We start from the raw sequence: 144179 nt of genomic DNA, 5'->3' as shown, positions 1-144179 counted from the left end.
ATTTTTCAGTTGTATAGTGTGTCACGAATAGTTGGGTAATTAAGTTATCTACTCACACAGGTTAACATAGTCTGTTAAAGATCTTGTTGAAAGCTAAAGTTATGGTTTGTAATGAAACGAATCCCAATCCTCAATTGGGAATGTATCAGGAGTGGCCGAGACGAAACCTGTTAGATATTGCAGAAGGTTGTTTTCCTTGCAGGAGCGTCACACAGGGACGTGTGACATGTCAGAATGGCCGTGTCGTGGATAACGACTTTTAGTAATATTAAGACGGTGGTTTTGATATTTTAAATGATGAAATGTTGTTTTGATAAATATCAAAACAAAACGAAGGGTAGACTCCGTAACGCCACAGTATAAAATGGCGGTACGTGGACAGAGTCGTGGCATTCCGTGTCAGACAGTAATTCCGTCCGTCTCAGTCAGTGAGTCTCTGTCAGTCAGTCAGTCGGTCAGTCGGTCTGTCGGTATATGCAACGAAACTGTCGGTTTACCCTGTCATTGTGAAAGTTGTGTGTGTTGAGTTTCAATAATTATTATGGAAAAGTTTTATTGACTAAACTGAGTTCAATCGAATACAAGCGATGATGGAACCTACCGCTCAGCCATCCCTGACGTGTGCCGACATATATATATATACCTTAACTAGTCAGGTCATAAATTCTGTCACATGTTTAATGTAAAATAACTGAAACAAGTTTATTCATTATGTAACCATTCATATACCAAAATGAACTTAACAAAACATAGATTCTTATGACACTAAAGTTTTTCAAAATGACCTCCGTGATTTTGAATACAGGCCTTCAATCTGCGCGGCCAGTCGTCTATCGCAGCACGAACGAGGCCCATGTCAATATCGGCGGCTGCCTTAGTCAAGGATGTCTTGAGTGACTCCAAATTGGGATGAGGCTTTGAGCACGCCTTTTCCTCCAAGTGTTGCCATATCTTGTAATCTAACGGATTCAAATCTGGACTGGAGGAGGGCCAGTCTTCGTGCCGGATGAAGTCGATTTCGCGCGCCGCCAGCCAGTCTTGTGTGCTCTTCGCTCTATGAGCTGGCGCCGAATCTTGTGGGAATACCCAGTGCCTGTTATTGAACATGGTATGAGAAACAGGTTCCACAAGGTTCGTCAGGACTGTATTTTGATACACAACTGTATTCGTTTTTACACCTTTCTCACAAAAATGTACCTCTGTTAAGCCCCAATAAGAAACTCCCAACCATACCATGAGCGAGGATGGAAAATGACCTCGTTGGATACGCGAAATACGGTTCCTCGCTTCTTCACTACTGTGTGCGTACACCTTATCATTTTGTTTGTTGTAGCTCTCTTCTACGGTAAAAATTTTTTCATCCGAAAAAAGAATTTCCCGATATTTTTTTCCCGCGTACCGCTTCAACAAAGCGCGGCATCTCTTCAGTCTCAGGTCCATTAGACGAGCATTCAAACGATGTCCTGTTTTTCTTCGATATGCCCGAAGCCCTAAGTCTTCATTTAACACCCTTTTCACCGTGGTTCTGCTTAACCCCATCTGAAGGGCCAACAGTTTCTGCTTACGTTTGGGATTTCTTTGAACTCGCGCCTTCACAGCTTTTATCACTGCTGGAGTCCTAGCAGACCGAGGGCGACCACTTCTTGACCTGTCATCTACACTAGAGTCTTCATTGTATCGTTTGATGGTACGATAAACGAATCTTTTGGTTATATTCAAATTTTTCAGTATGTTAAAAATTTGAATTGGCGCGTAACCGCAACGATGCAACGCAATAACTGCAACACGGTCTTTTTTAAGCGTCCACTCCATATTTAAAAATGAGTAAAATTATAAAAGTACATATATTTTTATTTTCATGAACATTCGAAATTCGAATTCAATAAACTTTTTTGTGGCCAGCATTCTAAAAGAAAAGTTTTTACTGTGTGACAATACTTATGACCTGACTAGTTATATATATTTATTGAAACAATGACTGACAATTCACAAAACAAATTCTGATGTAGCACTTTGTAACTTAAAGCAACAGACTCACTCAGGCTGACAGACAAACTCATATTTAAAACACACAAGAAAACGTTTGAAGACTATCTCTTCAATTCAGTTTATTTTAAAACAAAAACTTGAAAATTAACTAATACTAATGCCTCTATCAATTAGCTTAGTGCTGTATCAATTAGTTATCTTAATACAGCTGCAATTAATTGGTTATTCAATCAATCAATGCCACTCCTCTTTGTTAGATGAGATATGAATACTCGAAATTGAATTGTTAGAATTGACTTTTTATTGACATTGAAGGTAGACTTTGCGACCGACTTGTGTGTTAGTGAGTATTCACTTTTACTAATAGACCTCGACGGTGCTTCTTAGCGCTATTTTTATCCTCCAGATTAGTATTTTTTTAATTTTTTTATTGCTTAGATGAGTGGACGAGCTCACAGCCCACCTGGTGTTATGTGGTTACTGGAGCCCATAGACATCTAGAACGTAAATGCACCACCCACCTTGAGATATAAGTTCTAAGGTCTCAATTATAGTTACAACGGCTGCCCCACCCTTCAAACCGAAACGCATTACTGCTTCACGGCAGAAATAGGCAGGGTGGTGGTACCTACCCGTGCGGACTCACAAGAGGTCCTACCACCAGTAATTAGGCTAATTATAATTTTGCGGGTTTCATTTTTGTTACACGATGTTATCCCTTCACCGTGGAAATCAATCGTGAACATTTCTTGAGTACGTATTTCATTAGAAAAATTGGTACCCGCCTGCGGGATTTGAACACCGGTGCATCGCTTCAACACGAATGCACCGGACGTCTTATCCGTTAGGCCACGACGACTTAGTAGTAGGATTTGTTTTGCTTTGGTTGATTTTTTTGATGCAAAGAACCAATTACCTACCCGATGCTAAATAATGATTGTAGTGTATAGATATGATAAATAGATGCCTTGTTTAGCTCAAAGTATCGAAGTTTCGGTAACCTTGAAGTAAGAGTTCAAGTGGAAACACATGGTTGGTTTGAAGTGGACACAGCAAGAGGTGTACCTACTTACCAAAGTTGTGCGAGGCCAATCGCATACTTTACTATCAGGAATTAGACGAACAATAATACTATTTCGGCATTTGGATCATTAGGATTGTAGCAGTAGTTTAAAATGACCAGGGTCTCTCACCCGTTTATTTAATTTCTTATTTTATTTTATTTATTAGGCACACAATACACATCACAAGCTAAAAAGATACATAAAAACACGAGTAAAAAGAAACAAACTCTGGCTTGCAACATAAGCCACGTGCGCACGACCAAACAAGACAAAGTGCTGAATTTGTACACAATGTTCCTTACAACTATACGACAAAACAACACGATAACAAAAAATAATCTAACTTATAATGTAAGAAAATAATTTTATTCACAATATACAATTAAACAATTACAAGTACTAACCTACAAGTATTATAAAAATATCCAACTCAGTGACGACTTTGAGGGTTCATTATAGGTGCGACACATTCGGATAATTGGATTATAATATGATATATTGTTTTTGTAAATTAGGAATGCAGACAAATTGTTTTGGTTGACCCTACGAGCACTAAATTGAATGACACACAATAATCGTTTAAGACCACCTAGCCTCATACTACTATATACATCTCTCTCTAACCACCTTGAAGTTATCAGTAACTCATTTCCTTCCAAATCCAATAAATAGTCTCAGAATAGACTTCCAAGCGAATACAGCCCGGATAAGCCGACACGCATCACTTCTATTATTCGTCTCGAATCGACAACTACCCCACCTCGCTCGTAAACAAACATCTAAACAATCCTCGCAAAGTTGTTGAGTAGAAAACGGTGGTTCCGAATTCAGTCACGTACGTTGAGGTCCATATTAGCCTTATGGGGTCTTGGCTGAACAATGAGAACGTGGAATTGCTTCTTTGAGGCATTTTCGGGGCGCGTGATGAATTGGAATCCTGTTGTTATAGAACAAAGTTGGGGTAGGTTGAGTATGAAGTACATAGTTTATTTGTGTTTGTCGAAGTTTCTATGAGGCTTCGTAGATGACCTGTGACCTGTGAAGAAAAAAAATGGAGAATATTTGCCCAAGGACTCCATCGAGCACTAATTAATTAGGGTTAATTAATTAACTTGCTCGAGGCTCACAAATGTACGTTATTTATATAACACATGTTTGTTACGTGACCGGCCTTTAGTAAAGAAATCAATCTTTTGATAAAATTAAATTACTATTAATCTTTAATATTCTATGATTTTTGTTGTGTCATAGCCCCCTTTGTCCCGATCCTGTGGACCGAATGGTAAACAGTCGACGTCACCCTAAGCACGTCATTACGGATCCTCCCGATCCATTAACGGTGCTTCTACCACAAGCACCAGTCACCGAATTAACCCGTAGACACAGCCCACTGAGTTTATCACCGGATCTTCTCACTGGGTTGCGTTTCCGATCCGGTGGTTTCAAATTCTGTGAAGCACTGCTCTTGCTAGGGCCAGTGTTAGCAACACTCCCGGTTTGAGGACCGTGAGCTCACCTACACGTCAAGGAGAAGCTGAAATAGCCTCTCAAGGCTGTCAGCATAGGTAAGAAAAAACACTCTTTGAAACACAAGAACGATTGTGCTATAGCAATAACTGCTTAAACATGCTACAACGTACCGATTACTTACCACAATCGCACTCCCAAATACAGCTTTTTATTCTATGCCATAGTTAATTCTGTATTTGTAAGTCATTCGTGAAAATGGGACAGACTGAAAGATAAAAAGTCATATTCTCTAAGTTTCATTTACTTACATGTTCAGATGTCATATCGTTATTCACTTGGACAGTATCGCAGCTATGGCCCCATAACAGCCCCATAGCGGTGACAGATGTATCCTTATTTCCCTTTAATCCCATGAGAATGGACAAAACAAATAGATGTTATCTCTAACAACTACATAGTGGGATCGTAACAGAGAAATATGTATGTTAATGTTATAGGTATTTTTTTGTTTTTTGTTATTATACGATAAGATACCTGGCACCTCAGGATATTAAGTGGAGGCTTTAATTGTAGATCTAAATGCACAAAGCCTTCATAGTAAAATATGGTTCGATCACAAAATTGTAACGATTGGTTTATTGGTTTATTGTTCTAGGTGTGTGAGAAAGCTCAAAGCTTCCTAGTATTGGTGGTGATTGGTGCAAAATACACCTGAAAAGATGAATGTTGCGCCCTACATTGAAACGTGAAGTATATTTCGTCTTTCTTATTTGCATAGCCCACACTAGCCCTCAAACCAGACATAAGACTGATTCTCAGTAGAAACAGAGTAGAGAGAGACTCAGTAGAGTCGTGGAGTGTATCCAAGTTTATTTTACCAGTTCGCTAGTATCCATCCATGTGGGCTCAGAATACGGCTTACCACAAGCGGTTATGCAAATTTACAGATTTTTATTACACTATGTTATTTCCCCAGCCTGGAAATTGCTTGCAAACTTTGGTATATATTGCCTTAAAAATGGTACTTAGCTACGGTATTTAAATCCCGGCAACGCTCGGAATGTAACTTATTTTTGAAGCCACGGCGTCACCATATTTTTATGGACTTATTCGGCATTACTTTACTTGGACTGCGATTAAATAAATTATATAAAAAATAATTAAAGTAAAATCGGAAAATGTATCTAGTAAATCAATAGTAGAGACAGATACTGTTTAAATAAAGCTTATCTTATCTGTTAAATAAAGGCATGGTTGTTTAGCGGCAGAAATATGTAGGTTGCGTTGTCCCTTGCGGGTTCAACTCTTCTTAAGTTAGGGTCAGAGGACATTAATGTGCAGAAGTGTGGCAGTTAATCAAAAAATACCCTGATCTCTGAATATTCCTACTATTACTGTAGTCTAACCATAGTTTCTACTTGCATCTATGCTACCCTAATTTCTAACCGTCGAATCAGAAGATTTTAATAAGAAAAAATAAGTAAATAAACAAAAAAGTCGTGTGGTACTCGGGGACTGCCGCGGTAAAGCTATTGCATAACATTTTTCATCAACTTATGCAATTATAAATTACACAATAATAATTTAATATTAAACAATAATAAAATAAAAGACTACGCTATATTTATAAACATTAACAAAAGCAAAACGTTAACTGCCCCCCTCACACTCCTAAGCTAGACTGCGCGAGAAAGAGATGGGCAGACTTTTCATGATGCGCATGCAGTGCGACGTCACACCGCGCACTTGTTCACAAACACTACACAAGCGCAAAGTGTGAATGTGTTAAGCGCGAGCTACATGGTAGGCGGAGTGGTGGTGTTATGTTTTATTTTCGTTACGGAATTTCATGATTCGGTCGCCGCGCTCAAAGACCGCGATAAAAGCTATGCAATAGCTTAATTTCATTAAATTAAAGCTACCTTTACGTTTTAATCTTGCATCTTTATATTATTTCCGACGTTCCGAATACCTCACAATTTCCGTAGTCGCAGATAACCCAGTCTTAGTTTTAATTACGTCTAAGACACGTGAAATCTACAGAAAATACTAATTTTGATCAATTTAACTTCCTACAACAAGTGTCCCGAAAGCGCTAGTTGGTCAATATTAAAACTGTTTCAGCTACAAGAGACTTAAGAGCCCGTGAATTAATTATATCTCCTAATGCAGTCATAAAACACTAGAAATTTCGGTACTCTAAAGCCGAGTTAATTGAATGTGCTCGTCTGATTTATAAACAAGTCGTTCGTCAACTAATCGTGCCACTCGATCGGGACATTACGAGTGTAACGCCGAGCCTCAGAGTTGCCAACTTTGGAGATTATAAATACAATTTAAATGGCACTAGCGAGGCACGCTATGGGGCTACATCGCGATCCTGCCAATTTCTGTATGTCGGTCATATCATAAAGTCTTTTTATGATTTTCGAACTTATGACATACTGTTTTAAAGGTCAATTTAAGGTTGCTGGGAATTTTTGAAATACATTGTGGCGGGTAGCCATCATACAACGCAAGATAATTGACAGATGCCTGAATCTCGCTTACGACATTTTCAAGATAAAGCGCATATATACAAGTTCCGAACAACAACATTTGGACCGTCGGTCTACCGAGCAATATCATCCGCTCGGTGGAAGATCTTCCCTTTGTCGTTTAAGCTTCCCCTAAAACATGATTAAGCAGTAATATTTCGGCGATTTACTACCGACCATTAACAGATCAATCGTTTTTAAATATCTTAGAGCTTTATAGAAACATGCTTTTCAAGTTAAATTGATAATGCGACTAGGAGGAGTCATTACTATAAGACTATTACAAGCTCAAACTCTTGTTATTGTTGCCTATATAAAACAGATGTATGTGGAGAAAGTTATTCAGCTAGCAACCCCAACTACTTCGATTCACCACACCGTGCGTCCCGACAATCCGCAATCATTTATCGCGGGTCGACTAACCAATCTAGCTTAAACTTTCAGCTGTAAATATACAAGTCTCTCGTAATAGGAATTAATTTTCTTTATTTATAGTTGTGACTGCAAATTTGCCGGATATTTTAAGGGTACACAAAGTGGGTCAATAATCGGTCCACAAAAGAGAAAGGATGCGAAATTTATCCAGCAACGTAGCCTAGTTTTTTTATTTGCTTAGATGGGCGGACGAGCTCACAGCCCACCTGGTGTTAAGTGGTTACTGGTTACGTAAATGCACCACCCACCTTGAGATATAAGTTCTAAGGTCTCAAGTATAGTTACAACGGCTGCCCCACCCTTCAAACCGAAACGCATTACTGCGTCATGGGAGAAATAGGCAGGGCGGTGGTACCTACCCGCGCGGACTTATAAGAGGTCCTACCATCAGTAAAAAGGTACTAGGCCCCTGATGTGCATCTAGGAAGCAAAGAATAGATAACTGCACCTATGACTGGGTTTAGGAGTTCCTGGGGACAAGGTTCCTGGGTTCCTGGTTCCTTCTTCAAACGAGGCTTGTGGAGAGTATTGAGCAGCGGCTTGGCTCTGCCCCTGGCATTGCTGAAGTCCATGGGCGACGGTAACCACTCACCATCAGGTGGGCCGTATGCTCGTCTGCCTACAAGGGCAATAAAAAAAAAAGACACTTTTGGATGAGCCTTGATTTTATTTTGGTTTGCGAATAATCTACTTTTAATCACCCCTGGTCTTTAAGTTGGCATTTAAAAACGAAGATGATACAGAGGGTCTGTTTTTGATGCCAGTTAAAGCATGGAGAATAAACGAATGCTTCCCAAAGCAACTTTTTTTATTAATTTCCCTTCGTTTCATAAACGCTTTGTTTACAAAGGAACAGAAATTAGTTTTAATTGGTTTCCGACCGACAGGTGTAATTACAATTTTGTTGGTATTGTATTAAAGTTGTGAATGCTAAGGTCGTTTGATTTGATTGTTGGATACGATTTTAGGTTTTCGTTTCTTGGGTATAAAGATCGGTTCTGCGTGAATTATAATGTTGAGTTATAACCGTTGGGTTATTTTGAAGTACACAAGTCATGTTTTGCGATAACTTCTTTATAAAACAAGCGTTTTCTCTCTTAAACTTCTTCTCTGATCATGAAATGTGAAAACAATCACATAATTGTGGTTTGGAAACTAATTAAATTTGTTCTTAGTTTTGTTTGATTTTATAAAGTGTTTCGAATAATTTACGCTATTAACGATTGCCAATAAATATGTTAATACCGTTATTACTTATAAGGAGGCTGCGTTATGTGTTGAGTAAATATACATATCGAGGGGTGAAAGCTAAGTGGTTTAAGCGACATTTCGCTTAATAAGCGGCACATATCTTTGTAATTAAAGGTGTATTTTATTTGGTACTAGCTGACCCGGCAGACTTCGTAGTGCCTCAATCGATAAACAAAAGACCTAAACTTTTGTATAAAATAAACTTAAAACAAACAAAAGGAATCCGTCCGATGGGGGACACATCAAAGGAAAATTAAAATTGTTATTTTTATTTAATTTCGAGCATTTTCATATATTTTTAAACCTTCTCTGGACTTTCACGAATAATTCAAGATCAAAATTAGCCAAATCGGTCCAGCCGTTCTCGAGTTTTAGCGAGACTAACGAACAGCAATTCATTTTTATATATATAGCGATTAAAGGTGCGTTTTATTTAGTATAAGCATCAACAGTCCGATGCTTTTAATTGAATTTCAATTAAGTTTACTCCGTTGAAATAGCTGAAGAAGTTTTTTTTGTTATGATATTTTTTCCAAATTTTAAGCTTTACATGGCTCTTCTGTAAAGTTACAAAAATGTCGCTTAACCTAAACAAACAGCCTTTCACCCCTCAAATTATTATAGTCTGCTTAATCTTTGAAGACTTGAATGAGTTTGAGTCCGCACAGGTAGGTGCCACCACCTCGCCTATTTCTGCCGTGAAGCGGTAGTGCGTTTCGGTTTGAAGGGTGGGACAGCCGTTGTAACTATACTGAGAACTTAGCATTTGTATCTCAAGGTTGTAAATGTAAATGTCTATGGGCTGCAGTAACCACTTAACACCAGGTGGGCTGTGAGCTCGTCGACCCATCTAAGCAATAAAAAAAAAGTTTCAATTAATTTTTATAATGAGAGACAGATAATTGGAAATGCGTAACCAAGTATCTGGTTTTCATAGACAGGGTAGCTATTATTTTTACATGCGACCGTTTACGATAAATTGTAAAGATCAAGCCGTACGGAGCTATCGCGACGATAACGGGGCAAAAACCGGATAGTTCCGGGCAGGCCGTGCTCCGGGCCCGGATAACCGGTTATAATTCAACTGCGGATATCTTACACGGTTACCGTACGCCCAACGAGCTTTTACCCGGTTTTATTTGTCGTTTATCCGGTTGCATTGTGTTTTCGTAGGTAGCAATGTTTGACGCTATCTTTTGTTGTTTCTATAAGGTGATGAATTTTTGTTGGATAGTTTTTCCCTCACAAATTGGTTTCAATTTTTTTTTAATAATTTTATTTACAAGTTTTTTTCTATATTTAAAACTTATGTTGAATAAGCGGAATATTTAAACAATGTTTTTGTTGTTATTACGTGGATGGGCAAATATGTTTGTGGTTTACTTGATGTTAAGCAGTTACCAGTATGGACCCCAGGGTCCATAGATATCTAAACGTGGATACCACTAATCATCTTGAGACAAGAATTCGGAGTCTCAATTTTAACATAGGCCTCTCCTCCAAGCTTCGCCACAAAGATCGGTCCTGCGCTGCTTGCATCCAGCGGATCCCCGCGAACCTCAATAGGTCGTATAGGTCTCAATAGGTCCTACCCACACTACGTCTTCCGGTTATTGCTTGTTGGTAAACACTCAAACAGCTTCTAATTCATTTCAGGCTACCCAGGATTACTAATTTAGTATATTACTAATATCGGCAGGCTTCATATGAGAAGGCGATATCGTCTAAGCGAATGAAAATGAATACACAAGTACACAGCTGAAATCTTAAACTTCTTTATCCGTATTCAGATAAAAAAAAAACCGTTGATTCTAAGTACGTGCCTACACAAAAATTCCTCGCCATAATCACGGAGGCTCAAGCATTCCCGGACCGAAAAAAAAATACGTAAAAAATCCACGTTTCTCGCAAAAATTCAGACAATTTCCTTCAAAGGCGGAGGGGAGCTCTGTGTTACCAGATATCTAAACATCGCTTTTTATTCGAACGCTCTAGATCCGCGAATGTTTCGAGAATTCACCAAGTCTAATTTAATGTTCACGTAGTTTTCAAGATGGTACTTCGTGATTGATGTTAAGCCGTAATTAGAGTATAGAGCGAAGAATCCTAATATAGCCTTTGAATTGCGGGTGAAAAAGGACAGTGATCTTGGTGTTACTGTATCCTGAGTTGCCATAAGCCCTTTTGGATGTAAGCATGAAACGCGCCCCGGGTGAACCCCCCCGGAACATAAAGTCAGTGGTCCCTTTGGACAAATCTTTTAAGCATTTTTACTACACTACGGAACCAAAGCTTCTTGGGTGTAATTTAGAGCCCATGACCTAATAGGTGTATTCGTATCGACTATTATTTTAAAGCCGTTGTGGCCTAAAGGATAAGACGTCCGGTGAATTCGTATCTAGAGATGCACCGGTGTTCGTATCTCAGGTTGTAACTATACTTGAGACCTTAGAACTTATATCTCAAGGTGGGTGGCGCATTTACGTTGTAGATGTCTATGGGCTATGGGCTCCAGTAACCACTTAACACCAGGTGGGCGTATAGCTCGTCCACCCATCTAAGCAATAAAAAAAAATTCAATGTAGAATATCAAATTAAGGCATAAATTAAAGCATCATCAAAGTAATAACAGTATTTTCATAGAAAGCCTGGTCTAAATTAGTTTTGGTAAAATTATAACTTGGCTTTAAATCAGTTTCGTGTTGAATAATTGATAACTTGATCCTTAATTCTGTGTTAGGTAAACTAAATTTATTAGTACAATAGGGTATGAAACAGTTTGTATCAAAAATCACTTGAGTCAACACTCGACCTTAATTTGGACACAGCGACCCAGTCTTAGAGAATGCGCTTAAAGCGCCGCTAATAAGGAAAATTACCACCTTCCTATTGTGCTTTTGAGCTTAAGGTTTTTTTCGGGTCAATTGCCATCAAATGGTTTCTTAGGATTAATCACTAAGCATTCATTGACATGCCTAAGCCCTGCCGTATCGTTAGTGAATGCTTCGCGTTCCTAATAATTGTTGCTTAAACAATGTTTTGATTTACTTCTGAACCTTTTTTATTACTGTTACGCCGGTAAGAGTAACGCCATTTATCGCCGAATATTCGAACGAATATCGAAGGATCTAGTAGCACCTAGAACGCGAGAAGTACAACGCCATCTATTGTCAGATAGCGGAAACACAATACTAGAAATGTGTGGAATATTCTCGATAATTGTAGGGATGAGGTATCGGCTATAAAGGCGTTGTACAGATGGCACGCAGTCAGTCAGTAAGCGGAACTACTGGAAGCGAAACAGCGAACGGATCACCTGAAGCAAAGCGAAAGAAGCGAATTGAGACTTTTAAGGTATTTGTTGAGTGTTCTAAGTATTGAATACAGTTTTTGTTGTACTTTGGTAGAATTTTATTTATTCCGAACCCTAACGCGTAACATTACTATAGGAAGCAGATGTACGGAAGACGCAACGTGGGACGCCCCCTGGCTAGGTGGTGTGATGACCTCCGCACGATGGCTGGCAAGAAGTGAATAAGGAGAGCCGCATACCGGGCTCAGTGGTGTGGATTGGGAGAGGCCTATGTCCAGCAGTGGACGACTGTGGGCTGTTGATGGTGATGATGATGAACATATAACATATTTGATAGTGAGGAGTTGTCGATGCTCATATCAATAATGCTAGAGATACAGCTGAGGTACTACTTAAAAAAAAATTATGGTTTTATTTTCAGTTCTAAGTGACCATGAAATTTGCGCTGTATCCTAAATATTTGTAAAACAATTTCACATTATTATCATTTCGAATATTTTTTCGTTGATTACTCGTCAAACAGTAGTATACATAATAGTAATAGTATACAGGCATAGAATCTAATTTCATTTCGGCTAAAATTTCAACCGTGGATCTCGAGAAAGAAATAAGAAGAGAAGAAATAAGAGATTAAAGTATGAAACCGCTTTTTCAATCAAATATTCCTATTTCACTTTACTTTATCAAACTCCCAGTTCAAAAAAAGAACCAATGTAAAGAACGCAAGTTGGTAAAAAGTCAATACAAGATACGACCTCGTAAAATTAAAACGTTTGAATTCGTGAAAGAAATCGAACACTGAAGAGTTTTCATTCAAAAGGTTTTCGCTTCAGATCGTATTACTGGAGTCCGGTCAACTGTGACCAAACGGGACAGGGATGAATTTGAGGCAGAATTTTTGGAGTCAACGGGTGAACGAAATTAAGGTACATCTTGTGTTAAGACATGCCTGCTGCAATTTAAATGATAACCTTGAGTTCTTGAGTGTAAATTTCATAGCTATACTATCGGGAATCAATAATGGATTTGCTGAAGAAGCTTGATAAGATCAATTAGGGAACTGAAGTATGTTGTATTTTTATGCTTAAGGATAATATTAGTCCCATGAGCTAGTTCTAATAAAGCAATAATAGGACCTAAGCTATATATTGGTGCTCTAATTATAATAGTCAATAAATGCGATGAGAGACCACTTCAGAACCAAATTCACCATATAATGGAGCAGAGCAAGTGACTGATAAATTCAAGAGTGGACGGTTAGCGTGGTATGAACATGTGATGCGTCGAAAAGAGATGCACGTGACTAGGAGAATGTATGGAAACTGTAGTGCAAGATAGATGGAGAAGAAGTCGACGGAAGAAGACATGGACGGAGTGCGTGAATGACAAAATGAGAGAAAGAGGAGTAAGTGTTGAGATCACAGCTGATAATGAAGAATGGAAAAGAAAAACTCGCTCTGCCGACCCCACTTAGTAGGATAAGCTGGAGAAAAAAAGAAAAATGGACCGGAGCAAAACGTTTGCTGTTAAGACCAATCAATAAGTTTCTGATTGTTACCAACACAAACAAATCTTGGTAGAAGTCAGTTCATAGATTTGTAGCCCGCTAGGAACTTTTCGGCACTGGAGCCCCACGTCTATGCCGAACTATTACAACCAGTTTCCCACACACTATTGCATGCTGCTGTGCCAAGATCCGAATTCGTCCCAGGTTTTAGACGAACTATGCATGTACACATATACTATACAATATACCGTGGTGCATTCAATCTGCACCTAACTTAGCACGTTGACCTTTGGAAGCTCGCATGAATATCTTTTGAATATTTCGAAATATTATTAACAGATAGAGCAAAGCGAAGGCATTGAAATTTATGAGCATAGGTTCTAGCGTGATTACATGAAACCTCGAAAACATGACATGGCCTTTGTCAGCGTTATAGATGCAGTAAGATTTGATAGTGCTTTACTACAATACTATTGTAGTCGGTGGCAGTAGAATAACTGAATTCTTTACTAAGACCAGACAGAACTTAGAAGGGTTTATTTACCGTCTTACAATTTTTTGCAGGTAAGTATACGTTCATGTTTATTTGTAAGTCACTGCTATTTACTCAAAATAATTAATTGAACTGGAAAAAATTATGGATATCTGGTTAGGTTACATTCAGTTACTCATATTTCTATTGAATGACAAGATGGAATAGGCAAGGGAGGTGGTGGTTTAATTGTAGTAGGTTCGCACGGGTAGGTACCTCTACCCTACCTATTTCTGCCGTGAAGCAGTAATACCTTTCGGTTTGAAGGGTGGGGCAGTTGTTGTACTCTAAGAATTGAGACCTTAGAAATCATGTCTCAAGATGGGGGGCGGCATTTACGTTGTAGATGTCTATGGCCTCCGGTAACTACTTAATACCAGATAGGCCGTGAGTTCGTCTACCCATCTAAGCTATAAAAACTTCAAAAGGCGCTTAGGTAGCAGGTGTCTATATTCCTGGAGTACGTCTAGGATTTGATTGTTTAACTATTGGCGTACTGAAGGTTCAACATGATCGTAGGAGTTGCAGTCGCTTGTGAAACTAGCACTTAAGCAGAACGCCCAAGCGGCTTGTGCTTTTTAGCTTGGATGAAAGTCATCAAGCTCAGTTCAGGGCCCGCTGATATGGATAAAAACATCAATGATGTCTAGGAATAAAACAATAAAGTCTTCATCTGTAAAAACATTCATAAATATTATATTAATCCCCGTTCAAATTATGCATCGAAGCGTCTACAGCATCTCTCAATTGAGACAAAAATATCAAGGAGTATTAAAATACATCTGTTTAAAAATTTATATTTGAATTAACGTTATGCACTATTGCAATTTGAAATATGCACAAATGCACGTTCTACTAAACCTACAAGAAAGTAACATTTCGTTTGGACGTCTCAAGTATTCCGCTCGTGACCTGCTTGCTGAGGGCATGAATAAATGTTGAGAGAGCTTAGGCTGTATGTAAACATAACGATTCCTTTGCAATATCGCAGCTTAATTAAAAAAAAAAATTCAATCAGAGCCCTCTAACATGTCCTTCTTTAAATGACAATTGAAAAGAGGTCTCAAGTTAGTCAGCAGCTTAGCTGTGCCCTTGGAATTGCTAATGCTCATGCTTTTCAAAAACCACTCAGCATCACGCCGGCTGTGTATAATTTAATAATGTTAACCCAGTCTCATTTTAATTTGCTAGACAATTTATCGGATAGTATGCCGGCAGCCTAAAACGTCGAAGCCAAGCGACGTGGTTTCCGACAAGACACGTTTAATACAATCTCGAGTTAATACGGTTCTGACTGGTACGTGTAAATATGGTGTCGCTCCTGCGGCTTACGTATTGACATCGAGCGACGTAAATACTTACTAATGAGAAATTTACACACGTTTGGGAAATGTTTGAAATTCTATTAATTCGGTTATTTGATGATTTGATCTTAAGCACCTACGTGTATACCACGGGCTCTGAATCGCTGTCGGTTGGATGTCCCTTTTGTCTCGCGCGTCGAGTTCTCCGTAGGTACACATAGCATTTAGGAAATAATAAATAATAGCTCTGTAGCGTTCAAACTAAATCTAAATTAAATTTAATATAGTTCTAGTCCAACTGGTGCTTTCAACGCCCGGAGAAATTTCACATACATATCTTCATTACGTAGCCCCGGAGGGCTGTTGATAACCTTGCAGAGAGATTTCGGTTCTCTAGGAGTTTTAAACCACATATTTCTAGCTAAGAGTTCTGAGGAATGGGTTGGGTTGTGCAAAACAATTTTTTTTTATTGCTTACATGGGTGGACGAGCTCACAGCCCTCCTGGTGCTAAGTGGTTATCGAAGCCCATAGACAACTACAATGCGCCACCCACCTTGAGATATAAGTTCTAAGGTCTATAGTTACAACGGCTGCCCCACCCTTCAAACCGAAACGCGTTACTGTTTCTCAGCGAAAATAGGCAGGGTTGTGGTACCTACCCGTGCGGAATTACAAGAGGTCCTACCACCTACTGCTGTATTCAGAGGATCAAGTTCTCGGTCACCAGTCTAGGACTATTGCGTTTGTTTACGGTGAACCTGCCCCTAGACATCATTGACGTTTTTATCCATATCAGCAGGCCCTAAATTGAGCTTTCGACGACGGTTAGCGTACGACATGACTTTCGTCCAAGTTTGAAAGGCAGCAGTGGCTTGGGTGTGCTTCATCATTATCCTGCCCTTCTCCCAGTCACCTGGGGTCGGCGCAACATGTTTTCTCCTTCCATACTCTTCTATCATATTCCATTTCTTCGCTCACTCCCCTCCTACCCATATCGTCTTTCACACAATTCATCCATTTCTTCTTAGGTCTACCTCTTCCTCTAAAAAGTTTGAAAGGCAGCAGTGGCTTGGGTGTGCTTCTTTAGTGTTAATTTCACAAGCGACCACACCCATATGATGATGTTGAACCTTCAGTACGCCAATAGTTATAGAAACAAATCCTAGACATCCATCCATTCCAGGAATATAGCTTGTTGCCCAAGCGCCTTTTGTTATTTTTATAGGTTAAGTGGGTGAACGAGCTCACAGTCTGCCTGGTGTTTAGTAGTTACTGAAGACCATAGACATTTACAAAATAAATGCCACCACCCACCTTGAGACAAGAGTTGTAAGGTCTCAGCTTTAACAGTTCAATGGCTGCCCCGCCCTTCAAACCGAAACTCATTACTGTCTCACGACAGAAATAGGCAGGGTACCGACCCGTGCGGAGTCACATGACGTCCTACCACCAATAATTACGCAAATTATAATTATGCGGGTTTGATTTTTATTACACGATGTTATTCCTTCACCGTGGAAGCCAATCGTGAACAATTGCTAAGTATTTCATTAGAAAAATTGGTACCCGTATTGCTCGACACAAATGCATCGGGCGTCTTATCCTTTAGGCCACGACGACTTATTGGTGGCTTCAGTATAACCTCCTCAATGGTCTCTTTTTCATCGTTGAAAATAGTATTTTCTTCATAATTCAGCCTTGGAGTAAGTTGAACGGATCAAGATTTTTTTTAGCATAGGGGTCGACGACCCACATGGTGTTAAGGTGTCACTGAAGCTCGTAGATACTACCGCGTTATTGCGACCACCTCCCTCGAAATCTGAAGTCTCAATCAGTATAAAGACTGCTCTACCCTTTGACTCGGACCGCATATTGCCTACTTCTACTATGAAGCCATCACGTGGCCCGGTTTATTTCTTGCTATTCAATCTTCAAATTAGATTTCTGTAGTCTTCAATAAAACTTTAAAGATACAACGTGATTGAGATGTCGACTTTATTTTTTAATAAAAGAGCGACCACACTCAGGCTACGTGTAGAGCTCCGGTATCAGTGTTACTTAGTGCGAGTTTTTTTAACTTTCTCGATAACGTAAAAGTTAGCTCATATTTGAATGGAACGGGATCGTTTGCCTACGTTTGTCGCTAAGGGCGCTGTTCCAACTGCATACAAAATTGGGCTAACTTTTACGCTATCGAGAACGTTAAAATACTCGCACTAAGCACACAGAACTAATGTAATGGGCTCCGAACTCGGCTGTTGTAGCGCAATAAAATCATTTTTAAGACGGGCTCGTCTTTAAAAGTGCTGTTAATCCTTAAAAAACGAAGTTTTAATATAAATTCTAAACAATATCTTCTTTTCAATACATCGATTTGGATAACCACAACCAAGTTGAGAATATCCAGTCCCGCCAATATTTATGTCGCTGATATTGTAATGATGTATTCCTTCATAAATTACCCGTTGCTCACCTCAGAGAGAAACATCTGGCGTTTGGCTGTAATGTAATTGTATTTTTCTCAACATCGCGGTTATATTGTGATGTACTCGTTTTCCTGTTGCATACTGGAGTTATAAGTTATCGAAAGAGAATGTTTTTATTTATTCGAACACAGATGGAAGACTAAACAAAAAGGAATGAAAAGCCCGCGCTATTTCTTACTATAAGATCATTTTTTTTATTTTCAACTAGCCGACGCGGCAGACTTCGTAGTGCCTCAATCGATAAATAAAAGATCTAAATTTTTGTATAAAATAAACTTGAAACAAACAAGAGGAATCGGTCCGACAGGGGACACATCAAAGGAAAAACAAAATTGTTATTTTATTTAATTCCGAACATTTTCATATTTATCTACGTTTTAAACCTTCTCTGGACTCCCACAAATAATTCAAGATCAAAATTAGCCAAATCTGTCCAGTCGTTCTCGAGTTTTAGCGAGACTAACGAACAGCAATTCATTTTTATATATATAGAAGATGTAATCCAAGTGAAACCAAAGATCGCATAAGGCATGTATATAAATCCAAAAAACGTTACCCTCTTTTAGGGGTAACAGCATAAAAATAATACAATAAGCGAAAGTCATCTTGTTAGACAATGATTATGCGGAAACTGCCAGCGACACCATCTCGATTTTCGGGTAAATGGCTTCCACGCTACCTTCATCATTTTAACGCAGAGATATTATTTCTTGTGGTATATCCTAGCTTTCCAGTAAGTACTCCCACTGGGTTACCCTTTTATATTGTTCCTAACATATTATTTTAGTAATTTTATAAACATTTTTACAGTACAGAATCACAATACATAGGATTTGCTGTTGACAACGGAATGAGACTAGGTGACTTACTTTAGTCACTTGAACGTCAAATTATTTGGGCTCTTTACTTAAGCATAGGAATTCCGTGATTAGCATATGGAGCTAGGAAGTCAATTACAACAGATTCAGATAGCATTGCATATTTCATATGGACCATTTGCCTGTGCTGAAGTTTAAAAATTCGTCGATAACATCTCACGAAAGTTTCGTTATTGGGAACGGCGCTGAAGCCCCCGGTCGTCACTCTGACCAGTCATCACTCATGGGTGAATGAGTATATGGAATATATAGTATCGGAAAGCTGTAGAAACTGATCGAAACTAAGAAATTAACGAATACGTAATTTATGATGAAAATTATTTTTTTCAGAAAATCGATACAGAAAAAAAGCTAAAGAAAATAGATCCCATTGATACCTCATGCCGCAGCGTTGCGGTAGCAGCTTTAGGGTTAATGGCCTAATAGGTCAAGCGTCCGATGCACTCAACAAAACTTAAAGCACCAATAATAGGGTTCTGATAAATTAGCGGTTTCGTCTAGACCAGACTATTGCCAGACCTCAAAACTGTTAGTTTCTTTAAAGCTACGTACCGAGAAACTTATCGAAATTATTTTACCAACTTTGAAGTGCCACTTGGTCCGATGTTTAATCTTAATACTGGCTGTTACTGTCAACTGCTAAGTAACCAAAAAACATCGGAAATTGTAATTAAATGTATCAAAAACAAGATGAAGCCGTGAAAAATATTTTTAACTAGCGACCCGCCCTGGCTTCGCTTCGGAAACATTATATTTTATTATTGATAGCTAAGTTACTCCTTATATCATCAGCTATCTATTAGTGAAAGTCCTGTCAAAATCGGTCCAGCCGTTCCAGAGATTAGTCGGAACAAACAGACAGACAGACAGACAAAAATTGTAAAAAATGTTATTTTGGTGTATGTACCGTATATATACTCATATGGATGTAGTAAAAAGAGGCTATTTCAATATTACAAACAGACACTCCAACTTTATTTATATATATAGATGACGTCTCATGAATCCACTGGGAAGCCGGAGACGTTTCGACCCCACAACTAATACGGTACCATTGCGTAAGCGTCACGTATGTTCTCCGTCTGACGTGGAAATGGAACGGAACACATGTCGCTTCGAATCATTGTACTAACGTTCGCCTCAAATAACATTTCCCAAAGATAGTGTTACAATATCGCTTGGGGCCTTTTCGTGGAATCACCTTTTGACGCCACTCGTCGCCCGCTTCGCTTAAAAACCCTTTGTAAGTATACACTGCGTTTCCAGCGGGAATATCTCCTGCATAGTTTTAAGCTCTGACTGTGTAAATGGCGTTAATGAAGCCCAATTACATGTTCTCCTTTTTATCTTTTCTTTGGTCATAGAGAAGTCGGACGCATGTTTAAGAATATGTGTGATTCCAGACCTCAACACCAAAGCCCCAAGAACTGCAGTAACAGCAACTTTACTTTCAAATGAGGCCTTTAAAATGGAAGACAGCCCTCTGGACGAGATTTAATAGGCAGCAGTAACTATTTAATATCAGTAAATGAGTAATTTGCTTTGTATATCCTGAAATATATGTAATTCTCTTGACCTGAGACCTTAGAACTTATATCTCAAGGTTGGTGGCGCATTTAGGTTCTAGATGTCTATGGGCTCCAGTAACCACTTAACACCAGGTGGACTGTGAGCTCGTCCACATATCTAAGCAATAAAAAAATTAATATAGTTTTTTAAACTACTAGGTTCAGTCAAAGCTAATAAACATGGAAAAAGAAACACAGTTATGATTCGTTTTGTTTAATTATGACATTCAAATATACAACCCTTCACATCAATAAATTATCATTTAAATAAAACATTTGATGTTCTTCGCTAATACAGTATGTGTGATTTGATAGTTTTTGTCGTCATTAACGATAACTAGTCGATATTTTCAAAGATAGTAACTCGCTAACTAAGCTCAAATTTAAATGTTATTTTATATTTAAATTAAACCGCGTTAAGTGAGATAAATATATTACAAAAGGTTACGTGAAATAAATTAATATATCCATAGAATTCTTTTGAAATTCAGTTTAAAAAATAATAAATAATAAAAACGAACGCGCTGTATGTAACGTCGTAGCGCGTTTCGTAGAGTTCGTAGACAGTTCGTAGCCAGTTCAACAGAACGTAGGATTTAGTTATAAAAATGCAAATTTATATGAGCTTTGTGATTAATCTAAATTTTTACCATAAGCAGCAACTAAAAGAGCAAAGAGTTTTAATTATCTGTCAAACTTACTACAGTTTTAACAGCAACGAAGAGTAATTGAGTTTTATCATCTTATGACCATTCGACTATCTTTACTAAAACAAATATAACAATTTGAATAAAAACCGTAAATTACTGTATTACCGAAAAACCAAAAAAATATTAAAATTGACGACATTCACACGACATTTTACATTACATAATTTATTTAAAACAAACTTTAATTTTTACATACATTTTTACATGTTCATAATTTGGCACATAAATTTAATATTTACAATAAAATATCACACAGCGTCGTATCGTAACAATTTATTTTTGTGCACATATTTAAATATAATTTATACAGGGTGTATTAAAACTGTCCCTGGAAACGAAAGCGGGGCTTGAGCTGTTTATTCCTGCGAAGACTACAATAGAAAACGCTCCAGGTAACAAATTTGTGTGTAGAGAAATAGCAAGGTGCCTTCGGCAACTATGTTCATTTAAGGTTCACAACATATAATTATAAAGGCGATTGCATGCAGCAGAGATGCGAATGTTGCGATGGATGTATGGAGTAACGAAAATGGATAGAATACGGAATGAATATGTTAGAGGAAGTCTGAAAGTGGCACCTGTGACAGAGAAGCTGAGAAGTGCGCGTTTGGGATGGTATGGACATGTGATGAGACGAAATGAAAATGAGGTTGGTAAGAGAGTGTTAACTATGAATGTGGAAGGAAACAAAGGAAGAGGTAGACCTAAGAAGAAATCGATGGATTGCGTGAAAGACGATATGGGTAAGAGGGGAGTGAGCGAAGAAATGGTATATGATAGAAGAGTATGGAAGAAGAAAACATGTTTTAGAAGTCGTCGTGGCCTAACGGATAAGACGTCCGGTGCATTCGTGTTGAGCGATGCACCGGTGTTCGAATCTCGCTGGCGGGTACCAATTTTTCTAATGAAATACGTACTCAACAAATGTTCACGATTGATTTCCACGGTGAAGGAATAACATCGTGTAATAAAAATGAAACCCGCAAAATTATAATTTGCGTAATTACTGGTGGTAGGACCTCTTGTGAGTCCGCACGGGTGGGTACCACCACCCTGCCTATTTCTGCCGTGAAGCAGTAATGCGTTTCGGTTTGAAGGGTGGGGCAGCCGTTGTAACTATAATTGAGACCTTAGAACTTATATCTCAAGGTGGGTGGCGCATTTACGTTGTAGATGTCTATGGGCTCCAGTAACCACTTAACACCAGGTGGGCTGTGAGCTCGTCCACTCATCTAAGCAATAAAAAAAAAAAAAAAAATGTTGCGCCGGCCTCAGGTGACTGGGAGAAAGGCAGGATAATGATGAACATATAATTATAATGATATTACGATACATTTTTATTCAATGTATATTATTGGGAAGTTACTTTCTGATGAGGCTGTCCAAGTCGTGAGTGCTTTTGTACTTTACCTCAATAGATGGCACTGATCACACTGATGCTCCATGTAATGTAATAGTCCTTTTAGTTTTCTAACAAAGCATCATTAATTGCTACCTTTATTTTTTGATTTGAGAGCTATGGGGATCCACGGTTAATTATAGCAGCACTTCGTCTCCAAGAACAGCCCCTTTACACCCTGTATGTCATGTTGCTCGTCATGATGGCAGCGTTTTAAAGCGACTGTATTACGATTAATAAATACAGGTTAATTAGCGGAAATACGTAATAGATTGCGTGCGCTACTTGCTGCACGTTGATGTGGCTTTGCTATAAACCTTCAGTGAAGAACTAACAATGGCTGTACAAAACTTGAACATGATGCACAGATTCATACACATATTAAGTAAACTGCAAGTGATAACGTTTAAGAAAATTCACGCAACAGTTCTTTTTATTGAAACGAATGCTGATGAACGCTGACAGCCCAATCAGTATAGTAGTTCTATTACCAAATCTCTTCCCTACGATTTATTCTCTGTCACTATCTCTACATTCACATCATATTCACGTAGTTACCTCACTTATTGTCAAAAACTTGTTGACCTTAATTTTTTTATTGCCTTTGTAGGGAGACGAGCATACGGCCCAGCTGATTGTGAGTGGTTACTGTCGCCCATAGACTTCAGTTATGCCAGGGGTAGGGTCAATCTGCTGTCTACTGTTAAGTACTCTCCACAAGGGTTGTTTGAAGAAGGACATGTCATAGCGCTCCGTGGAGCTCATTCCAAATCTGGATGGTACGTGGCAAAAAAGATCTCTGGAAACGCACTGTGAATGACCGCAGTGGCTCCAGGTAGTATGGATGAACTGTACTCCGGTGGCGGGTGGTGCGATGGTAAAAAAGAGATGATGGAATCATCTCAAACACTTCCTCAGAGCAGGTGTAGGATATGTTGTGAGTCCGCACCTACCTATTTCTGCCACAAAACCAATTTTGTGTCTTCATATCAACGATACGAAGAGCTGCTATTACGAAATCTTGTTCCAAGGTGAGCCGCGGTACGCTGACGTATCTACTATCTCCTTCGCATCGGGTGGGCGTGAGGTAATTACGTTTAGTAAAAAAGATATTAAACTTGGTAAATTTAGGGTTGACTTATCATTTCATCATCAAAAGACATTCGCGAGTTAAAATACGAGCACAACCTAAAACAAAGCAGTATGAATAAATTATTGAAGTATTATTATATTAATTTTTATTTTGTTTGAGAGTTCAAACATCAAATTATAACAATTTAATTTTTTTACGCCGTCAAAACAAAACACCGCCCGTCCGAGACAGACTTACATCAATATTTATTTACAAAATTTCATTTCTATCTACGTTTTATAATGATATCTAAAGGTACACAACATTCGTGGGCGTTTATAACAAATTTTCTTCTTCTATAAAACTTAATAATATTTCGTACAATTTGAGCAAAATATCTTCTTTATATTGTATTTATTTTAACAGAATATATCACGTAACATATCAAGTAATGTAAATTTAAATACATTTTAAATGTAATTGCCTTTTTATTTCAAAGGAGAAAAAGACGAGCAGAATATAATTTTGATAACAATCACGGCATCCAAGCCAAATAGTAAATTGTATAAACTGATTTATTGATTCTAATGTATGATACAACAGACTACTGGTATAAAGCAGATTTGTACATTTCCTTTCATAACTAAACTTTAGGAATTTGCTCAAATGTCTTCGGTGGGACGTGACGTGAATTTCTGTCTTAAGTATTTGTATTTCAGTCGCGCATTAGTCTTGTCCAGTTTGAGGAGATGTTAATTTAATACCACTGGAACTTCGACTTCATATCCAAAGGTGTTGGTGGTCACCTTATATAATGACCATATACCAGATTAATAAGAAATCTACCCACCTTTTCACTGGTGGTAGGACCTCTTGTGAGTCCGCACGGGTAGGTACCACCTCCCTGCCTATTTCTGCCGTGAAACAGTAATGCGTTTCGGTTTGAACGGTGGGGCAGCCGTTGTGACTATACTGAGACCTTAGAACTATATCTCAAGGTGTGTGGCGCATTTACGTTGTGGATGTCTATGGGTTCCAGTAACCACTTAACACCATGTGGGCTGTGAGCTGGTCCATCCATCTAAGCAATAAAAAAAAACCTACATACGATAAAAACGATGCAAAGGGAGTCAGTAAAACAAAATTTTAGTGAGTATATTGAATGAGATCTAGTTTGTGAGATCGTGACTCCGTTATATTTAGAGGTACCTCTGGGATAGTGTAAGATGAATTAGCTTCGCTACGTAGTTTATAAATAAATAAGTTAATAACTCTCTTCAGTTAATATTGAAGTACCTAACTTATAATATTCAAAGAAGAAACTTAAAATTAAATCTTTACTTGTGAACACAATAAGCATTGTAAAATTAATTAATTATATTCCTTTGTCATTGAGACGAAAAAGTTTCAAGAATATATTTATTAAACAGCTGATGGTGAGATGGTAAAAACGAAATCGGCTTAAACCTATCATCAGAATTATGCTCCTACAAGTAAACAAGATTTAAAAAAGATAAGAATCAATCTCAACTTGTTTCTGGTATTAGTACAGATAAAGAGATCTAAGTACTCTATATCAATGCATCAGCATTTCTCTTTTGTCTGCAACCAAAACTAGAATCGTAAAGAACCATTGGGCAGATGAACTCCCGGATCCTCTGGTCCGTCTAAGGTCAAAAAGACTTCTAAATGTGAATGCTCACCCCCCGAAATGATGTCTTGGAATCTTGTAAATATAGTTTCACACTTTCCGTGACTTCTGCGCAGCTACAATTTCCAACACGGTAATACTTATTTTGTTAATTTCAAAAGTGAAGATTGATAGTTACTGCTAACGGATGATATCGAAGTAGTGATGGGATCTTGACGTAACTAGTACTGGTGTTAGAGATACATAATCATAGTACAATAAGTGAGGTGCTTTAATGATTTTGTTCTAGATTATTGAGGTTTCTGTGATGGTAATTAAATATTTTGATTTTTATTTTAAATAAATCTGCTCGTCTCGTATAACAAATAATATTTATATAACTATATTCTTATATGTATATTTATAGAGATAGTAGTGATCATTGTAACTATTATTAACTGAAAAAGTTAAAAAGTATGTGCACAAACAAATAAATAGTGGAAAAATATGTATCTATGTTGTTTATCATTTACATGTAATCTTAATTTAATTAGCTTTTTTTTTATTTAAATTCAAAACTTAAATATAAACTTTTTCTATTTACATAAGACTAATAACGATATTTATAATTTGTTACAAAAATATTAGAATTTCATTGAAACTGTTAAACAAAAACTTTATGGAATCAATGTAAGATAAATTTAACATTTTTGAAATGGTAATTTTGCAACTTTATATTCTGGCCATTAATTGGTCCAGTATTGATTTTATTAAATTAGGATTTCTTTTAAATCTGGTTATACCTTTTTTTTTATTGCCCTTGTAGGCAGACGAGCATACGGCCCACCTGGTGGTGAGTAGTTACCGTCGCCCATGAACTTCAGCAATGCCAGGGGCAGAGCCAAGCCGCTGCCTACCGCTTAATACTCCTGTATTATATCGACATCTTATCTTATTTTTACTACCGGTAAGGAGTTGCCGTTTAGATTCTGAGTCTAGTTTGAGCTCCAGGATTATCTAAATTACAATCTTCTACTGAATTACTCATAAACGAATTATTTTGTTTTGATATAAGATTCAAACAATAGACAGTACTACATACAAAATGTCTTTTGATTGAATTTAGGAATATGTGGTCATGTCACTTTCATATCGTAGTTCTTAGCAATGGTACGACATTCTACTGGAAATGTCTCTATTGCATTGATGCGTGAATGAGTTCGCGGAGTCCTGGTTATTAAGTGAATGCCGCCTTACACCTTGTAACATGAGATTGAACTCTTGATTGTAGTATGGAATGGTAACCCCACCATAAAAGTGGTATGCATCATTTCTTCGGGACAGAAACAGACGGGACTCTGCTGGCAAACCATGTGGCCTTATCATGCACGATACCACCAATGTTCATTCAGCAACTCTCTAGTCATAGACTTTACGATAATACTCTGGTATAAAACGATGTAACTATGTTTGAACCGTCTTCTGTAACAGTCTTCTATGAAGAACCAAATTTGCGCTCTTTTTTGTTTTCAAATCTTTTCAATAATCAAAATTAAACTATTTCTATGACAAGCGCTGCAAAATATGACAATCTTAATATGAATATTACCTCTTAATTTACAACCTTAAACACCTAGAAACAAGACTTAAAATCACTCACAGCATTTCGTACGTATGTTAAATAGTAGGGTGTCCATTAATTACGTCACAAATATAGACACTTGCACAGTAACTAACAACGTCCAAGTGTACTGCGTAAATGTCTTCACGCTACTGCTGGGTAGCAGGGCATCTGGGAAGGAAAGAAACAGTATGTTAATTTATTTCAAAAACACTTGAACCGGTGACTTGGGAATAAACGAGTTACACAATAGTCTTTGGTAGTATAAATAATTTAATTATCTATAATAAAAACACTGAAAATGTTAAAATAAGCCGTGCCAAGTATCCAAGACGGTGTATCCACTACACTGGAGCTCAGAACTTTTGACAGGCATCAATTTAGGGAGCCAATAGGCATCTAACATGAATGTAAAAAAAAATCTAATATTATTATTTTTTTATCTAATATTTAAAAAAAAAGACATGCCCGCTGGGTTTCTTGCCAATTCTTCTCAGGACGGAGGCTAATTCTTGTGAATTGGCGGTAGTTCTTTTGACGTTCAACAAGTATGTACTTTCATTTATGTTGAATAAATTTTTTTGATTTGATTTCATTTGATTTGTATTTACGCTGGCATGGCCTCTCAAGGCCAGCTTAGGTAGGAGAAAAAATGTATTTATGGACGAGCATCAAAATTTAAAGAAGCACCATTATAATATTCGTCGTATTTAAGCCTCCGCTGTTAAGTATCCCACATAGCACTTAATGAGTTCCGGCGTGGACGACATGTCGGCTATCAGTACCATTTAATTGCGATCACCTTAGTTATAAAGGCTTGTTACCACAGCGTGTATGTCAAGATAAAAAAAAAAAACGTTATCGAAGACTTCAGATTAACATGTCTTCCTTTTTCAAACCGATCCAGATTTCCGCATTTTAAAGGTAGGTCTGCCCACTCCATTCATTTCTTCAACAAAAAAAACCTATGCTATTGCAACCTTGGAACTTAATCGAACGATAAATAATGTTAACTTAAAACGTATTTCAAGTTACGCCCGGAAGGCTACAGCCGTCCTTCAAAACTCTTAAACTGCACTTAAGTCATTACATTTGGAAGGAAGCCCCCAAAAAAGGGAATTACCATATTTTACGAAACTCGATCCGAACTCACGAACTTGTTATATTTGCATAATGAATTCACTTTTTTCTTTGTTTTTATTTATTTGATTCGTAGTAATTTATCGTTCTGCTAAACCTTTAGGGGGTAAACCTTTTATGAAATTATGAGATTTTATATTAGCGCAACGGTATCTATTGGTTCAAGTAATTTTACAGTATCTACTCGCAAAGGAGAGAGTACGCTCTCTCTACGAATTTTTTTTATTGCTTAAGTGAGTGGACGAGTTCACGGCCCATCCGGTGTTTAAGTGGTTACCGGAGCTCATAAAAACCTAAGACGTAAATTTCGTCACCTACCTCGAGACATGAGTCCTAAGGTCTCACTTTTTTCAGTACAACGGCTGCCTCATCCTTCAAACCGAAACGCATTGTTACTTCACGACAGAAATATCCAGGGTGGTAGTACTTACCATGCGGACCCATAATATATCCTAACGCCAGTAAAAAAGCTTTAGGGTTGGGCGTTGTGAGCATACAGGGTTATGAAATAATGACGTCATTGTTTACGTCTAACTGCATCTAGAATGAAACTCGCCTTGGACAAAGCTTTCTCTTCTGAAACTCCACTAAAGCAATCGCCTATAAGTATCCTAGCTCTTTACAAGCCAATTTAATTATTTCTTCAAAACAAGTATTACATTTCATTAAATTATACACAAATTAATTGGTTTTAATAAGCGCGACATCACCATAACGGATTAATTATTAAATGAATCATATCAGATCATATGAAGTGTACAGCGGGAAAAGCTGGAATATTAATATTGTTGTATGTTTTAATATTTATGTAATAAATTTATTATAAAAAAAAAAACCTGAGGTGCGCGGTGTCAATAGCTTAAATATTTTTTTGACAGATATGAGGAGACGTCTTATCATTTTGATGATATATAAAAAAACAACCCACGCTTTTTTTACATTAAGTTTATTTTCTATTTTTTAGTAGGATTTTCTATAAAAGCGTGTTTTTTTGTTTTTTTAACAATTTCTTTTCATATATTAGAATAAGTAGCCTTATTATTCTATTTTCTAAATTATTATTTTTCATTAAATTAAATTATTCAGATTCAATTATTTAGTGAGAAGTGCGTGTTTGGGATGGTATGGACATGTGATGAGACGAAATGAAAGTGAGGTTGTTAAGAGAGTGTTAACTATGAATGTGGAAGGATATAGGGGAAGAGAGAGACCTAAGAAGAAACGGATGGGTTGCGTGAAAGACGATATGGGTAAGAGGGGAGTGAGCGAAGAAATGGTATATGATAGAGGAGTATGGAAGTAGAATAGATGTTGCGCCGACCCCAGGTGACTGGGAGAAGGGCAGGAGAATGATGATGAGTAAATTAACTATCAAATCTCTAGGTACATTAATAAAACCTAATTCTGATTTTTTTCCAGTTCCAAGTATGAATACTGGAATACCTTACGTTCCAAGTATAATACTAAATGAAAAACAGCTAAATATCTTAATAAGACCGTTTAAACTCAACAAGAAAAGTCTAATTAAACGTTCGTTTATTCAGAAACAACATTAAAAAGATAAAACTCAATTGTCGAGTTGGAACGCGCTCACGGGATTCTTCAAAAGATTTTTAAGTACGACAACTTGGAAATTGTATTATTATGATTGTTGTTACCAATTACGGTGCAAGATGAAGTTTACTTTCTTAGTGGACGACATCTAACGAACTGCGAACCTAATCATCAGACATCAACAGTCTTAAATTTGTCTTTGTTTGTTTTTTGTTGAAATATGTTTTGTTTTTGTTAGCGCGCTTTTAATAGCTTGGTATATTTGTGTGTAATGAAGTCTTTGAACGTAACTGTTACCAATTTAGAGTTGTCCGATTAACTTAAAACTTTGCACGTGGACTAAGAACCAATCACAGTCCAATCATTTTATAACTTTATTCTAATATCCTGACCAATACCTCTTCCTCCTTGCGTTGTAAATCCTCAATCCTGAGAGTCGTGACCTCTGTGGCATTTCAGAATCTTCGGGCGGATTATATCACGTGCGAACGTAGATACCACCACTCTTCCTATTTCTGCCCTGAAGCAGTAATGCGTTTAAAAAAATGGTGCCCGTGCAACTTGGTGCACGTGAAAGAAGTGAAACTTCTTTTGTGGTGTGTAGTATTGTGGTTTTCTTCATTTTTATCCTTAAATATAATTTCTCTTGTAGGAATGCTGCGTATAAGAGAAACAACGTAGCCCGCTTTGTCCTTTTCCTCTCTGTACAATCGAATGGCTTGGGAGATGCACTGGCTATTTCCCCACTCTCGTTCTTTCTAAATTATATATTTTCTCTCTAGTCTAGTTAAATTTTACTCTCAATGCGTCTAAAGCAGTTTCACTTCAAAAAAAAAAAGCCACGTCGATTTGTCCTAGGCGGCGTGAATCGCCTTACATACGGTGGTGTTTAGTAAGGTATGGATTTGGTCTGATCAACGCATGGGAGAACCTGCTCTTCGGTCTTTTGCCTTCCACCTTCTCAGTCAACAAGAATTTTCCCATGTTGTGGGTAGCTACTCTTATGTGCTATGTGACCAAAGAAGTCGAAGACTCTTCTGAGACACGTGATGTGGAGTCTTATGTTAATTTATAGTACTGTTAGTATAAATTCATTGGTACGGTGTTCCAAATGAATTCTTGGCATTTTCCTCCAGCACCGCATCTCGAATGCGTCTATACGTGTTCGTTTGGCCTTTTTCATGGTCCACGTCTCTGCGCCGTAAACGAAGATGGAGAATACTAGTGTGTTCATGAGGCGTATTTTTGTTTTTTAAGATATACACCTGTCAACCTAGATTAGGTAAAGTTGGGAGGTAGCGTTTTTGGCCATACCGATGCGTCTTCTTATGTCAGGTTCGCATGAAGCGTTGTAGGTAATTGTGGATTCTAGATAGATAACATTGTCCACCACTTCCAGATCAAGTGTGCCCGACGAGTTGAGGGAGCCACTTTAATCAATCAATATTCTTTTAGTCTTGATTCTGGTTAATTTTGAGTCCCGTTTCGTCATTAATGCGTTCCATCCTCTCGAAAAGGCAGATCGTTTCCTCCTCGTCTTTTGCGAACAAGGTGATATCATCGGCATAACGCAAATTTGTTATCCTTGTTCCACCAATGGTATCATCTCCTCCCCATTCTTCGAGTGTCCACCTCATTATATATTCTCCGTACATATTTAAAAGAATGATACTTAAAAGAATGATACTTTGCCTCATACTTAATAATAATATTATTATAACACCAATACTAAGAGAATAAAAAGAAGACGGCACTAATATTGTCTAAATCTACAATAAATTTAACTATAAATATTAAAGAGAAAGAATAAGGCACTTGGATCTATCATATATTATGTATATGGACGTCATCTTGTTTTAGATTCCATTTTTATTCTTCAAAACGAATCAGAAATAGCGTTGAACAAAACAAAGACGCGATTTTATTGTAAGAAACATTAATTTGATATGTCGATGATATGAAAATAAAAGAAAGCTTCTAAGCAACTCAAGAATTCATATATCTTGTGCCGATATTAAACTTCATATCATAAAATCGATAATACATAATTTATTGCTCTGTGAAGCGTTCTTGTAACGTACATTTTATTATCTTCCCCCTGGTTGTCGATCAAGTTGATTGAAATCGGAAACTTAATATTTGATTTTTGATGGCAAAAGCGAATGTGCGACGGAATGGTTGCTGATAGATTTTATTGTGTTCAATCACAAAAGATCTGGAAACTATAGATTTTTACGAGTGTACTCAGTATAGGTCGGCTGAAAATCAGATTAACTGAAGCCACGACTATGCAGAGACAGATGAGATGAGTTCTCTATGATTTTTTAACTTTAATCGTTTCGAAGTAGATAGTTGAAATTTCTTTGTGGTAATTGAGTTAATTCTTTTTAGCATTGAACGGTTCGGTCATGGTTTGTCCGTGTTAACTAAAACTGCAGCGTTCATCCTCAGTACCTATCCAGAGATCTGTAGTTTGTTAGGTACTTGTTGTTCGAATTCGCGGTATATTTTACTCCGAACATGTAAAAGGCAAACACACCATTTCAACAATATATATTATTATAATGTGTACAATATTAAAATATAAACCAAAAGTAAAGTAAACAACACTGGAAGATATGAATTAAAATAAAAACGCGCGCGAATCTTGCTGCATGACGTCACGGGACACCTGCGCGTTCGGGAACTCCGATCGCGTCCGATGACGCCCGAGTGCGACCGAGTGTTGCACGCTACAGATCCATCAACAATCAGACCCCGCAATGAACTCCACTGTATTGCTCGATGTTTCCACAACATAATAACGTGATTTTCTTTAAGTGCGATTTTAAATGAGGCTTTAGCGATAGGCAGCAGCTTGGTATTGTCGATGCTCGGGAGTCTTCGCTGATTGGGCCATAATCAGCCTATCTTCCACCGATGACATCTAAAGTACCTTATAGACCGCCTAATCAATGTAAGCAATCAGTAGACTGGAGCCCAGACAAAATCACTACGGGATGCAGCAATTCATTTTCATTTTCCTCTTCTTTTGAAATTATTCAAAAATCAATAATATACGCCCTTGTTTTTATAAATTTCGTTTCGTCTAAGTTTCGTAATTTAGTTTGTATTTACACCAAATTTAATTACAAGATGTTTATAAATTTTTAAGAGGATGCTTGTACCCTGAACACACGTTAAACCTTATCACGGGTGCCAGGATCTAATTACATCAGTTATTAAAGTGTAAACATTTTGAAACATTAAATAGTACATACTTCTGTAATGCATTTAATAAATATTGTGATTTTATATTTTCGTTAATTTCTATCTACATTTACTACTTACAATAAGACGATATAGAGGGCTTAATTTGATCTCAACATAATTTTATTTCTTCATACCTTCGCAAAATTCTTATATTGATTCGTAAAACCCCAGTCATAACCTTCACACTGGACAAAGTCAGTCAGTCTTTCATCAACAAAACGAAAACCGAACCAACTAACAAAACCATACATGAAATCGCTTCATATTTTCGGTGTTTTCGAAGTTTTTTTTAAGCTATTGCATAGCTTCAATCGCGGGCCTTGAGCGCGGCGACTGAATCAAGAAATTCCGTAACGAAAATTACCTGACACCCCCACTACGCCTACTATGTACCTCGCGTTCAACACATTCACACGTTGCGCTGGTGTAGTGTTTGTGAACAAGTGCGCGGCGTGACGTCGCACTGCATGAGCATCATGAAAAGTCTGCCCATCTCTCTCTCATACGGTCTAGCTTATGAGTGTGAAGGGGACAGTTAATGTTTTGCTTTTGTTAATGTTTATAAATATAGCGTGGTCTTGTTTTTATTATTGTTTTAATATTAAATTATAATTGTCTAATTGTAATTGCATAAGTTGATAAAAAATGCTTTGCAATAGCTCTGGGTCTGCGGAGGGACTTCGGTTCCCTCTGCATTTTGTACCGTATGTTCCATGGGGAGTGCTCTGAGGAATTGTTCGAGATGATACCGGCATCTCGTTTTTACCATCGCACCGCCCGCCACCGGAGTAGAGTTCATTCATACTACCTGGAGCCACTGCGGTCATCCACAGTGCGTTTCCAGAGGTCTTTTTTGCCACGTACCATCCGGCTATGGAATGAGCTCCCCTCCACGGTGTTTCCCGAGCGCTATGACATGTCCTTCTTCAAACGAGGCTTGTGGAGAGTATTAAACGGTAGGCAGCGGCTTGGCTCTGCCCCTGGCATTGCTGAAGTCCATGGGCGACGGTAACCACTCACCATCAGGTGGGCCGTATGCTCGTCTGCCTACAAGGGCAATAAAAAAAAAAAAAAAAAAAAAAAGCTTTACCGCGGCAGTCCCCGAGTGCCACATGTCTTTTTTTTTAATGAAGGTTTTCTCGATTTCGAGACGTCACCCTCAAAGTTTACACAAAAAATTTAAATGCGACGCGTTATAATTACATCTACCAATTTATATAGCATTCTGGCTGCCCTCGACAAAGGGGAGGCCAAGATGCTATTATAGACACCAACATCCATTCTGGTTGAAAGCTAAATTATTCAAAGATAACAAACTAATTGTTTTCGAAGTTATAGATGCAAAAATAGCAGTTAAATAGCATCTTGTTTTTCTACGTTTAGTTTAAAAACAATACTCACTATTTTTACTAAACATATAAGTAGAAATATGAGGTCGACTCGCGACGTACAGTCGCACGGACATCGACCTCACGTTTGGGGGTCGCGTGGGCACCGTCGCGCGGCACATCAAAGCGAGATATCCCCGTTGTGTGGGATAGTCATCAGGGTACACGTGTAGAGTTCGCCAGGAAGCACTAAGACCATCCCCGTCAGCCCCCGAGACGTGATTTTCACTGGTGATGAGCGGATCCTGTGAAGGAACGGTGAAATTAGTTTGAAATTTAAAATTCAGTTTTAAAATATGCACAAAGATTCGGTTTTTAAGAATCTAAGAGACAAGTCGACTACATGGGTCAAAGTACTGATAAATGTCACTCGCTTTGCAGGAGACCGTGGATCTCATTCGCCTGTTGTAATAACATCTCAACTCAGCACAAACGCCCAGTAATTTGAGATTAGACAAGCGGATTCCTGTGGGCTAACATTGGACTGGGCGTCGCTGCGTCCTTTCACAGTCATAGAGACATTTTTTAACTTCTCCAATAAAGTCAAAAAAGTCCTGGTTTCTTTATTGTTTTAATGTTATCGTGCCAACTAAAATCAGCACAAGCAGCTATCATTTTCGGCTTCCAGGTGAAGAATTTTGTGGATAATTGAGCTCATATTAGATAGATACTTTTAAAGCGTCGTAAAAAAGATATACCCTTGTCTATTCACATTAGTCCCTGCTTGCAATTCTCAAGGATTCAGCTGGTTTGTCTATTTATGTTAATAAAAAAACTAACAAAGACTGAGGAGCACATTACCCTGAAGCGTATGGGACATTCTCTCAATCCTTTCTCCCTTAATATTTGTATCGCATGTCCGAAACCATTGAATCGAGGCGCGTCCCTATTAACATCAGTTACGGGTCATTACATTTCGTACACAATCCACTAGCGAATCTATTCGAAGTGAAACACTGAGGAGCTTCCGCAGTTACGAGCTTTTTAGGAGGGCTTATTTCGCAATACGTAGTTTATCTATGTATCTTTTACTGAAAATGGTTGGACTTTCCTACGAATGTTGTTGACTAGCGGCCCGCTTCGGCTCTGCTCGGGTCTTTAACAAAAATTTCAACGATATTTGATGTTGTTTTATTTTTTTAAATAAAAGTACACTTGTTGCGGTGAAAATAATAATAGTTAGACATATGCTGTCGCGACACTTTTTGCAAATAATAATGTGTTGTACACAGTCGTAGTACATTATTTTATTCTATCATCAATAGTTTTCGCAGGGCACGCGATGTAAAAGATATTTTAGGTAATTTTTTTACACCTTGGGTTACATTATTAGAGTTTTAGTAAGGATTCCTAATTTTTTTCAAAAAACATTATAGCCTATGTTACTCGGGAATAGTGTAGCTTCCAAACACTTAAAGAATTTTTCAAATCGGTTCAGTAGTTTTGGAGCCTATTCAATACAAACAAACAAACAAATATTTCCTCTTTATAATATTAGTATAGAAGTATAGATAGATGATCCGATTTTACCCTTAAAGTCACACAGCACGGTAGTGGTCACTAAACCAGCGATAAGTAGCATGTCTAAAATTCGGTGCTCCTAAATTCATAAGCCACTAATCGCGATCATTAGTGGGAAGGTATGTATCGAATTATGCGGCTTACTTCTGAACCACAATTCGTTCAAATCCAAACCTAAGCCTCTCTGTCTGAAGGTGGTAAGTGTTCACTTAGTGGTTTCTACGGGATCTATAATTGCCCGCTTCATACCAGACCGACCGTCAGCTCATTTACCCTCAAAGCTATCAAATTAAAATACACCATAAAAACCAGTAAATCATGTGCATTATAATTGAACGATACCTATGTACATTGTTTGTAAGACTCTTATTAAACGAAATGCTTGCCTTTGAAATTCTCGGAGTAAAATTCTGAAGCGCTACCATAAATTCTGGTAACAAGCTGTGGACTTTATTTTCTCGCACAGCATCTATTACGTATGGTAATGTTCTCATTTTGAAAGTGAATATGCTTTTGTTACCTATGTTAATAAAGTTACACAACACTGGATAAACTATTTTCTACACGTTTTTATTGGATTGGCAACTATTTATCTGTGTAATGAATGAATGAATGAATGATTTATTTTATTTCAGACAACATAAGTCCATATGTGTACATAGTATCATTGAAAGATACTCCTCCTCCTCCTCGCGTCGTTTCCTCACTGCTGAGGGTCGTGACCATTATGATTCGACATGATTTTACTCCTTGTGATGTCCCGCCAGCGCCTCCGATCATTGGCCGCATGAAGGGCGTCGTGGAATGGGATCTCTAGTGTGGTGCGGATTTGGTCGAACCAAAGATACATAATCATATTGAAAGATACATAAAATTAAAAAAGATACATTTATTAAAAATAATTATCAGTTGAATACATTTCAAATATTCCATTCTGCTTGATACTTACTTCGAACCAACCATTATTATTATTATTATTATTTAGTCCGCAAGTGAACCACGGTACAATGGTTCAAGTACCGACCAGTCATAACGGTCTGATAATTAAATCTTTCTACGTAATTTTCCCCAACTTTGAGACGTCAGATTGACTTGAAATTTTTAATCCTTATTAAGAATACATTAGTATCGATAACACGTAAATATAATCGAAGCGTACCCTGAAAACATCAGTTAAGAAAAATATTGAAATTTTAGATCGGTAAAACATTTTTTTTTTATGGGTGGACGAGCTCACAGCCTACCTGGTGTTAAGTGGTTACTGGTGCCCATAGACATCCACAACGTAAATGTGCCACCCACATTGAGACATAAGTTGTAAGGTCTCAAGTATAGTTACAACGGCTGCCCCGCCCTTCGAACCGAAACGCATTACTGCTTCACGGCAGAAATAGGCAGGGCGGTGGTACCTACCCGCGCGGACTCACAAGAGGTCCTACCACCAGTTTGGTTTTCAATCTATTATTAAAGCTACGTACATCATCTTATGGTTCATTTTAGGTTACGTGATTCGAGATAACGAAGAAACGAAGCTAAGGCTTTAAATTCTATTAACAATTTGATAGTGCACTAGTCTCGGTCCAAGATAACGAAGCGCACTTTAAATGCTGACACTATGACAAATGTGACATTGCTAAATGTAAACAATCTGTATTTATTTCCAAGAATCTAATCCTATTATAAAACTGGTCGTCAGGTTTCAGCCCCGTGAGCTCACCTACTAGTTAAGGTTAAGCTAAAATAGCCTCTCAAGGCTGTCAGCTAGGCAGGAAAAAAAATTATTATATATATAAAATTGTATGAAAACTGTGTCTGTTCATTTTTTGTCCCAATAGACCGAGGAATTCACGGTTCATCTCGTGTATCTACCTGTACCTGTACTCTTCCCTTACCGTATCCCACAGACAAGGGAATAATATTGTAAACTATATACTTAGTAAATAAACTGTCAAACAGAAACCCGTTCTCAGCAGAAATAGGGAGTGCCTATATATTTATGCGGGTCGATTTTATATTTCTCACTGCTAATTGCAGATTTGACCATTTGACATGATATTTCTTAACCAGATCTTGAACGTTTTTTTTTTATTGCTCATGTGGGTGGACGAGCTCACAGTCCACCTGGTTTTAAGTGGTTTTCGAAGCCCATAGGCGTCTACAACGTAAATGGCGCCACCTACTTTGAAATGTGAGTTCTAAGGCCTCAGTTTTTACAGTAGGTACAATGTTGTCCCTTCAAACCGAAACGCAATACCGCTTTACGGCAGAAATAGGCAGTAGTACCTACCCATGTGGCCTCACAAGAGGTCCTGCCACCAGTAATTACGCAAATTATGATTTTGCGGGTTTGCTTGGTAATAAATACACGATGCTATTCCTTCACCGTAGAAGTCAATCGTGAACATTTGTTAAGTACGTATTTTATCAGAAAAAATGGTACCCGCCTGCGGGATTCCAACATCGGCGTATCGTAAGATACGAATACACCAGACATCTCACCCTTTAGGCCACGACGACTTCACTGACGAATTATATGTTGGAATATAACGCAAAAGATACTAAATTTATACTTAAGGAATTATAATCAAAATATAATGCATACAGCATAATATATGCTTAAAAACATATCAGTGTTAGTTTACTATAATAGTAGGAGTCGAAGGTGTAACGAGATAACCACATTTTCAGAACCAAATTACCAGTATAAGTTGAGCTTTCGTTTAAAATTCATTACTTTTTGTAAATTTAACACAACCCGAGCTGTGGGATCAACATATTACAGTCTATGCAAAGTCGGTGTTAGTTTGAGTTTAACTAAACCAGAACGGCGGTTGGCCCATTTAGCACAAATCTAATGGATTATACTTAATACAATATTGGAAAGGTTTTTTGAATACATTTAAATTGTTTATGGAATTTTTATATTAGTTATTTTTTTTCGTCAGGGTCGTCTTTTGACAATGTCAACTTCTTGTATTATGTTTTCATCATCTGTAACATTCTAGGTGATGTATGCGAAAGCACATTGCGGCTTGGTTTTCACTTTAAATGGTTGAAAATTTTTTTTATTGTTTAAATGTGTGGACGAGCCCACAGCCCACCTGGTGTTTAGCGGTTACTGGAGCCCATAGACATCTTGGTGTTAGGAACTCTTGAGAGTCCGCGCGGGTAAGTACCACCACCCTGCCTATTTCTGCCGTGAAGCAGTATTGCGTTTCGGTTTGAAGGATGGGGCAGCCGTTCTAACTATGCTTGAGACCTTAGAACTTATATCTCAAGGTGGATGGCGCATTTACGTTATAGATGTCTATGGGCTCCAGTAACCACTTTATGCCAGGTGGTCTGTGAGCTCGTCCATCCACCTAAGCAATATATAATAAATAATAATAATACAAATAGAAATTGATTCAAAGAGCCACTTTTTAAGATATATTTTGTAGCCTTGTGTTATAAAACCATTTACTCGTCTCTTAAAAGGCAAGATATGAAGTAATATTCCGTGCTTGGACTAAACAGCGCTTGACTCTGCCTCTAGCGTTGCTGAAGTCCATGGGCGACGGTAACCACTCATCATCATGGGCCATATGCACGTCTGCCTACAAGGGCAATGAAAAAAAAAACTATTTCGCGGAAGGGCCAAAGCCTAGATATAGTTAGTAACCACAATGAAAATGCCGCTGGCTTTCTTTTGGCAGTTCCAATCATGATCCACGCAGGTGCAATGTTGTGGCTTGTGTAGAAATTCGGCTATCGCGTCCCTTAGTCCGGGTAGTGCCTCATAGTCATAGCCCTTTTAGAGGGTGCCCCACATACCTTGGAAGTCCACGAACGAAGTAGAATATTGTAAGCCTATCGTACTAACAATACATTGCCTAGAAATTAGGTGTTAATAAATATTGGTATGAAAATAAAGAAGTCAATCGTAGAGTTATGTGGGTTTCCTAATTAGTCATCTGACCGAATTTTATCCTGTAAGATCTTCTGATCCATAACAAAATGAAATGTCACTGATGCCAAATTTACACTGATGATCAGTTCAATTTATCGGCCCGCAAATACACTTGGCCCTTTCGGGATCTAAGTTCAGCGATAACGACATTAAACCCACGAAGCTTAACCGATGTGATTACCCGAAAAATGTTAAGGAACCCTTAAGCTTACATTCCGAAATTGTCATTTTATTTTACTATTTATAGATTAGTGAAAATGGCCCTTCATATTGTGATTATTGAGTTCGAACATTGGTTGAATTCTTACTGTTCTTTCAATACTTGTAGCCTAGATCAGTTGTGAGACCTAGCTTATACTATTTCAGTATTGCGACAGAGCTCTTGTTAGAATCCTTGAATAAAAATTACTAGTCGAGAGTACTAAAAACCGATCTACCTATTACTATCGCAAAGCAGTCGTGCATCCTAGTTTCTGAGTCTAGACTTATACACTGCTGATGGAGTTTCCGAGTTCTGGACGCACAGTGGATAGTTTTCAAATTTTGGTTGATATCTATTGACTCCATACTACTAACATCAGGTTAAACATAAAGAAATTTTAAAAACGGTGCTCAATCAATGTATTTACCTACTTGGACCTTATTTCCTTATACCAGTAGTCCACACGAATGCACCGTTCCCTAACATCAGACTATCAACAAGCACATGCTTACACGACGATATCTTGAAACTTTAATAGGTGAACTTCTGAAAACTGGATAAGTTCGCAGACCAAATCTATTTTAAAGTTGTGAAGGGATCCTCTTACGTAAGGCATCGTCTGCTGCAGACTGCGAGGCTGTAAGTAATCATCCTAGCAACTTTTTACTTATACTTAAATTCTCATTTTAATAGAAGATTGTTTTAATTTTATAACAAGGATCCTTGTGCAGTAAGTTGTGAGTTTGTTAATGAATTAAAAATTTATGGATTTTTTTTTTCGAATTCGGTGATTTGTTTATTGATAACTATATTGTTTTCACTACATTTGTGTCTTTTTCACCAATATGGACACGATAACAATACGAATTTTGCATTACGAGCTCCGATAGAACAGATAGAACATTAAAAGTTCAGCAGCTAGACAATGGCCCTTTGGAAGTTAACAACAAACGGAAGATCTTCCACCGAGCCAGCATTGTAGCCCAATAGGTCCATGGCCGCCGACTCACCGCGCTTCCTGCTCCCACGGCAAGCATCTTCACAGCCTCGTAACGCCGCTACAACCCATCACAGTCAACGACTGAATCATCAACACTTGGGGTCACACAAGGTACTGGTGGTAGGACCTCCTGAGAGTCCGCGTGGGTAGGTACCACCACCCTGCTTATTTCTGCCGTGAAGCAGTAATGCGTTTCGGTTTGAAGGGTGGGGCAGCCGTTGTAACTATACTTGATACCTTAGAACTTATATCTCAAGGTGGGTGGCGCATTTGCGTTGTAGATGTCTATGGGCTCCAGTAACCACTTAACACCAGGTGGGCTGTGAGCTCGTCCACCCATCTATTTTTTTTAAATAGGTTTAAATGACCTTATTTTTCTGACATCGAGACATTTGCTAATATAAAATCCATCAAAGATATTAATCGATTGCTAGTCTTAGCGGAGAGGCAGTCTTGTTTAACGTTTCCTAAAACTGTGTTCAATGATGAAATTATCTTACCGCAATTCATATATTAAGCGATAGCTCATTAGCTTTTCACTCGATCTGATCCCAAAAACATAATTTATGAAAATCAAATCAAGATTAAACACCGCTTATCTCAAAGTACCTTCAATTTGTTTTTATTACAACTCGAAATGAATTAATAAATGTTCATAAAAATCATAACAAGAATTTCGTACAAAAGCCTTTGTGCAGACGATCGTTCTTTGGTAAACGTTTAATTTCAGTTATTGAAGCCGTTCCCTAATCTCACCCCACATAAAGGGGTAGGTGCCCTTTGAAATTAATGAGATTTTTTCATTATTAGCTATTTTTCCTTGTTAAATACGACATTCGAACTAAAAGGTAGGGGCGGAGTATTCTGGATGTAGTCATGGTGTTTCGTTTGCGTATCTTTATGGTAATTATGAAGAAAATATTTGGTTTAATAAGTCTCAAGGAAGGCACTTTGTAGTAAACAGCGAGGGGGTAGTGGCCGCGGGGCGCGCTACCAGCACTCTAACGCGTTGCCAAGGAGATACGAAAGAGCGACCGGTTGGCTGGTTCTGGTCCAGCGGGGTATACCGGAACACCAGAGGCCCCGTCTGGGCGGCCTGACGGGCTGCCGTACCAAGACGGCCTACGTTTCAGAGCCTTCAATTCGCCTCGAAGGCTTCGTCGGCCGGGCGTTCTTGAGGTGAGCTGCGCTGTCTGATTGCAGTGTTGACCGCAGTAACCACTCCTACCTCATCCAGGTTCTGACCTCGGAGTGGATTGGACGCTTGGGCGAAGAGTGCAGGAGAGTCGTTTAGTGGGTGGGCCCTAAAATTCCTTGGGCCCGCGGTCTGCTCCCAAGACCTTGTAGATCGTCAAGTCCCACATACCCCGCGCGCCCCCAAGGCGCGGGGACCTCGTAGGAGGTACGGCCACCGGCCCGAAAAATGGTATGGGAAGGTAACAGTAATAAAATAATTAAGATAAAGTAACTCCGGATTCGAATTCATTTTACTTTCTCGCGGGTTCAAAAACCGTCATCATTAAAACAAATTCAGTTTGTTTTGAACATGTCGCGACACCACCTCGCGGTAATTTGGTGGGCAGACCGCTATTTTAACCCGATCTTCCGTGAAACAACACAATGAAATTCGCAGCCACCGTTTCGAAATACACTCTTGTTATAATTGAAACCTTTTATTATTCTGTTTGCGTCCATGAAACGATATGGCTTCTTTTGGGTACCTACTGTAAATTCAATTAATATTTTATTTTTACGATTATTCCTTCATAGCACAGCCCCTGAAGGTACGTTAAGGTTGGACGGATGAAATGTGAGCTTCAATGATAAAATATTTTTCAATAAAAAATTATGTCTCTTGGCTTTAAGTTTGTATATATTGGTTTTAGTGTCTATGGGAAAATATAGCTTACCAAGGTAGAAAATATCTTATTTTTCTTTGTCTCCACCTTATCCCACACGGCGAATCTTTCTATTCCATTCTCTTCTATCAGCCGTCATCTCAACATTCACTTCTCTCTCTCTCATATCGTCATTCACTCCGTCCATATCTTCTTCGGTCCACCTCTTCCCTCTCTACCTTGCACTACCATTTCCATACATATTCTAGTCACATGCATCTTCTCTCTACGCATCACAATGTGTCCATATCACGCTAACCTTCCGCTCTTTAGTTTGTTGATTACCGGGGCTAGTTTCACACTTCCTCTGATATACTCATTCCTTATCTTGTCCATTCTTGTCACTTCACACATCCATCTCAACCTTCGCATTTCTCGTTTTGCTAGCAAATAGTTAACAAATATAATAGCTAGCTAACGAAGTGTCTTGTTTAATTAAGTATATATTTATAGGACTAATAAAAGGAACAGTCCATTATTCAATTTACAATCAGTACTACAAATATGTAGATCGCGCAAGTTCTACTAAAAAAAAAAACACAAAAAGTAAAAACTTCGATTATCTAATAATAATTAATATTCCCGTTACAATACAAACATTGAAGTTTGTATATGACGCGTTAGTAACCAAACAATCACAGTCGCGACGCGAAATGTTAACGCGCACCAATAATTTAGATTTGATTTTGGGAACTACATAATTCCGCAAATCATATCTGAATGCAAACGTATTACAGTGTATGTTTGCAATTGGTATAATCCCTTTTTAATAATTAATTTTAACTAACCGTTGATGTCTCTTTTGAGTACGAGAAACCTGGGATGCGGCTTTTAAATTATGTTGGATTGTAATTATCGCCGTCAAAAGGAATCGAAATGTATAATTATGCATAATATTATTGCGTTCTGTTTTCTAATGCATAAATTTCAAATTTAACTATCGTCTTTGTATTCAAAGTAAATATAAATTTGATTACAAAACAACAACCACGAGCAAGCGCATATGACATTGTACCGATCAAATGTAATACGCGACACCGGTTACGCGGTCCGTATTTTCACAGCTGTCATGTAAATAACTCGTACAATTTAGCCGGTTTCCGTTTCCGTCGGGGCCCGCTGATTGAGGTCGCTTGTAAAAATAACGTTACAATAACGTAAATATTCGCATTATGCGGGTCACATCTTCGGTCCAATTCGGTCTCTGCAAAAATTTATCGTTCGTTCGTGATTAATAATGATGAGTTTTTGTTTTGGGCTCAAAGAATCTGTAACCGGCGCTCGTCGTGGTGTTCCTGATTAAATTCGAAGCAGGTTTTAATCTTATCGATCTTTAGGAACGCATTGTGGGCAAGCGTAGTGATAACGCATATTATTGTTACGCACTGGGGTTCGGGAACAATTGTATTTTCCTACCTATGTTAATAGCCTTGAGATGCTATTTCAGCTTATCCTTGCATGTAGGTGAGCTGACGGGGCTCAAACTGGAGTGTTGCTAACACTGGCCCTAGCAAGAGCAGTGCTTCGCAGAATCTACCACCGGATCGGAAACGCTACCTACTGAGAAGATCCGGCGAGAAACTCAGAGGGCTGTGTCAAGCGACGGGCTCAACGAGGACCGGAATCAATAAAATTTCGACCAAAGTACAAAATAAAACTCTATTTATCACTCAGAACACTCACAGAACACTTTACAATTCGTAATTCGGTTTTTCCGTTTCGCTTCAGGTGATCCGTTCGCTGTTTCGCTTCGAGTAAATCCGATTACTAACCGCCTTCGTGTCACCTCTGCAACGCTTTTATATTCGATACGACATCCCTAGAATTATCGAGAACATTTCTGACAATTCGAGTAGTTTCGACATGTTACCGCTATTTCACAATAGATGGCGTTGTACTTTTCGAGCGTTCTCGATTTTACTTGTTCTTTTAATATTCGCTTCTGCTATTCGACGATAGATGGCGTTGGTCTTGCCGGCGTAACATAGTAAATGAATTATGATAGTATCACCACGTCATGAAAATCTGCACAGGTTTCCCGTGAAAGTTTTGTTATGACCCCAATTTTTTCCATTTTATTTAAGCAACAAGGGATCATGGCCTTGTAAGAAAGGTTTAAGAAATAATCCGAAACAGGTTGGTCGACTAGAAGCCTCTACAGGCTCCGCTTTGAAATTTCACCACCGCTAACACCATTACCGAATAAGATAATGAATACTGGTCTCTGGCTATGTTAAGTTATGTCCGTCTAGCTAGCGGAAGCGGTTCATTAATGTTATTTCAATAACTAATTTTACTAATTGAAACAAATTATAATAAAACAAAAAAAAGTCTGAATAGACAACAAATACGTATCACACACACTGAGCCTGTATTAAAGTATCAATCGATCACACAACGAACACAATTATGATGTTATCCTCGCCTATTTTACTGGTGGTAGGACCTCTTGTGAGTCCGCGCGAGTGGGTGCCACCACCCCGCCTATTTCTGCCGTGAAGCAGTAATGCGTTTCGGTTTGAAGGGCGGGGCAGCCGTTGTAGCTATACTGAGAATTTAGAACTTATATCTCAGGGTGGGTGGCGCATGTACGTTGTCGATGTCTACGGGCTCCACTAACTTAATACCAGGTAGGCTGTGAGCTCGTTCACACATCAATACAGTTTTTTTTTTTGTATATAAAGCGCATTGTATTGAAGAGCGCAAAATCTATAAAAAAATTCACGGACAATAAAGTGGCAAGAGTACAAAAAGCTTTCTTTTGCACAGTGTAAAATGACATTTCTTGTGACGTGTAAAAATTAAAAAGGCCGGGCGGAGTACGTACAATGGATCGCTTGCTGTGAATGGCATTAAAAGACCGCTTAAAAATCAGGGGTGGCACAATACATAAAACAAATTTAGCTTAATACCCGATCCTGTGGGCCGAATGGTAAATAGTCGACATCGCCCTAAGCACGTTATTATGGATCCTCTCGATCCATTAACGGTGTTTTTAGGTTCCTAAAGCACCGATCGCCGTCCTCGCCAAGCCCATCGCTTGCGATGAAGGGCTCGACAAGTAAATTATCCCATAGACACAGCCCACTGAGTTTCTCGCCGGATCTTCTCAGTGGGTCGCGTTTCCGATCCGGTGGTAGATTCTGCGAAGCACTGCTCTTGCTAGAGCCATTGTTAGCAACGCTCCCGGTTAGAGCCTCGTGAGCTCACCTACACGCCAAGCTCGGTGAATCTAGAATAACTCCTCGAGGTTATTAGAATAGGGAGGAAAAAAATTTTACTTACAACCAAAAATCTGCCCGCCTAATTCTGCCGTGGAGCAGTAATGCGTTTCGGTTTGAAGGGTGGGGCAGCCGCTGTAACTATACTGAGACCTTAGAACTTATATCTCGAGGTGGGTGGCGCATTTACGTTGTAGATGTCTATGGGCTCCAGTAACCACTTAACACTAGGTGGGCTGTGAGCTCGTCCAACACCTCAAGAAAAAAAATATCGTTTAGTCAGTCAAATATAATCACCAGATAAACGCAATTAGAATCGTCGATTACTATTGATCTTGTAATATATAGATTTTTGGCCGGAATAGAAACAGTCGGGACGTCTCGCCCTAAAATAATTGTTAGCCTTTGAAAACAGAAAGATCTAAACCGGCGAGCTACTATTCAACAAATTCTGAATCTCCAAGCAAATCAATTGTCTCAAGCCCGACATCCACTGACAGCCCTCCACTGCCGACAATTAGTAAGATTTAAGGGGATAACCCTAATTGCGAGTAATGATTCAACTTGAAGACGCAATTCAAATGTGTTTCATAAAAACCGACGGCTCTCTCCAAATGCTCCAGAAAGATAGCTCATATTTCGTTAATACATTCAGAGGGAAAAAAAACGTGTGGCACTTGGGAACTGCCGCGGTAAAGCTACTGCATAGCATTTTTTATCAACTTATATGCAATTATAATTAGACAATGATAATTTAATATTAAAACAATAATAAAACAAGACCACATTAAACATTAATAAAAGCAAAACCTTAACTGTCCCCTTCACACTCATAAGCTAGACCGCGCGAGAGAGAGATGGGCAGACTTTTCATGATGCGCATGGAGTGTGACGTCGGCCACGCGCTTATTCACAAACACTACACCAGCGCAACGTGTGAATGTGTTGAACGCGAGCTACATGGTAGGCGGAGTGAGGGGTGTAAGGTTTTTTTCGTTACGGAATTTCATGATTCGGTCGCCGCGCTCAAGGCCCGCGATAGAAGCTATGCAATAGCTTAATAAGAAGTATTTAAGCGCTCTTGGTAAATTATATGGTTCTCTAGTGCTATAACATTTATTGCTTTATTTTACTGGTGGTAGGGCGTATTGTGAGCTTAATATCTCACATAAGGTGGATAAGTAACACCACCCTGCCTATTTCTACCGTAAAGCAGTAATACGTTTAAAGGCTGGGGCAACCGTTATACTAAATTAATGAATGACACTTAGAACTCATGTCGTAAGTTGGGTGGCAACATTCACGTTCTTGATGTCTATGGGCTCCGCCCGCTAACCACTTAATAACATGTGGGCTGTGAGCACGTCTACCAATCTTTTTTTTATGGCTTAGTTGAGTGGACGAGCTCACAGCCCACCTGGTGTTAAGTGGTTACTGGAGCCCATAGACATCTACCAGACAATAAAAGACATCAGATCATTTGGACATCATGGTCACGTTGGCTGCAAACTCCGGTGATCACTTAATACCGGGCGTACCTTGAGCTCATCTACTCTCAACAAATAAGAACTTCGACGGCTAATTGAAGCTTTTAATGTTATTTTTTCATTCAATAGGGCTTTTCTGTTTGCATAATTCGCTTACAAAAGCCCGTTCGCTGTTGTATAGTACACGCGATGACCCTTCATAAATAAATAAGGTTGGTACAACGGTTTTCGTTATTTTTATTTGAACTATATTGACCGATCGAGATAACGAACACTTTAATATTTAGAATTATTTTATTATAAAATTATTGTATAATATATATTATTAATTTTGTTTTGTGACTGATATTTAGAGATAAAAAAAGACGTGTGGGGTCGTGGGACACCGGATAGGAACGAAGTTCCTTATTATAAAAATATTAATTTAAAGTTCTATTCGAGTTATAAAGAAAATAAAACTGGAGATTTCGCAACAACCCACGGTCATTCGGTAACGTGCGAACTTATTGTGGTACACTTCGTTCACGGTTGTTTGCATAAGAGTTAGTGTATTGAGCAAACGAACGCTCTGAGATCGTGGTCAATGAATGATAAAAAATATATTATTTTTCTACGTTATTACAAAGTTAAGTCGTACACTGTATTCATTACTAATAAAAATCTTACGTTACGGACGTTTTTTCCCGGTTAGGGTACCCCTCCGCATCGTCCCATAAGCAGCCTCGTTCTAAAAAAATCTCTTCTTTATTGATGACATCGATAAGCTACAAAAAAAACCTCTGACAAATATAGGAGAGCATGGCATTTAACTGTCTTATCTTTACCCAATTATCTGTATGATGACTATAGAATACAAGCGTGTGTGATATGCAAACAAGTGAGAGCAGCTCCGGGTGAATGGCCCGCATGGGAAGGTGCCACCTTCAATTTTGATTCTGCTACAAAGCAGTCTCAGATTGTCTCCCGAAGTGAAAATCCAACTCACAACCCACACTCCAACAGTCGGGAACACTAATGCGTCATCAGATCGAAAAGGTCGTAATCTTAATTCGCAATATATGTACGTACAGTACCCGACGATAAATATGGCACATCGAGCGTGGGAAAGAGACGGTTAATTTTTGCTTTGTAGAGCGTTATATCTGTCGCACATTACCTAATTGACATTTAGTCTCCATAGATACCGGATCTTTAGTGTTTCGTCGCATTTCTCAAGTACAGATAACGCCCTACAACAACAAAAACAAAATTAGACGACTGTCTTTTTTTTTTATTGCGTAGATGTGTGGATGAGCTCACAGCCTACCTGGTGTTAAGTGGTTACTGGAACCCATAGACATCTACAACGTAAATGCGCCACACACCTTGAGATATAAGTTCTAAGGTCTCAGTATAGTTACAACGGCTACCCCACCCTTCAAATTTTTTATTTTCTGTTCATTTTATTATTTATTATTGTTCAATTTATTGTACTGTACTTTTAGGAACCAGAAGTAAAATATTGTAAAAAAATTACAATTATCGTACAAATAACCTTCTTCTGTACAACGGCATCAGCAGCACTGCCTCACAGCAAGATCCCATAGAACAAACAACAATGAAAGTAGCTACAATATACCAGGGCTCTAGTCAGATAAAGGAGTTTAACTCCGTACAAAATTCGTTCCCTGTAGGTTGTTATCGAAGTATTTTATGTTTTATATATTTCACTAAAGGATCATGTACCACATACCCACATTTACGAAATATTTGTCAAAAGAACGAAAGAGAAAAACAATAAATTAAACAGAAAGAATAATAAAAAAAAAAAACAAGAATAACGCTATCTATTGAAGATATTATTGAAATTCTCACTCAAGTACTGTGATATTCTCGGCTACCCAGAAAGGTGCTTCGCCCCTATTCCGTAAATCTAGTTTTTTTGGCAGAAGGGAAAATTGACGATAAGTGATTCAATATACTATTCAGGTAGTGTTCTGTATCATGTATGAAATTAAAATGCTTGTAGTCTCCGTAGTTCTCTGCCAATATTTAACCGCTGATAAATATGCTTTACTTCTTCCGATATATTAAAATATAGGTCTACTTGACAATTATTCTGAAAACAGTGGACCCTTTCCATCTTTCATTTTTTTATTACGTTAATAATTGGTGAACCAACTTGCAGCTCACCTTATTTTTCCTTTCCTGGACGAGCTCACGACCCACCTGGTGTTAATTGGAGCCCATAGACATCTACAACGTAAATGCCGCCACCCACCTCGAGACATGAGTTCTAAGGTCCCATACATAAAACGTCTGCCCCAACTTAGAAATAGAAACGCATTATTGCTTCACGGCAGAAATAGGCAGGGTGGTGGTACCTAACCGTGTGGACTACATAAAATTTTCTAAATAGCAGTGCCCATTCGTAGTGTTGCGAGCGAATACAACATTCAAATCGAAAGATAAAAACAATTCTCGTTGTATCTAACCGATTCTATTAAAATTTGATAAAATTTAACGTTATATTTTTTGTTATTAAGCATTGTATATTTTATCTCAAATCCCGAGTCACGCCATTAGATGTAATGTGCTTTTTACGAGGTCACCGCCATAATTTAATGTTTCAGTGAAAAGTGTTTGAGAGACTTTTGAGTGCTTAATAGTGTAATTTCATTTTTAACTTTCTAGAGACCTTTTTTTAAATGTAGTTTATTGTAATGAATAATGGAGGTAAAATGTTTTGTGTCTTGAAAGTGGCTGTAAAAAATAAAGGTGAGATTAAAACTTCTTTTTGGTTAATTAAAATGAACAGATGAATATCGCTTCCGTGATTTTAAGCGAAATGATGATGAGGATGACATAAGTAACAGTATAAAGTAATCAAACATACATAAGACACACACAAGTACCTAAACATACACAAGGTTATAAGAAAATAATTTATTTATTTATGTACACACAAAAAGAAAGACATAGTACAAAGTAATAGGAAAATTATGTACAAAGGCATTGGTTATTTCTTTAAGAAACCTCTTCCAGCAGACCTGCGAGAGGATTATGAGAATAATAATTAAAAGTGATGAGTGTGTGTAGAACAGTTAAAATAACAAATACAACATGAGAATTATAGTAATGCACATACACATAGCAAATATTGTTAAACTTGAATACAAAATATTATAAGTAACACAGTATATACGAAGAGTATAGAACAATGATCATTCGGTTGATGAGAGATAGAATTGTTTAATAACTTCGACCTTTGTAATAAAATTCTCGAATATTTAGTTATAAAACATGATCTAGACATAAAAAAATTGTATTCCTAAAACTCCCTCATTTCGCCCTTAAAACGTACACTAATAACATAAATCTAAACGACAACCAGCCGACGGAGCCCTACAGGGCATTTCCCGGGGAAACGGCAAAGGGAGCCATCACAGTAAGCCTTATTCTTATTTCGTCCGAGAAAAGGCTACATGTTAAAATAGGGTTGTAAGAACAGAATAAATAAAATTTGCTTTTTGATGAACCGAATACATAAACAAATTTTATTTTTAAAACTCTAATATTATAAGCTCGTGATACAAAGTTATTTTCATAGAATTTATGCTGTCTGGACCCAATGCAGGCAACATATTATTATGTGTGCTATAACTATGTTTTTTGGACTCTGAACTCATATGTACATTATAACCATAAATTGAAGTCTGAAAAAAGACCGCAGAGGAGTTTTTTTTAGATAATGTCCTATGCGAAGATCTGTATAACCGGTCTCCCTTTTTTTAGCGCGAAGCAACGCACCTATTGTTTTCAATGTAATTGAGGCTTAATAAGCCTTGGCTGAAGAGGGGGCGACGCGTGAACGAACCTGATGGTAAGGAATAATCACAACGTGAATGCCACCCATCTTGAGATTTGGAATCGAAGCCTCATTTTTTTTTATTGCATAGATGGGTGGATGAGCTAACAGCCCACCTGGCGTTAAGTGGTTACTAGAGCCCATAGACATCTACAGCGTAAATGCGCCATCCACCTTGAGATATAAGTTTTAAGGTCTCAAGTGTAGTTACAACGGCTGCCCCACCCTTCAAACCGAAACGCATTACTGCTTCACGGCAGAAATAGACAGGGCGGTGGTACCTACCCGCGCGGACTCACAAGAGGTCCTACCACCAGTAAGAACATTGAACTGTATAGCAGTTTTTCCAACTTCCTAACTCGAGCGCATGATTGTTTCGCTTCAAAAATAGACAGGAAGCTAGTACCTACCCGTGCGGGCTAACAATACGACCTACAAACAATAGTTATGCAAACGAAACCAATTACAAAACCGAAGGACTGGTCTATTTTTGGTAAAATTAATTTTATAACGATTCTTTTCTTGGTTCTTCCTTGGTGTTAAGAATCTCGTCATCCATGCTTTGAAGGTTTTATTTTTATTTCAATCTCATTCTGAACTTGGTTGAAAATTATACTACTAAAACAGGGTGGCACTCCGCTGTGCCTGTCCCCAATTGCATGAAATTCATTGAGAAGTTGACTCACGTGCCATTGTGGACGTAGATAGTAGCACGACTGAAACCCTCCATGGAGTACCAACAATTATTTGAAAACCCTCCACGGAGTACCAGCTACTACTTGACCAAGTTTCATGAGAATCAGACTAATGGACGTGCTCATATAGAATTAATTAATTGGAAATGTTACAATAATGAATTTCCGACCCTATTTTCTTATACTGCTGGTCAATTTCAATTTATATTGCACAATGGTCAAAGATACGAGCAGACAGCTAGTCTGATCAGTGAAAGCCATTGCCTATGGTCACTAGATATTTCAGGGAGACAAAACAGATGCTTGTCTTAAAGTAGTGCTATCAAGTTTGTACAAAGCAAGGTCACAACGCCAAGTGAACGGAGTATGTGCGTATTGTAGTCTCTAACATATTTCCTAAGTTAGGCTGCGGTTAAACTACTGATTCGATGAAAATCGCTTTGCCGCGACAAGTGTGGCCCAATATATTGTCAATTTGCAATATCTACCGGCGTAGAAGAACGCGTATAGCGGCACTTCAGTTTGGTGCAGTTCAAAGGAATCGTGACCACAAATATCGCTCGCTACACAGCTTACATATAGTGGAATCGTTATAGCGTCTATCACGCATGGCCCGAGACGCATGTGCGTGTTGAAATTTTGATTTATTTCCATTGATTAAATGTACATTGCATTTTTATGAATGGAATGCCTTAATGCTTGTAATTCTTATGTTATTTTGTATATTTTTTGAGTAATAAAAGCGATATAACTAAAATCTTTCGTTTTTTCTTTCTTAGATTGCTGGACAACCCATAGACATCATCGACATAAATGCCACTACCCATCATATGACATAAGTTCTAAGTCTCAGCTTCTGTAGTACAAAAACTGCTCCATTAGAGTTTACAAAAGATTCACTGCTTACTGAAGACGAAATGTTTATTCCGGAAACTGTACACTAATCTTCAGGTAATACGTACCAGTACAAGAACAGCTGGTAACTATAACAAGCGCGAGTTATGGACAATCAGGTATGTGAGATATCAAGTAAGTCAGCCCTAGTTATGACGAAGCATTAGAAGCCCGATACGCACACCCATTTGAGGTTTCTAATAAAAGAAACAGCCAAAGGACCGACGTGAATTCTTTTGTCGCCTGACTTCGAGCCCTTTCGTGAAACTAGTCCGACTAAATTGAGATTGTATGAGGTCATTTGAATAACTATTGTTAGAAGCTGTCGAATGGACTTTTGGGCTTTGGCTTTTCTTATACTGACCTCAGAATGATTTAAGTATTTTTGATGGCATCCAAAAGTCAGAGCTATACATGGACAAAACAAGCCCGATATTAAATCACACATCTCTTAGTGAATAATCTATTCACATCAACATACTCGAGGAAACTTTACTACGGTATTTTAAAGCGAAGTTGGTCAAACATATTGTTACGTTGGTAAGAGTAACGCCATCTATCGCCGAATAGCCAACCGAATATCGAAGGATCTAGTAGCATCTAGAACGCTCGAGAAGTACAACGCCATCTGTTGTCAGATAACGGAAACAGCGAACGGATCACCTGAAGCGAAGCGAATTGAGAATTTGAAAGTGTTTGTGAAGTGTTTTAAGTGTTCCAAGTGTTGAATACAGTTTTAAGTTGTACTTTTGTGAATTTTTATTTATCCCGAACCCCAGCGGGTAACAATATCCACCAACCAGTAAATGATTGAAAATGAATAAGATTGGTAATGCTGTTGATTTGTATTCGACACCAACAAACTAATCATGATCGCACTTTGTTGACCATAGCGCGCAATGTATAATAATTAGGAATCAGGTGACGCGCGGGGTCAATACCCCACAGTCCGACGTGGCTCAAATGATTCACTTTAGCTTGCGGGCTCATGAAATATGAATTTGTGCTTAACGTAGTGTAGGAATATACGACAAAGGGAAGATCTTCCACCGAGCGGATGATACTGCTCGGTAGACCGACGGTCCAAATGTTGTTGTTCGGAACTTGTATATTATTATATGCAAGCTTATCTTGAAAATGTCGTAAGCGAGATTCAGGCATCTGTCAAATATCTTGCGTTGTTTTTTTTATTTTATGATTGAAAGATTACTGGTGGCCCGGAGGCCTTTCCAGCTTCACCAGGACAGGTGGGCGAGCAAAGGCTCAGCCAAGAGGGGTGGGATTGGCTAACAGCTACCCGAGCGCCTCCGAAGGAGACCTAACAGCTCAAGAGTAGCTGCTTCGCGAATGAATCTACTACCGGATCGGAATCGCGACCCGCTGAGAAGATCCGGCGAGAAACTCAGCGGGCTGATGCATGGGTTAGGTTGCACGTCGACCTCTTTGTCGAGTTCGACGAGTACGGTTACCGGGGTTCCTCAGCCTGCTCCTAGTGTTAGAGCTGAAGGTATCTAATGCAAGAGTTATTGGATCTGATGGATCCGTAAGGACGTGTCTAGGGCGACGACGGCGACTTGCTCCGGCGTGATCAGGATTCGGGGAGTAATCAGCGGTGGCAACGATAAGGCGATTATCATGACGCATAGACTTATCGAAGTAACGTTCCGACATTGACTTCATGTGTTTGCGGATCGATTCGAGGCCCAGGTCATCGTGTAAGTCGATGTTCCTCACGAACCACGGAGCCCCGACGGCTAACCTGCAAAAGCGGGATTGTAGGGATTGGAGGGTGTCTATGTGTGTGCGGGCCGCGTGAGCGAACACCACACTCGCGTAAGTCATGACGGGCCTTATGCAAGTTTTGTAAAGTGTCACCTTGTTCCGAAGGGACATTTTACTCCGCTTACAGATCATGGGATAGAGTCTGCCGAGAATAAATGCGGCACGGTCGCGGACTGTTTTTATATGCGGGCGGAATGTCATGGATGCATCCAGGGTGACTCCCAGGTACTTGACCTTCCTGGCCCAGGGTATAGGTTGGCCGAAGAGGGTGATCGGGGGTGTGATATTTCTCCTCCTAATGCGGGAGGAAATAAGCGGTGAGTTTCCCCTTTGAAATAACACTGCTGTGCTTTTCGCTGGGTTGATGTCTATGCGCCATTTTCGGAACCACTGTCCGAGGGTTAACGCTGCACTCTGGAGTTTACTCGCGATTAGGGACTTGTTTCTACTTGAGTAGTAAACGGTTGTGTCGTCAGCGAATAAGGCTAGCTGGGTCGGCGGCGACCGGGGAATATCATTAACAAATAAACTAAATAGGAGCGGAGAAAGAACGGAGCCTTGCGGGACTCCAGCCGTGAGTGTTCGCGGGGAGGAGCGGGTTCCCTCTACTCGATATCGAAAAGAGCGGTTAGACAAGAAGTCTCGTATGATGAGCACGAGACTGTCCGGTACGCCCATGTTGAAAAGTTTGAAAATCAAACCGTTGTGCCAGACTTTGTCGAACGCTTTTGCGACGTCGAAGAAGAGAGCTCCCGTGTAGATCGGTTTTGGTCGGTTAAGTCCTACGAGAATGTGCTCCGTGAGGCGGTGCACCTGTTGTACGCATGAGTGATTTGCACGGAATCCGAATTGTTCATCGATGAGAATGCCCTTGGATGAGACGAAGTCTCTGAGGCGTTTGTAGAGCAGACGCTCATACAGTTTGCCTAGAGACATGAGGAGGCTAATCGGGCGGTAGCTCGTCGGATGATTTTTTGGTTTACCGGGTTTATGTATGCCGATAACGTCCGCTTCTTTCCACACCGCGGGAAAGATACAGTTCGCCATAGCGGCATTGAAAATAGATGCCAACATCACGATGAGTTGGACGGGTAGAAGCTTAATAACGCGGTTAGATATACCGTCGGAACCGGGAGCCTTGCGAGGACGTAGGTCTTTGATCAAGTCTTTAACTTCCATCGGGGTGACGGGTGGTAACGCATCCGAGGGTGACAAGGAGGCTCTGCGTTCTACCTCACTGTCTACTAATTCTACATGAACAGGGTCCACAGATTGAGTGCTGGGCGTGCACTGGGTTTGCAATGTATCAGCCAGCAGCTCTGCTTTTTCGTCATCATCGAACGCCGCGAGTCGGCCTGAGGGGCCTACGAGGGGGGGCATAGTTACTACCGTATCCGATTTGAGAGCACGAGCTAAGCGGTAGTAAGACCTTTGGGAGGGCGCGAGTCCTTCTAAGAAATTAGACCATCTGGCATCTCGGACTTCGGTGATGCGAGACTTTACGTCGCGTTGTAGGGCACGCATTCGAATGCGATTTTCCGCGGTAGGATACCTATCGTAGGCACGGATCGAGGCGTTCTTAGCTCTAAGGAGCTCCCTAATATCGTCGGGCAATTCGAAGCGGTGAAGGAAGTCCTCCGCCACAACTTGCTTCGATGACCTATCTAATGTCGAGGTGATATGTGACGTTACGATGTCTATGGCTTCAGCGGTATCCTGAGGAGACGGGGTAGAGTCCGGGCTAAACGGGAGCGATGGTGGATCAGATTCAGCCAGGCTAATGCCCAGCGTGTGCCAATCCACCACAGTCCTCGTGACGGGAACGGAATCGGGAGCGCGACCGAGCTTCATAATGACGGGACGGTGGTCTGAATCTAACTCTGAAACTACTTCGATCGAGTCTAAGCGCAGAGTTACGTTTTTTAATAACGCTATGTCGAGTATATCCGGGCGATGCGCGATATTTAGCGGGTAGTGAGTCGGGGTTAGCGGAGCGATGATATCGAAGGCGAGATCATCGACTAACGCGTCGAGCCGCCTGCCATTAGGGGTTGTGGTGTGTGAGTTCCACCTGATGTGTTTACAATTTAGGTCGCCCGCCAGAATGACAGAGCTTCCCATGCCGAGTAGCGCCTCGATATCACTGCTTAGAACGATCTTATCCGGAGGAAGATAAACGGACGCGATAACGATCGGCGCGTGACCCGTCAGTGAGATTCGGCACACTGATGCTTCGATGTTAGCGAGCGCGGGAGGATCGAGCGGGAATCTTGCGTTGTATGATGGCTACCCGCCACACGTAGCAAATAAAAATCTTTTTCCCTTTGTATTGAGATAATTGTTGAAGAGCTTGGGTCGTTTTAGCTTTGAAGATGGTTTTCACATATTCGATTCTTAATAAGTGACCGTTAAATTATTCCAAATACAATATGATTTAAAATACAAAAATATGAAATACAGTATATTCTATTTCCAACTAAGCCATTAAAGGTAATGCGCTTACTACGAGGTTAGAGCAATAATTATTGGTTAAAATATCATAATAGAATAATAAATTCGGAATAATAAGTACAGTTTCATTATTCTGTTGGCGAATATTAGCGTATCGTTCGCTTGTAAACAGTTCAGTTGTTCAGAGAGTATTTAACAACATTGTTGAATAATTTAAATCCTCTTAGTAAACTTTCATGCAGAAATACGATTGTATTGCTTTAAATGATTTTGTTCAAAAAGGGATTGATACTAGTGAGCAGGTTGCACACGACGAAAATATCGCATGATTCCACTCATGAGGATATTCATGAGGTTATGTTATAATGTTTTATATGAACATAATGAGTATAGGCATGAGGTTCAGTAAGTGGTTTTCAGTTTCGGTTTTTTTTATTGCTTAATAGGTAGACGAACTTAAGCCCACCTGGTGTTAAGTGGTTACAGGAGCCCATAAACATCTACAACGTAAATGCCGCCACCCGCCTTGAGATATAAGTTCTAAGGTCTCAGTAAAGTTACCACGATTGCCCCACCCTTCAAACCGAAACGCATTACTGCTTCACGGCAGAAATAGGCAGGGTGGTGGTACCTACCCGTGCGGACTCACAAGAGGTCCTACCACCAAAAAGTAAAGTTTTTCTCAATATACGCCTACAGTATCCTCTACAACACAAGTTATTTCCTCCCGAATTTATATCCTAAGGTCTTGTGGTTGAGATTGTGTTCGCAAGAGCTAGGACCTCTACTACCACCCTCCTTCCGATTTTGGACTCAAAGGAATCATATATTCCAATGGAGTGGAAGTAAAGGATGGGCTATCCGATATTCAAATCGTATAATTGTATTTCACTTTATCTTTGAGCGAATTCCTAATTTAATATTCATGGGCTTCCGTAGACGAAACAAAATAGGTCATATCCATTCCGTCCAACCAAGTACATTAGCCAAAATCAAACTATAAATAATTAACGAAGGTGGCTAAAATATTAAAGATTCGAAATATTAAAAAAAAAAAGGGATTTTATGACCTGGTTACTAAGACCTTTAGGTCAAGTCTTATTTTAATTTATATTCTTATTTTTATGAAAAATGATAATATGGAGATAAATGAAATGAAATGAAGATGATTAATTAGAGACATTAATCAACTGGGATGAAATGTAATGAAATGAGATGAGATTATATGGGATGAAATATAATCTCAGTAAAATGGTGGTCATTTACTGAGATTTTTTCAGTGACTTTTTGGAGGATCCCGAGAAGTTACATCCAGCGGTTTTGTTTCATTTTCCCACATTTGTGCACTTTCACAGATATTAAACAGTTAATAAACCACCGTTATAACACATTTAAGCCTGAAGAAACACTAAATAGACAAAATAAAACAAATCACACAACTTCACTCCCCATATTCCCGCAAAAAAGTCTCAACTGTTTTCAAGAGAACACGTTAGAAGACTTGTAAGGAGCTTCATCTAAGTGGATGCCTAAGACCAGTGCCCAAATAAACAAATGATAGGACATAATTTAATTCATTCATAAAATATTATTATTACTAACTTCTTGAGGTTCTGAATCCACAAACCAATCTATTGTGGCCGCTGGTAGCGAGTAATCAGAAGTGCAGTTGACCACAGCCTGTTCTCCTGCCTGGACCATGGTTGGGAGACCCGTGATCAGTGGATCGTATTCTGGTAGAACTGCGAAAGATAATACTGAAGTGAAGGGAGAACTTTACTGTTAGTGCGGCGTGTTTAGTGAAATTAGAAAATCTAGGGTAGTGGTGTGGGCGTTTTTATTTATGGAAGAGCCTATTGTGACCATATTCGAACTGCTCTGTTTGCTTCTGCATGGAATTAGGGTTTGGAAATCAGAAAGATTTTTTTTAAATATAAGATAACCATTCCAAGACGGTTGGCACTCTTTTTAGGGTATGAAAAGTAACGACTTAACACAAACAGAGCCAAGACGCCCACTGAGTTTCTCGCCAGATTTTCTCAGTGCGTCGCGTTTCCAATCTGATGGTAGATTCTGCGAAGCACTGCTCTTGCTAGGGCCAGTGTTAACAACACCTCCGGTTTGAGCCCCGAGAGCTCACCTACACGATAGAGTAACGCTGATATAGCCTCTCAAGGCTACCAGCGAAGGTAAGGGAAAAAAAGACCCAACAGTTAATTTCTTCAACTTCATCATAAAATCAAATTACCCATCCTTGTCACTAAAAGTTTCTCATCAATCTTTAAATATATTATACACTCACCAGCTACCGTCATGTTGGCCGATTGTCTATCCACGGCAAACCGCGGCCCCTCACTGGAGACCTCACAAGTAAACTTGCTGGTTCCACGTTCAGGCCGCGCCGTGATGACACACTCCTCGGGGTTGCATGAATCATTCGTGACGATTACTCCACTGCTATTGAAGGCTCTGGTCTCGAGCTGCCAACAAAAACGAAACATCCAATTTAAAGAGATAATTAAATAGACAAGATCTTGGTTTTAACCTTATATATTATAACTAGTTTTTTCCCGCGACTTCGTCCGCGTGGAATAGTTCACAAAAAATGCTTTCTTTTAGAACAAATTTGGTTAGCATAAAAAACGTTATAGTGAGCCAACCTTAACATATAAACTTATGCTGTCGCGGATTTTTTTATAGATCTTTTAAAGGGGAACAATTCTGTCATCCATTATTTTAGCGAAACTTTAAGCGTTTCTGCAGCGCACGCAGCAAAAGTTCTCAAAAGGTAAAAATAACCCCCATTTTGAAACATTCTTTTGGTCTTAGCGTAATGTTATATAGCCTATAGCCTTCCTCGATAAATGGGTTATCTAACACTGAAATAATTTTTGAAATGGGACCAGTAGTTCCTAAGATTAGCATGTTCAAACAAACAAACTCTTCAGCTTTATAATATTAGTGTAGGTTTATTATTTTTGTTAATTTTTCATCTCCTATATATTTCAATGTACCCCAAGATTTTCTCAGAGTAATGGCTGACGCAAAAATATTTACAAGACACATACAAATACATCTAGATCTGAATGCCAATTTTCTTTGATATGTTACTATCGCAATCGCAAATCAGGACTTCGCTGGTAACACTTATTGTTAAGAAAAATGTAGCCAACACGTGTTTATTAAAGAACAAAAAAAGACGAAAAAGGATAAGCCGTGTAATGTAAAAATCGGACAAGCAAAATTAATAAGTTTGCCTAATCAGTGAGCATATTCCATCATCCAGTCTATATCTGAAGAAGTCATGAATTTTATAAGATAGAGAAGTGAGAGAATGCTTCATTGATACTAACACACTTCATCCGCGTAAGGTTTAAGGTCGGTATCTATCTATCTATATATTAATACATGAAGCAAAAACTTTGCATCCCTTTTTACGAAAATTGCGCGAACGGAGGAGTATGAAATTTTCCACACTTGTAGATAATATAGAGAAGGAGTGTAGAATGTTAATTTTTTTTTAATTATGGATAATAATACATTAAATCAATAAATAAAAACATTACACAAACTATCATGTTTTTGACACACACACGCATGTATACTATTTGTTTATTGTCAAACTTTTCTTAATGTTTATAGTCTGTGGTCAAATCGAGAACAGATCGAGAACAGAAATATTTTTGTCTAAAATGTAGTCTTGGCGAAGTCTGTGATCATAGAAGTATAATAGTCTTTGACAATAGAATCGTGTACAAACTTATAATTTCAATTAAATAAAGTCGAATATCGACTACCGGGGGACCACTATTGTAATTAAAATTCATGTCCTTCGGTAACTGGTTGTTAGACGCCCGACTTACTCGTAAAAATACAATAATGCTGTAGTTATAAATTTTATTTTTAATGCCGAACCTCTAGCGTTGTTTTCGCGCCAAGGTGGCACGCGTGCTGTGGTTATGACCTAAGGTAGGAACATTGTTATTCAAAAGACTTAACTACTTGTATGCTCAAACGACTCTCACGATGAATTAACAAAAATATTTAATAACTTCGCAAGAAATTTGAAGCCTTGAAAATTAGAAGTGTTGAGGTGGCACGAGTCAATATTAGAGCTTATTACAGAAATAGTCACCTGTTCAGAGTAGGATGGCTTTTACGAGCTTTTATTCTATTACGACTTTAACCTCGTGTTTTTAGATGTACTGGTCTATTCAAATTATGTGAAATTACTACTCTGATTTTAAGTTTAATACTTATCAACTATTACCAATCAGGACTATATTTGTGACGTATTTAGCCTTTATTGACGACATCATTGACCTTCTAAGAAACATGCTGAATGCAATGTAGTGTTGATGATTTCAGTAACATAATTACTTGAGCATTAGTTCACGTTGATAAACCACGATTGAAACAAACTGTTCCAAAGAATGAGAAGAAAGTGCCAGTAATGTGTTCTAAACTAAAGAGGAGACACGCAGAGCAGTGGAATTTAATGTCAGTTAAGGGTGGTAGTTTTTTATTTTATTTTATTGCTTAGATGAATGGACGAGGTCACGGCCCACCTGGTCTTAGTGGTTACCGGAGCCCATAGACATCTACAATGTAAAATCGCCGCCACCCACCTTCTCAGTTTTTACAGTACAACGGCTGCCCCGCCCTTCTTCAAACCGAAACGCATTACTGCTTAACGGCAGAAATAGGCAGGGTACCTACTCGTGCGGACTCACAAGACGACCTACGAGCAGTAAAAAAGTAGTTGTGAAGGTATCATGGTTAAGTTCTCATGATATACGAACCAGAAACGAAGACTATTCAGTAAATATCTCGACTTCAGAAGTATAAAATTGCACATTTTTTTAATGTTTTAATTGGTGAAGGTACCTGTGTTGTCTTACAATAAGCCCCTACTAAATCGCTGCGCTTGGTAAAGAAATCTGGAATTGATTATCTATTAGGTACGTGTCCAATCTCGAAGCTGATACCAATCACTTGAGAAGCAGTCGTTTCATAATTACTTTGACAGCTCAGCCCGATTTGATCTGTGACAAAACATTGACAGCCTTACAACCACCATAAAAGAGATTATATTTAAAAATTCAACTAAGAATCTATTTTGCACCTTCCACGTCCATCTGAAGGAATATAATCCAATGAAACCGGCATGAAAATGCTCGGCCCCTTGAATAATTTACTCATGAATTATGACGATACACACGGAATATTCGTTTAATGTTTGAAAAGCACACTTCTGCTCGCGTGCTTTTGAACTTTCGGCCACGAAACGCGATGAGTTGGCGAAATACATTTTAGATTGGTATTTATTTTTGAAACGAATAGATAGAATGAAATGCATAGAGTACGAAATAAAGAGGACATTAACAAAAAAAAGCCCCAATTAAGAGATAAAGATTTTCACTTCTACCCGGTATGTTATAGTCGCGAACTACATATTAAAATCTTCTTATTTTCTTCTGTTTCTCCACCTTATCCCACTAGGTGTGGTCGGCACGGCTAATTTTTCTCTTCCATTCTCTTTTATCAGCCGTCATCTCAACACTCACTCCTCTCTCTCTCTCATATCGTCATTCACACACTCCATCCATGTCTTCTACGGTCGACCTCTTCCCCCTCTACCTAGCACTACTATTTCCATACATCTCCTAGTCACATGTATCTTCTCTCTACGCATCACATGTCCATACCAAGCTAACAGTCCGTTCTTTAATTTGTTGATTACCGGGGCTACTTTCACGCTTCCTCTGAACTACATATTAATATGTTAGGAAGAGAAGTTATAGGCGAGACGCCAACTATTATAATACAATTACGATGTTCATTATTGATCTCAAAATGGGCAGTGACTTCACTTCAGTCAGTCAGTGACATTGACTTCATAGGTTTGCTTATTAAAACGATAATATGTGGGACTTAGTCGTTTGCCTTAAATTGAAATAAAAAACTAGATAGAACACTGTCAAGTTTTGAAAACAAATTATGAAGAATAAAACTCGCGTTATTTTGCATTGTAATCCGGTTCTAAATTCAAAATTGAAATTTACTGGTTTTAGGACCTCTTGTGGCATTTACGTTGTAACCACTTCACACCAGGTGGGCTGTTAGCTTGTCCACCCATATAAGCAATAAAAAAAAGACCGTAGCATGTTAGGAAGTTTTCATTTTATTGGCTGCTTGGTGTCAGTCTAGAAAAGAAACACCCTATTTCTTTCCGCGGGTGTCATAAAAGGCGATTCTAGGATTTACTGGAGAATGGGCAGCGTCGTTATCTAAGTATAATACCAGCTCACTACGATCGCTAACTGATATTCACCGGGTTATTGTAAGCTCGCACAAGGAGGTACCACCATCCTGCCTATTTCTGCTATGAAGCGTCATGAAATTTGGAGATAATTGAGGTTTCGACCTCATGGCTCAAGGACGGTAGTAGCATTGACGTTCTGATTGATGCCTTTGGCCTCCGGTAATCACATAATGCCAGCTATAAGATCGCTTAAAAAATTAGAAGTAGAAATCTCACCTGAACATGCATAAAGAGAGTTCATATAACATGGTCATATTACATTTTAAATTTACCTTGGTGTTAAAAACAAAAAAAAAAAATCTTCCTAATCTCATTTAAGGCAATGCTCAGCTGAAAGTCAATGATTTAACTACCAGATTAACTTGATAAGACCACATATGTTATTATTGTAATGTCATCAGTAGCAGATACTAACTTTCACAGGTGAAAACGAATTGAATAATGAATTATGCACACTACTTTTTTATTTATATTTTTATTGCTTATATGAGTGGACGAGCTCACAGTCCACCTGGTGTTAAGTGGTCACTGGTGCCCATAGACGTCTACAACGTAAATGCGCCTCCCACCTTGAGATATAAGTTCTAAGGTCTGAAGTATAGTTACAACGGCTGCCCTATCCTTCAACCACCTCCTGGCCTACTTCTGCTTCACGGCAGAAATAGGCCAGGTGGTGGTAACTACCCATGCGGACTCACAAGAGGTCCTACCACCAGTATCACTAGGTATTTATGATAAACTCTATCACACAAGGTATAATCACTTAGCAAGGTTTAAAATCACTTTCGTATCCCGTACGAAGCCCTCTGATTTAATAGCCAACTCATCTAGCACACTGTATGTAAACTCAATTACGGAACGTTTTCACGTATTTTTTCCTACGTACGAGAGGTGCGCTTTTTTTCGTAAATTCACAGTTGAAAAGCTATAAGCGCTGTTTCTCTGTGCGTTCGGATGGAAAACGAATAAATTTCGGATGATTCGAATGAGCGCTTAATCGATAGTCATCAGTTTACAGGTTCTACTGTAACAGACACAGCGAACAAAATATTCTACTTTCAACGAACGAAAAGAAAAGATACGTGTGGTGTGGTGGGACACCGGATAGGAACAAAGTTCCTTATTATAAAAATATTAATTTTATGTTCTATTCGAGGTATAAAGAAAATAATTATTCGGGTATACATGTTTTGTTATGATTTTTTTATTGATAAAAATTAAAAAAAAATACTACTTTACAAAGTTATCAACTTTATTTTATTTACAATGATTTATAAAAAATATATAATAAAAAAATATATTATTTTTTGTATGTTATTACAAAGTTAAGTCGTAGACTGTGTGCATAACTAATAAAAATCTTACGTTACGGACGTTTTTTCTCTGTTAGGGTACCCCTTCGCATCGTCCCATAAGGAACTTCGTTCCAAAAAAATCTAGTATTTTTTTATTTGGACGCAATGGAATACAATTAAAACAGTTCATATGTGACCTATGATCTCGAAGAAACGTATTGGAGTACATTCATTATGAACATTCTATTCCGAATTTCTCTTCGGTTCAGTTACTCTGGCAAGCCTTTTTTTTATTTATTGCTTAGGTGGGTAAACGAGCTCACAGCCCACCTGGTGTTAAGTGGTTACTGAGGCCCAAAGACATCTATTACGTAAATGCGCCACCCACCTTGAAATATAAGTTCTAAGGTCTCAGTATAGTTACAACGGCTACCCCACCCTTCAATCAGAAACACATTACTGCTTCACAGCAGAAATAAGCGGGGTGGTGGTACCTACCAGTGCAGACTCACAAGAGGTCCTACCATCAGTAAAAGCCTTGGAAGATGAGGATATTATAAGCTTTTTACTGTGGTAGCTGCGGCAAAGGGGTCCTATTCATTCTTCTGATACCGAGTCAGTCTTAATAGGATCAAATTAAGTCCTTGTAGAATATTCAGTGACTTAGAAAACGATTTGTCCACTGCCTCACCTAATAAGGCTTATTGAAACATCGAGAAACACACGTCACATTTTTTTTTATTGCTTAGACGGGTGGACGAGCTCACAGCCCACCTGGTGTTAAGTAGTTACTGGAGCCCATAGACATCTACAATGTAAATGCGCCATCCACCTTGAGATATAAGCTCTAAGGTCTCAGTATAGTTACAACGGCTACCCCACCCTTCAAACCCTAACGCATTACTGCTTCACGGCAGAAATAGGCGGGGTGGTGGTACCTACGCGTGCGGACTCACAAGAGGTCCTACCACCAGTTCGATAGACCATATTACATCGTGCGTAGCATGTTTTTTGTAACCAATTACGTTATAAGGATAATCCCAAATTAAAACAAATGGCGTAAAAGAATCCTAATTCAATATACACTGTTACGCTCATATTAATCTCAGCGCTATAAAATTATACAGGATTATGGAAATATAATTTAATCCTTTGATAGAATTTATCACGTAAGATCAAAGGCATCTCACATTTAGATTCTGCGCAAAACTATTATATATTCAAAATCTAAACGTCGCCCTAGTAAAGGCATGTATTTTTGTATGAAAAGAAAAACTCTTACATAATGATGCAATTCGAGAAATATTATATAATCATAGGAACACACGAGAAAGATCGGGTTTTCAGAGAATTTTCATCAAAGACACATTCTCCTAAACAAAAGACAGAGCTTTATATTACCATTCCAGAAACAAAACTCACGGATGCTTATTCACAAAGAATCCAAGAAGATTTTTTCCGAACACGTGCCTCAACATTGCAGGATGTAAATTTGAGTTTGAAGGAAGATTTTCGAGACGTTTCCGATAACTTACAACTTTTTTTTTTATTGCTTAGAAGGTTGGATGAGCTCACAGCCCACCTAGTGTTGTTACTGGAGCCCATAGACATCTACAACGTAAATGCGCCACCCACCTTGAGATATAAGTTCTAAGGTTACAACGGCTGCCCCAACCTTCAAACTGAACACATTACTGCTTCACGGCAGAAATAGACAGGGGACTCACAAGACGTCCTACCAACAGTAATTACCCAAATTATAATTTTGCGGGTTTGATTTCTATTACACGATGCTATTCCTTCACCGTGGAAGTCAATCGTGAACAATTGTCAAGTACATATTTCATCAGAAAAATTGGTACCCGCCTACGGGATACGAACACCGTTGCATCGCTAGATATGAATGCACCGGACGTCTTATCCGTTAGGCCACGACGACTTCGTTTTTATGAGTTCCTGATATTTCGATCGCAACGATTGCGTATCAGCAACAGAGAAACTTGGATGTGCCACTCACCATCAGGTGGGGTCATATGCTTCGTCTATCTACAAAGAATAATTTAAACAATCACGGGTAGGCTGAAGACTGCAAGTCGAATGTTAGGGCTAGACAAATCTGTCTACCCTTTTTTTTTTAACGCTGGGGAATCCATTTATGTTCACCCGGTCGAGGGGGTAACGGACCGGGTTATGTCGGACTCCGGCGCCTCCTGAGAGGAAGAAGGGGAGAAGAGAAGGGCCGAGGTCCTTCACCTCCCCCAATTTCTCACAGGAGACTTCGGCTTGAAAAAGGCGCGCAAAGCACTTGCCCCGCAGAACGACTACCGACTAAGCCCCATCGAGCTCCACCACACCGACTACACGAAACTTACGGTACCGCGGTGCGCGCCGAAAGTCTCGCCTTAGCCGGTACCCGTACTAATGGTAAGACGGTTTGGGGCTTACGACAAAGGGAAGATCTTCCACCGAGCGGGTGATATTGCTCGGTAGACCGACGGTCCGAATGTTGTTGTTCGGAACTTGTATATATGCGCTTTATCTTGAAAATGTCGTAAGCGAGATTCAGGCATCTGTCAATTATCTTGCGTTGTATGATGGCTACCCGCCACATCACTCCCCTCCGAGACCGGAGGTCGTGTCATTTAGTTAGCGTTGTCCGTGCTGAGATTAGCTTGCAAGTGCCAGTGCTACTCGAAATCTGCGGTGAGTCGAGACTGAGCTTGAATGCTGCGTGAGTGTCGCCAGTGCTGCTCGAAGTTTGCGGTGAGTCGAAACTGAGCTTGAATGCTGCGCGTGTATCGTGAGTAATCCATGTGATGCAGAGATGCCACGCCGGAGATGTGTGACCCCAAGCGTTGATGATCCGGTCGTGGGCTGCGATGGACTATAGTGGTGTGATGAGGCAGTGTAGGTACGTGCCGTAGGACCAGGAAGTGCGGTGAATCAGCTGCGATGGTCCTGTTGAGGCTGCAATGCAATGATTTGCGAAGTAGTCTTGAATATAACGCACTCGTGTGGGATCCTCGCGAAGCAGTTCAAAAGATAATGCTGGAAAAACTACATAAAAATTTTGGCAGGTTCCTATTCAAGAAAATGTATGGATACTATCCGTTCTTGTATCCATCACTTTATGTGACTGGTATGGTCGGATTAGAAACTCTTGAGCTCAGACGGAAGATGACTCTTATGTTGCATTATTATCAGCTATTGCATAACAAAATTGATAACTCCACTGCACTGGAATCAGTGTCGTTATATGTGCCTGATGGCTACATGCGCGGATGTATGTGTGGAGGAGCGCGTCGCCAGCGGCAGCTACTTTGTACAACGCACGCGCGTACGCAGCACTCCGCTAACTCTCCGACGCATCGTGCTGTCTCGCTACTCAATGGCTTGCTAGCCTATGCTCCGGAAATGGACATATTCCATGATGGTTTGCAGCGATTTATTGTTGTTGTTAGGAATTACTTAAGTTAATTATTAATACCTTACAAATGTTTTGGTTTATACTGTTAATTTGTAAGTAGACTAATTAAATAAATAAATAAATGCTGGCTTGCTGTGGGACGACTGTTGATGACTTTGTTTTTATCTGTAAGAATGCGGGAATCGTGGTAGCCGAAGTTCTTGATACGCTGATGATGAAGGCTGCAGTTGTTCCGTCGCAGGTCTCCAGTTTGGGAGATATACGACGAAGGGAAGATCTTCCGCCGAGCGGGTGATATTTGCTCGGTAGACCGATGGTCCGAATGTTGTTGTTCGGAACTTGTATATATGCGCTTTATCTTGAAAATGTCGTAAGCGAGATTCAGGCATCTGTCAATTATCTTTTTTTTTTTTTAAGAGATTTTATGACCTGGTAACTAAGACCTTTAAGTCATGTCTTATTTTATTTTATATTCTTAATTTTATGAAAAATTATAATATGGAGTGAAATGAAATGAAGATGATTAATTTGAGACATTAATCAACTGGGATGAAATTTAATGAACTGAGATGATATGGGATGAAATATAATCGCAGTAAAATGGTGGTCATTTACTGAGATTTTTTCAGTGGACTTTTTGGAGAAACCCGAGAAGTTACGTCCAGCAGCTTCGTTTCATTTTCCCACATTTGTGCACTTTCACAGATATTAAACAGTTAATAAACCACCATTATTACACATTTAAACCTGAAGAAACACTAAATAGACAAAATAAAACAAATCACACAACTTCACTCCTCGCGTTCCCGCCAAAAAGTCCCTGTCAATTATCTTGCGTTGTATGATGGCTACCCGCCACAACGGAAATCTGTCTACCCTCTGTCTTATCCTTTTTGAAGTTTTACCATTGAAACTCGATGTTCCATGTACACTTTCGGTATCGACGGTAGGTAGCCATAGCCTGAAGTAGTCAAATAACAGTGAATCCATTATTTGTCCTAAAAAAACTCTCTACACCATATCTCATTTGTCCCATTACACGGTATGCTACCATGCGTTTTATCCATTAAGCTATAGACGTTTCAAAGGCACTCAGATACAATATTACGTGTCATGAAAATTAATTTTCGCCTTCTCCTTGAAAATGAGACTTTTATTAGAAGCATAGGGAACGTACATCACGAAGTGTTACGTTTCACGCTGACTACTTAAAACTCGGAAAATAAATTGGCAACGTCACGTACACAGGGTCTAAGAGACCGTTTTTGGAAACATACGCGAAATATTCTAGAAGCCTTAAGTGATACAACAATAATGCACAATCAGTGAATGAGTCAAGCATGAATACCTGTTTTATTAATAATTTCATGGGCGAGAACTTCATCTAGCTCGAGAATTACGTTTCGTAGAGAACTAACTGGAAAAGTCTTTAGTTTTTGGTGAGGAGGAGTACCCGCGTTGTCCCCGGTAGTTCCCCATGTGCGTCTGGACAAGGAGCTCTTAGTGGAGGCAGTCGCGATGGCTGCGTGGACACCCATGCCCGCGGGCCATATGGATGTACAGTTGAAGGCCCACTGGTGCCGGGACAGAATCCGTCGCGTTCCAAATTCAAAACCAAATCTCTGAGCATGCAGACGTTCCCTGAGACAGTTGACCAGGATCCCTGGGGGCGTCCGTATAATATGGTCTGCAAAAAATAGCGGCCGTGGGCATCCTCGGTGACCGACTGAGCCCAGTCTTTTAGTATGGGTTTGCAATTGTTCGTTCTCGTGCCAGTTTATGGCCACCAGGATCCTGCAACTGTATGCTTTATTTAACAGATCGTAGGTCTTGTTTAGATCGTAAGCTTAGTTTCTTGTGTGGGTCTCAAATTATTTTATAGACGCGTGTCTAAATATTTTGCCAATCTTGTCTATAGCTCCCTTGAAGAACGCCACGTGGACTAGTCTGCCTGTTCTGTTGTAGCTGGTTTTGGTTTAAGGTGACGACGATAGGGAAAATTAAGATTATCCTTGCATAAAACATGCCTTTTATGCTGAATTTCATCCCTCAGGTGGGTAGATATCCCAAATATCTTAAGTTCTCTATAACAAAGATCACTGGTCGGATAATGATGGGATCATCGTATATGCATCTATCGGTATGAGCTGGTTTCTTGTACTGGTTCTTCTGTTCTTGTTGACTAATGGTGTTATCGAAATTGCTGATGATCAATGTGGCTAAGAAATCTAATGAGTTATACTGTTCGAATTGTATTGTAACGGTGGTTTAATTTTAAAGGTGTTTGGGCTTCAAAATTGCCAAGACTAGGAGCAACCCGATGATTACCGTTAAAGGTCCTATTTGAAAGAGAGTTTTGATGATGCTGCAAAAGGAAGATAAAATCAGATGAGAACATTTTCGTAGATGAAGAGTTTCCAAACGAAGCAGACTGTCAGTGGAGAGACTAATAAAAGTTCATATCGAACGAGCAAATAAAATTCACTATCTCGACTCCATTTCGCAAATTTTGTAATTAACTTAATGTTAGCAGGTGCTACTTGGAGCCCCGAAAGCTAACAAATGTCCCGACTATTTATACAATAAACATCCAAGTTCTGAACATTTTTTCTGTATGATCCGATAAATGTATAAAAATCATTCAAAACGGACCAAAAATTCCAATTCCAATTCCATTTTTGACAATAACGCAGATTTTTTTTATTGCTTAGATGCACCTGGTATTAATGGTTACTGGAGCCCATAGACATCTACAACGTAAATGCGCCACGTACCTTGAGATATAAGTTCTAAGATCTCAGTATAGTTACAACGGCTGCCCCACCCTTCAAACCGAAACGCATTAACTGCTTCACGACAGAAATAGGCAGGGTATCTACCCGCGCGGACTCACAAGACGACCTAGCAGCAGTAAAAAGTAGTTGTGAGTGTTGTGTGTAGGTATCATGGTAAGGTTAAGTTCTCATAGGTTCTCATGATATACACGAACAAGAAACAAAGACTATTCAGTAAATATCTCGACTTCAGAAGTATTAAACTGCATCTTTTTTAAATTCTTTAATTGGTGAAGGTACCTGTGTGGTCTTACAATAAGCCCATACTAAATCGCTGCGCTAGGTAAAGAAATCTATCCAAGAAAGAATCCTACCCACGCGCACTCACAAGAGGTCCTACCACCACTAATTACGCAAATTATAATTTTTCGGGTTTGATTTTTATTACACAATTGAAATGAACAAACTAAACAAATCTTTGTAAAATGATAAACGATGAAACAAGTTGAGAATGATTATTTTTTAATAAAAACAGAAAATTAAGAAAACAGAAAGAAATGGGTAATATGAAGACAAACGTCAAAAGTGAAGTATATAAAAACTACATTAGTTATCAAAATAGCAAAGAGGTTCACAACATCCTCCCCCTCGTGCAGAAAAGCACAAACTGGTTATGCAAACCAAGGTCAGTCAAGGCCTTAGGTGGAGAGCCTAACCAGCTTTCGTACGGGTCGGCGTAGCATTCCCCCTGCTGTTGCAACGTCCACTACCCTTATCACGCCATCTTTCCCAGGGTACACTTTCGCAACACGTCCTCGTGGCCATATTCCGCGGGGCAAGTTAAAGTCAGCAATAATTACTACGTCACCCTCTTGAAAAGCTGTTGAACTGCGGTTGCCTCTTAACTGCTCACGTGGTTGTAGGGTCGGGAGAACCTCGCGCATCCAACGCGACCAAAAATGATCTGCTAGCCTCAATGCTTTCCTCCATTCGGAACGGCTGACCAAATCGTGATCGTTCAAGGCAGTAGGTAAGGTCTGCACGGACGAAGAACCGATTAAGAAATGAAATGGTGTGAGTGTTGTCGGGTCGTCAGGATCTGTAGATACATGAGTTAATGGACGTGAATTGACAATGGCTTCTGCCTCGGCTAGTAAGACGCTCAAGGTTTCTTCTTTTGGAGCTCGTTCGGTTAATGTTGCGTTCAGAGCTACCTTTACTGATCGCACCAAGCGCTCCCAACATCCTCCGAAATTAGGTGCCGCAGGTGGGATGAACTTCCAGAGTATTCCTTGAGTGCTTGTGAAATCTTCGACATTTTCTCCGTAGAAACCTCTGAGAATGCGATTGGCACCAACAAAGCAGGTTCCGTTGTCCGAGAAAATAATGTTTGGACAGCCCCGTCTTGCAATGAATCTTCTAATAGCCATGATAGCAGAGTCAGTCGATAGACTATGTACCATTTCTAGGTGAAGGGCTCTGACAGTTAAACAGGTGAAAAGGGCTACATAACGTTTTTCATGCCTGCGCCCGATAGTGACGCTTACGGGGCCGAAGTAGTCCAGACCCGTAAAAGTAAAGGGCCGTCGATGGTGAGCTAATCTTTCAGGTGGCAGATCTCCTGTTTTCGGGTTCACCGGCAAGGACTTTCTAATTCTGCAGAGTGGACACTCTTTTGCTACTGTTCTCACTGTGTTCCTCAGCCTTAACAACCAGAATTTTTGTCTTAATTCGTTCACGACTAGTTCATAATTTGCGTGACCCGCTTTTCGATGATAAAATTGTACCAATAAACGTACAATTGGGTGACGACCGTCAAGAAGGACGGGGAAGCGCGTGTCAGGGTCAATGCCTTCTGCGGCTTTAATTCTTCCGGCTAACCGCAGTAATTTGTCCTCTCCCAAAGCCGGTGACAGTTTTCTGAGACGACTGTTCGGAGGAATAGGCTTCGAGTTCAGGATATGAAGAAATTCTATAGAAAAGCTCTCGACCTGTGTTCGTTGCATAATTTGCCTTTCAGCGGCCTTTATTAAATCCGCACTAAGAGGTGGTAGAGTAGTGGACGTTGAAGGATGGCGGGCACAAACTATTTCGCCTTTCAATTTAGAATTTCTAATGGAAGCCAAAATTACACCAAACTTTGCCGCAGCTTGAAGTACCCGGGCTGTGGCACGTAATAAGCGCTGCCAATTACTAAAATTAGCAAAAATGGCTGTGACCGGAGTCGGTAACTCTTCGACAAAGGAAGTTAGTCCGACCAACTCATAACTATTGGTCTTAAGTTCATCGGTGTTTGGTGAGGCAAACCTTGGCTCTGTAGGCCAGTCCTCAACGGATTTAAAAAGAAAAGATGGACCGCGAAACCATCTGTGGGACATGTCGAGGTTAATTGATCGCGTTCTGGTAGCGTCGTCGGCAACATTCAATTCCGTTGGTACCCATCGCCAGTCTCTGACGCAAGAGTTTTCAATAATTTCGCCTAAACGATGGGCAACAAAAGGCTTAAAAGAGCGCGCGTCATTACGTAACCACTGAAGGACTGTCATAGAATCGGTCCAAAAGAAAGTATGTGCCGGTTGTTTTCTATGACTGTCCTTAATGGTGACCGCGAGACGAGAAGCTATTAAAGCGGCCTGGAGCTCTAAACGTGGGATAGAGATAGGTTTCAAGGGTGTAACTCTTGCCTTACTAGAGATGAGAGAAAGCTCGATGCTGCCGTCTGAGTATAAAAGGCGCCAATAAGCGACACATGCGTACGCGAGCTCACTTGCATCAGCAAAAACGTGTAACTCCCTCTGAGTTGGTTCAGAGTTTTTAGAGTTAGAATACCAACGCGGAATTTCCAAAGAAGTTACTTTTGACAGCTCCTGAAACCAATCAGACCATCTTAATGCTTCCGTGGGTTGGAACTCGGTGTCCCAGTCGACATTAGACCTCCACGTTTGTTGAAATAAAATTCGACCCTTAACAACTATTGGAGCTAATAAGCCTAACGGGTCGTACACACGCATGAGGTGACAAAGAACTTTGCGTTTTGTGAGAGGGTTTGGAAATGTTTCACCTAAGCCTGAGCGGAACCCTAAATTATCTGTTATGGGATTCCACAATACTCCCAACGCTCTAATATTGTTTGCAGAGCAGCTGCCAAGGTTGATTTCCAACGACGGTTGAGTGGCCCTAAGATCAGCAGGAATAAATTTTAGCGCTGATGGATCGTTGGAAATCCAGCCCCGCATCTCGAAGTAGGCATCATTGTGAACGGCAACAATATCTGCCGCCAGTTGTGCTGCCTCTTGAATGTCATCGAGAGAGTCAATATAATCGTCCATATAATGATTGTACAAAATAGCATGAGCTGCTTTAGGAAATAAACTTTCGTGCTCACGAGCGTTTTTATTTTTAATAAATTGCGCTATAAATGGACTGCAGCACGCACCGAAAATGATGGCTGTCATCCTAAACTCCTTTATAGGTTGGTCTCTGCTTGACCTCCAGAGAAACCGGAGGGCGTCCCTATCTTGCTCTCTGATCCTTACCTGAGGGAACATTTCCCGGATATCAGCAGTGAGAGCAATACGGCCCTCGCGAAACCGAAGTAAAATACCTAACAAGGACTGAAGCAGGTCTGGACCAGGTAGCAGCAAAGAGTTTAGGCTGACGCCCGCATTCGTGGCTGCGGCGTCGTGAACTACACGAAGCTTACGTTTCTGAAGGTGATACACGCCAAAATGGGGTAAATAGAGCCTCATAAAAGAAGATTGTTTATCTTTAATGTGGTTGGCGTAGTATGACTCAGGAGCACATTCTTCTGCATAGCCTTTAGCGATCATGTTTGAAATGAACACGTCATATGCTTTTGCAAAGTCAGCATCTTTAGCCATGCGCCTTTCTAGACTTAAAAATCGTGACATGGCTTGAGGGTAGCTGTCGGGAATGCGTTGTATATCGTCACGCCACGGCATACCCACCTCAAATCGACCAGAAGTGGGGAGGCGTCTAGCAGTTTTTTCTAAAATTTCGACTGCACGTTTATCTGACTTAGAATGTAGAGTTTCTTTTTTAGAAATACCTAACGAATCAATTTTGTATTGTTCCCTAATAAGAGAGTCTAATTTCTCCTCATCGGAAGGTTCGATACACACACCGTGATTAACAAACTCCACTAATTTAGTTTTACTGGAGGCGATTCCATACAGCACCCAGCCTAAGGCAGTTAAACAGGCAACGGGTTCATTCTTACCACCACACCGTACCTCGCTGCTGATTGACAAATGCCAATGCTCTGCACCAATTAAAACTGTTGGTGTAGCATCTTCGTAAGTTATGTTGCAAGGTAAATTCGCTAAATGTGCGAAAGAAGCAATAGTTTCCTGCCTAATTGTTTGAGGACGCAGAGACAAAGACTCCATAGCTCTCGCATTTTTCACTAAAAATGTGTCTCGTGTGTGCCTACCCTTAATGTGAAAATCTACATACGATATCGTAGCGTTTCTACTGAGACCGCCTATACCATTAACCGTTATTTTCTGGTGAGGCCCTGTCGCACCGATTTGAGTAGCAATACTTGAGTCAATGAGCGTAGCAGTGCTACCGTCATCGAGAAGTGCGTAAACATTGCAACTTCCTGAGGGACCAGAGACAGTAACGGGTAAGATTTTCAGAAATACACGTGGGCACAGAGTTAAGATGGAGCTGGGTTCTTGAACACCTGTAGAAATGGTAGAAACTATTACCTTTTCGACAGATGCAGGTTCGTGGTGCTTAGTCGTATGATCATTTTCGGTGGATTGCGTGTCGAACACAGTATTGACAGAAGAGGCAGGTTCTTTACCATGCATTAACGGGTGATGACGTATTAGACACCCATCAACACCACAAGGGTTAACTTTACATGTTTTCCACTGATGTGAACTACGCCTAAGACATTTATAACACGCTTTTACCTCACGCAGCCAGACCCACCTTTCATCAACAGATAAGGCTTTGAACTCAGAACATGACTTAATATTATGATCTTTTTTGCAAAACGCGCATTCAAGCTTTTGTGTAGACGCCGCCTTAGAATTTAGTTTAGAGTGTGTAACTATGTGAATATTTTCCCGTTTATACGGTTTGTTTAGTTGAGTGTTTTGTGATGAATGTTGGATCGAGCAAGATTCCGGTGATAAACCGAACCGAATAAGTTGATCTAACTCGCGCCTCAAAAAATCGGACATAATTTCTAATTTAGGACGCCCTGTAGTATCTTGCATAGCAAAGTCCGTCCATCTTACTTTAGTAACCGGGTTTAATTTTCCTAAGACGGCGTGAAATAGTTCTGGAGAATGCAAGTACTCAATTTGATTCAGTATTTTAAAAGAACATATAGAATTACGTACCTTATTCGTTATCGTAATTAACTCTTTCAGGTCATTTCCCAAACGTGGTAGATTTTTAAGAGCGGAGACTTCCTTAAATACTATAATTTCCGGGCGAGCGAAGTTCTCCTCCAGAGCTCTTATAATGTCGTTCGGGTTGTCTGTAGCCAGCAACAGTGACGCGACTGCATCTCGGGCCGCGCCGCGAAGTGCATTTTGTAACCGACTAATATTTTCAATATTTGAAAAATTGTTTTTGGTTAAATCAAAAATACGTTTGAAATGTAGCCATGTTAAGGCGTCTCCGTCGAAAGGAAACAATTCGATCTTATGTTTATGACGGTGCGAAGTAGCAAGCGCCTTGGCCGCAGCTGCAGTGTCAGCAACAGCCTGAAGCAGACTACTCTGATCAACCTCCGTGGAAATGAGCGGTCGCGTAAGTACGGCCGCCTCGGACGCTTTAGTGACGTTTAAAAGTTGTTTCTGATGAACAAAACGGTTAACAGGGGATGCAGTTGACCCAGTGGCCGGCAGAGGTGCCTGGTGGCCGGGAGGCGGAACAACTACTTGCTCTCGCCCTACTGCGGGGATGCCTCTATTAACTGTATTTTCGCCAACGCAAACTGGCTGTCCTAAACTTTGTACCCATCTTTCTGTTCTTTCTACGCTTACCCTGGCAGAACCACTGCGACTGCTGTGACTTGCCGCGGCTTCCGCGTCGAGAGCGGCAAGTTCGGCCTTCAGTTCGCCCTCCTCTACCTGCTGACGGAGTGCTGCCAGTCGACTTTCACGTTGCCTCTCACGTTCAGCCAGCTCCTGCTCGTGCTCAAGACGTCGGCGCAGGGCGAGGGCCTCTACGGCGGCCTTTTGAGCCTTAATTGTGGATGACGAGCGTGATGATTTTGACTTAGACGTCTCACTCGGAGCAATGCTGTCTACATGTTGGGAAGTACTAGGTTGTATAATATTAACTTGCAAACCAGTACTAGTCGCAGGGTTTGTCGGCATGATTTTACTTTTACTGCGGGTGATCATTAAGCGAGAAACAAAAATGAAATAAAGCAGTGAAAATTAAAACAAATACTACGAAATGAACGAATAACTAAAGCTACGTAATGAAAAATAGGTACGCTGGAAAATTACTGGTGAAGGACCAAAATGAAATGAACAAACTAAACAAATCTTTGTAAAATGATAAACGATGAAACAAGTTGAGAATGATTATTTTTTAATAAAAAACAGAAAATTAAGAAAACAGAAAGAAATGGGTAATATGAAGACAAACGTCAAAAGTGAAGTATATAAAAACTACATTAGTTATCAAAATAGCAAAGAGGTTCACAACACAATATTATTCCTATTCTTTATTACACGATTTAAAAAATTTGCGCGTATTACTCTTTTCCCCCGTGTTATTCCGTCCGTCTTTGAAGTTTTTTGTGAACACGTTTGAAGTACGTGCTTGCTTAGAAAAAAATTCTCCTGTCTGCAGCATTGTCACAATATGTCTTTACACCGGAAGTTTTATCCTTAAGGTCCGAATAAAATTCGAAAGCGAATACATATTTTTTTACAAAATTTATTGCTTAATTCTTGCTTGAATATTTCTTGCATAAAGCGATCGAATTATTACATCAATGTTCCTATTAACGAATATTTTGTGAGTAGCTTTGATGATGGCGAGCTCTAAGGATGAATTGATAAAAGCTGTTATGAACTTTGCGTTAATTAATTAATATAATTACAGGAACTGAAATTGCGAATTCGCAATTCCTGTGAAAGGTTACAGTCATGGTACGTGATACTGTTTTTTTTTTAATTGCATATATGGATGGACGAAAGCACAGCCCACCTGGTGTTAAGTGGTTACCGAAGCCCATAAACATTTACGATGTAGATGCCGCCACCCACCTTCAGATATAAGTTTTAAGGTCTCAGTATGTCACAACGGCTGCCCCACCCTTCAAACCGAAACGCATTAATGCTTCACGGCAGAAATAGGCAGGGTGGTGGTACTTACCCGTGCAGATTCATAAGATGTCCTATCAGCAGTAAACTTTTAGTGGCATCTGATTTTAAAAGACTCGACTAGTTTATTAATAACTGAATTGTTCCACTCGCGTCTTAAGCTGTTTCTAGCGTCTCATTGAGCTTGTCGCAATTTCGAGATTGACAAATTTTGACACTTCAACGACAAATTATTGGACGGCGGCCCTGACATTGTCATCTCTATGGACTTCACTAACAACTTAGCATTTGATGGACTGTAATTTCGTTCACGCGTCTACGCAATAAATAAAAATTAATTGAGATTCCTATCTAGACCATTCCAGGTTAGGCAGACCCCAAAAGCGTGCTCCACCGACTCCAAATCGTATCCAAAGCGTATCTCAATACAAAGATAAACTTCCATTAGTTAGGCTGCAGTCGAGTGTGAAATAAATTCCGTATGATTAAAAATAAATTGTTTGTAAATACAGTATTGACATAACAGAATGCTGAGTTATCGCGGAGACTGATCCAGAGCCCTTATCTTTGAAGGACAGCCCTGCTCTTGCTAGGGTTAGATGACATATGGTACAAGTCAATAGAAACCTTATTTACTTTTTTAGTTGAGTCCTCAGCAGGATGCTTTTCCATGAGTGTTCACGATAATTTGAAATTTTATTGGACTAGTCATTACACTGTTTAAAATAGCACCACATCATCTCTTCCTGCAGGTGTTGAAAACCCGGAGAATGAGCAACACCGTTTTATAAGTATTATACCAGTGCGATAGTCAACCAGCACTTATTGCTGTTAAGACGGCTACTAAGCTCTTACAGGTAGGTAGGTACCACTGTCCTGTTTAATTCTACCGCGAAACAATAATACGTACTGGTTTGGAGGGTGGAGACAACTATTATATAATAAGATAAGACTTCGACTTCGTATTCTAAGGTGAGTGGCAGCTTTCACGTTGTGATGCCCATAGATTCCAGTGAACAATTTTACATCAGGTGGACCGTGAGTTCGGTCACTGATAAAAACAACCTATAGATGCAATTACAATGTTTGAGAATGTGACAACCTTCCATTATAGTATTTATTGTTATTTGGCACAGATTAGCTCATTAAGTATTTCTCAAAACAAGTTTAAATTTTGTAATTTAATGCAGCAAAAGCTAAACATCTGCCTTTGTACATAATTTTTCTATTCCTCTATACTATGTCTTCTTTTTTGTGTGTACATAAATAAATAAATAAATAATATTAATAATAAACATCTTAACGCGCACTCACAGCTCCTCATAAATGTGTATTGAAAACCTAATTCAAAACATCCAAACAAAATATTAAATAGCGTACTTTGTAAATACAAAAGTCGCTCTTAACTTGCACCACACTAACCGGGACAGTCGCGCATACAAATAGAATTGATACGGTTCAATCGTTTTTTATCTGAATGTACAAACATACCGAATTTCTTATGTATCATTCGCCCAAAGGAATTATTGTTTAACCCTCGCTTTTTTCTTTCTTCTTGACAAAATACGTGTATTTGACGTAAGGAATTGCCTAAAACATCTGCCCTCGGCTGTACTGTTATGACGGAATTGAATTGTAGAAGATGGAATTTGGTTAGGGTTTTTTTTTTTGTCGACGGCCTCACTCTCTCCCCAATGTTTTCGGAAAGGTTTTTATGAACATTTACTTTTGTCGCACTCCATTAGAATAAATGGATACTTCGTGATAATACGTTATAAATTGATGATTGAATGTGCTCTGACTTGGTATTCTGTAGACGGATTAATCCGCATAAATCGAGCAACAATGCTTCTTAAAAGTGGTAGGGCGTGGGAACCAGATTCCATTCTACAAATTTTTGCTGTGAAACAATAATGGGTTCTAATTTGTGGGGTAGGACATGTCTTATACAGTACAATTTAGACTTCGGGCTCTGGATGTAGGTGGCGGTTTTCACCTTAGTCACTGGTGCAATGAAGACTAGTTCAGACGATCGAAACGTAAGCCGATACTCCAATGTGATCGGTGTCTTTGTCCTCCCGTCTCAAGGCTCTTACTCCTAAAACTACACCCATTTACAATAAAACATGGAAGATTAGACGGCATCCGTACCGAAGTTTTGAAATAAAACCAAACAGGGATCCAGATAGAATAAAAATCCCATTAAACCGTTGTAACGACGAAACTTCTTGGGGTGTTTCGTAATTTAATTCCATAGCGGGATTAGTTTCGATGGTATCGCTTTAGATATATACAGGAGCAGCGTTGTTTCTGTGGCTGCGCGATACGGTTGTCAAAATAACGAGCAGCCGTGTAATTAGTGCGTGTGACTTTATTGTCTAGATTTGTAGAGGAGCGTGAAAGCTGCCTCTAAGCATGAGGTAAAACTAAAAGTTGAATGGAAATAACGGATATTCTACGACTGCATCATTGACGGGTATCGTATAGATTAGATTCGCTCCATGGTACTTAACGATCGGTCATTGTTGACAGATTGTTGGTCGGCGGGCTATCCGAGGGCTAATGAATCTCTGTTCTACACCTCTAACCCAAATGTTTAACTCATACGTCAAGACAATTTTTTTTTTATTGCTTAGATGGGTGGACGAGCTCACAGCCCACCTGGTATAAAGTAGTTACTGATGCCCATAGACGTCTACAACGTAAATGGGCCCCCCAACTTGAGACATAAGTTCTAAGGTCTCAGTATAGTTACAACGGCTGCCCCACTCTTCAAACCGAAATGCATTACTGCTTCACGGTAGAAATAGGCAGGGTGGTGGTACCTACCCGCGCGGACTCACAAGAGGTGCTACCACCAGTAAAATTAAACCTTGATATCATCCCACACAGCACGCCACGCTACCTGATAAATAGAATTCAAGGTAGTGATAAAGCATAAGCAAAGCAAAACTTTGAGGAGACAGGGGTCAAGGAGTCTATATATCCAAGGTTCTATTTTAAAACTTGTTTATTTTTATCAATTTGTCGTAATTTCATCTCTCAATATTTGCTGCTTTACAACATCAAAATACAGACATTCTTATCTCTATAAATTGATGGCTCAAATTCCTTACCAAAGAAAATGCACAGCCAATGAAACCGAAACACGCCAAGCTGTCTAGAAACGAGCTTTCAAACAAGACGCAAATAAAGTCAGCCAAGCTCCCGAACTCTATTTACACTCAGTCCCTAAGTACAAGTCAACATACCCGGGGCGAGAGCTTACACATTCATTATTCATTAGACTAAGATCTGCTAAATTAATAACGTCGACGGAACAACACAATATGTCGAGTTTGATGTTTAAGTTGTCTGGGGCCATATTGTTCTATGACGTCATGCTTTTATATTTAATTACATTGATTAGTGATACATTTCAGATGTAAGCTATTTTACTACCCGTTGGACTCTTAACAGACACCAGCATAATAATATCCAATGTCGGTGTCATCCATGGTGTCATATACACCATTTCTTCATTTTCCAGAAAATCTATGTTTTAAATCTGTACTAGTAATAATAGTATTTTATGTAATTATATAGTACATACTTGGAATGTAATCAAGGCAATCAAATCAATGTAATCAATTTATAAGCCGTTCGTTCCGATCTAAGCATCTCAAAGACACATCCGTTCGAAGTTTAAAAAAGCAATTAAAAATTTAGGTACTCATCCAGAAGCACGAGTATTAGCAGCTGACCTACTTCACGTTTGGTCTAATAAGGCAGTTAATTGGAAGTTTTTTTTTTTTTTTTTTTTTTTTTTTTATTGCCCTTGTAGGCAGACGAGCATACGGCCCACCTGATGGTGAGTGGTTACCGTCGCCCATGGACTTCAGCAATGCCAGGGGCAGAGCCAAGCCGCTGCCTACCGCTTAATACTCTCCACAAGCCTCGTTTGAAGAAGGACATGTCATAGCGCTCGGGAAACACCGTGGAGGGGAGCTCATTCCATAGCCGGATGGTACGTGGCAAAAAAGATCTCTGGAAACGCACTGTGGATGACCGCAGTGGCTCCAGGTAGTATGGATGAACTCTACTCCGGTGGCGGGCGGTGCGATGGTAAAAACGAGATGCCGGTATCATCTCGAACAATTCCTCAGAGCACTCCCCATGGAACATACGGTACAAAATACAGAGGGAACCGAAGTCCCTCCGCAGACCCAGAGGTTCCAAACGATCCGTGAGACCGGGATTATCGACAATCCGAACGGCCCTCCTCTGTATGGAGTCAAATGGAAGAAGCTGGTATTTGGGAGCCCCGGCCCAGAGATGGGAGCAGTACTCCACGCGAGGCCGGACTTGTGCTTTATAAAGCAAAAGCCTTTGTCCAGGCGTGAAGTACCGCTTCGCTCTGTTGAGGACTCCCAGCATTTTGGACGCCAACTTGGCTTTGCCTTCCAAATGACTCCGAAACTGGACATCGCTCGAAATGTCGACCCCAAGTATCCCAATACTCTCGGAAGGTTGCAGGGATACTCCTTGGAATTGCGGCGCCATGACAAAGGGGTCCTTCTTCGCAGTGAACGCGCAAACTTGTGTCTTTAACGGGTTGAATTGAACCAAGTTCAATTCACCCCATTTGAACTTGGTTCTACTATTTGGTTCTACTATCTTGGAAGTCTACTATTTGTGCTTTCATTAAGCTCTACATATAGTTTAGCATATGTTTTATTTTTTTTTGACAGCATTAAGTTTGGTACAGTGGTACTACAGCCATGAAATGTTTCGGTTATTGACTGTTAGAACGCGTTGTGAGCTTGATCTGATTGGCACCATCGCTCTACTTGATTCTGCAGCAAGGAAGAAGAGGGTTTCAATCTGAAGGCAGATTAAGACACAAAACTCTTTCAGGATGGATAGCGAGACCAATATTGAGGTGTGTTTGTAGTCTTTTATCAGTTGGATAATTTTCCCATAAACAGCAAAAATACAAATTCAGTTGATAAGAAATCTCACACCACAAGTCACAAGTAAAGTTGTCAGGCTTATGCCACGGAAATAACAGTTCGTTTTCCTTTATATCCTTCAGCGAACATCAAATTAGACATTTAAGTTTCATTACACAACAAGATGACATCCGCGGACGTTGCCAAGTCTGAGCTCATTTAACTTTTTCTGAAAGTTGTCGAGCTTAATTTTCTGATTAATAAGCTTTATAGCTCAATATCTTGAAAGTTGTGGGCGGACGCAAAATAAAATTTAGATTTAGATTAACTGATGTACCTTAAAAGTCTATTTAGACACGTGTTTTTTCCTGTTTGGCTCTATTGAGAAGTTTTCTTTCGTATTTATGTGCTGTGAGAAACTGAATTTATGTGTGGGTATTATGTGTATATGTATGGCCAATATCGCAGTCTTTTCCAGAAATATTACAATTACTTCTCCATTGAAACTGAAATTCCTTTTTATCATGTTTCTAGTGTGAAAATATCTGATCTTGGTAGTTTATATCCTTGGTAGTTCTAATATATTATCTACTACATAAGAAGCCCTTCTGATATGGTTGACCCAAGAGACCGATGCACAGAAATTAGATACAAAAAATCCTTTTGCGCATCCCTACAAGACCTAAAAACCAAGCAAACCATACTTGAAAAAAAACTGGTTGTAAATCCCTAAGCAGAGCTTAGTATGCAAATCACATAAGATTTCGTGAAACGACCCTTCGTGTGCCTCTTATGGGGCCCATGCGTGCTTATCAGTACATTTTGACGGGCCCAGGGTACGGCTCTGAAGGTGTAATGTTAAAATGCTATGTTTAAAATTTACTTTTCGTTTAATATTATCGAGATGAATTGAGTATTTTTTATGCGGCATTAAAACAGATACAAGTTCTTCAACAAAATTACAACGATATTTGCAAATTTTAATTTACTATACCTCACAATAATATAACGGTTTGACATACCAGATAATTGTTGTACAATACTAATTTGACGTCGAATTTATCTAACTGGATGAGTGATTGAAATCATATTTAGATGTTAATCAGGGCCCTGAAACTGCGATACTTTAAGACAAACATTTTTTGTATGGAAACTAGCGACATCTTGTAGCGGATGCCCCTAAACTTATATGTTGTTAAAGTTAAGGCGTTTAATTATTGTATAACTAAACACAAAAAATAAAAATAAAATATAAATGATACAAGTCTTTACTTGTTATAGACAAATTGATGAAATTTTATCAATTTGTGGTTTCTGAAAATTTACAAAATCCTTCATTAAAAATAAAATAGAAGATAGGTAATATGCTACTGCCATCTACAGGAGCAATGAGAAACTATTCGAAGCGAAGCCATCTAGTGGCCGACGCCCGTAAATATTTTTGTTGAGTGCTTGAATTGCTAATCTATAACTAATTTATGTGTATTATCTATGGTTGGTGTACTTCAGCTAAACCGGCAACCAAGAAAATAAATAGATATGAGTGAACTGAAATAAAAATGGATTCCAATTGCAACGAAAAATAAAAATCAATTTAATAATCTCATAAAAAAACGGCAATAACCCAATCCCTTTAACGTGACTTGACGTCGCGACGTAAGATACGCGTAAAAACTTTTAGAGACAACGTCACAATCAATCACACTCGGCTCACTGACGTGTGACGTCACAAGAGATTAAATCGAATCCAGAGCGTAAGTCACGTGATTGAGTCGATCTTTAAATCTATATATTAATACGTGAAGCAAAAACTTTGTATCCCTTTTTACGAAAATTGCGCGGACGGAGGAGTATGAAATTTTCCACCCTTATAGAGAATATTGAAAAGAAGTGCACAATGCTAATATATTTTTTTAAATAATGCATAAAAGATACATTAAATCAATAAAAAAAAAATCATTACACACACTACCATGTATTTGACACACATGCATATACTCTTTGTTTATTCCACTGAAGTATTGTCAAACTTTTGTTATTGCTTAAAGTCTGTAGTCAAATTGAAAATAGGTTAGTATTGTTTATCGTTAATATTACGAGTATTTGTCTATGGTGTAGTCTTGGCGAAATCTGTAACAATAGGACCATAATAATGTTGAAACTTACAATTTCAATTAATTATAGTCGAATTTCGCCTACTGCGAGACCACTAGTTTATACTAATATATAAATCTACAGTGACTTTTAACGGATGTTCCGTTATAACTACTGAACCATGCATCCGATTGATTTGAAACTTAGTATTCATGTAGAAAATACATGTACTTAATGGATAGGCTAATATTTATATGAATGTTGGACTCCCTACACCAGTTGCGGGGGCGTTAATGATGAGAATCTTTGGGGGGGGTGAGAAATAATAATGTTAATTTGAAATGCCCAGCGAAGCGGACGGGAACAGCTAGTTTACTATATTATAATGAAACCCTTACTACTTTTCTTATTGCTCTAGATAAGCAAACTAGTTCTCAACCTATTGTGTTAATAACCTATGGTGTTAATTGGTAACCAAATTCTATATACCTCACGACGTGAATGGCCCACCCACCATGAGAAATGAGATTGGATTAATTATATTGTAAAACGCCCGCTCTTCAAATTAGAGCTCTTTTTGCTTCAAAGTAAAAGTGTCCCACCCATATGGCTGGATTCACATTGACATCAATAATTAGACTGTGTGAGTTATTGAGTGTTTACTGGTGGTAGGACCTCTTGTAAGTCCGCGCGGATAGGTACCTCCACCTTGCCTATTTCTGCCGTGTAGCAGTAATGCGTTTCAGTTTGAAGGGTGGGGCAGCCGTTGTAACTATACTTGAGACCTTAGAACTTATATCTCAAGGTGGGTGGCGCATTTACGTTGTAGATGTATATGGGCTCCAGTAACCACTTAACACCAGGTGGTCTGTGAGCTCGTCCACCCATCTAAGCAATAAAAAATAAAAAAAAGTTTAAATTACAGGACTAGATTTCCATACATAGCTTTGCCTACATAGACAATTCTTTATACCGCTTTAGCAGAGACCCGTACTCAATAATAGAATGAAGGTAGCCTATATTATTTCCCGGGGTTCAACCAATTTCCATTCCGAATTTATCAAAATCAGATCAGAATAGATGAGTTGTTTGAGCGTGAAAACTTAACTGACAGACAGGAATATTTTCATATTAACAGTATTGTTTATTTTGTAACTTGTAACCGATAGCAGTATCATATTGAATTCCAAAACTCTTTGAATGATGTTAATTACATTTAGCGATTTTAATTAAACAAAGTTTATATTCTGATCCAAATTAATCTCTGCCTACGTGTAAATACTACGTTAAAACTCTGTCAGTAGTTCCAGAAATGTGCGCGAACAAACAAACAGACACAGAACATAATTTTAAAAACTAATTTTTTATTTATGTTTCATTTGGTTACCTTCTTTCTACGTTATTACTTTTCTTCAATCTACGGACATACCGGATTATCCTATTTTATGATTTACCTTATTCGTCCAACATGGACATTTTCGTAAGCATATATTATTATAATTTTTTTTATTGCTTAGATGGTTGGACTAGCTCACAGACCACCTAGTATTAAGTGGTTACTAGAGCCCATAGACATCCAGAACGCAAATGCGCCACCCACCTTGAGATATAAGTTCTAAGGTCTCTCAGTATAGTTACAACGGCTGCCCCACCTTTCAAACCGAAACGCATTACTGCTTCACGGCAGAAATAGGCATGGTGGTGGTACCTACCCGTGCGGACTCATAAGAGAGCCTACCACCAGTTAAAAATTATAGTGCGTAAAAAAATATTAAGTACCAATATTTATACCAGTCATACAACCAATACTATAAGGGATAAACAGGCACGCACCAAGAACAAACCGACCAATCTTCGCTGTTACAAATACTCTTATAGCTTCAACAAAACATCCACGTACCTCTTGAGGGGTGTATCTGAAGATCTCGTGAGTGTCTTTGTACCATTTGACGGAGTGCAACGGAGGATCGAGAGGCTGCCTCGCGTACTGACACCGTAGCTCTGCTTCTTTTTTAGGATCAGTCCACCGGGGCACGTCCAAAAGTGTGATAGTGTGCGACACGCTGTGTGCTGGGAACAAAATAGCTTATGTTAATTAAAGTTGGCATCGAGTGTGCATCAAGTGGTCAACATTTCAAATTAGACACGACCTTCAGCAATGAAGAGGCCGACTCAGAAGAAGAAGAATTAAAGTGGAAAAGTTTCAACCTATTTTGCATTTTATTTTATTTATTGCTTATATGGGTGGACGTAGTGGTGTTAAGTTGTTACTGGAGTCCATAGACATCTACAGCATAAATGCGCCACCCACCTTGAGATAAGTTCTAATGTATCTCAGTATAGTTACAACGGCTGCCTCATCTTTCAAACCGAAACGCATTACTGCTTTACGGTGGAAATGGGCAGGGTGGTGGTACCTACCCGCGCGGACTCACAAGAGGTCCTACCACTAGTGATTTATAGCGTTGGTAAGCACAGAGTATCTTCTACTTGGACTTGACTATGTTTATCAATGCTGGCCTTTTCGATATCATTTTTCCAGTACCGTTACACTCTTCGATATTTATCGAGTACCACCGTCTTATTTTTGAAAAGATGGAAAAAAAAATTAAACGGTAAACTATTTCACTTCTTAGTGTATTTCTAGTAACTCCGAAGAGCCCATGTTTTTCGAAAATCCCTTACGATCTAAAGGGTAATCAGAGCGGCTTGTTAAGACTTTAACCTTTAAGTCAACTCCTCGTCATCTCCCACAAAAGCCTTGAATTGGAATGCGAGAGTGTCATGCAAAATCTGTGTTCAAAGGTTCGACTTATAGCAGTTGCAAAAGGTAGCAGTACATTTTCCTTCCTCTAAATAGTTCTTTTACAAAATTAACAAATCCACTAAACTTTACTTGGCAGAGTGATAAATTTGAAACAGCGAAACGGAAAAATCTACATAATCCTCAATTTGCGCACACAATGATGAGATTCTCCGAGTTATAGAAATTTCCGGAAGCGGACAAACACCACACTTAAAATAAGGTTTAAAGTAAACACAAAAAGGTCAAAGAGGATTTCATTCAAGGTAATCATCTTTGCACACAGCAATTTATGGGCTTGGGCATTATGGGCAGTTAAACGGAGCGTGTGCATAACTCCTTAGTTTAATGTAACTTGAAATTTAAGAATAGATTTTATTGTACATCATTAAGAGCCGTTTCGGCTTGACATCTAACATAATATTATTATGTACATTATTATTGAAGTGAAAACTTCTTTAGAATCGTTGTGATTTCAAACCGGATGCAACGGAAAAAAACGACAGGTAAGAGACACAAATACAAAAATGTGTAGGATGAAGCCAGCAAAGAATGAGACAGAAATATACATACTATTTAATACAGCGCCATCTGTGAAATTTTTTAATACTAACGTGTGTATGAAAGCTCTTGTAGTGAATTTTAATTTAGGATTATACGTGAAATTAAAATATCAATTCACAGAGGGCGCTACCTTACAATTATTTACTAATGACAAAATTTTACATATACTTAAGACGTATAGGATAATTGTATTTTAATTTTAGAAGGTTTCACTTCTACCACGTGTGAATTGCACACATTTTGTTTTTTTTTCTTAGTCAGACGTATCATATGCCTGATAGTTTTCGTGAACACGATGAGCCCACAGTGAAAGAATATGTCAAGGTTTGCACGGTAGAACTATCAACTAAATGTATCCATAGATTTCTTGGTTTCCTCTTTGTACAAAGTTGCAATGTAAACCTCAATAAATAATTGTATTATAACGACAAGTACATAGATACCTATGAATTGCGGTAACACAACGGTACTAAATGTGATTAAAATAGAAAATTTCTATGGTGATAACAAAATGTGTAATGTAATCGAAATGTAGGATTCTAAAATGAATAAATATCCAATATCAAATTGTAAAAGTGACATTTCTGAAATTGCCTAATCCGTAGGATTAAAGTTAAAATGCTGTAAATAAAAGCTCGTAACACCTGTGCCTTAGATATATCCTTATGAAAGGTCATAATTACAATCCACCAAGAGACATAATTTAAACCTTCGAAACAAGAGATTAATGTATGTATTTATTTGAACTTATAATTTGCTTACAACGAAACATGAAATACTGTAATAGTTTCAAAATTTTCAGAAACAGTTAATCCAATCGGCTATTTTTGAGGATAATAGAAATCAGCATATGGCATTAGATATTACTGAATTATTTTAAGATTTAAAGGCCACAATAATATTATAACTATGCTCATTTCTTTTTTGTAAATACAGTTCTTACGATGTGTGTTTACACTCTCAGAAAAAGTGTGTGAAGTATCCCAATGCGCGACTGGAGCTTATTCTTAAGTGCAATAATATTGAAAGTATATATTTCTGTATATTATTCATTTATGCTAATTCTACAAAGCATTATTATACATTAATTATAACATATCGAAAACTTATTTAATTTTGAAACATTCTTCTTCGTTGCGCGTTTAAAATATCTGTGCTTCTGTGGCGGGTAGCCATCATACACCGCAAGATAATTGACAGATGCCTGAATCTCGCTTACGACATTTTCAAGATAAAGCGCATATATACAAGTTCCGAACAACAACATTCAGACCATTCCGATAGAGGCACCCGTCACGTGCGGACGTGCTCATCGTCCACTCGATCGCCCGGTCTTTGTTCGCCCGGCTTTTGTTAGCCCGGCCATTGTTCGCGCGGCCTGTGTTCGTGGTACATCTGCCGACTAAGTGCTCTTTCTGGAAGTTTTTATTTGTTTTGTTTCCTTTTGTTGTTTCTGTGTTCGTGGTACATCTGCCGACAAAGTGGATTCCTGCAAGTATTTATTTGTTTTGTTTCTTTTCGTAATTTCTGTTTTGTTGTGCTTTTTCTTTGTCCTGTAGTAATCGCGCCGCATTGCCACCTGTGTTCAATAGAACCGCTCAGGTCCGAGAAGTTGGGGCCTCGCCGCAAGGCGAGTGTTTTCAAGACCCGGGGCCGCCCCACCTGGGTACTCAGCGATCATGGACGCTGTATTCGCGGAATTCCTCCGACTTCGCCACCCACAGCTCGCCTCGGAGTTTTTGGCCTTCAAGGCCAATCACACTGCGAGCCCTCTCGAGGACTCCGCCGCGCTCGCTGCTCCTGCGTCGCCTGTACCTGCGTGCAGAGCTTCTGCATTGAGCACCGCAGCCTCTGTCGTGCCTGCCGCTCCCGTGTCGCCTATACTGGCGAGAAAAGCTGCTGCGTCGTCCGCCGTGACCATCGTTTCAGCTGAGCGATCATCCGCGGCCTCCGTCGCGCCCTCTAAAACACCTACACTTGCTCGTAGGTCGCCTGCACCCGCCTCCTCGTGCTCCGACTCTGACTCGGACATGGAGGTCGACCTCGCCCCCGCCTCATCGACGGATGGATTCACCCTGGTACAGAAGGGTAAGAAGCGTGCCGCGGAGTCTCGAGCTCCCGCGGCCGCTAAAATTAGCAAAGCCGTGAACGCGTCGCGCCCCCGCCCTCAGACTCCCGTTGCGCCCCCAGCCCGTGCCACTCCGTCGCCGCGTCCGGTGGCACAAAATAAAACCCAGACCCCTCCCCCGGTTATCCTTCAGGAGAAGGCAGCTTGGGATCGAGTTTGCCTGGCCCTTAAGGCCAAAAATATTAATTTCATGAATGCCCGTAACCTCGCGAACGGCATTCAAATTAAGGTTCAAACACCCGACGACCATAGGGCCCTCTCTTCTTACCTCCGTAAGGAGCGTATAAGTTTCCATACGTATACGCTCCAGGAGGAGCGCGAACTCCGCGTTGTAATACGCGGAATCCCTAAAGAGTTAGATGTAGAGCTCGTAAAAGCCGACCTGTTAGAACAAGGCCTACCAGTGAATTCTGTGCACCGTATGCACACCGGTCGCGGTAGGGAGCCATATAATATGGTTCTAGTCGCTCTCCAGCCTACCCCCGAGGGTAAGAAAATCTTTAACACACAGACCGTCTGTAGGCTCTCTGGTATTGCTGTCGAAGCCCCCCATAAAAAAGGCACTCCTAGCCAGTGCCATAACTGTCAATTGTACGGGCACTCTTCCCGTAACTGTCACGCGCGCCCCCGATGTGTTAAGTGTTTGGGCGATCACGCCACGGCCCTCTGCGCTCGCGACCAAAAAACCGCGACGGAACCGCCTAGCTGCGTCCTGTGTCGAACACAGGGTCACCCCGCGAATTATCGTGGTTGCCCCCGAGCCCCTAAAATAAATCGCCGCGTCGCCCGCCAAAACCGCCTCCGAGCTTCCGGCCCAGACATCAAAGCCTCGGCACCCTCTGCGTCGCAGGCTAAGCCAGCGTTCGTTCCGGCGGCGGTGCCCAGTGTCTCGGCCTGGGCAAAACCACTGCCGTACACGAACACGGCTACAACTCCCTCCTCCGCGATTCGTCCCGCCCCCGCGACTCGTCCCTCTCCCGCGACTCGTCCCTCTCCCGCGACTTGCCCTCCGACCGCGTCCGACAATCTCGCTTTAGCGATCGACTTCTTTCAGTCGATCAACTTTGAGCGCGTTAACGCTTTGGGCGACGCCATTCGCGCTGCCTCCACTGCACAACACTTTATCGCCGTTGTGCAGGAATACGCCGACGTATACGCGTCATTAAATACGTACGTCCTCCCCTCACTCCGCCGGTAATCAATGGCGTATATAAGTAGAATAAAGCCCCTATCCGTAACGATAGGATTTTTTAACGCTTACGGTCTCGCAAATCAACGTGATCAGGTTTCTGACTTTTTGCGTGACCACCTAATTGATATCTTTTTAGTGCAGGAGACCCTACTTAAGCCCGCGCGCCGTGACCCTAAAATCGCGAACTATAACATGGTCAGGAACGACAGGCTCTCTGCCCGTGGTGGTGGTACCGTCATTTACTATAGAAGAGCCCTGCATTGCGTCCCGCTCGATCCTCCCGCGCTCGCTAATATCGAAGCATCAGTGTGCCGAATCTCACTGACGGGACACGCGCCGATCGTTATCGCGTCCGTTTATCTTCCACCGGATAAGATCGTTCTAAGCAGTGATATCGAGGCGCTGCTCGGTATGGGGAGCTCTGTCATTCTGGCGGGCGACCTAAATTGTAAACACATCAGGTGGAACTCACACACCACAACCCCGAATGGCAGGCGGCTTGACGCGTTAGTCGATGATCTCGCCTTCGATATCGTCGCTCCGCTAACCCCGACTCACTACCCGCTAAATATCGCGCATCGCCCGGATATACTCGACATAGCGTTATTAAAAAACGTAACTCTGCGCTTACACTCGATCGAAGTAGTTTCAGAGTTAGATTCAGACCACCGTCCCGTCGTTATGAAGCTCGGTCGCGCTCCCGATTCCGTTCCCGTCACGAGGACTGTGGTGGATTGGCACACGCTGGGCATCAGCCTGGCTGAATCTGATCCACCATCGCTCCCGTTTAACCCGGACTCTATCCCGTCTCCTCAGGATACCGCTGAAGCCATAGACATCTTAACGTCACACATCACCTCGACATTAGATAGGTCATCGAAACAAGTTGTAGCGGAGGACTTCCTTCACCGCTTCAAATTGTCCGACGATATTAGGGAACTCCTTAGAGCTAAGAACGCCTCGATACGCGCCTACGACAGGTATCCTACCGCGGAAAATCGTATTCGAATGCGTGCCCTACAACGCGACGTAAAGTCTCGCATCGCCGAAGTCCGAGATGCCAGATGGTCTGATTTCTTAGAAGGACTCGCGCCCTCCCAAAGGTCTTACTACCGCTTAGCTCGTACTCTCAAATCGGATACGGTAGTAACTATGCCCCCCCTCGTAGGCCCCTCAGGCCGACTCGCGGCGTTCGATGATGACGAAAAAGCAGAGCTGCTGGCCGATACATTGCAAACCCAGTGCACGCCCAGCACTCAATCCGTGGACCCTGTTCATGTAGAATTAGTAGACAGTGAGGTAGAACGCAGAGCCTCCTTGCCACCATCGGATGCGTTACCACCCGTCACCCCGATAGAAGTTAAAGACTTGATCAAAGACCTACGTCCTCGCAAGGCTCCCGGTTCCGACTGTATATCTAACCGCGTTATTAAACTTCTACCCGTCCAACTCATCGTGATGTTGGCATCTATTTTCAATGCCGCTATGGCGAACTGTATCTTTCCCGCGGTGTGGAAAGAAGCGGACGTTATCGGCATACATAAACCCGGTAAACCAAAAAATCATCCGACGAGCTACCGCCCGATTAGCCTCCTCATGTCTCTAGGCAAACTGTATGAGCGTCTGCTCTACAAACGCCTCAGAGACTTCGTCTCATCCAAGGGCATTCTTATCGATGAACAATTCGGATTCCGTACAAATCACTCATGCGTTCAACAGGTGCACCGCCTCACGGAGCACATTCTTGTGGGGCTTAATCGACCAAAACCGTTATACACGGGAGCTCTCTTCTTCGACGTCGCAAAAGCGTTCGACAAAGTCTGGCACAATGGTTTGATTTTCAAACTATTCAACATGGGCGTGCCGGATAGTCTCGTGCTCATCATACGGGACTTCTTGTCGAACCGCTCTTTTCGATATCGAGTCGAGGGAACCCGCTCCTCCCCACGACCTCTCACAGCTGGAGTCCCGCAAGGCTCTGTCCTCTCACCCCTCCTATTTAGCTTATTCGTCAACGATATTCCCCGGTCGCCGCCGACCCATTTAGCTTTATTCGCCGACGACACGACTGTTTACTATTCTAGTAGAAATAAGTCCCTAATCGCGAAGAAGCTTCAGAGCGCAGCCCTAGCCCTAGGACAGTGGTTCCGAAAATGGCGCATAGACATCAACCCAGCGAAAAGTACTGCGGTGCTATTTCAGAGGGGAAGCTCCACACGGATTTCCTCCCGGATTAGGAGGAGGAATCTCACACCCCCGATTACTCTCTTTAGACAACCCATACCCTGGGCCAGGAAGGTCAAGTACCTGGGCGTTACCCTGGATGCATCGATGACATTCCGCCCGCATATAAAATCAGTCCGTGACCGTGCCGCGTTTATTCTCGGTAGACTCTACCCCATGATCTGTAAGCGGAGTAAAATGTCCCTTCGGAACAAGGTGACACTTTACAAAACTTTCATAAGGCCCGTCATGACTTACGCGAGTGTGGTGTTCGCTCACGCGGCCCGCACACACATAGACACCCTCCAATCCCTACAATCCCGCTTTTGCAGGTTAGCTGTCGGGGCTCCGTGGTTCGTGAGGAACGTTGACCTACACGACGACCTGGGCCTCGAATCAATTCGGAAATACATGAAGTCAGCGTCGGAACGATACTTCGATAAGGCTATGCGTCATGATAATCGCCTTATCGTTGCCGCCGCTGACTACTCCCCGAATCCTGATCATGCAGGAGCCAGTCACCGTCGACGCCCTAGACACGTCCTTACGGATCCATCAGATCCAATAACCTTTGCATTAGATGCCTTCAGCTCTAATACTAGGGGCAGGCTTAGGGACCCCGGTAACCGTACTCGTCGAACTCGACAAAGAGGTCGACGTGCAACCTAACCCATGCATCAGCCCGCTGAGTTTCTCGCCGGATCTTCTCAGCGGGTCGCGATTCCGATCCGGTAGTAGATTCATTCGCGAAACAATTGCTCTTGAGTTGTTAGGTCTCCTTCGGAGGCGCTCGGGCAGTTGTTAGCAAATCCCACCCCTCTTGGCTGAGCCTTTGCTCGCCCACCTGTCCTGGTGAAACTGGAAAGGCCTTCGGGCCACCAGTAAACTTTCAATCATAAAAAAAAAAAAAAAAAAACATTCAGACCGTCGGTCTACCGAGCAATATCACCAGCTCGGTGGAAGATCTTCCCTTTGTCGTATATACCTACACTTCTAATATCAAAATTAATTTTGCTAAATTAATTTTGCAAAAAAAAAAAAAAAGAAACTACAATAAATGATTCCGAATTATTGTTTTTAGCTCGGTGTAATATACATTAAATACAATAAATGCATTAAATCAAAACAATTAAATTAAATCAAAACAAAAAGATATTAAATGAGTTATTCTCTATCTATCTTATTTAAACTAAATTTTCTTAAATCAGTACGAGTAGTCACTTTATATGTAGTAACATAGAGATATGACGTGAAGTAAAAATTTTAAATAACAAGACACTAAATGAGATGTGCCAATTGAATACAGCATATTTTTATGTTAAAGATTATATGATTAAGTCTATTGTTACATTCCAATGAAAAATAAGCGCTGGAGCTCGATATAAATATCAACGTTCATCGAAATACTAATTGAAATGAGTGGACTCGGGAACCCGCAATGGCCAGCGCGGCGTTTTAAGGGCAATTCAAGCACAGACAACAAAAAATACAAATTAAACCTCCATTTAACTATTTAAAAGTAGACTTCAATTATTTCAATTCACTTCTTTCGTTTTACTTCAGGTACTCCGTGTGTTTTTTCGCTTCGAATAAAACTGACTACTCACTAACTTCATGTCGCCTTTACGACTATTTTATAGTCGACACGACATAATATCTACAATTTTCCAGAAAATTTTCGATAGTACCAGGTCTTTTAGTATTAGTTTCTGCCATTTGAAGACAGATGGCGTTACTCGCACCAGCATGCCAATCATCTATTTAACTGGAGATCAAACGGTGGGCTAAATAAAATCGACTCCTATGGAGTATGCAGTTATAAGGCACTAGTTGGTTCTATTAGTGTTCTACCTCAGCCATTTTATTTACTAGTCGTACTGTTACACCGATAACAGTGATGCCATCTATCGCCAAATAGCCGACCGAATATCGAAGGATCTAGTAGCATCTAGAACGCTCGAGAAGTACAACGGCATCTATTGTCAGATAGCAGAAACACAATACTCGACTTTTGTGGAATATTCTCGACGATTCTAAAGATGTGGTATCGGCTATACAAGCGTTACAGAGATGGCACGCAGTTAGTCAGTAATCGGAACTACTCGAAGCGAAACAGCGAACGGATCACCTGAAGCGAAGCGGAAGAAGCGAATTGAGAATTTTAAAGTGTCTGTGAAATATTTTAAATGCTTTAAGTGCTAATACAGTGCTATCTTGTACTTCGGTAGAATTTATTCATCCCGAACCGCAGCGCGTAACAGTACTTTATTCTAAATGAATTAAAACTTCAATCTCAATGGTGAATAATAACTCAATAGCAAGAATAACATGCGCTAATTTTGACTAGCTTTGACTATCAGCACACAGTACGGGCTTTGTGTAATTGTAGGATTTATTATGCATTCAAACGCTTCTATTTACTCCATTTGAGATGCCTAAATACGTCAAGTTCATGTTTTGTTGGACATATCTGATTCTGGCACCGTTTCAAAAGAGTTAACAAACTTTGTTTTATTAGAATGAAGCTGAGAAAGGTTTGAGAGTCTAACATAGTTTATGTCCATCAAATTGTAGAAAATTTTACTTGAAATATTCGGGGGTATTGTGATCATATTTAAGGGAAATTTGTTGTGCATTGCTAGATGCCTGAAGATGTTATAGTCTTGGTAAATATTGTGCTTAGACTTTTTAATTATTTATATCATTAATTCCATCATTTTGAACCAGCCACCTTTTAATTAATTCGCTTAATTTTTGATGCACATACTGAAATAGTCGGTTACCAGTCGTTTTAGTATTAGTTTCTGCCATTTGTAGACAGATGGCGTTACTCGCACCAGCATGACAATAATCTATTTAACTGGAGATCAAACGGTCGGCTAAATAAAATCGACTCCTATGGAGTGTGCAGTTATAAGGCACTAGTTGGTTCTATTAGTGTTCTACCTCAGCCATATTACTTACCAGTCGTACTGTTACACCGGTAAGAATAACGCTATCTGTCATTGAATAGCAGAAACGAATATCAAAAGAACTAGTAATATCGAGAACGCTCGAGAAGTGTAACGCCATCTATTATCAAATAGCGAAAACACATATCGAAACGACTGAACTTGCCTGGAATGTTCTCAATAATTGTAGAAATGTCGTATCGACTATAAAGGTGTTGCAGAGATGACACGAAGGCAGCTAGTAATCGGATCTACTCGAAGAGAAACAGAGAACGAATCACCTGAAGCGAAACGGAAGAAGTCAATTACGAATTGTAAAGGGTTCTAAGTATTAAATAGAGTTTTAATTTGTACTTCGTTGAAAGTTTTATTGATCCCGAGCCCCAGCGCTTAACAATATAAAGAAAATACCAATGGTAGCGGCTAGGACCTGTGGAAGGTGGAAGTTTGTTCATCTTATTAAGAGTGCCTGTTTAGGGAGAAGAAGAAACATCTACAAATATATTAACCACAAGCAGTTCAAGGAAGCCTAGGTTATTTATCTTATACATAGCAGTTTGAGAAGACGGCACGACATGAGAACCCTCTTGTCGTGGCCGCTGGAAATTACATACCCCATCCTGTATACCGAATGGTAAACAGTCGACGTCGCCCAAAACACGTCATTACGGATCCTTCTGATCCATTAACGGTGCTTTTAGGTACCGCAAGTACCGGTCACCGTCCTCGTCGAACCCGTCGCTTGCGATGAAGGGCTCGACGAGCGAATTAACCCACAGACATAGCCCACTGAGTTTCTCGCCGGATCTTCTCAGTGGATCGCGCTTCCGATCCGGTGGTAGATTCTGCGAAGCACTGCTCTTGCTAGGGTCAGTGTTAGCGACACTCCAGTTTGAGCCCCGTGAGCTCACCTACATGTTAGGGCGAAGTTGAAATAGCTTCTCAAGACTATCAGCATAGGTAGGAAAAAAAATATACATAGTTTACTCGCGCGACAACTTTTTGGGATACTTTAACAGTTTTTTTTAAAATCAATAATTTATTTAAGACTGCATTTTCATAAGCAAAAATCCAATTAAAACTTCAACTTGTTATTTAAATATGCAAAAGCGTTGAACCGCAAGCATTAATAATCGCAATGAAACGAAATCGTGGAATAAGCTTAATGAAACCAACAAAATATTCACCCAAAACCTGCGATGATTTAAGTCAGAGTGAACACACACACGCTGACCTCAAACACAAAGACCCTTGTTACAATTTTCTCTAAACTAATCACAAATAAGTTTTCCCAGACTCGGGTACGCATACAAAGCAAGGATTAATGTCGTATCAACGGATATAGGCGATAATTGTTTTAGGCTGATAAAGGATTTAGGGCTATTAGCATTTCAATTCAATGGTGCTAGCTTATTAACCTACATCGATCTAATAACGACTGCTATTCCTTATGTTTTGTTGAGGTGCTGGTTTCTTCTTCTAATCTAAAATATGGACCACTCGATGCACAATGCTTCCCCACGTCTTCGTGTCCTCGGCGGTCTTTATAGCCTCGGCTATTGGCAGGTCGGTGAGCGTCTTAACCAGATTAAACCAGCGGGTAGGTGAGCGTCCGCGTGATCTTCTCCCGTCAACCTGACCAACTACCATCAGCTTCTCCAAGTTATCGAGGCCTCTACGAGCGATGTGGCTCGTTTAGGGTAACTCGTTTAGAATCATAAATTTTAAAACATTCACCGTCGCTAATTACCAATTTTACCTAACACATTACATTTATTTACAACAAGTTTCCTGAGATTGTTTTTGTGTCGTACGATCTAGGTCAAGAATCTGGAATAACTGTTTATCTTCTTCACGTAGAATTAAAGTGTGTCCTCAGAAGTAGTGTTTTTATCACTTTAGATGGATGACTAGTTAACGGCCCGCTTGGCGTGTAGTAAGGTCTTGTACTAAAATCCCCTCAATAACTAACATCAGTCTTATGTCCGAAGTTTGGTGATAGATTTCACATAAAAGTAGTCGTCGTGGCCTTATGGATAAGACGTCTGGTACATAAGTGTTGAGGCGATGCACCGATGTTCGAATCTCAGGCGGGTACCAATTTTTTTAATGAAATACGTACTCAACAATTGTTCACGATTGACTTCCACGGTGAAGGAATAACATCGTGTAATAAAAATAAAACCCGCAAAATTTTAATTTGCGTAATTACTGGTGGTAGGACCTCTTGGGAGTCCGCACGGGTAGGTACCACCACTCCGCCTATTTCCGCCGTGAAGCAGTAATGCGTTTCGGTTCGAAGGGTGGGGTAGCCGTTGTAACTATACTGAGACCTCAGAACTTATATCTCAAGGTGGGTGGCGCGTTTACGTTGTAGATGTCTATGGGCTATAGTAACCACTTAACATCAGGTGGGCTGTGAGCTCGTCCATCCATCTAAGCAATAAAAAAAAATAGCTCCTAAGTCGGTTAATAAGAGACGGAATCTGAGATACTGTGCGTAACTAATAAAGGAATGCATTTTACATATTACTAAAAGATCCATTCTCACCTATCCACTCCAGTAGAACGTGACTTCATACAATATGTACGAACGCTTATGTTATTCAAATGCTGAGTGGAGTAGATAAGTCTCCTTAGGGAGACAGCTTAGGATAGGTATCCTTATTCCAGGATTCCTACGTTTGACTCCCCTGATATATTATTGATGAAAAAGGATGATAGTTGTTGTCTTAGATTCCCTTTCGTGAATTATTTAAGATTAGCGTTGCGTTGTTGTGTAAAGATTTTCAAGAGTTTTTCATTTTCGTTTTGTTTCATTAACTAAGTTAACTAAGTTCAGTAACTAAGTTATTCAGCGTATTTTAGTAATATTCCAGAACATTGATGATAAATAGTGAGAGCTGGTGATCACTATAATAAACTGGTAATAAACACATTTTAACAAAATTTTAACCAAGCATTTTGACTTTGGAATAAAACGTAAGGATCGTCAGCACTGTGATCTATTAAGTAGAAACGACTTTGGTGTTATTTTTGGACACTTTTTGGTCGTACTTTAGGCACTATCATAATGTTCATCTTATTACTTAAATGTTTGATCCGTGGCCGCACGATTATAGTATAGTAATATTTTACCCTAGTTTTTTGGAGTGAAACTTCTTTAGACCCGTTGTGATTTCAAACTCGATGAAACGAAAAAATAAGTCCATAGAGACACAAACACATAAATGTATAGGATTCAGCCGGCGAGAGAACGAGATAGAACATATTAAACGTTCTCGGTCTCCTCTTTGTGCGACTCTTCGTAGCATCCCCACTATCGTCTACTAAACATTGTCCATATGCATGCTCCTGTGTAGTGGGATAGTCATATCTATATCTTATTTATAAGTTTCACTTCTACCGTGTGTGACTTTTACTTTTTTTTCTATCAAATATATATAATAACTATAAATATAATACAGAGCATAAAATATGTACATTTGTAAGGACTAAGCAGCTTGCCTTTCCTCTTCCAAGCTAAGCCTAAGCCTAAGCTTCTTTTTATACAAAAAGAGTATTCATTCGCTCGAATCCCTGTAAGAACGATTTAGGCGTGCCGACAGACACTGTTTTAGACTTTATCCGTTTCTTAACTTGCCACTTGCCATCAAATCCCTATATTTTCATAATAATATTATCATCTTAGGGTTTTTTTTCTAGCAGCCATTTCTGATTCTAAACCAATTTCAAAGTTAGTTGTAGTAAGACTGATTGAAAATATTTTTCAAAACTTGTTCGATAGGTATTTTTTTTGCCTTGATTAAAGTGATTGCCTAACAGGTTTTTTTTTTTTTTTTAAATTGTATCTGTCACAGGTATTGAAGCCCAAACATAATTACGCCATGCGAGGACGAAGCCTGTCTAGTATGTCTTCTGAGATGTAATTAAAAATATGATTTTAAGAATTTATTAGTCAAATAGTACTACTGGTTAACAGTAAATTCGAGCTAGTGGAGTTATTTGTGAACTTTAATTACTGACTGAAGAGGTCCCTATTTGATTCTCGGATAGAGTTTTGTTTCAGTATATAATTTAGTATAGAGTATCTGTGCGTTTTAGTCTGATATTTTCGGTGGATATGGGAGAAATAGATGGCAAGATAATGTGGCAGGTTTTAATGTTGTTTGATTTAGATAATTTTAATTCAATACATTATTAAACAGTAGGCAGCGGCTTGGCTCTGCCCCTGGCATTGCTGACGTCCATGAGTAACGGTAACCACTCACCATCAGGTGGGCCGTATGCTCGTCTGCCTATACGGCAATAAAAATAATTACATAGTATTGGGGCCATAAATAGTATGTCAGGTCCTTGCATGGCTCCCAGCTTACATTTATGTTACATGATAGATCTGCTTCTAAATACCTACGTCTCCTATCTTTTTCTGTTTAAGATCGTTACGAGATCAAAGACAAATTAACCTTCCCTCGGATTAGCTGAGCCTCGTCATTCAGAAGGGCTACTAGAGGTATGGGAGGGAGTAACAAGTGAATACTGGAAAAATAGTTGAGTTTTTTTTTTTTTTATTTGCTTAGATGGTTGGACACTCACAGCCCACCTGGTGTAAAGTGGTTACTGGAGCCCATGGACATCTACAACGTAAATGCGCCACCCACCTTGAGATATAAGTTCTAAGATCTCAGTATGGTTACAACGGCTGCCCCACCCTTCAAACCGAAACGCATTACTGCTTCACGGCAGTAATAGGCAGGGCGGTGGTACCTACCCCCGCGGACTCACAAGAGGTCCTACCACCAGTGAAATTTACTTGAAAATTGTTTAGAAAATAATTACGACTTCCATATTACGCTTGTTTCCTTCGTCGCTTTTAAATAAATAATGAAAATTTAAATGAGTTTCATAATTTTGCGGCTTGTTGACAAAATGTTGGGAGAGAAGTTAGATTTCGGTTATGATTACTGGAACTGGAAATTTTACATGAAATTGCAAAAGTTTTTTGAACGAAAATAATATTTCCAAGGTTTTTCGTCTTAACCAACTTTGCTATACCTCGACTGGCAGTGTCGCGGTTCGTTAGAAATGAATACAGCTCAGATGAAGATTGAAGTCGTCGTGGCCTAAAGGATAAGACGTCCGGTGCATTCGTATGTAGCGATGCAACAGTGTTCGAATCCCGCAGGCGGGTACCAATTTTTCTAATGAAATACGTACTTAACAATTGTTCACGATTGACTTCCACGGTGAAGGAATAACATCGTGTAATAAAAATCAAACCCGCAAAATTATAATTTGCGTAATTACTGGTGGTGGGACCTCTCGTGAGTCCGCACGGGTAGGTACCACCGCCCCGCCTATTTCTGTCGTGAAGCAGTAATGCGTTTCGGTTTGAAGGGTGGGGCAGCCGTTGTAACTATACTGAGATCTTAGAACTTATATCTCAAGGTGTGTGGCGCATTTACGTTGTAGATGTCTATGGGTTCCAGTAACCACTTTACACCAGGTGGGCTGTGAGCTCGTCCACACATATAGGCATAAAAAAAAAAGATGAAAATAACGAAACAATAAGAAAACTGACTCTGTTGGTCGTCAATAGTAGTAGGGGAGCCCGAGCGGGGATTATGTCCATGCAACAGTATCTTTTTACATTTTTGAAAATTTATAGCCGTTCTCCCCACCAATGAAAACATTATATAACATTTTTTTCTTCTTATCATCTAAGCTTTGCGTCCCAATAGGTCTCTATGACGCTCAAGTAAATCGCAAATTAGCATCATGGGCTCCCCTACTATAGATTGCACTACGAGCATATACGGTTTGGAATAGTTTTGACATGTCTTATAAAATACGTACCATGCCTTTATCATATTGTATTCTTTCCTATGGAGCCATGACATATCCAACTATAGTCGCATGGGATATCATTTTAAATGAACAATTTTACTTGCCCAATCACACCGAAACGGCATTGTCATTTTCTAAAAGTTACATCAAGCTCTACCACCCCTACATCAGTTAGCAGAGGTTAGGTTATTGCTTAAATAAGGGGACGAGTTCATGGCCCGTCTGGTATTAAGTTGTCACCGAAGCTCATATACAACGCGTTACAAAATAGACTATTTAGGTTATATTTAATTGGCAAATGATTCCCGCCAGATTTTTCCTGTACGATAAATGAAGATTAGATACTCACACGAATACTCAGTTTGTTCTTATTATTTGAAGGCTTGCTTCGGCTAATGCGAGGGAAATTGAATTTATATTCAAATAGTTCTATAATTCACAATGGGTAAACGAAAAAAAAAGAAGATCTTTAAACGAACCTACAGCTCTAAGCCCTCCTTACTCGGGAGCTATAAATTTTAATAAGACGTTAAAGCCGCAGAGAAAAGAACGATACAAGTAAAGCTCAGCTGGTTTGCATAAATACATTTTGAATAGTTTTTTTTTTTATTACAGTGAATGTGAAGTAGTAATTTCAGTTGAATACTGTATGGATTTTTTTGAATTCGATAAACACACTACCTCCGGCCCGGTTCACGAGCCCACCCGATGAACTGTAACCAGATGTGATGAAGTACTGCTGGTGGTAGGACCTCTTGTGAGTCCGCGCGGGTAGATACCACTACCCTGTCTATTTCTGCCATGAAGCAGTAATGCGTTTCGGTTTGAAGGGTAGGACAGCCGTTGTAACTATACTTGAGACCTTAGAACTTATATCTCAAGGTGGGTGGCGCATTTACGTTGTAGATATCTATGGGCTCTAGTAACCACTTAACAGCAGGTGGGCTGTGAGCTCGTCCACCCATTTAAGCAATAAAAAAAATTTGTACTAATTGTGTAATGATCGTAAGTTCAAACATGACCGGAATGAAAGTTCACGTGACAAGGTAGGCTCAAATTCGGGTTAAGTATCAGTTAGCAGTAATTAACACAACTATAGGACCGTCCAAATCGCTGGAAGGTAGTAAATTTTCTAGGCAATAGGGTGCAACATCTCAAGACACTGTTAGTTCGTTCTCTGTGAAGTGAACCGTAAAATTCTAGAAAGATTTTTTCTAGAAAAATATACTCTAATTAGCTCAATATTCAAATGTCGATGTATAAATAAATTTCTTAGTCGTCAGTGATTACAAAAACTGTAATGTATTCCAAATATCGGAAATAATATAATGACCATAAAAAATCTGAGATTAAACCGTACAAGGAGTTGTAAATATGTTTACGAGTTACAAAAAGCTAAACACTAATCTTAAAAAGACTCAATATCCTCCTAGGTACAAAAGGAGACTCTTATTTTTTCCCTACCTATGCTGCTAGCCTTGAGAGGCTATTTCAGCTTCGCCCTAACGTTTGTAGGTGAGCTCGCGGGGCTCAAACCGGAGAGTTGCTAACACTGACCCTAGCAAGAGCAGTGCTTCGCAGAATCTACCACCGGATCGGAAACGCGACCCACTGAGAAGATCCGGCGAGAAACTCAGTGGGCTGTGTCTGTGGGTTAATTCGCTCGTCGAGCTCTTCGTCGCAAGCAACGGGTTCAACGAGGACGGTGACCGGTGCTTGTGGTGCCTAAAAGGACCGTTAATGGATCAGAAGGATCCGTAATGACGTGCTTTGGGAGACTCTTATAGTATTAACTCTATGACTAATAAATAACTAAAACAATAATTTAGCATATAATTTGCCTTATACACTTAACATATTCAAAATCAGTTTCATACAAACACAGAATTATGTAAAATACCCCTAATTAGCCGACACCAATGCGACGGTTGGCGATTTATTTCCTCAAACAATTTACAGAGCAAGGGCATTAATTATTTCACGTTTCCCCCCATTCTCTGGCATTAGTATGGCATGGTAATCAACATGTCTCAGTCAAGGTAATAATGCAAGTTAATCTAACATGTAATAAGAAGTTACACATTGTCGAGATGTCTTTTGTTACAGAAGTTACAGAATCGAGGGAAGACAGGGTTGCCAGACTTTTGTCGAAAGAAATAGCATTTTTATTGTGATCGTAAAAACTTTCCTTGTTGTTGGAAAAAATCAGCTATTAAATAAGGAGCCTTAATCTTCATGACATGATAATGGATGATCATGTTGACAATTAATTGGAAGTAAGTATAATGTGTGATATCGAAAGCCGCAAATGTTTGATTTTCCTTGACTAATAAATTAAACATTAGTTCTTAAAGCATTTATATATATGTAGGGGCATACCTATACCGTACTATGTATACCGCCAAAAGGGTCATATCTCGAAGAAATAGGTCCTTAAAAAGAGATCCAGGTTTCACTCATACTGCCCAAGTTAATGATAGCAATAAATCCAGTACTTTCTTGAATTGCTAACGTTCCGTACTTTTAATGGTAATTTTCGGTGCGTGATTTATCTAATCCTTTTTCGATTTTCAATGGACGAGTACATCAGTGATTTTCGACATTAATGTCTTTTTTTTGTGCCAATGGCTATGCTGAGCAAAAACATGTTTCATCTTTTCTGAATTTCGACTAAAAGCGTCACGCACGATTAGTATTTTTTTAATCCTACGCATACGGCCCACCAGATGATGGTTGGTCATTGTCGCTCACGATCATGAGCAGTGCCATTTATGATAAACCTGCCTAGCAGTTAATAAATGAAAATAAATATAGTCAAGATCTTAAATTAAATTCAATAAAACACAAAATGCATAATCAAATTGTAAAACTTTTGAACTGTAATTAAAAAATACTACCATTTTAAGTGTGCGTCTCTTAGAAAAAAAATTATGTAACCTAATAACATTATATTCTTTTACAAATGGCTGGCAACCCTACGCGCACCCGATTTCGACTTATGAAGTTAACCAAAAGAATTATCAAAGTTTCAGCAGGATATCGACGTAACAGGCCACGATTTATTGGAAGGTATAACTCTTCGTAATTCTTATAAAGGTACATTAAGGCCGTCGGAGTCAAACGATATTAAGTTTTTGCTTCGAAGAAAATAGTAACGGCTTTTTGTTGTGTCTCGGCAATATTGATTTTAGGGCTTGATTCTTGTTTGCATATTAACAAAAAAGGTATTTTACATAACAGGGTTTCGTGATTGCACGCGAATTACCCATGTCTATTGTCCACTATTATTGGTAGAATATACTTCATTACGCATAATCACGTGACATTTTAAATTATCCGCGATAATAATTAATATTACAATTTCTTTGGCACATGTCAATAGACCATAATATACTCCAGTCACGAAAGTCACAATACGGTCCAAGCTGGCCTCTCTCAATGCGCAGTTTCTGAGAACGTCGTTAGTATAATACATAGTAAACGGGAAATCGAAAGTAGAAATAGAAAAGGATCAAAGGAATCATCAGGCTTATAGACATCACCGCCGTCCTCCTTCAAACATGAGGTCAATTCTCAATCTTATGTTTCATTTAACAGCTACTCTACAATCTCTCGGCATATATCTGCCGCAAGCAGATTGATGGCACCATTGCGGGTACATAACACGTACAGCCACGGGCAATTAAGAAAATTCTAATACATTGCGAATTAGACGCTACCTCTTCATTGACACCTACCTCAGGATTCGAACTATGAAGGGAATAAGGGCATCAACGAAATCTCATTTAAATCAATATCCTTTCAATTAAAAAGCATAATTGATTTTTCTGGTCATGAAATTAAAAACACTAACTGATGCGTATTTTAGAGAGAGAGAGAGAGAGTTAAACAGAGTATTATTGCATCAGTACTGATGGATGATTAGAATGTAGTAGAGATTAGATTAATAGTAGCTTAAGAGGTCATCGAAATTTCATCTATAATATGATCCTTCGAGCTTGGTATAACACCTTTTTTTGTTCAAGACACTAAAATTCAGATGTTCGCGGTGTCTGTCGTATCAAGGGTGTTTTAAGGGTGAAAAAGTCAGCAAAATGTCAGTCCATTTCAAGTAGCCGGACGTCCTAGAAAAGGTTTTTTTTTCAAATGACACATGTTCGCTAAAATATGAACTTATGAATCTGATCTGGTTGTTATTATTTTATTTTGACTGCATTGATGGGCGATCGAGCTCATCACCCATTTATTGATTGGTGGTTACTTGAGACAGCACATCGCAATATGAGTACCGCCACCAACATCTAGCCATGACGTCATCAACATTAAAATAATCATGTTTCAAATTCTTCACATACTTCCAAGACCAAAAAAACAGCAAAACCGTGATAAATGTAATTTTTTTCATATTTCTTCGGTTTTTCCCACAGTTATTAAGCTGTTAAACATGCCAGTCAAAATCTGAATCTCAATATAGCTACAGAAATTCGGATTAGGTATGTGAAATTTTATCCGAATCTTGTAGGCAATTTTTAAGAAAAGCTCGGCAAGTTTAAGTAAGAATAGAAGAATAAACAAACCTAGCCTTAATTATCTAAAGACGAGTCGTCCAAAGAACGTTTAGCAGATTTGTGTACAGCTTAGTCTGTGTCGTAAAGACCAAATTCACTGAACATAAACAGAAAGTGAATTGTTTACGACACGGGCCAATCTTATTCGAAAACAATGTAGAACAACATATGAGAAATACAATAACCAAAATTACTTTATACAAGCTATTGGCAGTCACCCAGTTTTGTACAAAATAGATGTATTTTTAATACGTTTTTATTAGCTTCATACGTATGTTAGTATGTAACGGAATCTTTGTACATGATTTTGACCCCCTTCAAAACGTCGGATTGACTCAAAATTTGGCATACTTATTAAGGACCGATGACAGTTCAATATTTTAAGCAGTTTCATCCCTATGATAATCAGGATTAGCGATTTTTTGTTTTCCTGAGACCCGGAGTGTCTGCGTCAAGACCAAGAAGGGAAATCATCAGGCGCGCCGGTCACCTATTTCTCGGATAACTTACCAACTGATTAAGATGAAATTTTTGAAAAATTGAAAAAATTTAAATTCAACTAAAAAATGAAAAATAAATAATAGTTTAAAAAAATTTTTATAGGTCCTATAAATCCGCTTTTATAGAAAATCCAACTAAAATATAGAAAATAAATTTTAATAAGTTTGAATTAAAAATAGTGTAAGCAAAAATAATTTTATTGTAAAAAAAAGCATGGTATCGGTAGCTATAAATATTTTATGAACAGATATGAGTAAAAAGATTATGTTGATAATAAATATCCTGAAAAGCACCCCACGCTTTTTTACAATAATTCCTTTTTTTTACACTATTTTTAATTCAAATTTATTATAATGTAAAATTACTAATATGTAGGTACGCACACAGTCTTAATGAAATACAAACTGATTAAAACAGAACGCCTGGAACAAAGCTCTATGTTAAACAACAAACTTAATAACATCTTTATTTACATTGAAACATCACAAACAAACGCTGGACGTGAAAAAGCAATTAGTGCTTCTAGCAATTAACACATGGCTCATACATGTATGTACAGAAAGCAAAAGAGCCGAGAGCTTACAAAATATTGTCATACATTAACATAAGCAATCGCCTCGTTGTTCAAATAATAAGTGATCAGCTCCTGTACCACCTGTAACCTGTAACCTGGTTCAATCCAGTCGGAATCAGTACTGCGATCTCTATTTAGGATCTATTGTATCATTCCCATAATAATACCCTAATAGCGAAGTGGCTAAGTATTCGTTCAGAGACAATGACAGTGTGGCTGACGAAACGCGTGAGTTTCAATATGTGCACCACATGGCAACAGTACGAACAGACTCTTGACCAGTGTTCGATTTCTTACTGGGGGTAGAACCTCTTGTGAGTCCGCATGGGTAGGTACCACCGCCCTGCCTATTTCTGCCGTGAAGCAGTAATGCGTTTCGGTTTGAAGGGTGGGGCAGCCGTTGTGACTTTACTGAGACCTTAGAACTTACATCTCAAGGTGTGTGGCGCATTTACGTTATAGATGTCTATGGGTTCCAGTAACCACTTAACACCAGGTGGGCTGTGAGCTCGTCCACACATCTAGGCAATAAAAAATAAAAAAAAATACCTTTGATTATAATATTTTTAGCAACGGCTTAATAATTTAAATAAATAAAAAAAATACAAAAGTGAGTAGGAACGATCGACACAGAATATTAAATCTAAGACAAGTGAACGCTGCGCGCGCTTCCAGCAAAAGTGATCCGAGGTGGCGTGATGTCCCCGCTGGTCGGTCGGTTGCCCCTCCAGATGACGAGTTGCCCCTCCAGATGACGTCACGAGTCCACGTGAGTGCTCGTCGTCAATGGCTCCGCCCATAGACTTTGACTTAAGAGGGAGTCGCCTCTAATACGGCCTCTCCTGACTGGTGGACGTCCACGTTCACCTCGATGTCATGACCGTCTTCAATCTCTGACGATGCAGGACTCACTGTGTGCACAGCGTTGCTATCGGGGTGTTCTATGATATCGTCATAGAAATAGATTGTTTGCATTACAATCATGATTTTGGTACCATGAACCATTAGTAAAAGTTAGTAGTTTTTGTGAGCATTTTACATCACATTTCAGTGTGTTCATGTATAGTAGGCCTTGTTGAGTTACGTTAGATGTACTGACGACACGGCACTGTTACCATATCGGGTGTATAATATACTGTGAGAGTAAAGTCTGGTTGACATGGCCAAGTTAACATGTCAAGCTAATACACTCGTAACGTGAACTGCGTTACCACGTCACACCTTTACGTGAACTTTGTTACCACGTCATAACATATACGTGAACTATGTTACCACGGTACAACATCTACGTGAACTATGTTACCACGTAAATCTCTGCGTGAACTATGTTACCACGTTACAACATCTACGTGAACTATGTTACCACGTAAATCTCTGCGTGAACTATGTTACCACGTTACAACATCTACGTGAACTATGTTACCACGTAAATCTCTGCGTGAACTATGTTACCACGTTACAACATCTACGTGAACTATGTTACCACGTAAATCTCTGCGTGAACTATGTTACCACGTTACAACATCTACGTGAACTATGTTACCACGTAAATCTCTGGAAGCATGCAGTCAACCCCAAGAATGTTTGACATTACGCGTCACTGGTGACTCAACTAGTGCCTAAACCCTACGAGGACTCGGCCTAACCTGACCTCCACCAAAAATTTAATCAAATCGTGAATCTGTAGACTAGCGTTCGCGAGTCAACCAGAGGGCCCATTATGCCCCGTATCATTATTAAAGTTCCGAGTTTGTCAGTCAGACCTCTGACCATCTTAATACAGAGCAACGATTTCCTGGCGCACTCGACGTATGAGGCAAAGCAATCTGATGCTAATTGCATAGCATTATAAAGAATATTGGCATACTCTAACTTTCGCAGACACAACGGCTTAAAGTCTTTTACGAAGTTACCCCACGTCCGGTCACTAGACAATCACACATGTAACCAAGTACGCTCATCACTCTTAAGACAGCCCAAAACTCGTGACAAATACTCAGTGCCTTCCCAGTTAAGGATCTAGCCCATTCTACTTCCTTACATAATGTGTCTATGTATTGCACGGCAGGGTAAAACTTAGAAATAAAGTAACCATGAGCTCGATCTGAATTTACGAATCTAATGGATTCGGTTAACATCCGTGCTGATGTGGTAGTTGCTTTTTTATTGTCACAACGCGTGGTGGAACTATTTTACATCTATTCCCAAACGCGGGTACAATCGACACGGCGATGGAACAACACGGCGTCCCGTTTGCATGATCACCGACCTGGACAGTCGGACTGTTGTCTAATTGACGTATTGATGGAGTGTGCCGACTAGTAACATTTTGAACCCTTCGAATGTTATTTCCACCCATCGAAACTGAGCATTCAGTCTCGAGCATGTTCTATCGCGTCAATAAAAATAGACTGTAAGGTCGGTTGTGATAAAGTCGTTGAGCTAGTTACTTGGTGATTTATTACATTTCATAAGAGGGTATCCAACAAAAAAAATCTACTTCGCACCAAGAATCGATATCATTAACGCTGGGGTCAAAATTAGAAATATAAAAATGGTTCGACCTTACTTTGGACAGTGCACTTAATGCTCCGATGATCCTGTCTGTAGCGTCGTACGCGCGGGACTCTGACGGCGGCGGTGATGTGATTCCCAACGCCACCACGGGTCCGGCGCCACCACCGTCCGCGGTCGAGGGACGTGCGTCTTCTATCTGCGACCCTAGCGGGCTCGACTCACGCGCAACGTTCACATTTGAGTTTTAAGCAATTAAACGCGCCAATATTATTCTCCAATATTGGTCTCGAACATTCGGCGAATGCGAGCGTCCTCCTACCCTGCTTCCAGTTACACGCATATCGGTCATTACGTTGTTAATTTAATGCAAATTTTAAAAATAAACTGTACGCCAGGATAACCCAAAAGCGGATAGGGCACAAGCCCTATCCCACTTCTGATTTTAGCAACGGCTTAATAATTTAAATAAATAAAAAAAATACAAAAGTGAGTAGGAACGATCGACACAGAATATTAAATCTAAGACAAGTGAACGCTGCGCGCGCTTCCAGCAAAAGTGATCCGAGGTGGCGTGATGTCCCCGCTGGTCGGTCGGTTGCCCCTCCAGATGACGAGTTGCCCCTCCAGATGACGTCACGAGTCCACGTGAGTGCTCGTCGTCAATGGCTCCGCCCATAGACTTTGACTTAAGAGGGAGTCGCCTCTAATAATATATATCTCGGCGCAACGTCACTATTTGGTTAACTAGGATTAAGTAAAGTTAACTGTTTCCTTAACATTAAGCATGTAGACATCTGTTCAAGACGGTATTCAAGAGAATTCATGACTAAGCGACTCCCACTATACTATACTTTACTATAAATACGAATGACTATTGTCGCACAAAACATTCCGACCCGAGCAGTCGAACGGAGCGGAGCTCTTTGTTATTATCGCTTTACACTTGAAATGTAATAAATCGAATTCATTGGAAAAGTGAGTCTTAATTACTGTCACTATGGAAGGCAATATAATGATGAAGAGTATGGTGTCAGCAACGCTGACGTCATAATTTTAAAAACACCATGGAACCAGCCTATTCGTTATATACTCGTATATGTGATATTTTATAGGCAATGACATAATTTCATTGGAGAAATTTTTGGTAATTTTAATGGAAAAACTGCGAAAAGAGCCACAGAATAAAGATGTTAAAGATGCCGAAACAGGTGAAAATCTGAGGAAAAACTTCTTAACAAAACTATCTCAATAGTCAGTCCTTTACTCTTCAGATAGCTATATTATAATTACTAATATGCTGAATTTTCCCCAATTTTTCTGACTAAAACTGTTTCATTTCTTTGTCATATTTTCATAACCTCTAAAGCTAACTTTCATGTTTTATGATAATTGAAACGAGATTATCCAATAAATGAGCTTTACTGCGAAATTATATTATGGAATATAAACCTGGTAATTAAAGCATGCAACAAAAAGTTTTTATTGCTTTATATAAGTACTAAAGCTCGCAACCGTGATATTAAATGATTACGTAGCCCATAGACATGACGACTTCAATTTAGTTACTTTGTAAGATGAGGTATAAGTTTAAGTTGTATTGCTATTCTAACCTTAAGCCGAAACGCATGCCCTCTTAGCAGCAGGAAGGAATAGAGATATGTGCGTTCGGACTCACGATATGCCTTATCAATAGAGAGCAACGTGTACAAACATCCATATATGCAATAAAAATAAAATAAAAAAAGATGTGTAGTGTCGTGGGACACCGGATAAGAACAAAGTTCCTCATTATAAAAATATTAATATTAAGTTATATTCGAGGTATAAAGAAAATAATCATTCGGGAATACATGTTTTATTATGATTTTTTTTATTGATAAAAATAAAAATAATCGCAAGGGGGAATCGCCTGCATGATCACGGTATCCCATACGCCAGGTAAGTATGAGTTAGCAAGAGAAATACGAGAACGCCTATCAACTGTGTAACATCTCGACACCGCGATTCAGGAATTGTTGAATTTACATGCAGCGACATTTGTTGATAACACGCTAATTAAAAAAATCTTACGTTACGGACGTTTTTTCCCGGTTAGGGTACCCCTCCGCATCGCCCCATAAAGAACTTCGTTCCAAAAGTGAAGCAAAACTATTACCAAACAACTCAGATTTTCGTTCACCAGGAATGAATCCAACTCGAACACCATATCAATTCATTTACTCTCAGATATATTTATACTCCTAGCTTCGAGACTACAGGATTTTTTTAAGTCAAAATTAGGCGTTAAGACAGGGAACTGTCAAATTTCAAATCCACCGCTATTCATCACGCCGCGAATCCTGGGGAAGGCGATTTTAATCTGTTAATCCTATCGTCCCGCAACAATGGATCAACAGTAATCCGCTCAGAAAATCGTTTCCACAGAAAAGTGAACTTAGGTTTTCACGATCGTTTCATAACAATAATAATAATAATAAATATCTTTAGTATTTTACTATTAAAACTACTTTAACCGTTTCATTTCGCGTTTAATATTTTCAACTAGACGTTTCAGATACTTAAGAGTTTTCGTAGTCATGGACGAATATGTTGTTATATGTCGACACTTGAATGTTGTGCTTAATCATAACTCATTCACATTAAAAAGATTTCGTGACGTTCCTTTGCAAACAAAAATAACTAACATTATCTTGAAGTTTGACTTGGGTTTTCACCTTCGCGATAAGAGGATCGCAGGTGTTAAAAAATCGCCAATCATTCTCCGTGAAAGGTAGTATATTTTTATTTATTTCAGCAGCCTCGCACTCTGTACCAATTCTGTATCAATTTGTTGTATTTAAAGAGTACTTGGATATTATCCTATGTCCCATGACTCGCTCCAATATAAACGATTGCTCTCATTCTTCGAAACATCGTGCCACATGGCGTCGCATCGCGAGAGCATCGGTGTCGCAGGGTTCGATTGATGCATCACCACGACCTCTCTGTCAAGAGTGTAAGACTAGGAAGAAGAAGAAGAAGAAGATTTTAGTCCATTGTTGAACGTAGGCATCTCCAAAGACACGTCACGCGACCCGATTCTGGGCCTATCGTCTCCATCCACCACCCGCTATTCTGCGCTAAATGTGTCTACAGCTCGCGATAACCGAAAGAAAGACTACTTTCCTATTTTTCTCAAAACAACATCACCCGTTCATCTCATTTTATTCTGACAGTTCAATTATCCTTCCAATCTTGATTACTGCAGGCAATTATGAGCCCGCATGGGTAGGTTTCAGAGTTCTGCCAACTCTCTCTCATACGTAAAATTTTGTGGTTTTTATTTTATTGCACGATATTACTCCACCATAGTAAAACCTTTCGTGAAAACGAGTTAATTACGTATTTAATTAGAAACATCAGTATCTGCGTGCGGGTCTGAGCGCCAGTTTACCACGATCACACGATACCAGTACTCCAGACGTCCTACCAATCATACTGGTGATTATCTTTTTTAGCTCAATGGTCGCTCGTGACAATCACATGTGTATAGCCATGCTATCATATTAGGTCAAAACCCACAAATATTTTGATATTTTATCTGAAACACTTCACGGTATATTTATTAATTTAGGGTATACAAAAAATTCCATCTCTTTGTCGAAAATTCAACAATATATATCTTCAAGAAACTAGTAAATGTCCCAGCGCTATTAAGTGTATCTCGATGGACATTCTCGAGTTACTCCGGTCCGTTCTTACAGATAATTTGATCTTCGCCCGGAGGGACAAGTTCACATCAGTTTTATAAACATCTTGGCCCATTAACCCAAGTTTCCTTGGATGCAGTACGGCTTTTGTTTATAGTTAGAGGATTTGGGTCTTAAGAACTTACGACCTTACCCGTTAGGGTGTTGGATTTAAGATTTAAGCACTTATTTGTCAAAATAAGGGAAACATTTATATTTTATAGACATATTTGCAGCATGCAGTTTGATATCGACTTTCTTAGTCTGATTTTTGCTGCTTTAATAGGCAGATAAGACAGCATCCTATCTGATGGTAGTGTGAAGACTAGTATAGTAGTAGTTTTTTACTGGTGGTAGGATCTCTTGGGAGTCCGCACGGGTAGGTACCACCACCCTGCCTATTTCTGCCGTGAAGCAGTAATGCGTTTGGGTTTGAAAGGTGCGGCAGCCGTTGTAAATATACTTGAGACCTTAGAACTTATATCTCAAGGTGGGTGGCGCATTTACGTTCTAGATGTCTATGGGCTCCTGTAACCACTTAACACCAGGTGGGCTGTGAGCTTGTCCACCCTTTTATGCAATAAAAATATAAAAATTATACAATGCCACTGCCTTCCGGTAATGACTGACTCCTTTCAGGTATTGTTCGATCAAGAACTTTTCGATTTGTGATTATGACAAGTATAACACCAGAAAAACACAATAAATAACCGAAATATCTCCCGTAAGCTTCAAAATCAACACGCGACCTCCACCCCTGCATCCTCGGGGAGCACTAACTTTTATTTTAACATAAATGAGGACACGACACCGTGACGGGAACGTAACGACAGCGGACGACCGTTGAATCTGCCCTGTAGTAAATTTCATTTTACTCGCTCTGTGGGATTTGCTTGAAGCATACAGAAGTAGTTTTATATTAGGACAGAGTATTGTGAAGCTCTGAATTTATGGCCTGTTTTGCTTTTTTTTAAGAAGTTACTCCGAAGTACTTGTAAGGTTCGCTTGGTGAATTTGCATACAGCTTTTATGAGGGATATAAAATAAAAAGTTTGCTTTAGAAACAGGGTTTCTCGATAAAATTCTGTGTATATATTACAACAAGCTTTATATAGGTTTATTGGATATCCAACGCTTAGCGGGATATTTTTTATTGCACTAGAAGGCTGAACGAGCTCCCCTCTACCGGAGTCTAAAAACTTGTCAAAGTCAATAGCGTGAGCGATCTTGAGACATGAGGTCGATCTTTCATTTTATCATATCAATGCTCCACTTTTAGAGTAAGACGAGTTTATAGAAATAGTGACTACTGAGGATTCTAGTGTCACAAAGCATCTTCTCTTTATAGCTTTTTTTTCCTACCTCTTCTGGTAACTCGAGGGGCTATACTAGATTCGCCTAATTAGTAGGTGAGCTCACGGAGCAAAAACCTGTCGACGTTGCTAACACTGACTCTAGCATGAGAAGTGCTTCGTAGAATCTACCACTGGATCGGAAACGCGACCCACTGAGAAGATCTGGCGAGAAACTCAAGTAGACACATTACCTCCACTTTAATTTCTTATTTAGTAATTGATGTTGCTAACACTATCCCTAGCAAGAGCAGCGCTTCGCAGAATCTATCAGCGTATCGGAAACGCGACCCACTGAGAAGATCCGGCGAGAAACTCAAGTCATATTACCTCCACTTTAATTTCTTACTTAGTAATTGTAGCAGAGCAACCATGGTACCAACACATCTGGGAGCTTAATGCTTAACTTCAACTGCATAGCTTAGGAGCTTCAATTCAGTGGCATAGCGGTATTTGCTTTATTATATAGTTCCAGTAGGCCTAAGTTGAACTTTTGTTCTTCTTTTGTCTTGTACGGCAACCGGCTTCAGTGTATAAAGAATAAAATTGTCAATTATTATACACGTACCTACTTTAATATACGAAAAATTAAAGGAAGAGAAATTAAATAGATTTGACTTACCGAGTATCGCGTCGATAAAACTGAATAAAAAAAATTGATCGAAAAAATATTTGATGAAATTAAATAATGTCTCATTAATAAATCCTAGAAATAGTGTACCTACTGTACTTGACTTTGCTTCAACGAATAATTAATTTTTCCAGAACCACTTTCACAAAAAGCCATGGTGAACATAAGGTTAAATAAGTTTGTCTGTACGGTGTCCGATTCTCAGAATACAGGGTATCTTAGTTTAGAGGACGGATAACAAATCACATTATTTGTAAAAAAAATAATTTGGATGTCCATCGTACGCTCACCAACATAACTGTTTAACTTAAGACGCGAGGCTACAGTCAAGCCGAAAAGTGAATTTAATCCATATCAATCATTCAGACAGCGTTACCACCGCGTGCGGGCCCACAGTATGCCCATTCGTGCGTATTAGACCTCAAGCATACACTCGTATTCAATGCTGCTATTTTCGGTAGAGAGCTCAAAACTATCCGGCTATTACAAAGGCTGTTAAGAACATGCATAAAGACATGTCAAGGCGCAAGCATGAGCTTTGAAGAGGGTTTACACAATAAAGAAGGCTTTGTGTGAAGCATTATTCTTTGTAGGGCAATTCAATTTTGGGTTTATTTTACATGAATTTGCTTGTTTTGTGCTAAATTTATTAAGCTTGTTACTTAACATACAACGTAAGCTGGCAGGTACATTGACTAGCTTTAAAGCTTTTGGTTTAATTCCATAGCATTCATTTAAGGTACCTTGATCTTTTTTTTTTAATTGCTTAGACATCTACAATGATGATGATAGCATGTAAATACGCCACCCACCTTGAGGTATCAGTTCTAAGGTCTCGGTATAGTTACAACGGCTACTCCGCCCTTCAAACCGAAACGCATTACTGCTTCACGGCAGAAATAGGCAGGGTGGTGGTACCTACCCGCGTGGACTCACAAGAGGTCCTACCACCAGTAATTACGCAAATTATAATTTTGCGGATTTGATTTTTATTACACGATGTTATTCCTTCACCGTGGAAGTCAATCGTGAACATTTATTAAGTACGTATTTCATTAGAAAAATTGGTACCCGCTTGCGGGATTCGAACACCGGTGCATCGCTCAACACGAATGCACCAGACGTCTTTATAGGCCACGACGACTTTAATCTGAAAACTAGACGATAAATAATAACTTAACTTATCACAAATTACAAAGTAAGTGACACTTTATCATCATACTCCAAGATGACCGACATTCACTTTGCGGAGACGATGAGATCACATATTCAATTAATTAATTATAATTATAATAATTAATTCAATTAACTGTATAATAACTGTTTCGTTGATGCTCTCTTGATACTCGTTTGCATATTTTCGCTAGTAACAAAAACATTCTAGTTTTTTTTTTTTTTTTTTTTTTTTTTTTATGATTGAAAGTTTACTGGTGGCCCGAAGGCCTTTCCAGTTTCACCAGGACAGGTGGGCGAGCAAAGGCTCAGCCAAGAGGGGTGGGATTTGCTAACAACTGCCCGAGCGCCTCCGAAGGAGACCTAACAACTCAAGAGCAATTGTTTCGCGAATGAATCTACTACCGGATCGGAATCGCGACCCGCTGAGAAGATCCGGCGAGAAACTCAGCGGGCTGATGCATGGGTTAGGTTGCACGTCGACCTCTTTGTCGAGTTCGACGAGTACGGTTACCGGGGTCCCTAAGCCTGCCCCTAGTATTAGAGCTGAAGGCATCTAATGCAAAGGTTATTGGATCTGATGGATCCGTAAGGACGTGTCTAGGGCGTCGACGGTGACTGGCTCCTGCATGATCAGGATTCGGGGAGTAGTCAGCGGCGGCAACGATAAGGCGATTATCATGACGCATAGCCTTATCGAAGTATCGTTCCGACGCTGACTTCATGTATTTCCGAATTGATTCGAGGCCCAGGTCGTCGTGTAGGTCAACGTTCCTCACGAACCACGGAGCCCCGACAGCTAACCTGCAAAAGCGGGATTGTAGGGATTGGAGGGTGTCTATGTGTGTGCGGGCCGCGTGAGCGAACACCACACTCGCGTAAGTCATGACGGGCCTTATGCAAGTTTTGTAAAGTGTCACCTTGTTCCGAAGGGACATTTTACTCCGCTTACAGATCATGGGGTAGAGTCTACCGAGAATAAACGCGGCACGGTCACGGACTGATTTTATATGCGGGCGGAATGTCATCGATGCATCCAGGGTAACGCCCAGGTACTTGACCTTCCTGGCCCAGGGTATGGGTTGTCTAAAGAGAGTAATCGGGGGTGTGAGATTCCTCCTCCTAATCCGGGAGGAAATCCGTGTGGAGCTTCCCCTCTGAAATAGCACCGCAGTACTTTTCGCTGGGTTGATGTCTATGCGCCATTTTCGGAACCACTGTCCTAGGGCTAGGGCTGCGCTCTGAAGCTTCTTCGCGATTAGGGACTTATTTCTACTAGAATAGTAAACAGTCGTGTCGTCGGCGAATAAAGCTAAATGGGTCGGCGGCGACCGGGGAATATCGTTGACGAATAAGCTAAATAGGAGGGGTGAGAGGACAGAGCCTTGCGGGACTCCAGCTGTGAGAGGTCGTGGGGAGGAGCGGCTTCCCTCGACTCGATATCGAAAAGAGCGGTTCGACAAGAAGTCCCGTATGATGAGCACGAGACTATCCGGCACGCCCATGTTGAATAGTTTGAAAATCAAACCATTGTGCCAGACTTTGTCGAACGCTTTTGCGACGTCGAAGAAGAGAGCTCCCGTGTATAATGGTTTTGGTCGATTAAGCCCCACAAGAATGTGCTCCGTGAGGCGGTGCACCTGTTGAACGCATGAGTGATTTGTACGGAATCCGAATTGTTCATCGATAATCAACATTCTAGTTACAAACTAACAGCGGATTATAACCAAAGTTCTACTTTTCATAAGTTATTGAAAAAAGTTTGTAAAAAAAAAAAGGATAAACTTAATAAACTCCTTATTTCAGTTTAACGGAGCTTTCAAAGTTAGCGCGAACCGGATGGGAATTATTCTATAGTTGACGGTAAACTTGGAGCTTCCTGTTTAAAAAGTTGGCCTATAGTGTGGGAGCTTTTTGTTGGCTGTTTTTTTGTTGATATTTTTTTAAGTTTTCCTTGTTGTATGTATATGTATTTTTAATGACACAAAAAAAATCAAAGATACATAAATATTAAGCTATCCTTAGGCCGGTTCATGCGTAACTCCATCAAATTGATTTCATATGGTTTTTGCCATGACCATCACAATGCTTGGCTTCTCGTAATGGATAGTTTCATAATGATACAACAGATTTTCAAAATATTTCTAGGATGTGACATTTACATTATTTTACATTACATTGACTGCGACCTGTGAACACTCAATAATTTCGCGTTATATCTGATAGCTTTGAATCTGGAATCTTTCTCATAAGAAGTGCAATTAACTTTATAAGCCGTATTGAATTTTGTTTTTTTTATTGCTTGGCAGCGTGGACGAGCTCACAGCCCACCTGGTATTAAGAGGCTATCGGAGTCCATAGATATCTACAACGTAATGCCACCACCCATCTTGAGACCTGAGTTCTAAGATCTCAATTTTAATAGTATAACCGCTGCCTAACCTTCCAAACCGAAACGCATCACTGTTTCACTGCAGAAATAGATACGGTGGTGCTAACCATTCGTGCGGACTCACAACAGGTCCTACCACCAGTAATTACGCAAACTATAATCTGCGGGTTTGATTTTTATTACGCGATGCTATTCCTTCACCGTGGAAGTCAATCGTGAACATTTGACTGACTGCGAGATTCAAACACCGTTGTATCGCTCGATACGAGTGCACCGGACGTCTTGTGCTTTTTCCGTCTTATCCTATCCTATCCAAATCCTATCCTATTCAAAATCAACTATAAGTTAATAACACTTATAATACAAATATAGTATAGTAGAAAACACTTATAGTTGATTTCGAACGACTCTATATAGAAATAAGTATGTATCTGGTACTAATTCGTGTGAACTCTACCGGACCGTGGTTATATTGAATCAAAACTTTAACTGAACCCAAAATCAAAATATTATTCTGAGTGAGTTTGGTAGTAATTCAGTTCTGAACGTTAACAATAACAGAGTTATTACTTGACATACAAACACGCTCGTAAACTGACCAGGGACTTAATTTTCAAACCGTACCGCAATTGCTATCGCTTTTAATCCATGATTCATAAAAGTTGTCCTATTGTTTTAAAGTCTACATCGTCATTGGTAACTGTCGTTTATGGACATTGACAATGTCATAGCCAGCGTAATGCTAAGAATTATTTTACTCTTTTTCCTTAGGTTCTGTCACAGTGCTCAAGAAACAAATAACACCTAACATAAATTAGTATTCAACAAAGGAATTGACGCAGAGCTGATTAGTAAAATGTTTTGGCGAAATTATCGATATGGATGGTGTATGCTGAGGTAGTAAATTAGTGCTACTAATAGCCAAAATCATTGTGGCGTATCTTTTGATAAACCGCCTCGTCTTGTTTGTCTTTTTGTTCTAAGCACAGTGAGTGCTGTACTATGGGAAGTAAATTCGATTCCCGATCACTAAGTTTATTTTTTATGGAGATTTTCATTGCAAAGATAGATAAACGAGCTCACAGACCAGTTGGTGTTAGTAGATTCCGGAGCCCAGACATATCACAATGTAAATTCCACCACCTATCTTCAAATTTTAGGTCTATATTTCATTGTATCATATAGAGGATATCCCACCCTTCAAATCGGAGCACATAACAACAGCCGAGATAAGCAAGGTGGTGGTACCTACTCATGCGCCCTACCACCAATAATTTCGCAACTTAGAATTTTTACGGGTTTGATATTTTATTATACGATTTTTTTTATTGCCTCGATAGGTGGACGAGCTTACAGCCCACCTGGTGTTGAGTGGTTACCGAAGCCCATAGACATCTACAACGTAAATGCCAGCACCCACTTTGAGATATGAGTTCTAAGGTCTCATGATAGTTACAACGGCTGCCACATCCTTCAAACCGAAACGCATTACTACTTCCCAGCAGAAATAGGCAAGGCGGGGGTTCCGCGTACCTGTGCGGACTCCCAAGACGTCCTATCACCAGTAAATATAAAATTAAAATATCTCGATGGCTATAACGTTTTTGAAAACACCCTCTGGACTTCACAACTCTGAACCAAATACAGTGTGAATGTATTTGTGGCACGACTACACAGTCGGGCTTAATGTAGTAATTCGATTCTGAATATAGATCCAAATGTAGTGCTGCCATCTCCTTCGATTTTCCTGCATAACTAATCATAACATAAGTTCTGTTGCCACGCTGAATTGGATTAATCTCTATTTCGGCTTACCTCGTTTTTTGATAAATGTACCAACACCAATCAGTGAAACCGACAAACGTCCAATAAGTAAACCGACTTTTGCCAAATTTCGTCGTAAGATACAAAAAATGCATGATAAATTTTGGGGCTACAACATTCATAACCATAAAGGATTAAAATTATACGTTTATTTACGTAATAGTATCGATACGCTCCAGACATCTTTTAGTGTCAGGTCGGTTATGAGGTCCACAGTACTTTAGTATTCCTCTTTGTCATTATTCAGTTACTGAACCACTGGGTTCATCCACAGTGTGTTTCCAGAGTCTTTTTTGCCACGTACCATCTGGCTTTGAAATGAGCTGCCCTCGACGGTGTTTCCCGAGCGCTATGATTATGTCCTTCTTCAAACGAGGCTTGTGGAGAGTACTCAAATGTAGGCAGCGGCTTGGCTCTGTCCTGGCGTTGCTGAAGTCCATGGGCGACGGTAACCACTCACCATCAGGTGGGTCATATGCTCGTCTGCGCAATAAAAAAATATTTTGTTACCCCGATATGTCGTACTCAACACGGCCGTATCAAAATATGCAAGTGAGCGAGATGAATACGCGGTCGCACTATCATTTCTATTGGCCCAACATTGGAACACCCAAAAAAAAATTGGTACCAATAATAGTAAACAAAAAAATAATTTGCAAACCTTCTTGTTTATTTAGTTATCGGTCGGACATTAGAACGGACATTAATAATTCAGAAAACCAACTGATCAGATGAATAGGGTTGGATATTCTGTAAGCAGTTTCATTTTGAATAAATAACGAAGGTTAATAATTAAGTTTATAGGGTTCCCAGAATCGTTTCGAACTATTTCTGAGCTACTGTTGTCTACCCGAACTGTCTTGATAACGACCTATATATCAGTTTCAGATTAAGGTCACTAGCCCACATTTTAAAATCTCTTCCCTCTTGCTTTTGCTTAATTTGAAATGGCCCTTGTGTAAGTAGTTTTGACATAATTGGTAATTATATTTGGGGTTGAATTTTCTCTGTGACCTGAGCTGTATCTAGCGTAAGTTTTGGATTCTGAGGGGCTGTAAGCAGGCAACTTTATAAGGAGACGAATATGATGGACATTGATTATGATTAGCCAAAATATATCTGCACAAAGGTGAGCAATGCCTTTACTGCCTCACTTGGGGAGAATACAGAATACCAGACTCCTAACACCTTGGCAGCTTTCTTCATATTTTATTGCTATTTTTTACAAAGCTATTGTCACAGCCTAGCTTTCTTTGAATGGTTGTAAAAGCTCATAGAATTCACGACACAAGTACGTTACTTATCTTGAAACATACAAATTTTATTATAATGGTAGCTATTTTGATATTCAGATCTGCTTGAAGAGAGAGGTCTCTCGAAGAGACAGTTTGAAGTCTTCGTGGCCTAAAGGATAAGACGTCCGGTGCAATCGTCTCAGCCCCATGCAGAAAGATTTGAAAGACCAGGCATCTCATTAACCGAACTTCAGTGTTTTTGGTGATTCTGCAGTCTCTCCAAATCTTTGTTAGCCTCTCAACTGAGGATCTTGTCACGGCGCAACGTCTTCGGATCTCGTCCACCCATCTAAGCAATAAAAAAAAGACAGCTTGGGATGCATAGCCTGAAACATGGCTGATCACTGTTTATGAACACTGCATTGACATTGACATATTTTATAACTTATTCCACGATTGGCTTAAAGACAACTAGACTCCAATTAGAAGTCTTGTTCTAAATTGACACCATGACAAAGAGTTACCAGGGTTCGGAATGCTGTACTTTCCGACCGCATTCCATAACGAGCTATACTGAGGTGCGCAGTGCAAAGTTAATCTCCAATCCGACGTGACGAAATTTGAATAAGCCAGCACCAACCTTTCTTTTTTCGGCTCTGGGGCGTGAGGATGATGATTTGGCAATTCACGAACTCCAAACAAGGCAAAACCTTTCAGTTTTTTTTTCTAACGCTTATTTTAGAAATTTATTTTTGGGGTGCTTACGAAAAAAAATCGCAGTCATCGAATCTAATACGTGCTTACATTTTAGTAGAATTCAATTTTATATCATTAATTTCTTAGGAAAGCAATCTCCGTGATACTGACTCCAAACTTACAGCTCGTATATACCAAAGACATAACTTTAATGTAAGATCAAGGAAAATGTTACGTATTTTATGCACCAAACTTTCTGACAAGTTAAGTTTACCGTGAAAGCGTCTATGCGATATCGCAAAGAGCTTTTGTATCGGCTGTTTTGATCACTAAAACTTTGTTACTTAATAATGGAAATGTTTTATGTAAGCTTAGTTAACAAAACAAAAAATATTTTCACTAACTAAGATTTATTGTCATTCGCCTCACACCGAAAGTTATAGTGTGTTCACATTGGCGTGAAGAGACGGACTCTGAGGAGATGTGTGTGCGATTCTCTGGTGTAGTATGACTTACCCTTCAAACGAGATCCGACAAACGCTTCGAAGCATAAATAAGTAAGGTGATGCAAGCAACCACACTGAACTTTTTATTATTTATAGCATAGATGGCTGAACGAGCTCACAGCCCACCTGGTGTTAAGTGGTTACTGGAGCCCATAGACATCCACAACGTAAATGCGCCACCGACCTTGAGATATAAGTTCTAAGGTCGCAGTATAGTTACAACTGCTGCCCCACCCTTCAAACCGAAACGCTTCACGGCAGAAATAGGCAGAGTGGTGGTACCTACCCGTGCGGACTCACAAGAGGTCCTACCACCAGTAATTACGCAAATTATAATTTTATGGATTTCATTTTTATTACACGATGTTATTCCTTCACCTAACCTTCACTTTTTATTTATTTTTCGTACTGTCAAGGTGAGTGAATCTAATGAAGAAATTCGATACATTTTAAAATTTTACTACAAAAAGATAAAAATGGAACGCAAGCCACGAAACAATTTGCAATGTTTATGGACCTAGTGCCGTGTCTGTGAGAGTAGCACAAATTTGGTTTAAGCGTTTTCAATCCGGAAATTTTGATGTCAAAGATGCACGTCGCTATGGTCGCCCTATTACAGACAAAATTGATGCCATTTATGAAAAAGTGAAGCAATATCGGCATATCAGTAGTTACAACGTAGCTGAAGAACTGGGAATTGACCACAAAACGGTTTCGGTGCATTTGAAGAAAACTGGCTACACAAAAAGCTCGATATTTGGGTACCTCACAAGCTCACTGAAAGGAACCTAATGAACCGTGTATTCGTTTGTGATTCTTTATTACGACGTAATGAAACCGTACGACAAGAACGTGCGAAAAAGGTCCTGGTCAAAGGCCGGTCAGGCTTCACAGACTGTGGCGAAACCTGGGTTAACTCGCAACAAAGTTATGCTGTGTGTGTGGTGGGATTGGAAGGGCATTATTCATTATGAGCTATTACCATCAGGCAGGACCATCGATTCTGAACTCTACTGCACACAAATGATGAGATTAAAGCAAGAAGTTGAGAGAAAGCGGCCGGAATCAATCAACAAAAGGCCACTCAGCAAAAACTAAGAGAGTTTGGCTGGGAGCTGTTAATGCATCCGCCGTATAGTCCTGACCTTGCACCTTCAGATTTCCAACTGTTTCACAAATCAACGACCATAGACAACAACCTGGCCTCTCCACACCCCGATATATCAATAAATATAATTCTTAACCATTTCATTCTCTACCTTTCGGAATAAATTCGTCATTTAGTTTTCTACTTAATTTTTTAATTGCGAACACTTCAAAACCAATTCGCTACAAGCGACGATTGGAAATCGAAATAAATTTGTATCCAAATAAACCACATTATATACAATTTATATATAATAGAAATGTATTGACTAGCGGCCGCCCTCTGAGTTCCAATCAGGTAAAAACAAACGAGAACCCTGTAAGTTATAAGCTTTACAAACATCGACCCGAGGGCTGTTACCCAAATTCATTTGTTTGATTTTTTGCTGTGGACGGGTATAATGTTTTCCGCAACATTTTATTGACACACCACCAGCAGCCTTTCATCCACATACGGCGCAGAAAGCTGGCACCCGAAAACAATTGAAAAGGCTCATCTTCTCCTTCTTCTTCTTTGTCTCCACCTTATCCCACTAAGTGGGGCTGGCACAAAGCATTTTTCTATTTCATTCTCCTCAATCAGCCGTCATCTCAACTCATTCCTCTTTCTTTTCTTTCGGTCGACCTCTTCCCCCTGTACCTGGCACTACCATTTCCATACGTCTTCCTAGTCACAGACATCTCCTCTCTATGCATCACATGTCCACACCATCAAAATTGGAAAGGCTCATCGTGACCGGTAAAACCTAAGGCAAAAGACCTAAACGCTGAAGCCTGTGAAAAGACTTAGAGAGGTAAAACGAGCCCACTAACAAGTCTATCTGGTGGAATGGCACTGGACTCCATAATCAATTCAATGCTACTTCCACCCATATTGTGATATGAGTATGAAATGTTGATAGCCTTGACTGATATTGTCGGTTAAGTTATAACCGTCTCCTCCTCCTCCTACAAAAGGCTCTTCCACTGAGCGGCATCAGAGTTACGGCCTTTCTTTGAGATGGAAGGATACCGGTTGGATCTTGCCGCTTAACCAATACAGGTAAACTCAATGGGGTCAGTCAGTGAGGAGGACGATGGATGCTAATAAATGTTCGAGTGCCCTTGGAGGAAACCTAACAGATCACAGCTTTCGTTCTTTTTTGATGATACGGCAAGTAGGTAAGATGTGAATACGTAACAATCAATAATACAATAGAGGTCTTTGACCTCATGTCTCAAGAAGGATGGCGATATTGTCATCTCATATCTATGGTTCCAGTAACTAGTTAAAACAAGGTGGGCTGTGGGCTCGACCATTCAATCATTTAATTAATCTATATCTTTATATATAATAATAATTAATATATCTTATTTATACCTTTAAACGAGCTATTCTTATATATATATTCAGATTATATATATAATCTCGGAAACGGCTCCAACGATTTTTATAACATTTAGTATCCAGGGGATTTCGGGGGCGATAAATCGATCTAGCTGCGATTTATTTTCAGAAAATGTTGTTTTATTCGTGTTTTCAATAATCAACTTTATCGATAATCAGCTTTATGACTCTTCCCAACATCTATTGGCGAATAATAGTACTATTTTTATATATATAATAATAGTACGATTTTTATAACATTTAGTATACAGGGGATTTCGGGGGCGATAAATCGATCTAGCTGCAATTTATTTTCAGAAAATGTTGTTTTATTCGTGTGTTCAATAATCAACTTTATGACTCTTCCCGACATCTATTGGCGAATAATAGTACTATTTTTCATAATTGAGAGCAACTAACTGCTTTAAAGACACAATAACACTAAAGCTATTTCAGCAGATGGCGTTGTTAAGCCACCCGAAGCCAATGAGTGTTTGGTTTAAGGTTAGACCAAGAAAATGAATTGTTTATTTATATTATTTGTGTCTTTTTAACTCGCGTGTTCACATACAAATGCCTAAACGATCTTGGAATATTTCATTATTTTATCAATGTGTAATTCGTATCTAAATATAATTTCTAAAAAACGGTCATCTATACTAATATTATAAAGAGGAAAGATTTGTTTGTTTGTTTGTTTCGAATAGGCTCCGAAACTACTGGACCGATTTGAAAAATTCTTTTTCCATTAGAAGCCGACATTGTCCCTGATGTACATAGGCTATTTTTTTGAATTTTTTTAAAATTTTTTTTTTGGTTTCATGTGTGTTTTAATGTTTCCGAAGCGAAGCGAGGGCGGGTCACTAGTCGTCTAATAAAGAATAAAAAACAAACTCGCTTTCGCATTTAGAAATAAATTTAACATGCTTGTCAGCTCATTTTTTCAGTATGTTTCTGTCATTAATAATAGAACAAAGCCAGGGCCAACCTGTGTTTCAACAACCCTAACAAAGAAGAGAAATTTGTATTTATTTCACCAAAAGTTTCGAAGGGCTGATACGGGGTTGAGTTTTTGTTCATAATACTTTGTAAAAGCAATTTTTAATTTCAAATTTATATCGTGCGCGATGTTTTTGCGTATAAGTTATAATGAGTTGATAGGATCAAAACTATTAGCGACTTTTCTATTTACTAGAGGTCCCGCAGTAGTCGAAATTCGACTATAATTTAATGGAATTGTAAGTTTGTACACTATTATGATTATATTTTATACTTCTACAATCACAAATTTCGCCAAGACTACACTATAAAAATATTCACAAAGACAAACAATATTTAATCTATTCTCAATTTGCCAACAGACGTCAAGAACAAAAGTTTGACAATAAATAGTATGCATGCGTGTGTGCGTCAAATACATGGCATGTAGTGTGTGTAATGTTTTCTTTATTGATTTAATGTGTCTTTTGTGCATTATTTTAAAAAAATATTAGCATTGTGCAGTACTTCTCTATATTCTCTATAAGTGTGGAAAATTTCATACTCCTCCGTCCGCGCAATTTTCGTAAATAGGGATACAAAGTTTTTGCTTCACGTATTAATATATAGATATAGCAAATAATAATCGTGTCGATTTACAAAATCCCGAACTAAGAATTTTCTTCATTGTTATCTACGCCGGAAAACAACAAAAGAAACATCCGCTCAGAATCGTTTTATCAAAATAATGACTGAAACGAAATGAAAAGGCCCTTTGGTTTTAGTGTATAACTAACGAACTGTGTATTATCGAAATATTATGTATTACTATTAACTTTTCATTTTTCATTATTATTATTATTTTTATTGTATTTTTTGACTTGTTTTTTTTTTCTATTTTTGTAAAAAAAAAAAATTATTTCAAAAATATATATATTTGAGAAAAAACAAAAAAAAAAGCGCGCAGAGTTTGTTTCGCCGGTTCTTCTCAGGACTGTGGCTTTTTTTGGAACCGGTGGTAGAGTTAACATTGTTATTTTTATTTTGACATTCCACAAGTGTGTCATACTGACATCTAAGTTGAAATAAATGATTTTGAATTTGAATTTGAATCGTTTATAGAAATAAAACACGTTTTCATAATTCTTGGTTCCTTAATGTGTAACACCATCGTTACTGTTCCTCAATGAACAAAACGGAATCCACTCCAGCCTAAAGTCGCACACACAATAATATGCCTCGTGAGGAAAAGATCTGAAATTGATAAAAAAAAGGCCAGGGTATACATACATCAAGCAGTACGAGTCATTCGGGACCGTCTTATGGGGCCGCAGAGTTGATTAAACATCAAAACGTATAGACCGCCGGTTCGATCCCCCAGCACGTAATGGGTGCCGGTGGAATAGACCGTAGCCTATATTGTTTCGCGAATTCGCAATCAGATTTAAGCAAATTCGTTTATTTTGTTTTGACGCTGGCTTATAAATACTGTATAAGCTATTATATGTATGTATGTATACGTGATTGTGTGTATGTGTATGTGTGTGTGTGTGTGTGTGTGTATACTTACTTAAGTATATGTACTTTTTATATACTTTTTTGTATATGTATTTGTAGCTTAATATAAATTTCATTGCACCTACCACTATTCGCTCTGCACTACTTTTGGTTGACTGGTAGAGAATCCCTTAGGCATTAAGTCCGCCAATGTAAATTTTACATGAAGTGTAATCTTTATCTGTTCGTTAGTCTCGCTAAAACTCGAGAATGGCTGGACCGATTTGGCTAATTTTGGTCTTGAATTATTTGTGGAAGTCCAGAGAAGGTTTAAAAGATAGACAAATATGAAAATGCTAGGAATTAAATAAAAATGACAATTTTGTTGTGTCCCCCATCGGACGGATTCCTTTTGTTTGTTTTAAGTTTATTTTACACACAAGTTTAGGTCTTTTATTTCTCGATTGAGGCACTACAAAATCTGCCGGGTCAACTAGTAAATAAATAAAAATAAATTTGCCATTTAATACCAATTAAAAAAATACTATCTCCTTTTCCTTACCTAATCGCTGGTCATCTAAAGGGCTATTCCAGCTACAATCCGACTAGTAGAGCTCACGGGCTCAATCTGAGAGAATTGCTAACACTAGCAAGAGCAGTGCTTCGCTGCATCTGCCACGGATCAGAATCGCGACCCACTGAGTAGATCCGGCGAGAAACTCAGTGGGTAATTTTCTGTATACTAAACGACAATTTCATAGACCTAATAATAACTGACATGTGCCTACCTTTCAAGCCGAAGCGCACTTGTGGCAGAAATAGGTAGGATACGGTAGGTTGATATTACATATAATACCTACCTCTTACTGGCGCCTAAATAACCCTAATTAACCCTAGCAGAGTCGCACCACTCCACGGGATTCACAGCGCGTTTCTCCTCCTCCTCATTCTATTGAATCTAATCACACATCAAAGTTTAAATCATCGTCGCTTAATAAATACTAAACGGGATAAATTGCATAACGTAAGTTTATATATTTGTATAATGTACTATAATATATAATGTATCTTGTAATATGTATATATTATTATATGTAATGTTTACTGTATGCACTAGGTTTGTGTTCCTAATTCTTCTTTCCTTCTGCGGGCCTACTGGAAGAGATTTCAACATGAAATAAGCAGTGCCCTTGTACTCTGTATTCGTATTGTCGTGTTTCTTCTAACAGCTGTGTGTACAAAATATATTAAATAAATAAATAAATTGCCTAACGTAAGAACAGTCGGCTTGGATAATAAAATTGTACACTATAATAATTATACTCCTTTGACAGCGATTCGGTGTTTCACGCGATACAGGCCGTACCGTATTTAGTACCGATCTGAATGCTGATGTCGTGAGACTTATGAGACAAATGCCCCATAATTAATGGCAGCACTATCATATTGAGGTCTATGAACTCAAGTAATCGTAAAACCCCAGATAGCTTGTTAGGTCACATTAAGACAAGAATAAAGGTGGTATGCTTTTTACGGGTTCGAAAGGATCTGTAGCATGTAACGCTCCTCCCACTTGATGGTAAGAGATCATAGTCAAAAACATGGACAATTTAAAATCTAAGCGGCCACGGCAAAAGATACTACAAGAAAAGTTAATTCATTAATAATTCTAATTAAATATCTTCCGGTGGTGTAATTAACTTGGAAAGCTTAAAGTTCGTAACTTATAAAAGCTTATAACGTTTAATTTTTTTGCATAATAACTGTAAACATAAAAATGTGAATTAAGAATTTAATAGTCCTAAAGTCGTAACTGTTATCATAAAATACTTTTAATTAATAGGTTTTACTGTTGTGAAATGAATGTTTAATGTAGAAATACTATACTACTACTAATAATTTGTGTCTATGAACCAAGACCGATGCAAATGGAAGAATTTGATTCGAGTACTACACCTCCATAAGAGGGTAATAGGAAAGAAAGAAGTGTCTATGAACCAGGGTTACACGTTATTACGGATCCTCCCGATCCATTAACTGTGCTTTTAGGTACCACAAGCACCGGTCACAGTCCTCGTCGAACCCGTCGCTGGTGATGAAGGGCTCGACGTGCAAATTAACCCATAGACACAGCTGAGTTTCTCGCCGGATCTTCTCAGTGGGTCGCGTTTTCGATCCGTGGTAGATTCTGCGAAGCACTGCTCTTGCTAGGGCCAGTGTTAGCAACGGTTTGAGCCCCGTGAGCTCACTTACACGTCAAGGAGAAGCTGATATAGCCTCTCAAGTCTATCAGCATAGGTAGGGAAAAAAAGCAGATTTGATTTGTCCCGAAATCTATTTCTACCGCAATTACGTAAGATCGAACACATCAATGCTTCGTAGTAGTAAGCCCATAAAAATCAGGGATCACAATGCAGCTATTGCGAAAAATTTCATGAATCTGATTTTTATTGTTTTTAAACGATGCGCCAACGATGTGCAGCGCTTTATAGGATCGTTTTATCATATTTCGCGATTCCTTATCTATTATGTCAGCGGCCACGAGAATGCGTTTTTGGCGGATCTAGATGGAGCAGAAGATGTAGCTTGGAAGCGGCATTGTGTTTGTGACGAAAAAATAATCATTATCAACTTGCTTCACTAAACGTATTGTTATAAATCAATGCAGTTACAAAAGTGGATATCGATAACTCCAACTGTTAAATTAATATTTTTTTACTTAAGGACAAGCATTTGCAGATTGGTGTTAGGACGTCTTGTTACTGGCGGTAGGACGTCTCCTGAGTCCGCACGGACAACCACCCTGCCTATTTCTGCCGTGAAGCAGTAATGCGTTTCGGTTTGAAGGGCGGGGCAGCCGTCCATGTCTCGAGGTGGCATTTACGCTGTAGATGTATATGGGCTCTGGTAACCACTTAACATCAGGTAGGCCGTCAGCTCGTCCACCCATATAAACAAAAATGATTATCTACGGAACACGCGCGTTTGTATAAAATCTGTTAGCTTTGTGACGTCTGCCTGGAATACCATCAGTCCATCACTTCCTGTGTCTATTGTGAAAGGGGCTTAAGCAGCTCACCGGAGAATATGCAACATAGACACAGCCCACTGAGCTTCTCGCCGGATCTTCTCAGTGTGTCGCATTTCCGATCCGGTGGTAGATTCTGCGAAGCACTGCTCTTGCTAGGGTCAGTGTTAGCAACACTCCGGTTTGAGCCCCGTGAGTTAGAGCTCACCTACTATTTATGGTTACGCTGAAATAGCCTCTCGAGGCTATCAGCTTAGGTAGGAAAAAAAGCGGTGTTATCTTACTAATTTGCACAGTACGATCTTCAGCTATCTTCAACTAGCATTAACTGGTAGAGCATATTGTAAACCAGGAAACGTAGATGCCTCTATCCTGCTGTTACTGCCGGCAGTCGAAGCAGTCATGGATTTCGGATGAAGGGTGGGCCGTTACATAATACAATTGAGATTTCGACCTCATGTCTCAAGGTGGAGGCGGCATAGGCTTCATGATGTCTATGGGCTACGGTACCTACTTAACACCAGACGGGCTAGATCCATTAATTATATTTATTTTCAAGCTATTTACCACTTTATGGCTTTAATCTAAAATTTTATTCACTTATTTAGCCTCAATGGGCTCTATTTGGAAATATTGTGACTAGTCATTTAAAAACACCAAAAATGTACTAATTATAAATAAAATATTCAAAAATTTTTACGAAAAATTTATTTGTTCCGGCCAACAAATAACAAGATTAAGTTGTAAAGTTAAGGTTTCCCTGGACTGAAACATTCTCGTGGTCACCGTTATCATTAAATGTCTCTAACAATTAAATTAAACTCACCAATGAACACACTCAGAATGATCAACAGCATTTTAACTAATTTAAATCCACAATTATTAGCACTTAAACCACATATTTACGAAACAAAACATCCATGCGAAACTCATACATACATACACTTCACATTTCGGTTAAAAAGCACGTGACTTACTATTTCAATTGAACACGCGAGAGTTCGCGTATTTTTCAGACTGTAACGACACGACCGGACCCCACGCGAACCAGATTGAAACTGAATTCAAATGTCAAAATGATAACATTCGTCGGTGTTTTGTGTTGCTAGGCTTAAAAATTTAAATTTGTATTTAAATATTCTGGAACAGTATTTTAGTTTTATTTTGGTGAATCCTAAGAGACTTGGTTAAGTTCCGGCGTAGAATAGTTTAGATTGTAATGTAAGTGTTCGTCACAATAAAACGCTGTGGAACAAACGGTAAAGTAGAATCTTCACGACGATAAATTCATTATTATATCTCCATGCGGGTTTTCTGTAAAGTATCTAAATCAATGACGTTCTGTGTATATCTGAAGACACTATAAACTATAGAATAAAATGCCGATATATCTTTATGTACATTCCTTATACAATAATAAAGATATTTAATCTATTTTTGTTATTATGAATTATTATTTTTTAGCTTAGATGGCTGGACGAGCTCACAGCCCACCTTGTGTTAAGTGGTTACTGGAGTCCATAGACATCTACAACGTAAATGCGCCACACACCTTGAGATACAAGTTCTAAGGTCTCAAGTATAGTTACAACGGCTGCCCCACCCTTCAAACCGAAACGCATAACTGCTTCACGGCAGAAATAGGCAGGGCGGTGGTACCTACCCGAGCGGACTCACAAGAGGTCCTACCACCAGTAATTACACAAATTATAATTTTGCGGGTTCGCAAAACCTAAACTTTGTTAAGAACGAATCTACGGTATCGAAAAAATCCTTTAATCCCAGTAAATTCCGTGAATATTTTTAGTCGCGACAGCCCGAATGTTTGAAGGCGGCCGGTAGAAAGCCGCGCTTGCGTAGTCCACCCCCGGATCTTGGCTCTGAATGTTTATTTTTAGGTAACCTTTGCATTTCGACTGACTGAAGGCATTACCCACTTTCCATTATGAATAAAAGTTTTATTGGCTTCTGTGGTCGATATCAAACCGGTTGAATTCTTAGAATTACGACAATGCTTTGTAAAGAGATAAGTATTGGCGCTCAGGAAAATAAATTATCCAAGTCCGCTCCGCTTTTTGTATTGTATCTTGTTGTTACTTCGAAACAGAACTAGCACAATTTACGGTTTAATCTCATACCTATTTATCCATTTGATAGGTTCGCATATCTCGTTTCAATCCAAAATTAATTGTCATCCAACAGTAGTATTTAAAACTTGCCTTTAAAAGTGATTCTTCTGACCTTTATCAAATCACCGACCATAGGTAACGACAGCCGTGCCGCTTGCCTACTGTAAAATATTATTTAATTGTTTAATATACACGAAAAAAGGTTAGTTGCATTTGCAGTTGCAGAACATTTGTATATTAACAGCTATGAAACGATGTTATTAAACAGAATTTGCGCCGCGTGGCAATTTCAATAAAATTAAATTTATCTTTGTATATTTTCGTTTCTACATATTATATAATTGAAGCAAGCTGGTCCGTGATAGGGCACTTTTCAAGTTCAAATAACTAGTAGTTAAGTTGGTTTTTATAAACTATTCAAGAACAGATTTCACAACACAGCGGCTTCAATAAATAGATAATAATTCATTATTAATAATTACTTACTTTACAAAAGCATTAAGATTAGAAAAATCGGGATTTTGTTATTGCCCTTTTAGGCACACGAGCCTGATCATCGTCAGAAGTCATCCGTCTTAGATGTCAGCAATGCTAAAGGCACAACCGAACCGCTGTCTACTGCTAATACTCTCAGGAACCTTGTTTGAAGAAGGACTTATCATAGCGCGAAACAACGTGGGGAGTACATACCAAAGACAGATGATGAATAACAAAAGTCATGTGGAAACGCACTGTCGATGAACGCACTGGTTCTACATAATATTGCAATTTGAAAAGGGGTCGTTGTTGTTTTTTAATGCACAGGGTCTTCCACGATGCAGCAGCTTTCAAGGCTTGAGCTTTTTGAGAATAGCCGAAGATTCTGAAAGTTGAATTAGGATGGTGTCGAACACTGCATTTATCGCCTTTATGCAAGAAAGGGGTTATTGTATAATAATCGGTACAATAATCGTCTAGAATGAAAGCTCAAGGACGGCAGTCTGTCAGCAATTAACTTGTTATTTATTTTACTAGCGATCGGTCATTAAAGCAACCAAGTCACGATAAAAATAAGTCACGACAGCTTAAAAACCGTTTCACCCAATTCGTTCTCGCCGAAATAATGGCTGAACAATATAAATAAAAAAACAATTCTCCGTTTCCGAAGTTGAACTAAAAATAATCCTTGGCAATGCGTCTTTTGCGGCTTGCGGTCATGTGTCGTGAGATTAGGAGCGTGTTTCATGGACTTTTTTTTACACCAAATCACGGGACGTACTCGACCTAGTCAAGGGGGGTTTGGACTTTTCGAGTGAAAAATGTTCGCTTCAGACGTTGATGAATAAATTAGAGCCTTTAGGAGTTGCTTTTCGGTAAAATTACGTCATCGACAATGTGGATTTTACACTCATTATAAAAACAACCGAGGGAGACTTGTACGATCAATAAGTTACTAAAAAGTAAAAGAATTGTGAGGTTGCATTAATAGCTACCACACCATTAAGTCTATTTTTACCGCGAATCGATCATGTGTTTCGATTTGATGGGTCATCCGTAAATTATAGAATTGAGACTTAGTACAAAATACTATTAAATCTATTATAGAACTACACTTTTTTTTCAATAAATCAAATCTATTTATCATTTTCATTACTAAAAGTTTTTTTTGTTGAAGTTGGAATTTGATATTGTGATAACGACATCACAGTGGTTACAAAAGCTCATCCAATCACTATGTTTCAGATAAATTCGTTCTAAATATATAATAACCCCCCGTAACCCCCATTGAATGCAGCTCTGTTCCTTATATATTTTCAACAGATTTAGTTCAGTCGTTTATAAAATCTTTTTGCCACTTTTCGTTAGCTATTTGTCGGACTACTTAACATCTCAGCTTCTGGAATGAAAAAGCAATATTTTAAACAACAATGAAAATGCGGTAAAAGCTTTTTGTTGCGTCCCAGCTGTTTGTAAATGTTATTCATAGCTTAAGTAGTACTTGGTGGTGGTATTGGTCCTCGGATGATATTCTTCCGAATCCTCGTTTAGTTAATTGCAGAACTAATGTAGCATTACTTCATATGGAATGGAACTATCATCCGCACCATCTGGATGGTTGGCGTTCCACTACAATGCGTTTTAAAAACAGTTTTCTGCCACGCACAGTAAATCTCTGGAATTCGTTGCCATCAGCGGTCTTCCCCAACAACTGCGACATTGGGTTATTCAAGAAAAGAGCATATTCTTATCTGAAGGGTAGGCAACGCACTGGCGTAAACGCTGGTGACCGTGGGCGGCGGTGAATCACTTACCATCAGGTGACCCGTCTTGCTCGTTTGCCTCATAGTAATTATAAAAAAAAAAAAAATGCGTAGACTTTTGAATCCTGTCAGCTTAGTGCGAGTTTTTAACGTTCTCGATAGCGAAAAAGTTAACTCTAATTTGTATGGAGAAACAGCGCGCCTAGCGGCAAACGTCGGCAAACGTTAACTTTTACGCTATCGAGATCGTTTAAAACTCGCATTAAGCACACTATTGACTAAAATAGTGTCATCGAAATGTTAACTAATGTCCAAATATGGTTGTATCACATTGCATGGACATTAAACTCGCAAATTACTTAGTGTACGCTGGTACCGGAGTCCATAGATAACACAACTTGTGACCCACCACCTTGAGACTTCAAGTTTTTTTTTATTACTAAAATGGGTGAACGAACTCACGCCTGGTGTTAAGTTATCGGATCTACATAGACACCTGTAACATAAATGTCGTCACCCACCTTGAGAGGGGAGTTCTAAAGACTCAGTATAGTTACAACGGCTGCCCCACCCTTCCAACCGAAACGCATTACTGCTTTACGGCTAGCGATAATTATAGTAGTAGTAAATAATTATACCACGTCATTGTTCAGCCAAAGCTATTACGAATTTATGTTTCTAAACTTCACATTTTTTTTATCAAGCTCAATTCCCAGCCAATAATCAATCACACTTCAATAATGTTACCCTCCAAAGTATATTTTCAGCACAAACAACAATAAATATAAAAAAAAAGAATTAGCCATAATATTCAAACTCCTGACTATTGTTTGCTCGACCCAAATTTCTACAGAACGCTATCGTTCAGTACTGATCTTGTCAGTTGACATGACAGTCAAATAAACTCCGGGCGTCACAATACGATCCCTCATCTAATATCATAATGTTTATACCTGTCGTTTTTCATTGATAAGCAGATAAGCCCCTCTAAATTTAAGTGACATGAATTCCCCGAGGTGTAGTAGTCATAGTCTTATTTGCTTTGAAATAATGACTATTCTATTTGGTACATATTGGGATGCATAACTTCCCTGCGGTAGTTCAAGTTAGAATTAGTAGTCTGGACTGGATTAAAAGAATTTGTTGAACTTTTTGTTGTTGCCTTTTACTGGTGATAGGACCTCTTGTGAATCCGCACGGGAGGGACCACCACCCCGCCTATTTTTGCCGTGAAACAGTAATGCGTTTCGGTTCGAAGGGCGGAGCAGCCGTTGTAACTATACTTGAGACCTTAGAACTTATATCTCAAGATGGGTGGCGCTTTTAAGTTGTACATATCTATGGGCTCCAGTAACCACTTAACACCAGGTGGGCTGTGAGCTCGTCCAACTCATCAAAGCAATAAGATAAATAAATAAAGTTAGTGCCACTCCCTTCGATATCTAGTGAGTGAAAAGTTATTCAAGATAGTAATATCACCTCGTCTCGCTATACACAATCAACCCTATCACATAATATAGGACCTCTACATCCACACTGAATTCCACGTTGTGTCTTGCACAAAACTGTTACTATCTCGCCTCTTCGGCATTACCTATAAATATAAAATGTAATACAACATCTTCTTTTTTTATTGCTAGGGTGGGTAGACGAGCTCACGGCTCACCTGATATTAAGTGGTTACCGGAGCCCATTGACAGCTACATGCCGTAAATGCTGCCACTTACCTTGAGATAATAGTTCTAAGGTCTCAGTTTTTACAGTACAGTGATTTTTATTGCACGGTTTTATTCCTTCATCGTGGAGGTCAACCGTGATCATTTGTTAAGTACTTACGTACATTAATTAGAAAAATTGGTACCAGCTTGCGGGATTCGAACACCGTTGCACCGCAAGATACGATTGCATCCTTTAGGCCACGACGGCTTCAAACTGTCTTTAATCTAAAAAAATAATAATCACAAAAACAATAGTACATATAAGCATGTCATCAAACTGTTAACTGTAATGTTCCAAGTCACACTTTCGCTTGACTTACAATAATTTACCGTTGCAACAGAGCGAAACACAAAAAAAAAAAAACGTTTTCCGGTAATTTCCTTTTGCTTTTACAAAATGAAATATGTATATACGGCAACAAAAGCACGAAAAGAACTTCGGGCCGTTGTATGTATTTCGGGAGATCTCTCGGCTTGCGACTCTAGAGCGCAACGTTTCGGAGCACTCTGGCGAATGCTACTTAAAAATTCCGTTTTGAAATATCATTCAGTGCACTGTATTTTAAATATTGATGAATATTTTGTTTTGTTGCATCGTACGTCCGATTTGGGGGATGGGCCAGCCGTTCGCAAATACAATTGAGATTTGGAACTCATGTCACAAGATGAGCAGTGCCATTTATGTTGTGATGCTGTGAGCTACGTTAAATAAGATCAGTAAGGAATCTTAGATAAGGTCAACTGGATAAGAATAACGGTGGAATTCTTCAAGAGATAAAATGGTTATCAGTCTCTGCCGCCTCACAATACGTGCCACTTGTTTGCGCAATCGTGTGAGTTCATAATAAATGTGACATCCATATGGTTAATGACGTCATGCTACGGAAAAGACAACTCATAAAAATTCAAAAAGACTAATTTGTTCGTTAGTATCGCAAGCGAAAATTTAGCTGCCCACGTTTTCTGCAAAGATCAACTTAAAGCCTTCGTCGAACAGAACGCGTACTTAGCGCGCGTCAGAGCGCTAAACTAACGCCGCGCTATGACGCCGAGATGTGCTGTACTACTATGGTAACATACCGTAGTATGGTAACATGTTACCATAGTAGTACTACGACACTAACGAACAAATTAGTCTTTTTGAATTTTTATGAGTTGTTTTTTCCGTAGCATGACGTCATTAACCATATGGATGTCACCCTCATTATGAACTCACACGATTGCGCAAAAAAGTGGCACGTATTGTGAGGCGGCAGAGACTGATAACCATTTTGTCTCTTGAAGAATTCGACCGTTATTCCTACCCAGTTGACCTTAACTGAGATTCGCTCTGACGCGCGCTAATTACGCGTTCTGTTTGACGAAGCCTTAACTCAAAACGAGTGTCACTAAGTTTACTAACACTCCTCCTCCTCGCGTCGTTTTCCTCATTACTGAGGGTCGTGACTCCCCCGCTGCATCAGTTTCTCCCGTACGATTTCTCTCCATCTGCTGCGATCCTTAGCTTCATGAAGGGCATTGTGGAAGTTGATGTTTAGAGAAGATCGTACTAACACTAGCCCACATTTACAAAACCGAGGCTATTTTTAAAATTTCTAATTTTCTATTTGTATTCCACAGTCCACCATGTTACTTATTAATTAAGGAAATCACGCGGAATATGTGTCCAGTAAATTTTTAATTTTAAATTGCGGCATTTGAACCGGCGCTGTCACATCGTTCGATACAAGTAGAAGGGGCGTCTTATTCTTTAGACCACCATGACTTACGAGTGTTGGTTTTTTATCACATTAATGCGTATTTAACTCAGCATCGACTGTTATTTTATCAGAGAAACTAGTGAAATGTATTTCTGAATAAATACCTTTTTCTTCTTTCCCTTCATTAAATAGAGTAAACAAAGCATACATTATCTTCATCCCTTTTGTTTGATTTGCCTGCCAGCCTGGCGCCTACTCTGTCAACGACCCAACCAAATATATTATAACCATACTAAATAGATCTAGAATTTTTTAAACTCAAACACACACTATTTAACTATTTTTGAACTGGTGGTAGGACCTCTTATGAATCCACACGGGTAGGTACCACCACCCCGCCTATTTCTGCCGTGAAGCAGTGATGCGTTTCGGCTTGAAGGGTGGGGTAGCCGTTGTAACTATACTGAGACCTTAGAACTTATATCTCAAGGTGGGTGGCGCATTTACGTTTTATATGTCTACTGGCTCCAGTAACCACTTAACACCAGTTGGGCTGTGTCATCGTCCACCCATCTAAGCAATAAAAATAAATAAAAAAAAAGTAAGTCACGAACATAATTTACGTGGAGCCGTGGAGGATTTCAACAGAAAACGCTGCACGTGAGATCCGATTTCCTGAAACAATACAAGCTCACGCGACACAGGAAACTTCCGAACAACCTCACGTGTATTAGGCACCTTTATTACTTGACAACTGAATGTTTGTTTACTGAATATATATTACGTCTTTGTTTTTTATTCGCTTAGTTGGGTAGACGAGCTCACAGCCCACCTGGTGTTAAGTGGTTACTGGAGCCCATAGACATCTACAACGTAAATGCGCCACCCACCTTGAGATATAAGCTCTAAGATCTCAGTATAGTTACAACGGCTGCCCTACCCTTCAGACCGAAACGCATTACTGCTTCACGGCACAAATAGGCAGAGTGGCGGTACCTACCCGTGCGGACTCACAAGAGGTCCTACCACCAGTAATTACGCAAATTATAATTTAGCGGGTTTCATTTTTATTACACGATGTTATTCCTTCACCGTGGAAGTCAATCGTGAACATTTGTTGAGTACGTATTTCATTAGAAAAATTGGTACCCGCCTGAGATTCGAACACCGGTGCATCGCTCAACACGAACGCAACGGACGTCTTGTTGCTTAGGCCACGACGACTTCAAAAAGTAGTTAGATATGACTAAGAAATTCGCAGGCAATTGTATCTAACTCATCTACCGGCATTGGCTATGAAAATACGGTATGTATATGTGCATATATAATAATATTATTCACGAGGCTGCAAGAGTAATTCATATTCAGTGTTGAAATTCGTAATTCGAGTAAAAGATCTCAATATGCTACAAATATTTCTACCCGCTAAAATTTTGGCAGACGCCTACGTTGGAGATATTTCTTTTTGTTGAATACCACCCCTATTATATTGCTTCTAAAAATAAATAAAAAATCCAACTTATTCTAGTGACCTCGAGGGGTCATACTAGATTCACCGAGCCAGTGGGTGAGCTCACGGGGCTCTTACCTGGGAACATCGCTAACACCAGCCCTTGCAAGAGCAGTGCTTCGCAGAATCTACCGCCAGATCGGAAACGCGACCTACTGGGAAAATCCGGCGAGAAACTCAGTGGGCTAAACTTAATAGGAAACGATTACAACGTGAAAAACTTCAACCGAAATAGCGCTTTAGCTAATAGGCTTAGGATTCAAATTACGGTGCTACCCAACCGCGCAGAATGTTTTTTATTATAACGATCGAAAGACGAGGTACTGTTTTGAGAAATCATAATTTAAAATACAATTACTATTAGTATTTTGTGTGTCCAACCGAAACTAATCAACGTGAGTATTGTAAAAACATTTATTATACTCTTCTGCAAACTTTTGTAAACTTCTGTAAGCTTATTCGAATGCCAACCACGACTAAAGCTAATAAACGAAAGCTTTGCTACACCTTATTTTTCTATAAAGCTTAAAGACTTCTAAATAATTGTAGACAATAAATGAAATATGTAAATACAACATATAGTGATATTTTAGCAAGCAGTCCAGTCTTTTGTTATACCACTGTTACATTTAAATCTTATTTAAGTTGAATTATGCTCCTTTGAGTTTTGAATAGAACAATTTGTAATTTTCACTTTGCATGTGCACCTAACTTTGTACGTTACAATAGATGTTCATTCGTGAGTTTGTTGGAAAACTCCGCGGCTTTACAAATCTAATTAGGCAATTTAATCTGAATATTTATGGATATTTTCTGTTTTCAGATAAAAAGACAGGAAAGACCAAATCAAGATATTTTCAATCCCAAAGTCATCATGGCCTAAAGGATAAGACGTCCGGTGCATCCGTATCGAGCGATATAACAGTACTAGTGTTCGAATCCCGTGGGCAGGCACCATTTTTTAAATTAAATACGTAATTATTTAGCAAATACACATGAATGACATCCATGATGAAGTAATCACACTGTATAATAAATATCCAACCCGCAAAAATTACCATAATTATTCATGATAGAGCGTCCTATGGGCCCGAACTAATAGGGACCACTGCCCTGCCTATTTCTACCGTAAAGCGGTAATGCGTTTAGGTATGAAGGGTGAGGCAGCCCTTGTCATATAAAACTGAGGCTTAGAATGCCTTACCATTTAACACAACAGAGGGGCCGTGAGCTCGATCGATCGTTTAACTGGTGGTAGGACCTCTTGTGAGTCCGTGCGGGTAGGTACCACCACCCTGCCTATTTCTGCCGTGAAGCAGTAATGCGTTTTGGTTTGAAGGGCGGGGCAGCCGTTGTAACTATACTTGAGACCTTAGAACTTATATCTCAAGGTGGGTGGCGCATTTACGTTGTAGATGTCTATGGGCACCAGTAACCACTTAACACCAGGTGGGCTGTGAGCTCGTTCATCCATCTAAGCCATAAAAAAAAAAAAGGAACAACAAGCTGCATGCCAGATTCGAACCCCGCCTAGTACGTACACTGAGCGCCTAATAATTTACGGCACGATCGCTTCCAATGCACGATAACTTAACATCTTTTATGGTTGAATAACATCGTCAACTACATAAAATAAGTTTCATACAAAATATTATCTACTAGCACCATTCCGATGCGAAACGTGAAATATTGCTGAATAAAAGTGAGAATATTGAAAATGTCACGGCAATTATTGAAAACCCCGCCCGCCGGCGATATTGTATTGAAGGCCCGATCTGAATACCGTCGCTTACAAAAGTGTTATGTGAAAATAAAATTCAAAAATTATTCATTGCATTTTTATTACTATCGAACAATAATAACTAATACTGTTAATAATAATTTCGAAAAACTAAATGATAATTAGTTACGTAGAGCTCTCATTTTCAAGTTTATTGTTTGTCAGTTATTCGAAAATTCATTTGTAGTTTATCATGATTATTGACCTGCTTTACAAATAAATCAGAACGCACGGATGCTTCTCCGCAACTCTAGTTACCAAGCAATTAATTAAAAGACGTGACTGCTCCCAATCCATTCCTCATATCGACTTTTCCACTCATCTGTCCTTTCAGTCGTTCCGTCAAAGCGCTACGTGTCTTTGACTCGTTTTGAATATTAGCTTTTGTTCGAGACTGTACGAAACATATGTGCATGTTTTTACTGTGTTCCCTGCTGTTTCTTATACTTTTTTTATATTGCA

General features: G+C 39.4%; 1 protein-coding gene across 1 annotated transcript; it reads right to left on the bottom strand.

Moving 5' to 3' along the window:
* Positions 1 to 25797: 25797 nt before the first annotated feature.
* Positions 25798 to 133700, bottom strand: LOC101735462 (uncharacterized). The gene is made up of 6 exons (XM_021348148.3): positions 133467 to 133700; positions 87121 to 87290; positions 59352 to 59529; positions 58652 to 58791; positions 34116 to 34347; positions 25798 to 26939 (listed from the first exon to the last, which is right to left on the bottom strand). Exons 1-6 carry the CDS (start codon positions 133495 to 133497, stop codon positions 26848 to 26850), a joined length of 843 nt encoding a protein of 280 aa, XP_021203823.1. The 5' UTR covers positions 133498 to 133700; the 3' UTR covers positions 25798 to 26847.
* Positions 133701 to 144179: the final 10479 nt, after the last annotated feature.

This window comes from Bombyx mori, chromosome 17, assembly GCF_030269925.1.
Source record: "Bombyx mori chromosome 17, ASM3026992v2".
Taxonomy (NCBI): Eukaryota; Metazoa; Arthropoda; class Insecta; order Lepidoptera; family Bombycidae; genus Bombyx; species Bombyx mori.
The sequence above is the reverse complement of the archived record's forward strand: the minus strand, read 5'-3'. Positions and strand labels throughout refer to the sequence as shown.

What these genes read in the sequence shown, in the direction of transcription:
- LOC101735462 (XM_021348148.3), bottom strand. Translation starts at nt 133,497, where the DNA reads ATGCTGTTGATCATTCTGAGTGTGTTCATTG. An exon ending in TCAGATACACCCCTCAAGAG is followed by an intron (nt 59,530 to 87,120) that starts GTACGTGGATGT and finishes TTTTGTTGGCAG; the next exon opens with CTCGAGACCAGAGCCTTCAA. An exon ending in TGGATTCAGAACCTCAAGAA is followed by an intron (nt 34,348 to 58,651) that starts GTTAGTAATAAT and finishes GTTCCTTCACAG; the next exon opens with GATCCGCTCATCACCAGTGA.